General features: G+C 43.0%; 4 protein-coding genes across 12 annotated transcripts; 3 read left to right on the plus strand and 1 right to left on the minus strand.

Moving 5' to 3' along the window:
- The first annotated feature begins 28,835 nt into the window (after positions 1 to 28,835).
- Positions 28,836 to 36,361, plus strand: PANX3 (pannexin 3). Its single transcript, XM_005903935.2, has 4 exons — positions 28,836 to 29,016; positions 30,000 to 30,142; positions 32,943 to 33,157; positions 35,722 to 36,361. Exons 1-4 carry the CDS (start codon positions 28,836 to 28,838, stop codon positions 36,359 to 36,361), a joined length of 1,179 nt encoding a protein of 392 aa, XP_005903997.2.
- A 3,003-nt stretch (positions 36,362 to 39,364) lies between these two features.
- TBRG1 (transforming growth factor beta regulator 1) lies at positions 39,365 to 51,062 on the plus strand. Its single transcript, XM_005903936.3, has 9 exons — positions 39,365 to 39,763; positions 41,389 to 41,459; positions 42,449 to 42,681; positions 43,269 to 43,405; positions 43,703 to 43,849; positions 47,659 to 47,756; positions 47,988 to 48,098; positions 48,490 to 48,632; positions 50,709 to 51,062. Exons 1-9 carry the CDS (start codon positions 39,614 to 39,616, stop codon positions 50,852 to 50,854), a joined length of 1,236 nt encoding a protein of 411 aa, XP_005903998.1. The 5' UTR covers positions 39,365 to 39,613; the 3' UTR covers positions 50,855 to 51,062.
- A 4,688-nt stretch (positions 51,063 to 55,750) lies between these two features.
- SIAE (sialic acid acetylesterase) lies at positions 55,751 to 93,501 on the minus strand. Of its 8 annotated transcripts, none has more exons than XM_070365229.1 (11): positions 93,375 to 93,492; positions 89,793 to 89,828; positions 88,670 to 88,840; positions 79,775 to 79,947; positions 70,365 to 70,503; positions 66,209 to 66,386; positions 64,465 to 64,574; positions 63,588 to 63,721; positions 59,531 to 59,688; positions 58,363 to 58,555; positions 55,751 to 56,417 (listed from the first exon to the last, which is right to left on the minus strand). In XM_070365229.1, exons 1-11 carry the CDS (start codon positions 93,439 to 93,441, stop codon positions 56,166 to 56,168), a joined length of 1,611 nt encoding a protein of 536 aa, XP_070221330.1. In that variant the 5' UTR covers positions 93,442 to 93,492; the 3' UTR covers positions 55,751 to 56,165. The 8 variants fall into 8 exon arrangements, with proteins under 8 accessions (XP_070221330.1, XP_005904000.2, XP_005903999.2 ...); XM_005903938.3 differs by having other exon boundaries at positions 88,679 to 88,840; positions 93,375 to 93,491; XM_005903937.3 differs by having other exon boundaries at positions 79,775 to 79,950; positions 88,679 to 88,840; positions 93,375 to 93,491.
- Positions 93,502 to 93,562: 61 nt separating this feature from the next.
- Positions 93,563 to 107,756, plus strand: SPA17 (sperm autoantigenic protein 17). Of its 2 annotated transcripts, XM_005903939.3 has the most exons (5): positions 93,563 to 93,703; positions 94,803 to 94,983; positions 100,776 to 100,846; positions 103,725 to 103,799; positions 107,435 to 107,756. In XM_005903939.3, the coding sequence occupies exons 2-5, from the start codon at positions 94,830 to 94,832 to the stop codon at positions 107,576 to 107,578; spliced, it is 444 nt and encodes a 147-aa protein (XP_005904001.1). In that variant the 5' UTR covers positions 93,563 to 93,703; positions 94,803 to 94,829; the 3' UTR covers positions 107,579 to 107,756. The 2 variants fall into 2 exon arrangements, with proteins under 2 accessions (XP_005904001.1, XP_014336363.1); XM_014480877.2 differs by lacking the exon at positions 103,725 to 103,799.
- Positions 107,757 to 121,896: the final 14,140 nt, after the last annotated feature.

Here is a 121,896-nt window from a genome sequence, read left to right on the forward strand (position 1 = left end):
TCCTTACCTCCAGGATGAGAATTTCTTTCTCTGTATCAAGAGAATGGCTATTCTTTGTGCAGATGTCAACTAAAAAATTAGTCACAGCCTGAAAGTAGAGTTATTTTATTTGGTGGGAATATTTAGGACGCTGAGCACGGGAGACAGCATCTCAGTAGCCTTGAGAAAACTGTTTCACGGAGGCAGGAGAGGGAGTCAGGCTATACACAAGTTTGCAACAGAGGGGAACAGGTAAGTCTGAACATCAAAGATTATTGTTATGTAAGAAAACTTAGATATCAAGTAAGGAATTTTGTACTCTTCTTTGTATGGGAAGATGCAAGCCTCTGCACTAGCTGAATTCATTCCTTTCACATGCACTTCAGCTATCTGGGGCCAAATCCTGATTTTTTTTTTATTTCTCATATCCCACTGCCCCCCTCCCTGCCACCAGTTCTTCAACAATCAACACTAGGGCATGGCAGCATCTCCTGGATCGCAGACCTTGTGTTCCCTTTGGGGAGCCCTCGTTCACATTCGGGAGCTTGAAATCACTGATAACTGTGGCATCCTTGTTCATTGATATGGCCGGAGATATTCCATTCCACATAGAGGAAGAGGAGTAAGGTAGCAGTGGCTATCTCTTCTTGCCCCTTCCACACTTGAATGTACCTTCCCCTGTAAATTCACCCACATAGGTGTGCAGCGTCTATAGGTCCTCAAGCCCCAGCCCCCGCCCCCGCCCCCGCCCCTACCCAAGGCTCATCATTAGTCCAGGATGGGCTGCTCCAGGCTGTGCACCAGAATCCGATCCACACAGCAAGCAGCTCAGAGAAAGTCCAAAGACCTGAGCCCCTGAGAGAGACCTAGAGATATTCTGGTCTCTCCTCCTCTAATGCAGATCAAACAAGGGGAGGGGACAAAGTCAGACCAAAACACTAATCTAAAACGTTCCAGCGCACAGCTCTCTGTTAGAAAGGACTTGAAGAGACATGAGATACAGCCGCACCCCCCTGGTGTCATCAGAGAGGGTCCTATAGTCCCTTCTCTCCTGCTCCTGTAAGGGAAAACACTCAGATTAGGGAGAGAGGAAGAGTCCTGAACCCAGATCCTTCCATTCTCTGTTACGATAGGAAAAGAAAAGCCTGGTCCCTTTCTTTCTACGGGCTTCCCTGGTGGCTCTGACAGTAAAGAATCTGCCTGCAACGCGGGAGACCCGGCTTCAATTCCTGGGTCAGGAGGATCCCCTGGAGAAGGAATGGCAATCCACTCCAGTACTCTTGCCTGGAAAATCCCAAGGATGGAGGAACCTGGTAGGCTACAGTCCGTGGCATCTCAAAGACTCGGACATGACTGAGCGACTTCACTTTCACTTTGCTTCTACATTATCCGGCAGGAATTCTGAGCTAAAGACCATGATTAAGGCTATGCCTGAGGCTCCTCACCAAATGACAGAGAGAAACATCATGTGCTCATGTCACTGTGGCCATAAGATGCTATTTTTTAAAGATTTTTACTTTACATGTAATTATATCAGAGGTCTAAGTAATAATCAAGAGGTGGTTCCCTCAAACACTCTCCCAGAGTTACTATAGAAAACCTGAAATCATGGCCTTCAAATTCTCACGTGAACTTTCATATTTCAGCCACTACCATTCACAATTTCACTTCCACCCTGGCACTGCTTACCCCAGAACAGTGGAGGGAGGAGCCTACTCTGTCCCCCTCCCCCATTTGGCCCTGGGGCCCAGGGTTGATGCAAGTGGGAATCTCTGCATTAGATCCCTACAGAGATAACCAAAATTCAGGCACACATTTTGTGAACCTGGAAATCAGGCAGAGCTTTAACAGCCTTTACATGACAAACTCTAGTGCTTGCTTTTATTTTACTTTTGAAAATAAATATACATATATATTACATATAAATATTTGATACTATGTACATGTATTTAGTCGCTCAGTTGTGTGCCACTCTTTGCAATGCCATGGACTGCAGCCTGCCCGGCTCCTCTGTCCATGGGATCCTCAAGGCAAGAATACTGGTGTGGGTACCTCCCTTCGCCAGGGGATCTTCCTGACCAGGGGATCGAAACTGAATCACAGGCAGATTCTTTACCATCTAAGCCACCAGGAAAGTCCTGAATGTATATATTTATATACTCTCCCAATTAAATAAATCATATGTGTACATATAATATATATATATTTACATATATACATTATATATAATGTATTTCCATTTTTAAAAGTAGAAAGCAGCGTCTAAAAATCAGCAAGGGGGACTTTCCTGACAATCCAGTGATGAAGACTCCATGCTTCCACTGCAGGGGCACAGGTTCAATCCTTGCTCAGGGAACTAATGTCCCACATGTTGCTCAGCATAGAAAAAAAAATTATCACCTACTTTGAAAAAAAAAAGGGAAAAATTTTTGCTTTTTAAATCAGCAGAGGCCTAAACATCTTCAGTGTCTGTTCAGAAGATGACTCCTACTGCCACCTAGTGGCGATATGCCTAAAATTCAAGGACAGGAATCAAAGATCCTCAGAATTCATCTTCTAGCCCAGGAAACACCTGGTCTTTACACAGCAAGTTCCAAAACAGAAAGAAAACCCAGATTTTGATTTACAAGAACATTTGTACAGGAGTTGAAGTGGGTATGAGGAGAGATGGTATAACATTTAGAAATGAACACCAGCCTTTAAAGGTACATAGGAAATCTTAAGTATGCCTCAGTATTCTTACATTTTTTACAATTAGAAGGAAAGAGAGAGAAAGGGCATGGGAGGGCACACTTTTAGGGTAATGAAGGTACCCTTATGTTTGTACACTGAAGAAAAAAATTAGTAGAGAAAACTGTATTGAAGGTACAAGGAAGAAAATGGAACTTTGAGGATTTGAAATACCTGAAGGGATGAGAAGGACTGGGATCAAAAGCTTTTGACCACATTCAGTATCACTCATTATTGTAATGGAGAAGGCAATGGCAACCCACTCCAGTACTCTTGCCTGGAAAATCCCATGGATGGAGGAGCCTGGTGGGCTGCAGTCCATGGGGTGGCTAAGAGTTAGGCATGACTCGACTTCACTTTCACGCATTGGAGAAGGCAATGGCACCCCACTCCAGTGTTCTTGCCTGGAGAATCCCAGGGACGGGGGAGCCTGGTGGGCTGCCGTCTATGGGGTCGCACAGAGTCGGACACGACTGAAGCGACGGCAGCAGCGGCAGCAGCATTACTGTAAATACTAAATGAAGGAGGAATTGATAGACAATTCTTTTATTTTTAATTTTTATTGGAGCATAGTTGCTTTACAATGTTGTGCTGGTTTCTACTGGACAGCAAAGTGAACCAGTTATGTGTAAACATTATCACCTCTTTTCTGGACTTTCTTCTCACTTAGGTCAGGACAGAGCACTGAGCAGAGTTCCCCGTGCTATACAGGAGGTTCTCATTAGCTAACTATTTTATATATAGTATCACGAGTGTGTGTCTATGTCAATCCCTAACTCCCAATTCATCCCACCCCACGCATTTCCCCCCTTGGTGTCCATATATTTGTTCTCTTGATAGACAATTCTATTGATGAATTGGGGCCATTCTTAATTTTAAAATATCCATTGTTGTAATGAGCTGAATTGTGTCCCCTCAAAATTTATATGTTGAAGCCCTAACCCTCAGTATCTCAGAATGTGAGTGTTTGGAGATAAGACCCTTAAAGAGGTAATTCAGTAGTATCTCAGAATGCGATAGTGTTTGGAGATAAGGCCCTTTATTAGAGAGGTATTTAAGTTACAGTGAGGCCACTAGTGAAAGAAAGTGAACTGTTAATAGCTCAGTCGTGTCTGACTCTTGGCCACCCCATGGACTGTAGCCTGCTAGGTTCCTTTCTCCATGAAATTTTCCAGGCGAGAGTACTGAAGTGAGTTGCCATTCCCTTCTCCAGGGAATCTTGAAGACCCAGGAATTGAACCTGTGTCTCCTGCTTTGCAGGCAGATTCTTTCCTGTCTGAGCCACCTGGGAGGCCTCTAGGGTGGGCCCTAATCCAACCAGACCGTCCTTAGAAAAGGAAGGCATTCGGACACAGTGAGAGACACCAGGGTGTGCTCAGGGGAGAGAGCCGTGTGAGGACAAGGGAAGAGGCGGCCATCTGCACACCAGGCAGGGTGTGTGTCCTCGGGAGAAACCAAACATACCGGTACCTGGATCTTGAACTTTGGCCTCCAACACTGCAAAAAATTAATCTCTGTTGTTTAAGCCACCCATTCGATAATATTTTGTTATGGCAGCCCTAGCAAAGTAATACAGATGCATTTCTATTTTGAGGTTTTTTTAATACATATTATTTGTTTATTTATGTGGATGTGCTAGGTGTCTTAGTTCTGGCCTACAGGATCCTTAATTGCAGCATGTGGGATCCAGTTCCCTGACCAGGGATCAAACCCAGGGTCACTGCATTGGGAGCACAGTCTTAGCCACTGGACCACTGGGGAAGTCCTAATGCATTCCTGTTAAAACCTGAGCCAAGAACAGGATGCCCACCACCTCTTCTGCTGCTGCTGCTGCTGCTAAGCCGCTTCAGTCATGTCCGACTCTGTGCAACCCCATAGATGGCAGCCCACCAGGCTCCCCTGTCCCTGGGATTCTCCAGGCAAGAACACCAGAGTGGGTTGCCATTTCCTTCTCCAATGCATGAAAGTGAAAAGTGAAAGTAAAAGTCGCTCCATTGCCTTCTGCGACCACCTCTTCTATTACTTAATATTGTGTAGAAGGGACAAGAGAATGCCGTTAACGAAAAGAAAGGATTTAGAGGCAGAAGAATCAGAATGGAAGTGGTAAAACTACCATTCCAATAATGTACCAATAATATACGTCCAGAAATATCAAAAGAATCAATGAAAATATCCTACAAATAATACCAGTAAAACTGCAGGAATAAAATTAGACATCAGTATACTTCATATACAAACAATAACCTGTTAAAACATATAAAATAAATCTCATTTCAATAGAAAAGTAAAATAAGTTCCTAAGCAAAAATCTAACAAGAATTTTAACAAAACCTATATGACTAAAAGTATAAACACACCTAACAAACACAGACATTTCAAGCCCTTGGATTGGAACACTCAACCGAATATATCAGTTATAACTTTGTTTATAATAGGATTGCAATAAAAATAGCATCAGGCTTTTTTCAAGAGAAATCCACACTGATTATAAAGTTTATGTGAGAGAATAAACAAGCAAGAAGAGCGTGAAAGCTGAACATGCACGTTGTTTGGAAGCTAACCTTAATAGGTATGGAAATGTTACAAAGTTTCTATAATTAAAACAGGTTGGTGTTAACACATGAATAGAATGGGAGAATGTTGAAATAGAATATAAAACTCACATATAGATGGGAGAACAATAGAAATGGAATATATGATGAAAGTAGCATCTCAAATCAGCAGAGAAAAAAAACGGGTTCCCATTTTCTTAAATAGTAATGTTACAACTGGATACAACCACATGAAAAGTAATAAAATTAGATTCCTTTTTCACACCATAAGCAGTATAAATTTCAGATGTATCCAAATACATATTTATATCACAGATAAAAAGCTAATGTCTTAAAACTAAAGAGCTTCTATAAATTGAGAATCCAGAGACCTACAACCCAAGAGAAATTGGGCAAAAGATATGGAGAGATTTCCAAGAAAATAGAAATATTAATGGTTTTTAAATGTATGAAAAGATGCTCAACTTTTCTCATATAAGAATTGCAGATTAAAATTACAGAAAAGATACTTCAAGAAAAACTGGGGTTGAGACTTTCTTTTCCAACCTTGATGGAGCAAGTGTTCAGATTTTCCTTATGCTTTAAACAACTAGAAAAATAGCATATATGAAACAGTTGTTTTCAGACATTAACAAAAGGCAGCAGAAGAATCTAATTCCAGCAAAAAAAAGAAAACCAAATGTGATCATTCCGACTTTCTTCCTAGAGGCAATTTCCAAACAAGGGTGCCAGAAAAGAGAAGCAAACCGAGCTTGGCGGTCTCTCTAACTGAGGAGACAGATGCTGGAGTTCAGGGAGCCCAAAGCAGCTAGAATCTGTGCAGCCAAATATGGGAGCAGAGGGAACTGTGCAAACAAGAATTTCACAAACCTGCATAGAGGTCTAATTGAGACTTGGACTTGATACCATATCTGAGTACAGTAAGTCCCCTACATACGAATGAGTTCCATTCTGAGAGTATGTTCCTAAGACCACTTCGTCCATAAGTCTGCCAAAGTTAGCCTAAATATCCAATTGACACAATCAGCCACATGGTACTGTACTATAATAGGTTTATAATACTTTTCACACAAATAATACATTAAAAAAAAAGAAAACATATTTAATCTTACAGTACAATTCCTTGACAAGTTTAATAGTATATACCAGTTACATCATTCCTTTGCTTTGGACATCCTGGGCTTGAAATAAAGACACTGCACTATGTAACTCCACACAGCACTGTACAGAGTGAGTCCACAAAAGCATAACCACTCGTAGCAGATGCAAGCACGTGACGATGTAAGTCAGACACGTGAACTTAGGCGATTGGACATGCGAGCACACGTCCACATCTTTGGAAGTTCACAGCTTAAAGGTTCACATGTAGGGGATTTGATGTACAGTTAAATTCCACGATGCCAGGTTTAAAAAAAGAAGAACAAAAAGAGCATCTCGGACAAAACCAATTACCAAAGAGCAATAAGCAGAACAACTCCCAGAGCTCACACAGCCTGGCATCATCCAAATTCTAACTAATAAGAGAGAAGAGATGTCAGTAAATCCAGGGGACATACCCTGGGCTGTTCTAGATGTACCCTAGGAAAGCTCAAAAATAAATTTCAAAGGGTCAAATGGACTCTAAAGATAAGTAAAACCTGCCAGAAAAAAGCCCAGCACACTTTAAAGGAATAGAGTAAAATCCAACATTCAACAACATAAAATCTATAATGACCACATCCAATCAAAAAGTACTTGATATGGAAGAAGTAGAGAAATGTGACCTGTGATCAGCAGGAAACAGCCAAGAAATAACAGAGGTGATGGAATTGGCAGACAGAAACTTTAAATTAGCTATTATAAATATACTCAATATGCTCAATAATTTAAATATACCTTTTTTAGTGTGCTTTTTTAAGCACACTAAGTATTAGATGTTTAATACTAATACTTAATACTTAAAATATATAATATCTGAAAAGAAAAGAATCACTTCATTGTATTAATATCAAATTCAACGCTGCAGAAGAAAATGTCAATGCCCTTGGAGGCATAGCAATAGAATCTAAACTGAAACACAGGGAAAAGACTGATATGAAAATAAATAGAGCCTCAGTAACCTATGGAACAATATCAAGCAGTTTAACATAGGTGAAATTTGAATCCTAGCAAGAGAAAGGGGGAAAAAGAAAAATATTTCAATATATAATGGCCAATAAAAGTAAAGAGGGAAAGCAAAAAATAATAATAATAAATTAAAAATATGTTAAGCCAATATATATAAAATGGCCAGAATTTTTCCAAGTTAGATGAAAACTATGTATCCACACTTCCAAGGAGCCCAATGAATCTACAAGCAGAATAAACAAAAATAAAACTGCACAAAGCTGTATCATAGTTAAATTGATGAATATCAGACATAAAGAGAATGTTTTCAAAGCAACCAGAGGAAAAACAGCACATTACATACAGGGGAACAAAATAAGAATGACTAGACTACTCATCAGAAATGCAAAGACATAAGGAAAAAAGATAATGGAATGACATCTTTAAAGTACAGAAAGAAATGTCAATCTTGAATTCTATATTCAGTGGTAACATCTTCCAGAATTGAAGGTGAAATAAATAAGTTATAGAAACAAAAGCTTGGAGAATCTGCTGCCAGTTGATTGTACAAAGAAGAAACATGAAGGGAAGTTCTCCAGGCAGAAGGAAAAAAGATGGAAGACTGGGGAGCCCCTAACATTGTAAAAATTAACCTTGGAGATGTAATGTAAATATAAACTTGGAGAGCACCTAAAACTGTAAAAATGTGTGGATAAATATGAAAGATACTTTTCTCAATTCTTAATATGATCATAAATAAAGGAAGGAAAGATGATGGATAATGAGAACCATGGGCTGCAAATGTAGGTGGAGTGGTGAGTTAGGCCTCATTGTGGAGGTAATACTCATGCAAAGACTTGGAAACACATGGCCAAAGTTGTCCTCGGTTATATCAGCTAGTCTAACGTCCGTTCGGGTAAACGTGCCTCAGTAAAGCATCCCCCCTCGGCAATACCATGCACTTCAGTAACCATAACTAAACCCAAAGCAAAGAAAAATTTAGATACACTGAGAGTTTAAAGGAAGAGACTTCATATGATTTAAGAAATCGTAAGTCATTTCATGAAGGTACGTATTATACCTAATTCTGTATGCCAAACACCCAGCCCTGGCACCTCCAAATTCCATACACTCTACAACTGACTTCAGGAAGGGATATGATAAAGCCATTACTTCAAGGACTAATACAGCTGGTATGTGATCACCTGTACTCCACATTCCTCATTTCAGGTCACTGTTGTCTGAATGAGGACAGGCTTTTCAGCCAGAGCAGTAAATCCAATAAGGGAAAAATTCAAACCTCAGAGAGCAGGTAGGTTAGATATATTCTTAGTCAGAGTTAAGTGCTAGAGTTCCCTTGCAGAAGTTATTAAATCATACTACAGAGGCCAAAACCCATCGTCCTCAAGGTCTGTTTATGTTTATGAGGGTATGAACACAGTTATCAATGATTGCTCACATTTCTCTGTGGCCAATATTCAACCACAACTCAGAAGTAATGGTGACTTTTTTATAGATTTTTCACTTAGAATCTTGCTGCATCCTTCAGGATTATTAATAAATCCCAATCCTTGCCCTCAATCCCACTGCACGAAGTTTACATTAGAGAAAAATGGCGCTTGCTTCAGCAACACATATGCTACAAATAGAGGAAAAACAATTCATTATCACAAACTTCAAATAAGCCCAGAAGGCAGACTCTCCCTGGGACTCAAGAGCAAATAAGACCTCAGGGGTTCATTAAAAGTTGACTTTTCTTAAAATCCTCTGAGGGCTCTTGTCTGAATGATGCAACATCAGGAAAAGCTCCTCTGAGTTGAAGTTACTTCGGAAATTGTTGCCATGGAAGCATCGTTTCAAATGCATTTCAAAGCTATTAGAGCAGCCCCTTTTTGTGTGTTTGTGCTTTTGCTTTTTCTGCTTTATTTTTACTTTATTTGAGGTAGAATTTGAGGTAAAATCTCAGCTCTTTGCAACCCCATGGATTGTAAACCGCCAGGCCCCACTGTCCATGGGATTCTCCAGGCAAGAATACTGGAGTGGGTTGCCATTCTCTTCTCCAGTGGATCTTCCCTACCCAGGGATTGAACCCGTGTCTCCTGAAATATGCGTGGATTCTTTACCATCTGAACCACCAAGGAAGCCCCTTATTTTTACTGTTTTTGAGGTAAAATTCACAAAACATAAAATGTACCATTTTAAGGTGTATAGAAGGCAATGGCACCCCACTGCAGTACTCTTGCCTGGAAAATCCCATGGGCGGAGGAGCCTGGTAGGCTGCAGTCCATGGGGTCGCTACGAGTCGGACACGACTGAGCGACTTCTTTCACTTTTCACTTTCATGCATTGGAGAAGGAAATGGCAACCCACTCCAGTGTTCTTGCCTGGAGAATCCCAGGGACGGGGGAGCCTGGTGGGCTGCCGTCTATGGGGTCACACAGAGTCGGACACGATTGAAGTGACTTAGCAGCAGCATGGTGGTTTTTGGTACATTCACATTAATGTGCAACCATCAGCACTAATTTCAGAATATTCCATTGGCTCAAAAAGAAACCCCATCACTTCCTATTCCCTCTGCCTCCTGGTCCCTGGCAACCAGTAATCTGCTTTCCATCTCTACCGATTTACCTCTTCCGGTCACTTCATATACATAGGACCATACAACGTGCAGCCTTTCCTGTTGGCCTCTTTCACTCAGCTTAATGTTGTCGAGGTCTGTCCCTGTTGTAACATATATAACCACAGCACGTTGGGAGGCTGAGTAACATTCCATTGCATAGATATATCACATTTTAACTATTTATCCGAAAACAGTTGGTGGACGTTTCGGTTGCTTCCATTTGGGGGGTTATTATAAATAATGCTTTCTGAAGGTCGGCCAGAGGTGAGAGCTACAGTTCTTCTCAGGTCATTTCTGAGCATGTGCCCAGCCTTAACGATGTGTGTGACCTTCTAGATTCCCAGGAACATGTGGGCTCTTTTCAAAGCCCTTATTTTCAAAAACACATCACTCTCTCGCCATTCTGCCCACATTCTTGGTTAATGCTGTCTTTGCCCCTGCTGTTATTCCTTGCCCCAGGTGACAGTTCCTAACACGTGCGTGCATGTGTGCTGAGTCACTCAGTTGTGCCTGACTCTTTGTGACCCCGTGGACTGTAGCCCACCAGGCTCCTCTGTCCATGGAATTTTTCAGGCAAGAATACTGAGTGGGTTGCCATTTCCGCCTCCAGGAGATCTTCCTGACCCAGGGATTGAACACAAGGCTCTTGTGTCTCCTGAACTGGTAGACGGATCCTTTACCACTGTGCCACCTGGATACATTTGCCTTTAAACATTCTCCACACGCGGCCTCTTCTCCCTGTAGTCCCATCAGCCAGTGGGGAGAGGGAGGTGACCAGGTCAGGCAAAATACAGGCAAGCCCTTTTATTACCTTTCAGAGAGGCACCAGGCAGGTCAAAGCAAATAACCTCAGTTCTTGGAGAACAAGGTCTGTCATGCTCCTTCTAGTACTGGTACTTACATACCAAGAATACAGCCTGCTGTCTCCAAGGCCCACACTGGGCTGAGAGCAGGAGATGCAGTCAGGATAAGTTACAATGCCACAGAGCTCTCTTACTGAGAGTCAGTTTTGGGGGTTTTTTTTTTGGTTTTTTTTTTTTGAGCCTGTGTTCCCCTGGTTGCTACAAGCTTTTGGTTAGTACCCAGAGTTCCAAGAACGTCTATTTTGAACATTTTTGTCACTTTTGTTTGTTGCTTTTTGTCAGTGAAAGGACTTTGGAAGCTCCCTATTCTGCCATTTTGGCTGTTACGGTGCTCTAGACTCAACCCCTCTCAAAGCTGATGCATCCTACTTGAATTACAAATCATACGGCCCTGCTAAGTATTCACAAAATAAACTTTGGAATTACTCTGATCTCAGTACATACCCGGGCTCTGCCACTTCCTAGCTGGATGACAGCAGGAAATTTGTTTAACCTCTCACTGAACTTCAAATCCCCTATCGTGAAATGTGGATAATAAACACAACTCAGAACTGTAGTTATGCATAAGTAGAGCCATTCTGGTACTACAATTGAAGGTATAAAGCTTCTCGTACAATGTGGATTTCCCTGTCTTTACCATTGTAATCTGAAGCCTGAAGGAGCATGATTGGGGCAGATATTGTTAGTGGAATGTGTGTGTGTGTGTGTGTGCGTGTTCAGTGGGAAGGGAATCATATAAAACCACATATCTTAAAAGGCAACCCAATAAAGCAAGCTGTAAACAGTATATGTAATATGATCTCATTTCAAAAAAAGAAAGGCATATGTATCCATACAAAAATATCAGGAAGGACAGACATTAAGTAATTAAGAATGCAGAGGAAATATGGTGTTTTTAATTTCTCATTTTTTCTCATCCACTTATATTTTCTCATTTGCTTCGTGCACATATCTTGCTTTTGAAACCTTAAAAAATGCTTGTGATATACAGCAATAATATCCCATTTGTCCCCAGAAATTCAATGAACCCATTTAACTTGAAAAAATAAAGTCCTATATAAAAGTAAGTTATAGCAAAACAGCATGTTACAGAGAGGACAGGATAGGCTGGGGTCAGAAGTTGTGGGTTCTAGGTCATGCCCAGGTCTGCCCTTTATTAGCTGTGTGACCTTGAGTAACTTGAGTAACCTTTTTTTAAAATTTTATTTGTGCATTTATTTATGTTTTCCGCTGCACTGAGTCTTTGTTGCTGCTCACAGGTTTTTGCTAGTTGCAGCAAATGGGGGATACTGTCTAGTTGCAGTGGCTTCTCTTGTTGCAGAGCACAGGTTCCAGAGTGCAGCCTCAGTAGTTGTGGAGCCTGGGCTCAGGTACCCCAGGGCATATAGGATCTTCCCAGACCAGGGATCAAATCCATGTCGCCTGCAGTGGCAAGTGAATTCTTAACCACTGGACCACCAGGGAAGTCCCTGAGTAACTTCTTGAGATTCTGTTTCCTAGATGAAAACAACAATACACCATTCCTCTTTTTCACTATGCAATGCTGATAATAAGACATCAAGAGTAAAGCAAATGCCTGAGAGATACAAGTGTGAAGACTTAAAAGGCTACAAACTAGAGAGTGCTTGCATGCTAAGTTGATTCAGTCGTGTCTGACTCTTTGTGACCCTATGGACTGTAGTCCACAAGGCTCCTTTGTTCATGGGATTCTCCAGGCAAGAGTACTGGAGTGGGTTGCCATGCCCTGCTCCAGGGAATCTTCCCAACCCAGGAATAGAACCCTCATCTCTTACATCTCCAGAATTGGCAGGCAGGTTCTTTCCCACTAGCTCCACCTGGGAAGCCCACAAACTAGAGCAGTGGTTCTCAAATATTAACGTACATCAGAATCGCCTAGAAAAACTATTTAGACTCGGACTGCCAGGCTCCCTCTCCAGAGTTTCCAATAGGTCTGGAGTGGGGCCCAAGGACTTATAAATTATCAGTCAATGCTGATGATGCTGGTCTGGGGACCACCCGTTGAGAACCACTGAACTATAGGCAAGAGAAGAGAACAGAATTTTCAAGGTCAAGTTCAAGCCACCTCTCTTAGTTCTGTGACTTTGAACAACTCTCTTCATCTATCTGCACATGAGTTTCCTCACCAATTAAAAAAAAAGCATATTATAATTCCTGCTAATAAATACCATCTGCCCCCAAGATTTCTATGAGGATTAAAAATTTAAACTTGTGAAAAGAATGCATAAACTCTACTGAATTATGCAAATAGCATTAATTATATAAGTTAGGCAACTAAAGTAGCGAGAATTTAAATTATTTTTATTTTAGGAAATACATCTCAGACACAGAGATGTCTGTCAGTTTAGATTCCCAACAGTAAAGATCCACGCTTCTAGAAAGCTTCTGTGAAATCTGAGTCCTTTGCCACTGCCGATGGAGATGAGTGCCTTGCTTAACAGCCATGATAGAAACATGTAAATAATAATAATACAAGAATTTAAATTTATTAAATAATATTTTTCAAGTGTGTCTGGGGATGTGTGTGTATTTGTCCACACATGCTCAGTAGCATCTCTTTGCGGTCGCTTGGACAAAAGAACCTGACTGGCTCCAGTCCATGGGGTTCTCCAGGCAAGAAAACTGGAATGGGTTGTCATTCCCTACTCCAGGGGATGTTCCTGACCCAGACATCGAACCAGCATCTCTGGCCTCTCCTGCATCGACAGGCAGATTCTTTACCACTAGCACTACTCGATAAAAGTGAAAGAGGAGAGGGAAAAAGTTGGCTTAAAGCTCAACATTCAGAAAACGAAGATCATGGCATCTGGTCCCATCACTTCATGGGAAATAGATGGGGAAAGAGTGGAAACAGTAGCTGACTTTATTTGGGGGGGTGCTCCAAAATCACTGTAGATGGTGATTGCAGCCATGAAATTAAAAGACGCTTGCTCCTTGGAAGGAAAGTTATGACCAACCTAGATAGTATATTCAAAAGCAGAGACATTACTTTGCCAACAAAGGTTCGTCTAGTCCAGGCTATGATTTTTCCAGTGGTCATGTATGGATGTGAGAGTTGGACTGTGAAGAAAGCTAAGAGCCAAAGAATTGATGCTTTTGAACTGTGGTACTGGAGAAGACTCTTGAGAGTCCCTTGGACTGCAAGGAGATCCAACCAGTCCATCCTAAAGGAGATCAGTCCTGGGTGTTCATTGGAAGGACTGATGCTGAGGCTGAAACTCCAATACTTTGGCCACCTCATGCAAAGAGTTGACTCATTGGAAAAGACCCTGATGCTGGGAGGGATTGAGGGCAGGAGGAGAAGGGGACAACAGAGGATGAGATGGCTGGATGGCATCACTGACTCAATGCACATGAGTTTGGGTGAACTCCAGGAGTTGGTGATGGACAGGGAGGCCTGGCATGCTGCGATTCATGGGGTTGCAAGGAGTCGGACATGACTGAGCAACTGAACTGAACTGAACTGAGCACTACTTGAGAAGCCTGAATAATTCCCAATTTGTAACTAAAAACGTTTGGGCTTCAGATGACCAAATAATTTGCCCAGGGTCACACAGCAAAGATTAAAATCAGGATTTTCTAACTAACAGGCTTACAATGCTATTAATTGATTCATCTAATTGAGTCATAATTCAGGGCCTAGAATAGTAGTTATAGTTTTTTCATCATTATTTGCTTGCAGAATTACTGCCAATTCAATTCGACTGGGATTTAGTTCTCTTATATTCCCCACCCTCAGTACCTTTCTCCTCTCCTCTCTGTATGGGTACATCACAATTTTCATTCTCAGCACTTAACTATGTACTACGTTTCCTTATTTGCTCCATTTTATTTTTCCCCAGTGTAGATATTGTCCCCATGGTTTTCTATGTGCCTTTCCTTAATATTTCCACATACTCCAATTCCAGGAGGAGAATGTGGCATGAGAAGTGGAAGTCAAGGACAGACTTCTTGGGACCCCAGTACCAAGGGCACAGAGCAGAGAGGGTTTTCGTTCCTCACATGAATCATTTCTCTTTTGATCTGTGAGTGTCATATTCCATTTCTGGTTCCACCTACTTCTAACCTCATCTAACCTGAATTTTCCTGAGCTCCTCTGAGCACATCTTTTTTCCTTAGTTCCCTTACTTTATTCTGAATAAACTACATTCCAAGCCTAATTTGCTCAATTTTTTAGCTACAAAACTTTTCTGAATCCCCGATTTTTCAAGCTACTCAGTTGCTATAATGTAATCTTTTTTTAGTAGAACAGTGCCTTCAGTCTAGAGTCAGAGATGCTGGCTTTTAAGCAATCATAGGACTTAAGCCCAATCACCAATTTGTTGGGTTCGACTTCATATGCAAAGTAAACCCAGTTATTGGCATAAATACACAAAGTACTATAGCCTACTTCATCTTTTATTTTCAGTACTTATACCCACAAGCATATATACAATATTTCACAAATACTCTGCTGTGACAACATGCATGTTTTTGTGGGTGTCTATAATCCCTTGTTCTTTATCCTCTTCCTTCTTCTTTGGCTACCTCGGGCCACACTACAGAGAGGCCACATGCAGGCACCTAACACAGTTTCTTTATGGTCTTCTCTGATGTCTGTGCACATTAAAATTCAATTAGTCAAGCTCATTAACACTGATAATACATGGCCAGGTGGTGTGCAGACTGTCCTCCTTTTGGGGATGGTTTCTCAGGAAACACCACATGATGCTCTCACCCCAGCTGCTGCCCTCCAACTTAGCTGGTAACTAACCCAGATTGCTCAGATGGTAAAGAATCTGCCTGTAATGCTGGAGACCCAGGTTTGAGCCCTGGGTTGGAAAGATCCCCTGGAGAAGGGAATGGCCACCCACTCCAGTATTCTTACCTGGGAAATCCCATGGACAGAGGAGGCTGTCAGGCTGTATTCTGTGGGGTTGCAAAGAGTTGGACATGACTGAGGGGCTAACATTTTCATTTTCACTTTCAACCTCCCCAAAGTAGGAAGATACCTGCTGAGTTAAATCATAGAGCTTCAAGTCCAGGGGAACACTAAGGTCAGTTTCCAGATGCCTAATGACAATTCACATAATGCTGAAGCCTGGCTTGGAGAATTTTGAGCATTACTTTACTAGCATGTGAGATGAGTGCAATTGTGCGGTAGTTTGAGCATTCTTTGGCATTGCCTTTCTTTGGGATTAGAATGAAAACTGACCTTTTCCAGTCCTGTGGCCACTGCTGAGTTTTCCAAATTTGCTGGCATATTGAGTGCAGCACTTTCACAGCATCATCTTTCAGGATTTGGAATAGTTCAACTGGAATTCCATCACCTCCACTAGCTTTGTTTGTAGTGATGCTTTCTAAGGCCCACTTGACTTCACATTCCAGGATGTCTGGCTCTAGGTCAGTGATCACACCATCGTGATTATCTGGGTCATGAAGATCTTTTTTGTACAGTTCTTCTGTGTATTCTTGCCATCTCTTCTTAATATCTTCTGCTTCTGTTAGGTCCATACCATTTCTGTCCTTTATCGAGCCCATCTTTGCATGAAATGTTCCTTTGGTATCTCTGATTTTCTTGAAGAGATCCCTAGTCTTTCCCATTCTGTTGTTTTCCTCTATTTCTTTGCATTGATCGCTGAAGAAGGCTTTCTTATCTCTTCTTGCTATTCTTTGGAACTCTGCATTCAGATGTTTATATCTTTCCTTTTCTCCTTTGCATTTCGCTTCTCTTCTTTTCACAGCTATTTGTAAGGCCTCCCCAGACAGCCATTTTGCTTTTTTGCATTTCTTTTCCATGTGAATGGTCTTGATCCCTGTCTCCTGTACAATGTCACAAACCTCATTCCATAGTTCATCAGGCACTCTATCTATCAGATCTAGGCCCTTAAATCTATATCTCACTTCCACTGTATAATCATAAGGGATTTGATTTAGGTCATACCTGAATGGTCTAGTGGTTTTCCCTACTTTCTTCAATTTAAGTCTGAATTTGGCAATAAGGAGTTCATGGTCTGAGCCACAGTCAGCTCTTGGTCTTGTTTTTGCTGACTGTATAGAGCTTCTCCATCTTTGGCTGCAAAGAATATAATCAATCTGATTTTGGTGTTGACCATCTGGTGATGTCCATGTATAGAGTCTTCTCTTGTGTTGTTGGAAGAGGGTGTTTGTTATGACCAGTGCATTTTATTGGCAAAACTCTATTAGTCTTTGCCCTGCTTCATTCCGTATTCCAAGGCCAAATTTGCCTGTTACTCCAGGTGTTTCTTGACTTCCTACTTTTGCATTCCAGACCCCTATAATGAAAAGGACATCTTTTCTGGGTGTTAGTAAAAGGTCTTGTAGGTCTTCATAGAACCGTTCAACTTCAGCTTCTTCAGTGTTACTGGTTGGGGCATAGACTTGGATTACTGTGATATTGAATGGTTTGCCTTGGAAATGAACAGAGATCATTCTGTTGTTTTTGAGATTGCATCCAAGTACTGCATTTCGGACTCTTTTGTTGACCATGTTGACTGTGAACTTCCTGATGTTCAAGCTGGTTTTAGAAAAGGCAGAGGAACCAGGGATCAAATTGCCAACATCCGCTGGATCATGGAAAAAGCAAGAGAGTTCCAGAAAAACATCTATTTCTGCTTTATTGACTACGCCAAAGCATTTGACTGTGTGGATCACAATAAACTGTGGAAAATTCTTCAAGAGATGGGAATACCAGACCACCTGATCTGCCTCTTGAGAAATTTGTATGCAGGTCAGGAAGCAACAGTTAGAACTGGACATGGAACAACAGACTGGTTCCAAATAGGAAAAGGAGTTCGTCAAGGCTGTATATTGTCACCCTGTTTATTTAACTTATATGCAGAGTACATCATGAGAAACGCTGGACTGGAAGAAGCACAAGCTGGAATCAAGATTTTTGGGAGAAATATCAATAACCTCAGATATGCGATGACACCACCCTTATGGCAGAAAGTGAAGAGGAACTCAAAAGCCTCTTGATGAAAGTGAAAGTGGAGAGTGAAAAAGTTGGCTTAAAGCTCAACATTCAGAAAATGAAGATCATGGCATCCAGTCCCATCACTTCATGGCAAATAGATGGGGAAACAGTGGAAACAGTGTCAGACTTTATTTTTATGGGCTCCAAAATCACTACAGATGGTGACTGCAGCCATGAAATTAAAAGACTCTTACTCCTTGGAGGGAAAGTTATGACCAACCTAGATAGTGTATTAAAAAGCAGAGACATTATTCTGCCAACAAAGGCCCGTCTAGTCAGGGCTATGGTTTTTCCTGTGGTCATGTATGGATGTGAGAGTTGGACTGTGAAGAAGGCTGAGCGCCAAAGGGTTGATGCTTTTGAACTGTGGTGTTGGAGAAGACTCTTGAGAGTCCCTTGGACTGCAAGGAGATCCAACCAGTCCATTCTGAAGGAGATCAGCCCTGGGATTTCTTTGGAAGGAATGATGCTAAAGCTGAAACTCCAGTACTTTGGCCACCTCATGCGAAGAGTTGACTCATTGGAAAAGACTCTGATGCTAGGAGGGATTGGGGGCAAGAGGAGAAGGGGACGACAGAGGATGAGATGGCTGGATGGCATCACTGACTCGATGGACGTGAGTCTGAGTGAACTCCGGGAGTTGGTGATGGACAGGGAGGCCTGGTGTGCTGCGATTCATGGGGTCGCAAAGAGTCAGACACGACTGAGTGACTGATCTAATGACAATTCACATTTCTATAGCAACTGAGCATTTGAAAAAAATATTTCCATATGCAGTATCCCATTTTGTACTTATAACACCCCATGGGAGTTGATATTTTTATTTCTCATTTTATAGATAAGGACATGACTTGTCATTCAGTAAGTAATATAAAAACACCACACTGTATTCCGTGGATTTGGGATGTCAGCTTTACATTATCATGTTCTGGTGAATATTTTGGAATTGGCTATAGGAAAGGGGAGATTACATTTCTGAAGTGAAATGCATGTCCAAGAAATAAAACAGATACTTTTATCTCTAAATATATGAAGAAGTTTTAAGGGGGAAAAACTCCAGGCCTTGCCCATTTCCTCTAACCATGCTGGTCTCTGAAACACTGCCCACCGAGTCTGAGTCCTAACAAACATTAGCAGTAGTAAGATGAAGAAAACACGTGAAACAGTTGTGGGGGAGATGCTCATTCCTGGCCTTGGCACAGGCCTGCTGCCTAGAAGGGAATGGCTGCAGAAAATGGCTCTACAGAAACAGAATTCATTCTCAGGGAATCAACAAGGCAACCAGGGGCCCAGCTCCCTCTCTTCCAGGGAGCACCACAGTGGGACGCCCAGTCTTGACTGCTCCAACTTTTCTAATCCTCAACTTCACACTCCCATTTACTACTCTCCTCTGAAATTCATCATCAGTGGATCTCTGCAGCTACTATGTTATTCAGTTCAGTTCAGTTGCTCAGTTGTGTCCAACACTTTGCGACCCCATGGACTGCAGCATGCCAGGCTTCCCTGTCCTTCACCATCTCCCAGAGCTTGCTCAAACTCATGTCCATTGAGTCAGTGATGCCGTCCAACCATCTCACCCTCTGTTGTCTCCTTCTCCTCCCACCTTCAATCTTTCCCAGCATCAGGGTTTTTTCCATTGAGTCAGTTCTTTGTATCAGGTGGCCAAAGTATTGGAGTTTCAGCTTCAGCATCAGTCTTTCCAGTGAATATTCAGGATTGATTTCTTTTAGGATTGACTGGTTTGATCTCCTTGCAGTCCAAGGGACTCTCAAGAGTCTTCTCCAACACCACAGTTCAAAAGCATCAATTCTTCGGCACTAAGCTTTCTTCACAGGCCAACTCTCACATCCATACATGACCACTGGAAAAACCATAGCCCTGACTAGACGGGCCTTTGTTGGCAGAATAATGTCTCTGCTTTTTAATACACTATCTAGGTTGGTCATAACTTTCCTTCCAAGGAGCAAGCATCTTTTAATTTCATGGCTGCAGTCACCATCTGTAGTGATTTTGGAGCCCCCCCAAATAAAGTCAGCTACTGTTTCCACTCTTTCCCCATCTATTTTCCATGAAGTGATGGGACCCGATGCCATGATCTTCGTTTTCTGAATGTTGAGCTTTAAGCCAACTTTTTCACTCTCCTCTTTCACCTTCATCAAGAGGATCTTCAGTTCCTTTTCACTTTCTGCCATAAAGGTGGTGTCATCTGCATATCTGAGCTTATCGATATTTCTCCCAGCAATCTTGATTCCAGCTTGTGCTTCTTCCAGCCCAGCATTTCTCATGATGTACTCTGCATATAATTTAAATAAGCAGGGTGACAATATACAGCCTTGACATACTCCTTTTCCTATTTGGAACCAGTCTTGTTCTATGTCCAGTTCTAACTGTTGCTTCCTGACCTGCATATAGGTTTCTCAAGAGGCAGGTCAGGTGGTCTGGTATTCCCATCTCTTTCAGAATTATCCACAGTTTATTGTCATCCACACAGTCAAATGCTTTGGCATAGTCAATAAAGCAGAAATAGATGTTTTTCTGGAACTCTCTTGCTTTTTTGATGATCCAGCTGATGTTAGCAATTTGATCTCTGGTTCCTCTGCCTTTTCGAAAACGAGCTTAAACATCAGGAAGTTCACATATTGCTGAAGCCTGGCTTGGAGAATTTTGAGCATTACTGTACTAGCATGTGAGATGAGTGCAATTGTGCAGTAGTTTGAGCATTCTTTGGCATTGCCTTTCTTTAGGATTGGAATGAAAACTGACCTTTTCCAGTCCTGTGGCCACTGCTGAGTTTTCCAAATTTGCTGGCATATTGAGTGCAACACTCTCACAGCATCATCTTTCAGGATTTGAAATGTAACCCTTAAATGTAACTCTTAGCCATGAACAATACCAGCAACAACTAGAGCTATGACAAGCCATCCTCAAAGGAGAGGATCTTCTCTGACACAAAGTTCATCAGTACTTTAAGGGTCTTACCCTTACAATAGTCCCAGTACTTTGGCCACCTGATGCTGACCCATGACCAGTATATGTATATCATCATATTCTTATCAGGTCTTGCTTTATACCATCTTTATACCAACAGCTCTCAAACATTTAATCTCAGGATCCCCCTGCAGTCTTAAACAACATCAAGGAACAAAGAGCCTTTATATATGAGAGAGACGTCAACTTATATTTACCACATTAGAAATTAAAGCTGAAAATCTTTATTTTAAAGTAAGAATAACAAATCTATTACAACATAAATATTTTTGTGGAAAGTAACTATATATTCCGAAATAAAACAAAATGTAGTAATAAGAGTGTAGTTTTGCATGTCTCTCTAATATCTAGCTTAATGTTAATTTAAAAATAGATGAAATCTCATATTTGCCTCTCCATTCAACCCATTGAAAAATCACATATATCTTGTAGCCTCCAGAAAAGTTTACATTCAAGCAAGAATGAGAGTTAAAGATCAGATAATGCCAATATTGGTATGAAAAGAGTTTTGACCTTGCAGACTCCCTAAAAGGGCTTCAAGGACTCTCAGGGGTTCCTAGATCACACTTTGAGAACATCCAACAGACTGATAAAAATATCAAGTTAGATGGTGCTAACAAAGCTATGGTTTTCCCAGTAGTCATGTACAGAAGTCAGAAGGCTGAGCGCCCAAGAATTAATGCTTTTGAACTGTGATGTTGGAGAAGACTCTTGAGAGTCCCTTGGACTGCAAGATCAAACCAGTCCATCCTAAAGGAAATCAGTCCTGAATATTCATTGGAAGGACTGATGCTAAAGCTGAAGCTCCAATACTTTGGCCACCTGATACAAAGAACTGACTCATTGGAAAAGACCCTGATGCTGGGAAAGATTGAAGGCAGGAGGAGATGGGGATGACAGAGGACCAGATGGTTGGATGGACATGAGTTTGAGCAAGCTCTGGGAGATGGTGAAGGACAGGGAAGCCTGGAGTGCTGCAGTCCATGGGGTCTCAAAGAGTCAGACATGAGAGTGACTGAACAACAACAACTCTTGGTGAAAATGTGGGAATATAAGAAATTTTGCACACCACAGCCATTCTAGGAGTAATATGATACCACCCAAATGGAGCTAGGGCTTCCCTGATAGCTCAATTAGTAAAGAATCTGCCTGCAATGCAGGAGACCCCAGTTCGATACCTGGATTGGGAAGATGCCCTGCAGAAGGGATAGGCTACCCACTCCAGTATTCTTGGGCTTCCCTTGTGGCTCAGCTGGTAAAGAATCTGCCTGCAATGCAGGAGACCTGGCTTTGATCCCTGGGTTTGGAAGATGCCCTGAAGAAGGGAAAGGCTACCCACTCCAGTATTCTGGCCTAGAGAATATAGGAATATCCTATATAGTCCATGGGAAGACAAAGAGTCGGACACAACTGAGCAGTTTTCACTTTCTGCTAGAATAGGAAAGTATATGCTGCCCTACAAGCTAGAAATTCTAGTCCTTGATAGTATATCCCAATTGAATTCTTTTGTGGAACCATAAGGGAAAACATGCATGGTAGGTGGTACAAGGAATACAGGCAAGATAAATGCTCATCAACAGGCAATGAAGTAGATAAAATGAAATCTTTTGCAGCAGTAGAAATAATTCGTTATATCTGTGCAGGTAGCAATGTGGATGGACTTGTGAGGTACAAAGCTGAGTTTTAAAAAGTAAGAAACAGTAAAATATAAAACATAAAATCACTTTAGTGTATTAAAATTATCATGGACAGACTTTGAAGTACAGTATGTCATAGCAGGCAAATGCTTCTGCAGCAACAAATTCAAATACAAATACTGTGTTGATTACAAAAAATATGTTTTGTGGAAATTGGGAAGCTGTGGAAGGAATGAAGACAAGATGAAGTTAAATTCCACAGGAGATTGAACCATTTGGGGTAAGAAAACAATGTCCAGCAAGTTTTCCGTTGGAAAAATTTTCTGCTTCTGGGTGCCAACTCACCCGTTGGTCTTGGTCCAAGCAGAGGCCTTCTGTCAAGGAAAAATGAACCCTCAAAGCTTTTAGTGGTTGTTCCAAGGGTGGAGTGAACAATTGGAAATTTGAGAGACTTCAAATGCATGCCCAGCCTTCCCTACAGGACAGTTCCTGAGTTCGGGGGAGGTGTGGACTAGACTAAAAGCCTCTAAAATGCAAAATGAAATCTCCTCTACTCTGTGCTAATTAGGAAACAAATACACTGCAAAGAGAAGAGTCCCACATTAAAGTCACTGATCAGACTCACCAAGGCAGTCTCTCGTTCAAAGCACTGGCCAGATCTGAGGCTACTTGCAGCAGGAGGCTAAGGAGCTAAACTGAAACCCTCTGAAGAGAAAAATAGACCCTCTCACAGTCTTTCAGAACTTAAGGAGACAAAGACTCAACTGTGCTGCATGTGCTGTGCTTAGTCACTGAGTCGTGTCCGACTCTTTGTGACCCCCTGGACTGTAGCCCACCAGGCTCCTCTGTCCATGGGGATTCTCCAGGCAAGAATACTGGAGTGGGTTGCCATGCCCTCCTCCAGGGGTTCTTCCCAACCCAGGAATCAAATCCAGGTCTCTGGCATTGCAGGGAAATTCTTTACCATCTGAGCCATAGGCTCAGTCAAAATCCTAGAACGATCAGACTCTAGGAATAGGAAAAACTAAATGTGCACTGACTCTCACTAAACTCCAGCACACACCTAACTCAACTCAGACCCTGACGGGATTCAGGGGTCAGCTCCTCTCCCTGTACACCTAATAGAGGAAAGGGGGGCCGTCTTTGGTGAAAGACAGCGTCACCCAGAGCATCTCTGGTTCTTATGGTGCTTTAGCCCCGGGGTTCACCACACAGTGCAAATTCCAAACAGTAATCTTTGCAAAAAGTAGGTAATAGGAGCAGATCTATGGGTTACTCCAATCCTGGAGTTAGCAATAGGGATTTTAAAATAACTCTGATTAGCATGATTAAGAAACCAGAAGATGGGAATTCCCCGGCACTCCAGTGGTTAGGACTCTGTGCTTCAATGCCGAGGGCCCAGGTTCAATCCCTAGTCAGGGAACTATGATCCCATAAACCATGTGGCATGGCAATTAATTAATTAATTTGAAAGAAAATGGAAGATTAATGAGTTAGATGAAAGTATGGAGATTTTCATCAGAAAATCAGGGCCTCTAAAAAAGAAAAAGAGGGAATTTTCTGCAGTGACGATGTCCTAGTCCCGATAAAGTGTGGATTACACAGGTGTTTGCATCTGTCAGAATCTATGTATGCACACTTAAGTTTTGTGCATTTCACTGCACATAACTATTACCTTAAGAGAAATAAACTGTAAGCAAATATTGAAGTACAGTTAGTGATGTGCATGCTGAAGCATTTAGGGAGAAGTATATCAATATTTGCAATTTATTTTGAAGTGAATCCAAAAAAAGTTAAATGGTTTAATGGATGGATAGAGGAATGGAAGGGCTTCCCTGGTGGCTCAGATGATACAGAATCTGCCTGCAATGTAGGAGAGCCAGGTTTGATCCCTGGGTCAGAAAGATCCCCTGGAGAAGGAAATGGCAACCCACTCCAGTATTCTTGCTTAGAGAATCCCATGGACAAAGGAGCCTGGCAGACTACAGTTCACTGGGTCACAAAGAGTCAGGCATGACTGAGTGACTAACACTTCAGAGCAGTAGATAGTTAAGCAGATAACTAACAAAGCAAGCCAAGTAAAATGCTATTGATAGAATCAACTATTACAGATGTTCATGGGAAAATTCTTTCAACTTTGCTGTATTTTTAAGATTTTTTTCCAAAATAAGATAGTAATACAATATGACAAGAGAATATTGTGAATAATGGTATGCAAGTAAATTTGACAATTTGGATGAAAAAAAAATTTCCTCAGGAATCATGGCCTAAAATATTCCACAAATCCTTTGATACACCCTTCAAAATGTGGAGCCCAATTCCCATCACCTTTAACATGCTGGATTTCATAACTTCCTTTTATTGAATAGGAAAAAAAATAGAAATATAAATCCAACTTCAGAGGTTAGGTCGTTAAAGGCACGGTGGCTCCCTCTTTGCTCGCTCTCTGTGAGAGGTTGGGAAGCAGGGAGAGGTCTACCTGTTGAGGAATTAAGGCCTCTTGCCAATACCCAACAAGGAACTGAGACTCCCAGAAGGTAAAAATATAACAAATATCTGATGATGGTCTCAGATGAATGTAAAAAGAAATTCTCAAATAAATATTCAAAAATATATACAGCCCAGGAGGAAAAAAAAAAAGGCTTAAACATACACTTCAGAAAAGAAAATTTCCAAACGGTCAAAGTGACCAACTTCATTTAGCATCAGAGAGATGCAAGATAAACCCCAATTCAATGTTATTACACACCTTCCTAAATGGCCAAACTTTTTTGATTGCAAAAACATAAGGATATGTAGCAAATAGGACTGGACTTTCATCAAACTATTGATGAAAATGTAAATAAAAGCAATCATTTGAAAACAAATATATGTAAAGCATTGTGACCCAGCAATTCCAATATACCAGTTCTCATCAGTATATAACTAACAGAAATGCATACATATATTCCCCACAAGACACCAAGAATCAGAATGTTTACAGTAGCATTATTTTATAAGAACAGAAATGAAAAACTCAAATGTCCATTGGCTGGTGAATGAACAAACAAGTTGTTGTATTTCTGTGCAATAAAGAGGAATGGGAATCTGACACATACAATAATGTGGATGAACCTCAGAAATATGTTGAGCAGACAATCCAGACACACAAAAAAATACATACATATGATTCCACTTACACAGAGCATAAAATCAGGCAATAAAATGGATTCTCCTAGATATCATGTAAAGCAATAGAGGCAAAACACAGAAGCATATATACCCATGATTCCATTTCTATAAAGCATAAGGAAGGCAAAATTAATCTATGCTATTAGAAATTGGGATAATGGTTACCTCTCAGGAAATGATGGTTTTTGGAAAGGAGCACAAAGGTGGCTTTTCAGGTGTTAACTGAGGTTCTATTTCTTGATCAGATGAAAATATATGGGATATGTGTATATTAATATGTATTATATATGCCATTGAAATGTAAACTATTTTTTAATTTATTTATTGTTAATTGAAGGATAATTGCATTACAGTATTGCATTGATTTCTACCAAACATCAACATGAATCAGCCATAGGTTTACCCATGTCCCCTCCCACTTGAACACCCTTCCCACCTCCTTCCCCATCCCACCCCTCTAGACTGTTACTGAGCTCTGGTTTGAGTTTCCTGAGTCATACACCAAATTCCCATTGGCTATCTATTTTTGAAATGTAAAGTATTTTTAAAAGGGAAAAGAAAATGCATACAGACAAGTCAATAATGTTTGGCAAAAATACATTTGGCAAAAACACATAGTGTGGAGAGGCCAATGAGGAACAGAAATAAAGGACCCTTTCTCTAGCTCCTAGGTAGGGATCCATAGTTAGTACACACAGGGAAGCTCTGAATCAGAGTTGGCCTCTAGCCTGGGGATGGAGAGAGGTAATGCCAGCCTACATGCCATGTATCTAAAAAATCAGAAGTTATAAATCAAGCTGGCAAACTTAAATAAAATATGCTTTATCTGCCTACCTTGACATACACACACACAGCCCTTCATAATGATCAGGAATGTCAGATTCAAAATGAGAATCCTCAAACTGCCCAAGTCCCTGGGAATTCCCTGGTGGTCCAGAGCTTAGGACTCTGTGCTTCCACTGCAGGCGACCTAGGTTCGATCCCTGGTTGGGAAACTAGAATCCCACAAGCCTCACAGCACAGCCAAAGGAAAAAAAAAAAATTACATAAGCAATCTTCTCAGTGTTCTCAATCTTCTCAATCTTCCCATCTCCCCCACCCAATTAAGTCCCATATTGCAAGAAGCCTCACAGTTGCACAATGACTTCTAAATTCCAGGACTTCTAAATTCCATCCACACCCCCTCAGTGAGGGGCTGCACACCAGCAGCATAATCTGCTGATGGGACAGTGTACCTGAGGAAAAGGCCTGCACGAGCCCCAGAGGCAGACAGGGGTCATCGGAGCAGGGAATGACAGCACCCCAGGTGTGAGAAGAATGGCCTAGAGCAGATGCATGGGCCCTGAACAGGCACATCCCTGTGGCCCCATGCACTCCTTGCCTTGTGGGAAGGCCACAGCCAAAGGGGACCAGCCTGAGAGCCAAGGTCAAGCCTCTGTTGCCAAGTCTAAGGGCGGTACTAGAGAGATTACTGTTGAGTCCTGCCCCAAAGGACACAGGTGTGAGGCTTTACACCAAGGCCACGGAAGCGGAGCCCAGAATGAAGTTCACCTCTGAAGCTGACTGAGCCCCTTTGTAACCTTGTCAAAAGCCCCTGATCATCACTAACAAGCTTCCTGACTCCCAATTAGGCAAAGATGCCCACACCAGTAAATGTCCACTCCCTATAGATGTCCACTCCCTATAGTGCCCCAACCAATCACCTAGCACCAATCTTCCAGCAGGAATTTTCTTTGTCTTGAAACTATAAAAATTGGCTATTAACCCATGAAAACTGTTAGCTTTCCCCAGTCTGTCAGGAGGTCTGCCCGCTGTGCTCACAGTGCCCACTTTATCTTTGCTCTTTGTTCTTAATAACCTCACTCCCTTCTGAAATGTTCTGTGTCTGGAAATTCTTTTTCCAACCCGCGTTCAGACTGCCTCAACAATTACCATAGGCCCCAGTGTTTGCTTTTCCAACTACCCATCCAGCCCCACCAAATCAAAGTAAGAGTTGGACTTCCCTGGTGATCCAGTAGTTAAGAATCTGCCTGCCCATGCAGGGGACATGGGTTTGATCCCTGGTCCAGGAAGATCCCACATGCCACAGGGCAACTACTGAAGCCCATGCCCCTAGAGCCTGTGCTCCGCAACAAGAGAAGCCACCGCAAGGAGAAGCCCAAGCACCACAACTACAGTTGCCCATCCTCGCCAGAACTAGAGAAAACCCCACACACAACAACGAAGACCCAGCACAGCTAAATAAATTTTAAATAAGTAAATGAAACGTTGACATTTGCACTACACTTTACAGTTTACAATCCATCGTCCTATACAATACTCTTCATCAATCTTTACAGTTTTTCACAACCAATATGGTACCTTTTGATAGATGAGAATACTGAGCCAAAGGTGATTCCTGCAGTCACTCAATAAAAATTAAAAAAAAAAAAAAAACAGTGCTGCTGTGTGTCCAGTGAAGACTTTCCCTCCAGATTTCACAAGTCATGTTCTCTCTGCATGTCAACACTCACACTCTTCCCTCAGCTTTCTAGAGAACTAATGGGAGCTTTAAAAAAAAAAAATGTAAACATAAGGAAATTGTAAATATGTGGTTGAAACATTTTAGAAACAGACCAGAAGCAGGGCAGGGGACGTAATGCCAAAAACAGATCAGTTTCTGGGAAGGAGCCTGGGCCCGAAGCAGAAATCATCACTGGGACAAGTACTATGTCAGAGCCGCAACCCTAGCGGAGTCCTGGGGGCTCCATTCCCACCCCAAACCACAAAATGAGGGCCTTCCACACATTTAAGCAATCTCCACCCAGATTCCACACCAATTACACAGGGGGCCTGCTTGACAGCCCTCCTCCTCTCCCCCACCTCACCAAAAATACTAGATTAATGACAGGGCAGCTTAAAGCCATAGGACTGCGTCTGCCTTCAACGGTCCAGAGGGCGGCCTGGCACCAGCCCCAGCCGACACCCGACCCTCCTCCAGTAACGACCCACTGGGCGATGCCTCCCTCTAATTACCAGGTGCCTGGCTCAGGGCCTAGCCAGTTATTTAGAGAACCAGTGCCCGCTCCTCACACAGATGCTCGTGAGGCCCAGGCTGCAGGAACCGTCTGCTGAAAGCCTGCTCCCTGAAGCTGCCACCTACTGGGACTCCACTCTCCGGGACCCCACTCTCCAGGACCCCCGTCTGCCAGCCCTGGGCCCAAGCTCAATAGCAGCATGTCGCTCGCACACACAGCTGCAGAGTACATGCTCTCAGATGCCTTGCTGCCCGACCGCAAGGGCCCCCGCCTCAAAGGACTGCGTCTGGAGCTTCCCCTGGACCGAATGGTCAAGTTCGTAGCCGTGGGCTTCCCCCTGCTGCTGGTGTCACTAGCCTTTGCCCAGGAGTTCTCCTCTGGTAAGTGGCTTCCAAGCCCCAGTAGGCCCTGAAGCAAGACAGCCCCCACCCTGTCCAGATCGCATGACTTGGGCCGGGCATCACCCAAAAGGGAGATTATGCATCTGTTTAGGATGCCAGCAAAGCTGAGACGCAGAAAAACTTTGAAAGTCATTTCCAAAATTTTGCAATAAAAAATAGCCTTAATTCCAGTATGCTTGAAATCATTGCAATAATTAGTTTGTTTTGATTTTCATGTGGACGAAAGACATTAGAGTCGTATCATCTTTCCAGGACCTCTAAAGGTTTTAATTAGCCAAGCTTTAGATAAATCTCTTATCTTCTTGGGGCCTTTTCTTACTCCCTACCTCCTGGATTGTTGACTTAAGAACACATGTTAAGTGCCTGACAGAGCCTGACAGCAACACAGGTGCTCAATAAACGCTGTGTCATCACAGCATCAATGAATCCACTCATCTTCAAGAACCCCAGCCCTGAGCAGAAACACTAACAAATACATATACTGAGTGGTCCAGGTGCTAGATTAACTCAGCAAATCTGCCACCTCTATTAAAGACAACGTGAGCTTTCTCAGAATCAGGATTTGTTTTTCTTAATACTTATTTATTTATTTGGCTGTGCCAGGTCTTAGTTGCAGCATGTGAGATCTAATTCCCTGACCAGGGATTGAACCCAGGCCCCCTGTATTGGGAGCACAGAATCTTAGCCACAGGGCCACCAGGGGAGTCCCTGATTTGGGATTTCTGACTCTCTTTTCTGGTTACGTAGTGAGCTCACTAACTTTCCCAGGGAGATGTGTCAGCCTCCCCCTACTTCTTCATTCACCCAGAAAGTTAGGGCCTGGGAAGAAGACAGTGCCTGACAGATACAGAGATGGTCGGAGTTCTGGAAGTGACCCTTGGAAAGCTCTTAACTGATTGTCCCCCAGCTCCCTGTTCCCCCACCCCTACCCAGGGCTGCCTCAAGCTTTGTTCCTGTTTCAGGGTCTCCTATCAGCTGCTTTTGTCCCAGTAACTTCAGCATCCAGCAGGCTGCCTACGTGGACAGTTCTTGTTGGGACTCCCTGGTTCACCACGAACAGGATGAGTCTGGCCAGTCCAAGACGAAATCCCTCTGGCCTCACAAGGTAAAGTGGCTGGGGCTCTACCAGCTGGATGGAGGGGGAGGAACTGAGTCATTATGTTCTCTCCTTGCCTGCCCCTGCCATTTTATTTTGGTCCTTGACTTTCATGTTTCAGGCATTCTTCGAATATCTGGTCATATATTTGCTCACTTGCTTTTATCTGACTGCCTCGGGTTGAAGCAGTCAGTTTAAAGGGACCTTTTTGGGCCATTTCATTAGGAAAACCTCAAATATCAGCTGATAACAGCTGCAATCTGATATTCTGGACTGGTCAGTTTTCCCAAGAAGAATCAGTCAGTCCCTAACTTATGCAGAGGGAGCAGCAGGCAGTTGGCATCAAGCTTGTCTGCCAATCCTCTTGGAACTCAACTGTGGGTGTCAACATCCAGTACTTACACAGGTCACTGCCCCCTGTCCCCCATTCTCAGTATGGCCCCCTGCCCTCAATGGACCCAAGTGCAGAATCTGTCTGATTTAACATTTCCAAAGAATAAACCATAAGGGTGGTTGGCTGAGGGCATCATGTTTCAGAAAGGACCTGCGGGTCTGTTTCCTCAGTATTCCTGTTTCCAGCTCCACGTGCATCCCCACTTTCAGACGCATCTGGTTATCTCCCATTCCTGAGCCTTTCTGCTTCTGTGCGTGGTGAAAAGCACTTGCAGCCCCTACCTCAACACCGCATCCTCTCTGCAGGCTGGTAGCCTCTATTACACAACTACTTCCCAGGTTTCAACACACTGTCGCTCTTGTCTCCTCTCCTATTTTCCTTGTCCTTACAGGATTATGGGGGGGTCCCTTTATTGTCATTCTAGTGAGGTTTCATGAGGGAGCAGAAGTAATATGTATGTACAATTTACAGTTTTAAACAGAGGTCACTCATAGCGTTTTCTAGTTATGACAGTTTACAGCTTATGATAGTTATAACAATTTACACCTCAAGCCACAGTTCTAGGACCCAGACAAAACCAGAGATTTTACCAGGGGGAAAGTGGAGAGAAGGGATAGTTTAAGAGCGATGTGTACACACTGCTATATTTAAAATGGATAACCAGCCAGGACCTACTGTATAGCACAGGGAACTCTGCTCAATGTTATGTGGCAGCCTAGATATAAGAGGAGTTTAGGAGAGAAGGGATACATGTATGTGTATGGCTGAGTCCCTTTGCTGTCCACCTGAAAATATCATGACATTGTTAACTGGCTATACTCCAATATAAAATAAAAAGTTTAATAAAAAAAAAAAACGGAGACTTCATAGAAAGAGTTCATGAGGTGTCTGTCTCTGGAAGTATTCAAGTAGGATCTAGACAGTTACGAGTTCAAAGTACTGCAGCGGGGATTTACATGTCAGAAGAGAATCAAATTGTCAATCATGAAATGTCCTGAGAGCTCTTTAAGCCCATATTCTCTGGCTCCACTTTAAACCTATTGAAACAGAAGCTCTAGGGTGAAGAGTTCATTTTCAAGAAATATAATTTCTTAGACAGGAGTGAAAATGTTCCCATTTTCTCTCGTGGCCTGATATGACTTTCCTAGCCTGTCTCTCATTTAGTTCAGAAACACACACACACAACCAAATATGCACCCTCCCTCTTTTTCTTCAAACTATAGTTCGGAGAAGCTATAGTCAAGTATTTATTAAAGGTGTGTGTTATTTGCTCAGTCATGTCCAGCTGTTTATAACCTCATGGACTGTAGCCCACCAGGCTCCTCCGTCCATGGGATTTCCCAGGCAAGAATACTGGAGTGGGTATCTGTTCCCTTCTCCAGGGGATCTTCCCGACTCAACAATTGAACCCACATCTCCTGCTCTGCAGGCAGATTCTTTACCATCTGAGCCACCTGGGAAGCCCATTTATTAAGGGATTAAACTCCAAAATCAAATTGCCTGGATCCAAATCCTGCTCATTCACCTACTAGACACATAACCCTGTGGGGGTTTCTCAACATTTTCATGCTTCAGTTTCTTTGTCTATAAAATAGAAATACTGATAGTACCTGACCCTGAATGAAAAATGCATATTCAGTACCCAGCACACATGTCCTTAACCAAGTCTCTGTAAGTAGAGTTTTTACTGTGTGCAAAATAGTAGGCCTAACCTGTTAGGTGTGGTGAGTGTGAAAAGGAACCATAAGGAAAAATCCTTCATCTCAGGGAGCAAACATTATAATGAAGAACACCAAATTTATATACACCTCGACATCAGCTTCCACATACAGAGACCAGACACAGCACCCAAGGATCCAAGACAGTGCCTGATGTGTAGTTTGGTCTTACCAAGAATCCAGAGAGGAGAAAAAGCCACTGCATATGGGGGTGAGGGGGAGCGGGGGGAGGGGGCAGTGGGGAGGGGTGGTGGGCAGACTACATGGAGGAAATGGGGCTCTGACTTCCTCTCTGAAGAGTCGAAATAAAAGCCATGTCAGAGCCCCTGGCAGCATTTTGAAGGCTAGTGAACTCTGGATGTCTGATGTTAAGAATCTGGAGTGGTCAGAGCAAGAAAAGTGGAAGATTGGGAATGAGGTGCTCTCCCCTAGACTGACGTAATGACCATGGCCATGACCTCTAGGTGGCAACCCAGGATAACATGCATGGGCAGTGGGAACAGGCAGCTAGTGCTCTTTCTCTTCCCTTCCTCCCTTCCTTCCCATCTCTGTCTGTCTGTCTGTCTCTCTCTCTCTCTACCTTCCCCTTCCGAGACAGGAATCAGCGAATGAGATCCCTCCCTCAATACTCTCTCTGCAAGGGTGCAAGGTCTGGGCAACCCTGGGCTGCCCTCCTCAGCTTTCTCTTCCCCTGCAGGCCCTCCCCTACTCGCTGCTGGCCCTAGCTGTGGCCATGTACCTGCCAGTTCTGCTGTGGCAGTATGCAGCCGTGCCGGCCCTCAGCTCGGACCTGCTGTTCATCATTAGCGAGCTGGACAAGTCCTACAACCGCGCCATCCGCCTGGTGCAGCACATGCTGAAGATCCGACAGGAGAGCTCAGACACTGATGTGTTCTGGGACGAGCTGGAGAAGTGAGTTGTCTCCTCCACTCCTTTCCGAAAGACTCTGCCGAGCACTAAAATGGTACCTTGCAGGGTAATCTTGAAACTCTCCTCTGCACCATCCTTCTCTAGAATTCAAAGTGCTTAACACATCACCTCATTAATGCGCTATCATCTCTGTACAGGAAGAGGGAAAAGGAGTGTGCCTCCAGTTTACAGGTGAACGCAAAGTGTCACAAAGGGGTTAACCTCTGAAAGACCACTTCTTAAAAAATCTCTACTGAGGTTTTTGAAATTATTCGTTTATTTTAGTTTTTGACTGCACAGCGAGCGGGCTTCTCATTGCAGTGGTTCTCGTTGTGGAGCACAGGCTCTAGGGTGGGCAAACGAGCTCAGTAGTTGTGGCACAAAGGCTTATTTGTCCCATGGCATGTGGAATCTTCCTGGGCCAGGGATTAAACCCATGTCCCCTGCATTAGCAGATAGACTCTTAACCACTAGACTACTAGAGAAGTCCTGAAAGATCGCTTTTACAGAAACTTAAATGGCTTCTCCCAGGCCTGCAGGAAAAAAGATCCAAGTTCTCCCAAATATTTTTCCTAGGCCCTCCACACACTGTCATCAACTACTTTGTCAAGCTTTTCTCAAACTTCCAAGTCACGGAAACCTTCCATGCCCCCTGGGCAGTCTCCTTCCTTTCTCCCAAACAAGCCATTCATTCATTTAAGCACTCATTTCTCATTTATGGAGCACCAGACACAGCTCTGGGTGCTATGGAGATGTCTGTGTACATGTGTGTTGAGGGAGGAAGGGGTAATATTGTATTGAGGGTAAGCAGACAATGAATGAGCATAACACACAAATAAATTATATGGTAGAAGATAAGTGGATAAAGAAAACTGAGCCAGGGTCAGGGACTCAGGAAGGCTGGGAGGTGGAGGGAGGCACAGTTTTAATTTGGGTGGCCAGGGCAGGCCCCCTCTAAGCACAGTTGAGCTAAGATTTGAAACCCCAGTTTGTGCACATTTCTATCCTCTGAAAAAAGCTCCTCCCCTGTCTATCTTTCTGAACCCTATCTACCTTTGGAAGACCAATCTAAAATAACATTCTCCAGAGATGTTTCTGAACACTCCAGCTCACACTGTGATCTGTCTCCTAACTTTTACAACTACTGTGGTTTGTATCCATCTTTTAGCAACAAGTCAAGCATTATTTTCATTTCATATTTGCATGTCTCCTCTGCCCTTTCCCTGAAAGCCAGACTGTAAGCTTCTTAAGGGAGAAGGCAATGGCACCCCACTCCAGTACTGTTGCCCGGAAAATCCCATGGATGGAGGAGCCTGGCGGGCTGCAGTCCATGGGGTCGCTAAGAGTCAGACACGACTGAGTGACTTCACTTTCACTTTCCACTTTCATGCATTGGAGAAGGAAATGGCAACCCACTCCAGTGTTCTTGCCTGGAGAATCCCATGGACAGAGAAGCCTGGTAGGCTGCAGTCCATGGGGTCGCACAGAGTTGGACACGACTGAAGCGACTTGGCAGCAGCAAGCTTCTTCAGAGCAGAGACTGGATTACATATACCTAAATACAACTCTCAACAAACACTTGTAAGCACACTTATTTTTATAAAATGAATGAACTGACCTAAAAATCACACACAAAGTAAGCAGACTGAAAACCAGAACATGGTAATTTAGAATCCCTGCTCCCCCGCACCCCAGTCCTGTGCTAATTTAATAAATCAGTGCTTCCTAAGAATCCTGCTTCAGCTTACAGATTTAGTCTGCCCTGCTAGGCAGAAATCCAGAGTGGTCAGTCATTTATTACTCACTGATCATTCGCTGGGTTTACTGCATCGCATTCATTACTTGGAGAATTAAAATACACTCACATACCTGTTTTAGGGGAGAGGAGTGGTTATGCTCAAAAAAGACAGATGTTCCTGTGAGCCAAGAATACCATGCCGGATACACAGATTTTGTTACTTCCCCCATGCAGCTCTCAGGATATAGTTTCTTTGTTTTTGTTTTAAATTTTATTTATTTGACTGTGCCGTGTCTTGGTTGCGGCATGTGGGATCTAGTTCCCTGACCGGGGATTGAACCCAGGACCCCTGTATTAGAAGCATGGAGTATTAACCACTGGGCAACCAGGGAAGTACATCAGGATACAGTTGATTTTTTTTTTTTTTTTGGCTGTGCCAGGTCTTCGTTGCTGCATGGGCTTTTCTCTAGTTGTGACAAGCAGTGGCAACTCTAGTTGTGGTGCGCAGGCTTCTCACCGCGGTGGGTTCTATTGCTGTGGAGCACAGGCTCTAGGGAACGTGGGCTTCAGCAGCTGTGGAACATGTGGGTTCCACACGCCATGGGACAAATAAGCCTGCGGCTCACAGGCTCTAGAACACAGGCTCAGTAGTTGTGGCACAAGGGCTTAGCTGTTCCTCGGCATGTGGGAGCTTCCTAAACCAGGGACTGAATTCATGTCTCTCGCATTGGCAGGTGGATTCTTTACCACTGAGCCACCAGGGAAGCCCCCTCAGGATACAGTTTTAAATGTTTCTTCCTAAACTTGGCCGCTTTCTTCCCCTGCCCAGGGCTCGGAAAGAACGGTACTTTGAATTCCCCTTGCTGGAGCGGTACCTGGCCTGTAAGCAGCGCTCACACTCACTAGTGGCCACCTACCTCCTGAGGAATGCCCTCCTGCTCCTCTTCACCTCCGCCACCTACCTGTACCTGGGCCACTTTCACCTGGACGTCTTCTTCCAAGAGGAATTCAGCTGTTCCATCAAGACAGGGCTGCTACACGATGAGACCCACATCCCTGACCTCATCACATGCAGGCTGACCTCTTTGTCTGTCTTCCAGATCGTCAGTCTCGCCAGCGTAGCCATCTACACCCTGTTGGTTCCAGTGATACTATACAACCTCACACGGCTCTGCCGGTGGGACAAACGGCTCCTCTCCATCTACGAGATGCTCCCAGCTTTTGATCTTCTCAGCAGAAAAATGCTGGGCTGTCCCATCAATGACCTCAATGTGATCCTTCTTTTCCTCCGAGCCAACATCTCTGAGCTCGTCTCTTTTAGCTGGTTGAGTGTCCTTTGTGCACTGAAGGACACAGCCACCCAGAAGCACAACATTGACACCGTGGTTGATTTCATGACTTTATTGGCTGGCTTAGAACCCTCAAAACCTAAACATCTCACCCACGGGATGTGTGATGAAAATCCATAGTTAAGAAACTGTGAAGCAAGAAGTCCTATGGAAAGTAAAAATCTCTCCCCTTTTTCACAAGCCTCATGCGCTAATATACAAAAACACCCAAGTTAGGATTGCTAAGCTTGGATTTAGCTGAGTCGAAGATCCTATATTATGTTATCCCAAAGATGAGAAGATAAAATCATCACATGGAAACAAATCTGAAAGTTGGAGCTGAAGAATAAAAAATATATATATATTACGTCTAGAGCATAATATGATGACAAGAAGAACACTGAAACTGGAAGTCTAGACATTGTAAAAAGGGAGAAAGTTCTATAGGCTATTCATGGAGGCAGGTTTTTCCCACTGTATTTACTCCATGACCTTTCTAGGATAAACACTCAGTTTACCATGCTCTCCTTCAATGTCTGCCCAGGAGAAAACGCTCCTCCCCTAACTGAGTGTTGCCATATCATTTGATACCTACCTCTGAGATAAAACTTATTACACTATATTAATATAGCCCATGTACTTGTCTTTTCCTCTTAAATAAGTTAGCTAAAGGCTGTGTCATCATAGGCACTAATAAATAAATATTCTTCTGAATACATAAGGAACAAGAAGCTTTGGGAGGTGTTTTTTCTGTAGTCTGCCTGAAGTCGGGAAAAAATTGAACAAAAGGACTCTGATGCTTTGGAAAGCATAAAAGCTACTGGAGAGTTCTATTCTTCTCCATTAGGAGAAATAATTGAAACGAATGAGGCTCTAGCAGAAAATCCAGGATGTGTCAACAAATCTTGTTATGAAGATGGTTGACTGATCAAGAAGATAACACTTGGTAACCCTTCAGAACTAGATGAACTAAAGAGCAAAGAAGCATGTGAGAAATACATAAGATCTATTGGACTATACAGTCCACGGGGTCGCAAAGAGTCGGACAGGACTGAGCGACTTTCACTTTCACTTTCACTTCATTGAGGAGTGAAACTGGAATCCTTAAATAAACTAGTTTGAAACAAAAAAAAAAGTCAAACACGGAAATAAATAATTATGTAAAGTTATTACACCACAACTGGAATATTAAGCAGCCATCTAAAGTTACATTTATAAAGATGTTATAACAACATTACAAAATGACTATAACAGTGGTAAGTGAACAAAAGAGGAAATGTTACATTCAGTATCATCTAACCTATGTAAATGTGCATTAAAATATGAAACATACAAACTACTACATATGAAACAGATAAGAACAAGGATGTACTGTATAACACAGGAAATCATAGCCATTATCTTGTAATAACTTTAAATGAAGTATAATCTGCAAAAATACTGAATCACTATGCTGTACACCTGAAACTAATATATTGTAAATCAACTATACTTCAATTTAAAAAATTAAACGTGTTAAAAGTGATTCATTTCGTGTGGCAGATGTATGAATTTTTAAAAATCTTTATATTTTCTGAATTTTGCATGAACTGTTTTATAAATCGTAAAGAAGTATTTCTAATGAAAAATAAAATGTTAATGTAAATGCCACAGAAATCCGTTGGCCAGAGCAGCTTGCAAACCAAGATAAATGACAGTACTTTCCCTCCCACTAGGTAGGATACATGTAACATATGCGGAGGAATAGTGAAAACAGAGTCAGATCACGAAGCCTGCAAGGACAAAATACAGCTGAACATCAAATAAATCAGGCACTTAGCAAATAAAGGTAAAAAAAAAGAAAGAAAACTTCCTGTCAGTTAGAACAACCTATTTTCAGGTTCCAAGGTAAAGTGCCAATCTATAGTATGAAAGGCATGAGTATGGATAGTTGGTCAGCTGAAAGTATTCCTGGCAATTTCCAGACATGAATCCATAAGGCTGCCTTGAGTATGTTTGTAAAAGCACACTAGAAACATGAGGTCCAACGGGGCAGCTTACACTACAGATGGACATAAAGGACTCATAACCTTCTCTCTGTGGGAAAGCCATTTTATCAGGACTCTTGCAACTATTCTTACAATTTCCAGAAATGAAGTACCTGGATTTTTTATTCTAAACCTCTTTTTTTTTTTAGCTGATCATAAGTTTCTTATTTAAGCTTCAGGTTTTTCTCCAGTAACTTAATGTTTTGACAGTGTACATATTTTTCTTAATTTTTCTTAATTTCCATATACAATTCTAGAAATCTAAATTTTGAGTATACACAATAGTAATTAGGTATCAGTACAGAATCTTTCAGTTTATAACTGTCTTTCACCTCATCATTCTAAAGAGCATACTCAGTTTTGAGAAACCTGGGACCCAGAGGCTCACTGTAGTTAGTGGCATGGCTGGGGGGAAAAAAAGAATACTGCAAGCCTTCTACCTTCCAACCCAGTACAGTTACCAATACCGCATTCTAAAGAACTGTCTATTCTACTTGATGATTTTAGGCAGACCTTGGTTACAGAGTTAGAGCTATATAAGTTTAAGCACAGAAACATACTTTTGGTTTCCTTACGCAAATATATACTGAGTGCCTACTTAGTGCAAGCCCCTTATTAAAAGTGCCGGTTAAATCTTCCATCTTCCCTACTAGATTCTAATCTGAAAGCAGGGGACTTCTTTTTTCTATTCACCACTGTAATCCCAGTAAAATGACAGCGTACTAGGCCCTCAGGAAACATCTATGCCAGCTTTATGAAGAAAAAAAGCAAAGACACAGCACTCCCCTTATGCGCTCCAGCGCGTCGTACAATCGGGGAAGGCCAGTCTGTAAGGAATGTGGGAAAGAGGTGCTAAAACACTTCGGGCTTAGGAACCATGTGATTTTTGTGTATTGGTCTTTAGCTCAACAGTAACAAGCCTCAGCTAAACACACACATGTACACAACGTCTCAAACGGTCGTTTCCAACCGCTCTCCCTCTTCACCAAGCCCCGCCTCCCCCCCGCCTCCCCCCCCGCCTCCCCCCCGCCTCCCCCCCGCCTCCCCCCCGCCTCCCCCGAGCCGCAGATCCGCCCTGCCGAGACCGGATTCCAGCACCGGAAGTTACGTGAGGTTGACGCCGTGACGTAACCTCCGGTCGCGGCTGACTTCCGAGGCAGATGCGGAAGTGCAGGAGGTGCCTGGAGTCGGTTCAGTTACAGGATTTCTGGCCTAGCCAGGCGCCTGGTGAACCTTCCAGAGAGGTCGTTTTTTAAAGGGCCGCTCCCGCCAGCCCAGCCCAGACCAAGCCGACGTTGAGGGCCGCTCCTCAGCGGAAGGGCCGATGCAGGCCCGCGCCCTGGAGCCCCCATAGCGGGGCCGGACCATGAGCCTGCTGGGCAGCCTGGCCTCCTCGCCGCGAGACCCGCTGCAGTCCAGCAAGGCCAGGATGAAAAAGCTCCCGAAGAAGAGTCAAAACGAAAAGTACCGGCTCAAGTACCTGCGGCTGCGCAGAGCGGCCAAAGCCACGGTGTTTGTAAGTATGCCGGCGCTCGGGCCTTCTCCACCTTTAGCCTCTCCTAACTCGCGAAATCTTTCCCCGAACTGTTTCCCTTCCCAGAGTGGCAGTGTTAGTAGAATGTTAGCTCTTCCAGGGTACATTACTTGTGGTTAGCCATGTGCGAATTAAATAATTCCTGTAATTCTGTTTCCTCGTCTGCAAATGAGCGCTAATAACTAACTACCTTGCTGAGTTAATGAAGATTAAATGAGGAAAGTTAAGGGGCCAGTACCTAGAAGATGTGTCAGTAAGCGTTAGTCATTTTCCTTATTGCCGCAGAATCCTTGGAAATGCCTTTGGTTCTCCAAAGAAACTTGAGAACTCTAGCAGAGCCCTGACTCCAACAAGTCAAACACCTGATTCTAGTTTATTACTTCATTACCGCATCCTGTTTCCCATGCACTCCGCACACCCACAGCCGACCCTTTCCCTGAACAGGCACATGAAACTTTCAATAGTCCCGGCTTCTGCTCTCTTGTGAGTCTTCCGAGTTTTCTGCTGATCTTTTGTTGTAGGTGCAGCAGGTTTATTGAATGAATGAACTCTTTCTGGTTTGCCAGCCACAACTGTTAGACGATATTGTGGCTTGCTCAAGCTCAGCTCAGTGCTTGGAGATAGCAAGTATCTCAAATGTCTTCCCACATGTGAATCAACACCTTACCTCTTCGCATACCAAAATTTGAACATCCCTTAGCTTTTTTGGACGCACAGGGAAAGGTTTGGAAATTAGAACACTTATTCTGAGGACATTTATTTGCCACCTGCTATGTGCACTGGAGAGAAGTAAGAAAAGCAGAATTTAAAGGATTCGGTATCTAATTGATGTTGCCTTTCTTTTATCCCTAAATATTAGCGGTACCTAAAGCTTGGCACTTGTATTATTATTAGACTCTTGGTTCCATCAGACCCATGAAGAAGGTTTCGTGAAGAAAAAAGGTATTGTTTTGATCGTTCAACGTTTGAGGTCCCAACTGTGGAACATCCAGATTGAAACAGTCCCCTCAGGACTCATGTTTGAGAGATGAACGGAGCCATCAGTAAAGAACGATGATGCTTGAATACATATAAATAGGTTGTGAAGTTTAAAATTTTATAGACTAGACTTGATTTTGTTCCATCCAGATTTTTCTCTTTAAGGTTCATTACTGTATGCTTTGCTTTGGGTTAGGTTGCTTTATAAGCTCCCTAAGAGTCAAGGCACTTGGGAATGAGGACGTTCCCCATGGTTATAAGGGTTGAGGTAAAGTATCTATAGATTTGAGCAGTATGGCCTTCTCGCTGCTGAAGGCTACCCTAATTAAGGTGACCATATGTGTTGATTTTTCTGGGACACCCTACTTTGCCGTATTGTTCGGACAAAATAATTACTAACTCCCCCTTTTCACTCGAAGGTGGTGCAGTTTCCAAATTACTACTCTGCCCATAGTAGAAATTGGCCCTACCTTTACTTACAGGTTTCTTTACAGTTTGTCTGCACTGTAGACTGGCTCTTCTTCTCCCTAGCAACACATAGCTCTTTGGTTTGGAATATAGCTCCTCTTCTCAGCCTACTTTGATCTTTTATTCCTTTTGTGTGATTATATTCCAAATTTTTCTTCAAGGAAAATGCTGCTATTTGTGATGAAATTGCTCGTCTTGAGGAAAAATTTCTTAAAGCAAAAGAAGAGAGACGGTAAGCTGGGGTCACTTTGTGTTCAGAATCACATTTTTGGTGATTGATATGGTGTTGGTGCTCTTGGGGGTTTTTTCCTCCATCAAGATTTTTGTACTTTGCACCAGCCACCAGTGTGGTCCAGAGAAACTCACAGCCTGTGGTACTGATTCATAGCAACCCAGGTCATGTTAGACTGTGATGATGAAACAGTGCTCTCCATCTTTCCAACAAAACCCTCTGACCACATCTAATAAGTAATGTGGTATTATAACTGGGCTATTATAAAAGCCAGGGAATTAAAAACTACATTTTTTTCCTACAAATATTTATTCAGTATGTAGTAATTGATGCTTTTGAACTGTGGTGCTGGAGAAGACTCTTGCGAGTCCCTTGGACTGCAAGGAGATTCAACCAGTCCTTCTAAAAGGAGACAAGTCCTGGGTGTTCATTGGAAGGACTGATGCTGAAACTCCAATACTTTGCCCACCTCATGCAAAGAGTTGACTCATTGGAAAAGACCCTGATGCTGGGAGGGATTAGGGGCAGGAAGAGAAGGGGACGACAGAGGATGAGATGGCTGGATGGCATCACTGACTTGATGCACATGAGTTTGGGTGAACTCCAGGAGTTGGTGATAGACAAGGAGGCCTGGCATGCTGCGATTAATGGGGTCGCAAAGAGTCGGACACAACTGAGCGACTGAACTGAACTGAGTACTCTGAGTGAGCAGCTCATGATATGTGCCCTTTGGAAGCCTAACATCTTCCAGCATCCAGTTAGAAGAGCTCTCCATATGCAGAAGGGATGCACTGTAGTCCTTTATCCTTAGCTTCTTGAGGTGTTATCCTCTGGAGCTTCGTTTTTCCCAGGGTTTAATAAGAACTTTACTTTTGTGAATGTGATCGTCTTTGCATGTACTTGTGACTTTTCCTAGTACTTGAATAAAACATGGAATTGAGACAAAACAGAAGCTCATACCCCTTGCTCCCTTTCCTCCCCAACCTCAGGTACTTGCTAAAGAAGCTCCTCCAGCTACAAGCCTTAACCGAAGGGGACGTACAGGCTGCAGCTCCTTCCCACAGCTCCAGTTTGCCCCTGACTTACACTGTGGCCAGCTCTGTGGGAACCCTCCAGGGAACTGGGCCGGTCTCTGGGCCAAGCACTGGGGCTGAGGAACCATTTGGGAAGAAATCCAAGAAGGAGAAAAAAGAAAAAGGCAAAGAGAACAACAAACTGGAAGGTACCTTGGCGAGAGGATATCAGTTGTCCTGGTGGCTCAGCAACTAATGAAAAGAACCTGATCCTGACTGGTAGACACTCGGCCACAGAGATGATGTAAACTCTTACTGGTCCTTAAGCACCCCTGGTAAAGGCCCTTGAAAACCAAGTGTCTTCAAGCCACTCCGGGTAGAGGACTCATGTTTAGACCTGATTAAACATAATGAGAGAAGTTCAGGGCTTCCCCCACTTCTCCTACATTCCCAGCTGTCTGGGAGCCTCCAGTTCAGTCTTTCCTAGAGGCAGGGAAATGGGCTCGGTGGCCTTTGAGCACATGGATGGCTTGGAAAATTGCTGACCTTATAAGTGAAGCCAGAGGCCTTACAAAATGTAAGGCTTCTAGATCCTAAGCACTGATGCTGAAATTGGTTGCAGCCAGGTGGGCGGGTTAGAAAGATAAACAGGGCTTTGGGGAAAAGCCCCATGTGCCCTTTCAATGTGTGCGTAGAACCAGGATTGTCTCGTTGCTCTTAGCATCGTGTAAATTTTTTCCCTTCCCCTCAGCATTGGGAGGGACCTAAAGTGGGTGACCCCAGATTTGCGTTTCAGTTCTGAAGAAAACATCCAAGAAAAAGAAAATGGAGGCAGGTGCTCGCAAGCCGGTTCAGCCCATTGCCCTGGACCCCTCAGGACGGCCTGTGTTCCCCATCGGACTGGGGGGCCTAACAGTGTATAGCCTGGGGGAGGTGAGTGAGCCCAGCGACCAAGAGAGAGGAGCAGCAGAGATTCGGGAATGGGGTTGAGCCTTCCCTCCCTGTTCCCATAAGCAGCAGTCCCTCGCTGATCCAGACCAACCCCTGAAAACCTCCAGTCCCTAGGAAAGCAGATTGTTTTCATCGGCTGCACATCCAGTGCTCTTTGTCTGTCTGATCTGAGTCACTCTTTTCAGCCCCAAGGTGGTTCTAGAGGCTTCCACAGTACCCTGGGCCTTTCAGTTCTCCAGCGACCTCAGTGGCAAGTTGGGGGGATCTTTTCTTTTCTAGATCATCACCGACCGACTTGGCTTCCATGACGAGACTGCCATCTACCCCGTGGGCTACTGCAGCACTCGGGTCTATGCCAGCATGCGGAGTCCGGACCAGGAGTGTCTGTACACCTGTCAGATCAAGGATGGTGGCACGCAGCCTCAGGTACCTGCGCTAAGGATAACTGCTGGGTTTTGTTTCTTTTTCCCCTCTTTTTCTGAGAACCTTCTCTGTGACAGGCACTCTGTGATAAGTGATGGAGCCAGGATGTGAATCTGCATCCATGTGATTCCCCGACTGACACCCCTTCCGGTGAACCGTTCTGCTCCTCACGTTAGTGGTGACCATGTGAGGCCTGACCAGACTGCTTGTGGGTGAAGTTCAGGCTTACACTCAGGGAAGATTAGTGTGACACTCTGCCCGTTCAGGTGGAACCAAAATGGAGGCAGCAGATAAACTACGTATTCACTTTTGCCTGCGCGTGCTCTTTTTTTTTAATTTATTCCTTTATGTTCAGCTGCACTGGGTCTTCATTGCTGCGCGCGGGCTTCTCATTGCGGTGGATTCTCTTCTTGTGGAGCACGGGCTCTAGGCATGCAGGCTCAGTAGTTGTGGCGCGTGGGCTTAGCTGCTGCACGGCATGTGAGATCTTCTGGGACCAGGGATTGAGCCCGTGTCCCCTGCATTAGCAGGCAGACCCTAAACCACTGGACTATTGGGGAAATCCCTGACTGCGCATCCTCTCAGTGCTGTGGTTCAAGACGGTTCATTTTCCCACACCATGTCCTCTGATCCTTGGGGAAGATAGACTCTTGTCAGAGTTGCAGGCTTCGCTGTCTGATGATGTTGCAGGTGGCTGGAAAATGGGGTGGAAACTTTGAGCAGAAGCTGAGAGCCTGCCTGCCACTGTGGATAATACTGCATCGCTCCTATCCTTGTTAGAAGGCTCTTAAATGCAGCTGAGAGTTCTGATGACCTTGGCCATGCAGCATTTCTCTTTAGAACGTGTTCTAACAGACAGACTTGATGTAGCAGTGTTTATAACAAATCTATATATTTAAGGAAAATCTAATCAGAATCCTAATAGAACGTAAATGACAACCCACAAGCTGCTCCTTAATTTCCTCTGGAAGTGTTAGCTGCTCAGTCACGTCCAACTCTTTGCCATCCCATGGACTGTAGCCCACTAGGATCCTCTGCCCATGGGATTCTCCAGGCAAGAATACTGGGGTGGGTTGCCATTTCCTTTTCCAGAGGATCTTCCCAACCCAGGGATTGAACCTGGGTCTCTTGCGTTGTAGGTGGATTCTTTACCACCTGAGCCACCAAGGGAGCCCTGAAAGACAAATGCTAAAGTGTTTTTGAAAACACAGATTCTGTAGGGTTTTTGTTTCTTTTATTAAGCCATTAGTCCATCCACACAGGATTTTCAGGTACCTTGTGTGCTTTCATTTTTTTCCCCTAACTGACATCAAGTGACACCTTTGAAGTGAAGTGAAGTGGGCTTTGCTTGTGGTTCAGCTGGTAAAGAATCTGCCTGCAGTGCAGGAGACCTGGATTCTACCCCTGGGTTGGGAAGATCCCCTGGAGAAGGGAAAGGCTACCCACTCCAGTATTCTGGCCTGGAGAATTCCAGACTGAGCTTTCCTTTTTTTCTCTAACTGACATCAAGTGACACCTTTAATGTATACTAAATACATGTAATACTTTGTTGTGTTTCCAGACAGTTCTATTTCATCTATTTGACTATAAATCCCAGTATGACTTTTATTTACTTTAGCTTCATAGAATGTTCTATACTGTAATGTGTTAAAACATAGAACAATAGTTTTATTGTCCTAGGGTGAGGGGAAAGGTTTTCTTTAGCAAGATGTGAAAAGTAGAAGCCATAATGGAAAATAGTAACAGATTTGACTATTAAAATTTTAAACACTTCTGAATGACAAAAACCACCATGCTACTGCTAAGTCATTTCAGTCGTGTCTGACTCTGTGCGACCCCATAGACGGCAGCCCACCAGGCTCCCCTGTCCCTGGGATTCTCCAGGCAAGTGGAGTGGGTTGCCATTTCCTTCTCCAATGCATGAAAGTGAAAAGTGCAAGTGAAGTCGCTCAGTCGTGTCCGACTCTTAGCGACCCCATGGACTGCAGCCTACCAGGCTCCTCCATCCATGGGATTTTCCAGACAAGAGTACTGGAGTGGGGTGCCACCATAATCAAAGTTAAAACTCAAGCAACAAACAAGAAGAAAACATATCACAGTGGATTAAAATCCAGATAAAGTGCTCTTGTAGTCTAAGATATAAAAGCAATCAGATGGGAAAAAAACAGGTATTTCACAGAAACAGTGCAGATGGTCGATGAGAGCAGACAGCACTCGTAGTTAGGGAGATGAAAATAAAATAAAAAGATCTTATTTTTCTCATACGCAAATATCAGATAGATAATAGCAAATGTTGGCCAGCGTGTAGGAAAACAAGTACAAATGGCATTAGTAGGAATGAAAATTGTAAAGTTCCTTTTTTTGGAAGGCTGCTGGGGTAGTATCAACAATTTTAATGTGTGAATCTTTGGTCCAGGATACTTCTAGATATTCTGGAATGTCTTAGACGCACAAATAAGAGTTACATATAACAGTATAATTGCGACATTGTTTGCAATAGCAAGAATTTAAAAGTAGCCTAAATAGCCATCAGTAGGAGAATGGTTAAAAATTAAAATATATCCACCTTGTGTAATATTATACAACAGTTAAAAGAATGAAGTAGAGAAAGATCCCAAGACCAAAATAATACATTTTAGGCTTTTAACTGTGCTTTGCTCGAATAGGATATATAAGTGTACACACAATATAAAAGGTTGGGATTGGCGTGATCAATATCAAATAGAAGAGCCACCCTGAAATATTCGAAGATAATTGTTAACAGTTTTTTCATGAATTAGCTGAGAAATCAGTATAAACCATCAGAATGTTAAGTTTGCAACATATGTCATTGAAATAATAAAATCATTCTGACTGAAACTACTCACAAGATAATTTATTATTAACAAAATTTAAAGAGCTCTGAAATTTGACACAGGAAGATTGAATCAAGTGAAATAATAACCACAGAGGAAAACTAACAGTAGTAGAAGCCACTCAGGGTTTGTTTTGGATTCTTAAAAAAAAAAATGATAAATGCACATAATTGTAAACACATACATACTATTTATAAATATATATAGTGTGTATGTGGGTGGGTGTGTATATATATATAGATATACAGAAAATAGATTAATCCTGTGTGGAATAATTTGATTAAACTTTGAAAGACTGGAAACTGCTTAATTGAACTTTATAGAAAACTGATTAAGGAATTTAACTGACTGAATATAGAACCTGTTACAGAAAAGAATTTTCTTTTTCTTTTTTTTTTTTTTTTTTTTGGTCAAAAGTCTTTAAACAGTATAGAAAATTTGTCAGGGAATTGTTAGCTAGATCACACTTGTTACAAAATACTTTCCTGGCAAAAATTCCTCAGTATTAGTAGAATTTTGATCTAAGAGTTTCTTTTTATAAACAGTCAAGATACTTTACAACTCAAAAAATAAAGTGAAATGGGGATTTGTAGTCAAAATGGCCTAGATCTCTTCCTACATACTGTAAAATCAATGTAACATTATGTGGAGAACAATCTCATTTGTTTCAAAATATCATCTGTACTTATAGCTTATAAATATGTTAGTGGATAAGAAAGCATCTGGAAAGGTATGGAACGAGTTAAGCATTGCCCTCTGGACAGTAGGTAAATAAAGGGTGCAGAATCAAACAGTTGAAAGCCTTTGTTTTATGGCTTGGAGTGTCTAACAGCCAAGACACGGTTAAACAAGAGGCACACCTTGCTTCGGGCTCCAGAGTGAAGAACAGCAGTAGCAGCAGTGTGACTGCCACCTTCTCCCTGAAGACTGGGCTCACTGCTCCTTTATCTTTCTCAGTTTGAAATTGTTCCTGAAGACGACCCCCAGAATGCTATCATCAGCTCCTCCGCTGATGCCTGTCATGCAGAGCTGCTCAAGACCATCAGCGCGGCTATGTAAGTTGACCAGTAACTGGAAGGCAGGCTAGAAAGGTCAGTTGGGGTACAGTGAGACCTTCTCTCTTGCTTTTAATGAGTAGAGATCCCTTATTGTATAGAAAGCTAGCCTATGTCCTTGGCGTATCTTGGCAGCTACAGGCTCCAGACTCTCCAAGTCAGGAAAGATTACTCTGTGTGTTCATACTCATCTCTCGGCTCTCAAGCAAAAATTCTCTGTCTCCCATTTAGGGGAAAACTAATACCCAACCTGCATCCATCTGGAGCTGACTTTTTTGGGTTTTCTCATCCAACCATCCACAACCTGATCCAGAGTTGTCCAGGAGCTCGAAAATGTGTCAAGTAAGTGGGGTCGAATCCATTTCCTTGAAAGAAGCTCCATGGTCAGTGGGCCAGGGACTAAACTGGTGGTCACTGCTCTGCTTGTTCATCTATTTACTGAGCTGCTTCTGTACATAAGGCACAGTATTGTCTTCTGCGGCCTGTGGATGGTAGCCTGCTGTCCTGAAGGTCTTACCATTTGTGTGCATCATGACAGCTAATGGATGGGGAAGTCCTGCAGAAGAAGTGTCACTAGAGACGCCTGTCTGTGTGCTTTTCAATTTTGGTTAGTTAATATGTTTTTCAGATATATATAGGAGAGACCTAAAGAAAAAAATACCTGATCCCTTTGGAGGGACGAATGGATTAACAGCCAAAGGACAACTCAATAATGTTCCCTTTGGTCCTGCAGTTACCAGTGGGTGAAGTTTGATGTGTGCAAACCTGGAGACAGCCCCCCACCACAAGAACAGCTAGAGAATGACATAGCTACAAGCTTTGAAGCCTTTCAGAGACACACCTTCGATGAAGATCATAGTGATCCCATTCTACAAGGTATCTTTTTTGTTTTTCCCTTCTGGTTTGAAAGTTGACCATTTTTAGGCTACCCTTCCCTCTTCCTTCATCACCGAGTAGCCCACTGACCTGGGCAAGGCTTTCCCTGCTCCAGCCACAGGTAGCTCTAGCAGAAGTCTGAAGGCGTGGCTGAGATCCTGGGGTGGCAGGGCTCACCAAGAACTTAGAGCAGCTCATTTTCTAAGCTGGATGTCCTCAGCAGAACTCTAAGGGGAAGTTCACTGTGGGACTTGAAACATAACATATAGTAAGGAAATCCATGGCCTTGATCCTGCCTATCCTCCATGGATTCCCCCCACAAATGAGTGGAGTGATCAGAGGATCCAGGATGGGTGTCATATAGGGAGAGCTCTGGACTAGAAATGAGAAAATAGAGTTAACTTCTCTGTCTTTACCTACTGTGCTCTGTAACCTTAGGCAAGTTACTTAATCTAGTTGATTTACACTGTTAATTTCTGCTGTACGCCAGAGTGATTCAGTTATACATATATACTTTATATTCTGTTTTGTCACGGGATATTGACTATAGTTCCTTGTGCTATACACTTGTTTTTATCCATTATGGGTGGTTTTTATCCATCCATCCATAAAATATCCATACATTTTATCCATGTACATACTAGTAGCATGTCTAGTCTGCTAATCCCAAACTCCCAATCCTTTCCTCTCCCTTGGCAACCACGTGTCTGTTCTCTATGTCGATGAGTCTGGTTTTGTTTTGTGGATATGTTCATTTGTGTTGTATTTTATATTCCGCATATAAGCAATATCATATGGTATTTGTCTTTCTCTTTCTGATTTACTTCACTTTGTATAATAACCTCTATCCATCCATGTTGCTGCACATGGCATTATTTCATTCTTTTTTATTGCTGCGTTATATCGCACACATCTTCATTCATTCATCTGTCAGTGACTTGACTATTCTGTTGCTATGAACATAGGGGTGCCCATCTCTCTGCATTATGGTCTTATCTGGGTGTATGCTCAGGAGTGGGATTGCTGGATCATGGCTTATAGTCTTGTCTGGGTGTACGCTCAGGAGTGGGATTGCTGGATCATGCTTATAACTCTGTAGTTTTTTGAGGAACCCCCATACTGTTTTCCACAGTGGTTGCACCAGCGTACACTCCATCAACAGTGTAGAAGGGTTCCTTTTTCTCCACAGGCTCCAACATTTATTATTTTGTAGACTTTTTAATGATGACCATTCTGACTAATGTGAGGTGGTACATCATTGTAGTTTTGATTTGCATTTCTGTAATAATTAGGGATGATAAGCATCTTTTCTGGAGAAGGAAATGGCAACCCACTCCAGTGTTCTTGCCTGGAGAATCCCAGGGACAGAGGAGCCTGGTGGGCTGCCGTCTGTGGGGTCGCACAGAGTCGGACGTGACTGAAGCTATTTAGCAGCAGCAGCAGCATCTTTTCATGTGCCTATTGGACATATGTATGTCTTCTTTGGAGAAATGTCTGTTTAGATGTTCTGCTCATTTTCAATTGGGTTTTAATTTTTTTTAACTGTATGAACTATTAGTATGTTTTGGAAACAAAACCATTGTCAGTAGCATCATTTGTAAATATTTTCTCCCAGTCCATAGGTTGTCTTTTTGTTTTATTGTTTCCTTTGCTGTGCAAAAACTTTTAAGTTTGATTGGATCCCATTTGTTTACTTTTGCTTTTATTTCTTTTGCCTTGGGAGACTGACCTAAGAAAACATAAAACATTCAATTTATGTCATATGTTTTGCCTGTGTTCTCTTCTAGGAGTTTTATAGTGTCATGTCTTATATAAAGTCTTCACCATTTTGAGTTTTTTTTGTGTAGGGTGTGGGGTTGTGATTGATTCACATGTGGCTCTCCAGCTTTCCCAGCACCGCTTGCTGTATTTCAGCCAGTTTGCTTCATTGTAAAAGTAAATATCTGTCCTGTCTCATCAAACAAGGGCAGAACTGGGCTGACAGATGCAAACGAGTTGAAAGAATTAAAAGGATATGTGTGCCAGTCTCCTAAGATTCCCAGGCAGCAGTGGACCTTAAGGAATTTTTTTCTCCAGGATCCTTGGACCTCCCGGAGCTTCAGCCTACAGCCTTTGTGTCTTCTTACCAACCCATGTTCCTGACCCATGAACCCTTGGTAGACGCTCACCTACAGCACCTGAAGTCTCCGTCACCGTGCAGCCCATCTCAGTCTTCGGATTGAAGTAAAAGGAGTCGATACCACATCATTCTCATCAGGATGGGTATTTTAGCTTAATTAGACTATATAGAAGAGGGCAGCAACTCAGGAGTGAACAAGATAGTAAATTAACACATTTTGTCGCAGAGGTTCCCATGGTGACAGCTTTCCTGGGAAAAACTTCAACTTGGTTTTATTTTTAGTAATAAATTTCTGTTGACAGTTCTGCTTATTTTCATCTTGTTGTCATCATGATATAATCAGAATTTTACACCTTCTGACAACCCTCCACCCTCGATTCTGAGCCTGGGTCATTGACTGTCTGAGCCCCTGCAGCCAGCTGCTGCTTTATCTTCACGTCAGTGTGATCAGAATCAGATCCTACTCATCCCCAAGCTGGAAGGTCCAGTGCCAGGGTCCAGCCCCCAATGGATCCAGGGAAATTCGAAGGAGAGACGGCTTCAGCGATCAGGATACAGTAGCTTTAATTAAATATTAATTAGAGATATAAAGAGTAATAGAATAAGGATAGCTCAGTAGGAAAATTGAGTGGAGAAAAGAGGCTGAATAACTTGGCTTACGTGGAAAGCTAGTAAAATTCCAGGGCGAGGAGTTTACGTCACCTACGTAGGCCGCAGGCGTCCTCCCGTCCTCCCGAAGGAGAGGAGACACTAAGGCCTCCCCGGTCAGATCTTAGAAGCCCAGGCATAATTAGGAGGCTTGACGAGCCTCCACGTTCCAGATGGGGATTCAGCCAGAAGGTGAGAGAAAGAACGACATGGGGAGACCAGTCTTTCGAGGAATTGATCCCATTCTTTATTTTCCCAGGGTCTGTTTTGATACACAGATGTAAAACAAAAGTCACACGGGGTCAGCAGTCCTGACTTTTATTAAAGTCAGATGTTTCATACAAATGTATACAGAGGTCTTAGGGGTGTTACATCATCTTCTGGCCAGGGGGCCTGCTGACAATTTATGACCCTCTCCTTGTGACAGTGGTCAGTCAACCAGAACACTTATTTCTCCAGGGGTGATTATTCTTAAAACAGACACCACCTTCCAAAGGTACCAGATGAAGTTACATTCCTATAGGGTGAGGTTGTAGTGGGTTTTACTTAAGAAAAGAATTTATTTAGCCTAAGGTCTAACGTGATTAATATCAAAGGTTAATACTTATTTCTTCTATATATTCATTAATGTGTATAAGGAGCAAGAGATATGTAGCAGCAAATATTGGCTCAACAATGAAACCCTCCACAGGTATAATTGCTAACTAGCCCACTAATACTATACTAATAATTTTCTAACTTCTCAAAAGAATCTGTTTTTAGAAAGTTCAGAGCATCTTGTGCCTCTCACAGTTGGGAGGCTGTGAACAATCACATGTGGCCAGACAATCCTGTCAGACAGGCTAGAGAACCTTCAGAGGAGTTTGTAGGTTGAAACACTCCGGTCACGCCCAGGAATTATTATTAACTGGAACTCTAAGTTAACCCTTTTTCAGAGAGAGGTGGTGGGGGGCAGTCCCCCATAAAGTCAGAGGTGTAGGTGAGAGCACAAAGTAGTAAAGTAGGCAGACTCTGATTTTGGGGGTAGATGCTCGAGAATTTCCAGGGGGCCTCCTGAGGCTCGATCCCGCCTTTGCGTATGCCAGGCCTCCTTCCTCATGACCTTTGCCACGGGCAGAGTTCCTCACACAAGGCCCACTGTTCATCTTCTTCACATTTCACAGGAGGATCCAAAAAGTCATCTCTAGCCTTGTCTACATCCGCTTTGTGGCTCCACTGAATACATTGAAGCCACACAGTAACACAAATACACGATTGGTTCCATTCTCCGTAACAGACTCACCCCATCAGTTCATTAGTTGTGCAATAACTGCATTCTATATAACAGAATTTCCTGGACTCCACTTATAGCATTAAGGTAGAGGCTTACCCTATCACTGAAGCCCAGCCAGTTCACCTCCACCGTACCTGTGTGATGATTCACTGTCAACCAGTCAGGAACCAGGGCTGGCTGGAATGGAATGAACCAAAGGAGGCCAGAGGTAGAAGGATGGGGAAGGAGTGGAGGAACTGGATTGTCACTGTGCTACAATCCATACCCACTAACGGAGAACACGAACAGGGGGCCTGCATTTTATGGGACTGTATCTGGACAGTCGAGGGACGAATCAAATGCCGCCTTTAGAGCACATCACACTGGCCACCATAACGTATCAGATGCTAAAGTGACTAATATTGATTTTATGACTCTTAATTATGGTCTTACAAGTTTGTGTAACTTTTACAGTGCAAAAATACAATAAAATATGGATAATAGCAAATCGGGATAGAAAGAGCACTCAAAACTGCTGCATGTTTTTCATTTTTCTTATTTCTCTACATCAGATGCCAGAACCCATTTGTACTTAACACAGAAGTGGTATCTGCTGCTTTTATCACATAATCTGTATCTTTCCATTCTGTTACAGCCCAAGTTAATTACAAGTTCACAGTGAGCTTCATTTTAAGAAAGATATTAAAAAGTTCTTATAATTTAGTGCATGAAGTGAAGTGAAAGTCACTCAGTCGTGTCCAACTCTTTGCTACCCCACGGACTGTACGGTCCATGGAATTCTCTAGGCCAGAATACTGGAATGGGTAGCCTTTCCCTTCTCCAGGGGATCTTCCGAACCCAGGGATCGAACTCAGGTCTCCTACATTGCAGGTGGATTCTTTACCAACTGAGCCACAGGGAAGCCCATAAGTTAGTGCATGGTTTACTTTAATAAACATTCATTTGTAGCTTCCCTAGAAGTATTTTCAAACTACAAATCTCAGCTTTGTTAGTTGTTTTCAACTGTGGCAGTCAAGACCCACATATTTTAAAATTAAGTTCGAAGACAGAACATACTGGAATGCGTTGGATGCTGAAAGGTTGAATTCAACTATACTGTGTGTATAGGTGTTTATCTCCCACTCACACAGTACACGTGGGGATATGCGGAATGACACAAAGTGTTTTTACTATGAATCATTGTTTTAAATAACTTGAAAAATACTGTCCTAGCTATACACTTAAAAATTGTTTTCATCTATTAGATTATTAAAGATTTCTTAAGTTTGACAGTATTCAATGTCGGTGAGAATAGGGGGGAAATATGGGACTTTACCTTGGTGGAAATGTCAACTGTTGAACCCTTTGGAAGGGTTATGCTGTGGGTATTAAAATGTTAAACATATTTATTCTTAAACCTGTTAGTCCACATTAAGGACCCTAAGAGATTAAGTGCAGAACGATGTTGACATGTAACGGTTATCACAGTATTAGTTTAAAACCCTGTCTGTCTAGTCATGGCAAATTGGTTAAGTATGGGGCACCTACCAACTGAAGCAAATGAAATCTCTCTTCACTTTACCTAGGGAAATTATTTTGTTAGAATAAATAAAAAACACCAATTACTAAATAATATACAGTGTAGTGGTGTGTAAAACGTGACCCAAACAAACCAAGTGATGTTCACCAAAACACTGTGTCCAGATGATGAATTTGGGAGTGATTTTACGTCTTACACTCTTCTTTAGCACCCAAGTCTTCTACAGTGATCACAAATTTCATTTTCAAACAGTATTATTTTCATTTGGGAAATAACCTGAATTCCTACAGAATGTTTTAAATTAGTCAACCATTAAAAATAATTTTCACATGACTTTGCATGAAGATATCCGCTACCTAAACCTAACTAGTTATACGGTGTGCCCTAGGTTACTAGGAGTGAAGGGAACACAGGCCTAGAGCTCTTGGCTGTCTCTTGCTCCTTCCAGGTTAGAACAGCTACTGAGCGCCTGTATGTTGGGGGTACACAGTAGATTGATTTTTTTCTCAGGAGCTGGTGCAGGGTTCGTGGTTTCTGTGAGGTCAAATGAATCAGAGGCCACGGTGCAGGTATGAGGAGTTAATTGTACGCTAGAAGTCCTCAAAGGAGCCAAAGTTCTTTGCATGCTGCATAGCTGTTTTGGTTTTTGCTAACTAAAATCTTGGTACTGGGACTTCCCTGGTAGTCCAGGGGTTAAGACTGCACTGCCGGGGGCACGGGTTCAATCCTTGATTGGGGAATTAGGATTCTGCTTGCTGTGTGGCACAGCCAAAAAATTAAAAAATAAATAAAATTTTAAATAAAATCCTGGCACTAACAAAGCAACCCTGCTGTTCAGTTACACTAGGACCCCTTGGGGCAGGTGTGGCGAGTGATGCGTGGGCTTCTGTGCTTGTTTTTCACGTTAAGATAATGGGAACTACTCGCAGATAAATCTTGCTCCTTTCTCAGCTTCAAAGGACAATTTGCAAGCCTGTTCCAAACCCAGTTTTGTCTAGAGATCAATGTGTACCCATGACTCAGGATGTTACTTTATTTCCAGCTTCTTAATAGATGACAATTATCAAGTGCCTTCAGCTGTTTTTAATCAGCCAGTAAACACCGTTAGGATTCTCAATAGTATACACCAAAGCCCTCTTTCACATTTGTCCCATCTGGATTATTTTTCTAAATGCTTATCATGTAGCTTTACTTTCAGACTCTCTTTATTCTCCCATCTGGGTTATTTTTGTTAAACCTCTTACCTGTCAAGAGCCCAATAGCGCTATCTGCTCTCCCTGACCTCTGCAGTCACGTGGTTCCCGCACGGGCTGCTCCACCTTGCCCTCTCTTGCCGCCTCACAGCCATCCCTTCACACCTCCCAAAATCCCTGCGTGTGGTTGTGGTTTCTTTGTTTTAAACATTCACATTATCATTTAGACTGAAGGAACAGAATTGTTTTTGGCTTAGCACAAAACAGGGCCATCTTCACTTCTCTGAAAGACTTGTGTACCAGAAGAAACATGTCAGTTCCACATGAAAAACCGATGGGACGCTTAGAATGGAAACTCTACAGAAATTTGATAACCACTTGTCAGATTTTATTAAAAAACAAACACGTAAATGCTAGTCAGCCTCCACGGCCTTGAAATCTCTTCCAATCCTGAGTTTCCACAGTCTAGAGGTAACACAAAAGTGTTAAAGACTGTTCATTCCAAATAATGAAGGAAGTGAATCACACAGGCTCAACTTGTTTGTAGTTGGTAATTAGTCTACTATGGATACCTGGCCTGGCTGAGGACAGAAGGCAAGCGTTCCATTCGCCTACCAGCCCTGGCATCTCAGAATATGAAAACAGCCATGTGCTAGCCGGGTGCTCTCAATGAGGCAGTTTGATTAATTTCCATTAAAAATCAGTAGTCATTTAAACTCCTAAATGCCCAAATCTAAAGGATCCACATTTGTGTCTGAGACGTGATTACACTGCTGTAAAATCATTTAGCAGTCCTGCTGTGATAGCCAGGGCTCGGGTTTGTAATGGGAGCAATAAAGGGAGGAGCTGGCAGGGTACTGGTCAGGTGGTACAGGGGACACTGCTTATATTCACAAGGCCATGGGGTCCAGGCATACCGAAGAGCAGCTGGGGTGTCATGGCAAGACGTGATGTTCAGGGCCAGGGTCTGGGTGGAGAAGGTGTCCATGGGAGCTGGAAGCCACTTGCACTGGTGGTCACTGCAACATGAGACCTAAACAGGAGAGTCACGAACAGGAATGGTTAGGATAGTTGGGAGGATGTGCCAAGAGATGGGCCTGCTCTGCAGACAGACGGAAGGGCGAGAAGGGGCTGCTCTTGGCCAAGGGACGTGTTTTCTACAATAACCAGGACAAATTGGGTCTGGTTATCACAGCCACAGATCGATAATAAAAGTTCACAAGATAAATAGCTGAGATCAAGAAATAAAACAGCAAATTACTGAGAGAGATAAGACAGCATGGAGACATGAAGCACTTAGGAAAGGCTCCCCTGAACAATCTTCCTGTGGTCCTCCCACCAATCAGGCAGGAATCTGGGTGAGCAGATTCCTTAGTGGAATCTGGGCTGCTCTCTGGCTCCCAGTGGAGCTCGGAGAAGAGGAAGGGGCACACGGAACTGTGGATGGTAAACTATTCTCAAGTCAGAAAGCGATTCTGGTGAAGGGAGTGTTAAAATAGCCAGTTTCCAAAGGTTCAAATCTGTCCTGGCCCCAACTCCGACTCCAGGGCCAGGCAGTGGGCATATTGCCAGCAGCTGACTACAGAGGGGAAATCAGTGCCAAGATTCCAGGGCGCTGGGACTCACCTAAAACCCAGCATCCAGGGAAGCTAAGTGGAGTTCGGTGCTAAGTAAGCACCTGAGGCAGGGGGATTCCAGAGGAGGAACAGTCCCATGATCTCTTGTGTAACTACAGTTTATCTTCTACATTCTTTCATTGTCCCTCCAATGCCCTCTTTTCACTCACCACCCCCCAACGCCTAAGGGCCTCAGGACTCCCAAAGACACTCATTTAACTATTCCACCTGGGGATGCCTCCAGCCACCACCTTGGCCTTGTTGATGTTGTAGAGTTGCTCGGTTGTGTTCGACTCTTTGTGACCCAATGGACTGTAGCCCACCAGGCTCCTCTGTCCGTGGGACTTCCCAGACTAGAATACTGGAAGTGGGTCGCCATTTCCTTCTCTTGGGGATCAGAATCCCCGACCTAGGGATTCAACCCTGCATCAGCAGGTGGACTCTTTACCACCAAGCCACCAGGGAAGCCTCAACCTAGGAGACTCCTAAATAAGCTGTTTCACCAACAGCCCCAGTTCTGCAGTGAAATGATCCTCACCAGGTATTAGAAGCAAGTACAGAGTTCCATCACTGTGAAAGTGAAAGTCGCCCACCACATCTGACTCTTTGCGACCCCACAGACTACAGTCCATGGAATTCTCCAGGCCAGAATACTGGAGTGGGTAGCGTTTCCCCTCTCCAAGGGATCTTCCCAAGCCAGGGATGGATCCCAGGTCTCCCACACTGCAGACGGATTCTTTACGAGCTGAGCTACCAGGGAAGCCCATTACAGTAATTCAAACTAAGCTGCAAATCACCACACTTAAATCTCTCAAAGGAGAGATTAAACTCAAAAGAAAATCAGAATTTAGGATAGTGTGACAAAAAAAGATGTCCAAGGATGAGGGAAATATTCTGCAGCCAGGATCCTTTCCTTTCAAATAGGTACCCACAAATAATGCTACCTGTCCTGGGCAGAAATGGCTGCTCTGGGAGGGAAAATACAAATGGAATATCTTTTTAATATGGACTCTTAATTTGTTAATTAATTGTAATAATTTTTTATTTTTAATTACTTGTTTAACTAATTTGATTTATTTTATAAATTGTAAACAAAATTATATATTTTTATAAAATAAAAATAGATTTATAACATTTATATATTTTTTTATTTAATATTGATTTAATTTTTAAATTAGCTTTTGTCTCATCAAAATTGCCTCTAAGCGAATGAATCAAGAACTGCTTACTTGTCACTCTGAGATAAACCTAGCCCCTGACCAACCAAGACCTGCCTCGTATATAATTAGAGATGAGCCTCGGTGTGGAGGAAATCCTGATCCCCACGCAGGATGAACCCCTATTGTTTTCTGCAGCTCTCACCTCAAATATCTTGTCGTCACGCCTCTGCACCTTGATTGGCTGGGAATATGTGAGGTTGAGCAGCCCGGTGTCGGCCAGGAGTTCTATCTTCTGAGGCAGTGGTCCTTGAAAGATCAACTTCTCCCCGTAAGCCAAGGCACGGGCCCCCAGGTGCAGCCTGTAGGCCACCGTCTGCTTATCTCGAGGGTGAATGCTACAGGACGAAGAACAGGGAGAGAACTTAGGGTTTGGGCTCAACAATAGTCATATTTAAAAAAAAAAAGAAATCTTATATAAAGAACCCTTTAAGAAAGTGAGACTGAATCTAATAGCCAGTGACCCGGGGCTAGTCAGCCTAAGAGAAATGGTGAATTGTAACCACAGACGGGTCTTCTATGCGTCAACAACCCTGAAATAATCGATGGCTTGGAAGGAAGTAATGAGGGAAGAGGAGGAGGGAGGGAGGGCAGACTTTGGAGCTAACCTAGAAGAGAGAGCTGTCGTAAGGCTGTTGCAAGCACTCAACGTTCTCAAAGTGTTTCATCTGAATCAGGTTTTCACTACTCGGCCCCCTCCAGGTTTTATGTGTTCACTCAACAAACATTCCTTCATTCAATAAACAAATATTCATTCAGGCTCCTGCTGTAATCGGGACACTCTGCACTGGGCCCCAGGTCACACTGCCATTCCCTCGTATCCTAGTAGGCGGTAGTCATCAGGGCTGTTCACCAACGTCCTGCTGGTCCTCCTCTGAGTATGGGGTAGAATTCCACTTCCTGCTCTCACTAAAAATAGACATGGCCATGGGACTTGCCGTGGCCAGTGCAATGTGAGCAGAAGAGACTTGTGTTGCTTCAGGTGGAAGCCTCCAGCTGCGAATATGAGACTGTCAGGCAGCTGTGGAAGCACAGATCCCCCCGGAGCCTCTGTCACTCTGGATCTGTGAATGACAACGACAGCAAAGCCTGTCCCTTCTTTGGACATGAGAGTGTCAACACGAAATAAGGTTCGGTGGCATCACGGCCCTGGGGTGGGGAGGGGTGTTAGTTACTGTAGCACATCCAGGGTGTGAATGATGGATAAATCATGCTTCTAGGGTCCATTCCTTAGGCCCGCTCACAAGTGAACATCAAGAGAAGGCCACAGAAAACACATATTACTGTTCAAGCAAAGCCCGAGAAGCACCCACCTGCCAAAAGGTGAGTTCCTATCACAGAGATCCACGGCAGCAGCCATGAAGGTGTTGGGCATCCTTTGGTTGGGGACGTAGCCAAAGTCGGCTGTCTGATGCCAACGGATCTGGGGAAGTCCATCATGCAGGGCTTCACCAGACAAATAGGAAGATAACTAGAAAGTAGACACTGTGCATCAGAACTTCACTGCGTCAGAAACCTACACTTCAAAACAGCTAGAAAAACATTAAGAAAAAAAATTTTTTAAAGAAACCGACACTGGAGTCTTTCACAAGCAGACCCTGCTTCTGCTTCACTCACTCGCCCACGGGCCGATCCAACACGTTCTTACTGAGTCTCTCACCCTCATGGTTGAACCACTCATCCCACGAGCTGTGGTAGAACTCCACCCTCCAGCCCCCTCCTCGCAGCAAGACCTGGAGTCTATTTCTCCTTGCAATGAACTTGGGCTAAGCCTGTGATATGCTCTGACAAACAGCATGCAGCCGAGGTGATGGTGAGCAGCTACTGAGTCTCTGCCTCAGGAGTGCTTGCCTCCTGGTTTCGTCTCCTCAGAGCCCTGAGATGGCCACGGAACAAAAGTGCGGCTGCCCTGCTGAAGAAACGTGGAGACAGCGGCCTTGGGGACCAGAAGGCCACGAGGAGAGAGGCGTTCATGTCCCAGCCTTCCCAGCTGAGGGTCCAGTCACGTGAATTCTGGGTCCTTCAGTTCCGGCTGCAGGCACACGAGCAAGCCTGGCTAATGTCCCAGGGCAGAAATGAGCCGCTCCGGGGGACCACCTCTCCCTGCCTGGCCAACCCATGGAATGAGGAGCAAACACAGTGGCTGCTGTTGTCAGCCCCAAAGTTCTGAGGTCGTCTGTTACAAGGCAGTAGGTCACTGACCTATTGTACATCTGTGTACAACACAGGCCAAAGCTCTGTAGGGAAGTGGAGAGGACCCTCCCCTTGTTGCTAAGTCGTGTCTGACTCTTTGCAACCCCATGGACTGCAGCATACCAGGCTCCTCTGTCCTCCACTATCTCCCAGAGTTTGGTCAAATTCATGTCCATTGAGTCAGTGATGCTTTCTAACCATCTCATCCTCTATCGCCCCCTTCTCCTTTTGCCTTCAATCTTTTCCAGCATCAGGGTCTTTTCCAAAGAGCCGGCTCTTCACATCAGGTGGCCAAAGTATTGGAGCTTCAGCTTCAGCATCTACCCCTGAGCACGTAGCAGACTTCATCAAAGACCCCAGTCCTTCACACGTTCCAGCAGCCATGCCCTGCTGCCACCTGGTCGTGAGGTTTCTCCCACTGAAAGAAAGTACATTTTCCCCACCACTGGTTCTTATTAAACTCTCCTATGCAAATCAGCCTTAACACATGAAGTGATAAAAGGTGGTGGAGCTTCGCAACGAAATGTCATGAAAACTAGAAAATGGCAATAAAAAGACCCACTGAGTAACCCTGCTGCTTCCCACACAACACCCAAGAGAGAAGGCTGAAAATGGGGCCATGTGCGCCAACGGGCGCCATGATGCAGATCCCTGCAGGAACCCCCTGGAAGAGTCTAGGGGGAGTTCCAGCCTGAAGTGCTGAGGGGAAAATGCTACCAAGAGCCACTCAAGCCAAGGAAGTCGTTTCAAAATGGCAGTTGGCTGAGAATCCCTGCAGTCATTCCCCACTACTTCATCAGCTGTACTACTACAGATTGACCACATGGGGGCAGCAGCAGACTCTACACCCACAGGAAATTCCTGTGTTTTTCCCCTGAGATATAAAGCAGGCCACTTGCAGTGATTAGGAGAAACACTGCTGCTAAAGAAGGCATGTCACAGCCACAGAATATAAAAGTGGCTACATTTGCAGGATTCTACAATAGCATCTGTGTTTTGTAGTCTGGTTCACTGTTTCTCCAAAATCCTTCTGAAAAAGCATATACTCCCTCGAGACTGGTAGTCATGTCCAGACGTGAGAGATGGACTATAAAGAAGGCTGGGTGCCGAAGAACTGATGCTTTTGAACTCTGGTGCTGGAAGAGATTCTTGAGAGCCCCTTAGACTGCAAGAAGATCAAACCAGGCAACCCTGTAGAAATCAACCCTGAATATTTACTGGAAGGACTGATGCTAAAGCTGAAGCTCCAATACTCTGGCCACATGATGCGAAGAACTGACTCATTAGAAAAGATCCTGATGCTGGGAAAGATTGAGAGCAGGAGGAGAAGAGAGCGACAGAGAATGAGATGCTGCTGCTGCTGCTAAGTTGCTTCAGTCGTGTCCGACTCTGTGCGACCCCATAGACGGCAGCCCACCAGGCTCCCCCGTCCCTGGGATTCTCCAGGCAAGAACACTGGAGTGGGTTGCCATTGCCTTCTCCAAGGATGAGATGGTTGGATTGCATAACCAACTCAATGGACCTGAATTTGAGCAAACTCCGGGAGATAGTGGAGGACAGAGGGGCCTGGCATGCTGCAGTCCATGTGGTCACAAAGAGTCAGACACAACTTAGCAACTGAACAACAATAATAGGGTCTCCAGTACTGAACTCCGGCTCCTCTCTCTCCCCATGCCTCAGATCACACATCAGTATTAAACTCGCAGACACGTGGATGTAGCCCTGCCCTCTTCACAGAGCTCGCGTCCCCATCTAACTGCGTGCTCCAGTTACTGCCACCATGGTTTCACATGCAGCCCTTTCAGCCAATTCATCTTCCTTTACAGACCAACTGCCCCTCCAGATTTTCCGACTTCTCTCATTTATAATAAACACAGGCATTTTCTCACTTGTGCCAAGCTTTACATGGACTAGCTCATTTAATACTTAAAATAACAAAGAGGTTCGATGTCTTATTTGAAATCACACAGCTAAGGAAGTGCCAGAGCTGAGATTCAAATCCCCAGACTACGCTCGGAACCATTAAACTGTTGTATTTGACAGTTCCCTTTGAAGTTAAACATTTACAGTCCCAGTTTTTCACAAGCAACCAACATACTGTTGTTGATGATGATAAAGCTGGCGCCCGAGGCTAAGGCACTTCTACTAAACCAGGGGTAGAGGACAAGGAGCAGGTCTCTCTGCTTCCTGCTGTATATTTCTAGTAGCCCACACAGTTTGTGGCATATAATAAACACTTAAATGTATTTTTGGCCTAAGTTGATTGAAGTGACATTCCAATCACCATGTACACAGGCTGAGAGGCAAAAAAAAGTACCTCCAAGGACCAAATGTAGTTTCTACCAACAGTAATACAGAAGTGGTGACAGGCGTTGCTATTTTGAAAATAATGAGCAGAATATTCTCGTTCAAAGTCAAAACAAACGTTAAGAAAGGAGAAAGGAAATGATTGTAAAGTAATTGTAAGTGGAAAGCAGGTCTATAAAAATCTTTTATCCAAAAAAAGCCCTATGAACTAGGACAGAGGAGAGGAACGGGGTGGGGGAGGCAAGCGGGGGTTGGTGAGAGGGAAGTATCTGTGGGCTACCAGAGGCGGACGCCTACAGACAGGGGTGTCCAGCTCAAATACTAACGCCTGTTTCGTGTCTATGTTGTGAGGCGGATCTTGTTTATGTCACACCTTACTTGTTTAATTCCTATATTCCAGAAAAGTCAGAACTACTGCTCCGCTGGGACATCTTGGTCCTGGAGGGGTCGTGTGAACAGGCGAGGTGAAGCACTTAAGAACTTGGCTGTGTGCATGCTAACTTGCTTCAGTCGTGTCTGACTCTTGCGACCCCATGGACTGTTGCCCACCAGGCTCCTCTGTCCATGGGATTTCCCAGGCAAGAATACTAGAGTGGGTTGCCATTTCCTTCTCCAGGGGATCTTCCCGACCCAGGGATTGAACCAACATCTCCCGCATTGCAGGCGGATTCTTTACCACTGAGCCACCTGGGAAGCCCAAATACTGGTTACTTATTAATTTTTTTAAGATTTAATTGTCCTGTCAGTGAGCTGAGATGAACAGCAGGCAGGCTATGAGGGCAAAAAAAATAGAACATGGATTCCAGGGAAGAGGTCTCAGCAGCATCTCCCCCACCAAAGCCCACAAACCCTCTTCCTTTCGGCACCTACCTGGACAAATCCGAATGGGAAGAGGCGCTCTGTCTGCCCCTGGGAGCCATCGTGGAAGGTCTGGCGCCAGTCGTCAATGAGCAGAGGGAATGTACAATTGTACAGGTCCCTGTTAAAGTTTACATTGGACTCCCCTGAAAACAGTCCAAACTGTGAGAGGGAGTTGGGGTAGACGCAAGATGACCCCACATTGCTCCCTAGCCTCCATCCTGAGGTCTCGCTGGACTGGCCTCAGGTTTGCTGTGGCTGATGGGCCACCAGCAAACACGACTGCAAGAGCAGATCGGCTCTGGAGTTTGTTCTCTCCTGACACACTTGGAAGCCTGACACTGCCATGTAAATGATAAATAAGGCTGAACTAGCTTGCTGAAGATCTTCCGTGGTAGCTCAGTCAGTAAAGAATCCACCTGCAACGCAGGAGACCAGAGTTCAATCCCTGGGTCGGGAAGATGCCCTGGAGGAGGAAACGGCAACCCACTCCAGTATTCTTGCCTGGAGAATCCCATGGACAGAGGCTGGTGAGCAACAGTCCATGGAGTCACGAGGAGCCGGACACAACCGAGCAATAAACCATCACTATCACGGCTTGTTGAAGGACGAGAGGCCACGTGAGAACCAGGAGCCCCAGTCAACAGACATGAGGTAGAGGCCATCCTAGGTCATCCAGCCACCAGACAACCTGCCAGGCTGCCAAAGATGCATACGAGAGCCCAGCAGAAATGAGCCAAAGCAGCCCCGACAGAAACACTACCGGGCTAACTCAAATAAGAGTGAGCCAAATAAAAGTACAATGGCTTGAAGTCACTGAGCCCCAGGGAGGCTTGTTATGTGGCAACAGCTAACTGACACAATGGAAAACCAGAAACTGAACACTCACCCTGGTACCATATCACCCCCTTCAGTGTCATGTTACGGAGTGGATGGATCATGGCGTTCCAGAGAACAGAGTGCGCGCTCGGACCGATTTTAAGGTCGGATGGCATGGACCTAAAGTGAGGAAGACACACGAGCATCAGGAGAGAGCCAGGGACCGATCCCATGATAAGCCCTGAGCCAGGCACCTATGCAGCTTCACCTGGGGGCAAACCCCTGACGAAAGCAGCTCAGAGTCCAATTCAACCACTCTGTTTCCACGAAAACGTGTGTCAGTCGGCTGTCTGTGAGTTCAGTGGCACCGTCGCTGGTTTCATCTAGTGACTGAGACCAGGGGCGGGGGCAGGGGGAGGAGCGGGCAGGTGTTAATGAGTCTATCACACAGGCAAAAAGTTTACTTAACCAGCACTCACTGAATGGCACTGAGGCTAAGTTCTTTGCTTTTATAAGCAATGCCACGATTATCTTCCTGAGAGCTGAATCATTACACACAGTCTTCATTATTTCTTTAAGCTAAATTCCCAGAAATGAGATGGCCAGGTCAGAAGGCACGTTTTCTGATGACTTGGAACGTGGCCCTAAGTTGTCTCTGTGGAATACCTGTGTGGATTTCTCTTGGAGCAGCTGTGTGCGAGAACCCCATGGCCCTTTGGTATTGTCCCTGCCATGCCCCCTGAGGTGTGGGAAGCCTGGCTTTAGATTCTTCCACCTCTACTGAGAGTAAGTCTTTCTGTTCCAAAGCAGGATGACTTCACTCCCCAGCAGGCAGGCCTTTACCCAAGACACACCAAGAGCTCAAATCCATGCTCTTGCCAGAACTGATGAGACAAGTTCTGTGAAGGCAGCTCACACAGTATCCATCTCTATGGCAACATTAGTGTCAAGAAGTTATCGACTAGCCTCTTCTCTGCTTCTTCCCGACTCACTGTTATTCCTGATCCAGCTTTTCCTGAATGTGCTTTCACCATCAGTCTTCCAATACCGCTTTCTGATGACATGGATACCGTGTTCTTCCAAACTGTTAGATTGGGTTTATTCTCACAGCGGTTAAGAGCACAGACACTGACACCAGACTTCACCACTTACTAGTCGTGTTCCCAAGCAAGTCACCAAACCTCTCTCCCAATCAGCCCCTTTCTCCTCATGTGTTAATAGTACCCATATTTCAAAAGAATGTTGCATTAAATGAGTCAATATTATATAAAGTGCTCGTGACAGTATGTGGCATTTAGAAAGCTTCTATTGAGTATTAACTTATCCCTACTGATAGTTAGGGAGTTTGGGATGGACATATACACACTGCTGTATTTAAAATGGATAACCAACAAAGTATAGCACACGGAACTCGGCTCAATGTTACGAAGCAGCCTGGACAGGAGGGGAGTTTGGGGGAGAACGGGTACACGTATACTGAGTCCCTTTTCTATCTACCTGAAACCATCACAACATTATCTGTTAACTGGCTATATCCCAATACAAAAAGTTAAAAATATCTGATTAAAAAATAAATTTAAAAAAATATATTAGCTATCCCTATTATTAAGGAAATGGGTCATAATTACTTCTTGACATATTGTCAAATGATTGTGGTCATGATGACAGTGAAAATAACATCTGAATAAGTCACAGACATTTAACACATATTTGTACATTCAGCTCATACTTGACTTCCCCAAGGAGACTATGATCCTGCTCTCTCACGGAATTTCCTGGCAGGCTTTCTCCTGGACCAGAGGTCGCTTTCTTACCCTGACCTCGGGACCCCACAGGCTTCAAGGGACCTTCTAGACGACCAGGCTTCAATGGGCGTCCCACTCCACGAGGAGGACAGCAGCCCCACAGGATACCGCAGGGTGTCATACAGGAAACGCCCGAAAAGCCAGCACACTGCTGACATGTACGTGAAGTTGCCATGGCCTAAGTTCTCTGTTCAGAGAAACAGATAGAGACAGTCAGGGGAAAAGTAGGTGGACATGGCCTGGAGCTCCTGGGCGGGCCTAGGTGAGAAGCTCGGGTGTTGGGTCAGGCCTTGCATTCCTTTCTAAGACTTTCCAAGGGCAGGAGAAGATGGAGAGGCAGCTGGCTGGCTAGCAGAAAGCCGAATATACATGTATATTCAGCCAGGCAAGGAGGCTTCCCCACTCCGTGCAGGGCCCTGAGAACCTAGGAATATTGATACCTCTCTGCAACAGGTGAGGGGCAGAAAGGCTGCCGGCCCCCAACCCACCCCCCCACCTACACTCTTACCCAACATCCATCCCATCCCCACTTAGCTCTGTGGAAGGGGATAAGCAAGCACAGAGAATGTCGAGAAGAAAGGTATATTTTTTCTGGGTGGTTTTATATCCAAGCTTATAGCCACAGTAATGAAGACAAGAATAAACAAGTGATGGGGACTTTGGCCGAAAGGGAAAGCAACAGAAACCAAAACCAGCATTTCAGAGTTCGGCGCCATCAAGCTCATTCGTCCATGTAGCCCAGGAACCAACACAGACCAGGAAGGTGATTCCACATCGGAAGAACGAACAGGGGAACAGGCACACGTGCAACCGGTGGGATCAACCCAACCCAGCAGCCGTGAAAGAACCACGAGGCGTAAGTCACTGCAAACAACATATTTCCGGCTCTCGAAACGTGGTAAGTGTGATGGCAGGTGTTGAAAATCAGTTCAATCAATTAAAATGGATTGAGCCCCTGCCAGGCACCAGGGACTTCTAGATGATTGTGATACAGAAATGAAAAGGAAAAGGAAAGACAGGGAACCTTTCCTCAGAGGTCTTCTATCCTATAGAATGAAACACATTCAGCAAAGTCAAATATATTGCAAAATATGGCTTAGTGCTTTAAGAAGTACAAAGGTGTGTTAAGGGGTTCTAACAGCAAAATAAAGAATAGCAAACAAAAGACTGATGGTAACATGCCCAGGAAAGGCGGCTCCTTCCCTGTGCTCCGGTCCTGCTCTGTGCTTGGGGTTTCCCTCACCTCACTAAACCATTAGGATTTCTGTGTTCTCGGCATCTGGGACCCAGTGCAGAGTCAGTGAATGTTTGCTGGCTGGTGTTGGGTGGCAGTGGTGGCTGGAATAAGGGTGGACTCGCTGATGGGGAGGTAGAGGGAGAAGGTAATTAAGAGAAAAGGGAGGGAGGTGGAGAGACCTTCGGAGACAGGAATGCAGTAAGCAGAGCTAGCATTCTGGGCAAAAGAAACAATATGTACAGACACACGTAGAACTGGAAAGTTTCTCAAGTATCTGAGGAGAGTATCAATTACAACGGAGAAGGCAATGGCACCCCACTCCAGTACTCTTGCCTGGAAAATCCCATGGACGGAGGAGCCTGGGGAGCTGCAGTCCATGGGGTCGCTAAGAGTCGGACACGACTGAGTGACTTCACTTTCACTTTTCACTTTCATGCCTTGGAGAAGGCAATGGCAAAGGAGAATAGTGTAAGAGACAACTGGAGGGGAGGTTGGAGTAAAGAAAATGGAAAGCCACTTGGAAAGGCGTGGGAATGAGAATGTGTGCTGGGCAGCAAAGGTGTCTCCAGTCTAAGGCCTGGACCCTGTGAGTGAACCGTATGTGGCTAAACGGACATCATAGATGTTTCAACAGTAAGGACCTGAAGAGGGGGCAACTGTCCTCAACTATCCAGAAAGGTCCAAGCTCAACACAAGAGTCTTTAAAATCAGAGACCGTGGGGACTTCCCTGGTGGTCTGGTGATTGAGAATCTACCTTGAAATGCAGGGGACGTGGGTTAGATCCTTGGGTTGGGGAACTGAGATCCCATATGCCACAGAGCAACTAAGCCCATGAGCCACAAGTAGAGAAGCCTGTGTGCTACAATGAATACCCAGCACAGCCAAAAAAAAAAAAAAAAAAAGAGGCCTTTCCCAACTGCAGTCAGGACAGTAGAAGAGGCAGGAGAGACTTGAAATATGAGAGGGTCTTGACCTACCAGGCTCTTCCCCAGACACCTGCGTGGCCTCACCTCTGTCAAGTTATTATGGAAATGCTGCCTTTCTCAGGCGGGACCTCCATGTCCACTCTGAATTGGAAACCACCAGCCCACCCCAGCCCCAGCAGTACTGCCCCCTGCCCTGGATAAGTATTTTATGTAACTTATTTCTCAGCACGTACCACCATCTAACCTATCCCTTGATGTTCAAACATTTGAGTCTCTGAGTTCAGAGACTGAAAGGGAACCGACAGCAAGGTATAATACCTTATCCAATCTAACTGATTCCTAAGTTTTGGAGGACATGCAGGAAGAGTTCATAGACCAAAGGATTCATTAAAAACTTTTTACCCAAATCTATTCAGTTCCTCAGTTCTTAAAGGGAAAGTTCAGACAGCGTGACACTCAATAGTACAATACTTCATATATAACTTACTAATTTTCTTATTTATCTTCTGTACTCTCCCACTAGACTGTAAGCTCCATCCAGGAGACCAGGCGTGCCTGCCTGCTTTATTCTCTGCTATCACCCCCCAGGACTTAGAATAGTGCCAAGCACACAAAAGGCACCCAGATATTTGCTGAATGAATTAATACTTGAAAATGTAGGAGTAACTGAGGTTACCAAGGTAAAGTATGTACAGGTGAAAAAAGGGACTGTAAAGAGCACAAGGGACCTCCCTTCGGGAGGAAGGGATTGGAGAAAGCCAAGAAACAGGCAGGGCGCAGACAGAGAGGGAGCACGAGGGAGAGGAAGCACCTCGCAGGCTCAGAGGGAGGCGCAGCTGCCAGGAGCAGCCGTCAGCAGAGCCGATGCCACGGGCTGTCCAGAGCGCATCACAGAAGAACAGTAGAAACCTTGGGGGAACCGGTTGTCGACCTGGACACAGCAGCCAGATTATAAAGGGTTAAAGAGTGGGAACAACAGAGGACAAGATGGTTGGATGGCATCACGAACTCAATGGACATAAGTCTGAGCAAACTCTGGGAGATGGTGAAGGACAGGGAAGCCAGGCGTGCTGCAGTCCATGGGGTCACAAAGAGTCAGACGCAACCTAGTGAATGAACAACAACAACGAAGAGTACACACTCAGGAAGGCAGTGAAAAGAATGGAAAGATGTTCTAAGAAGGTTTAACAAAGCAAAGGAGAGAGGAGAGGTTCCAGGAGAAAGGGGTGTGTTCCTTACAGATAAGTGAAGCTCTGAGGGTGGGGACTGGGTCCTGATCACAGCTGCACCCTCGGGACCCAGAACAGAGACCAGCGCAGAGCAGCCTGGAGTAAAGGTTCCCTGCAGGCTGGACGGTGGGGTAAAAGGAGAGAGCCCGAGGGCTAAGAGGAGGCCCTGGAGAAGGTAAGAGCCCGAGTCAGAGACAGCCTTGAGGGAAACAGTCAGCTGTGTTCAGACACAGAAACGGAGGAAAAAAGAGGAGAGGAGAACATCGGGCACTGAGGAGATGCTGGCGGAGTTTGTGCTGAGTGGCTTCCAAGAGGCCGATGAAGCTGGAGGAAGCACCATCTGCTCAGAGCAAGGGGGCAAATTCACTGTGGAGTCCTGGGAAGAAAGGCATGAAACAGGTACCATCAGAAAGTGTGTGGTGGTGATTCAGTTGCTCAGTCGTGTCTGACTCTTGGGACCCCATGGACTGTAGCCCATCAGTCTCCTCTGTCCATGGGATTTCCCAGCTAAGAATACTGGAGTGGGTTGTCATTTTCTACTCCAGGGAATCTTCCTGTCCCAGGGATGGAACCTGCATCTCCTACACTGCAAGCAGATTCTTTATCACTGAGCCACCAGGAACCAGGGCAGGGCAGGGGGGGTCAATAAGAAATGAGTAAATGGATGGGCAAGCTCTGACAGACACAACAGAACCCAATTCAGGCTCACAGATGCCACACAGGGCGCCGAGCACTCACAGAGGAGCCGGCATGCACTCCAGCCATCACTTACTCGAGGTGGGCTTGGACCATCGCAGGTCAACCTTGGCGAGGTCCTCCAGCTCCTGCTGAGCCTGGGTGGAAGACACGGAGAGGATGCGGACAGACTGATAGGCAGCCGTGTTCAACAGCTCGCCTGTGGCATTAAATACCTGGAAAAGAAGCAGGGACGTCATTTCCTACACCAACCAAGTGGACACTTGATGATGCTGCTGCCCCCTCATAGACGCTACCGCACCCACTCCCCGCCTGCGCCACTTCCTTCTGCGCCTTCAGGATACAGAAAACAAATGCATAATCGAAACCCATGATGGGCTGGTCCAGATTGCCTGGATCCATCTTGACCCTCAGACACCATGATAAGTCATATCCCCAAAGAAGGTGGGAACACCATGACATCTGCAATCTCAAGGACAAGTCTGTATTGGATGAGAGGAGCTGTGGATGGGTTTGGGCTAAAAAAGGTCAACACCTTGAAAGTAAAATACTTCTATTCAGGAAAAGTATCCAATAAAGCCATAGCATTATCTTCTTTAAAAAAAAAAATGGAGCCAAAAAGGCCATGGGGAGGTAGGTTTATGTAATCCATACCCCATAAGGACTTCCCTCGTGGCTCAGACAGTAAAGCATCTGCCTACAATGCAGGAGACCCGGGTTTAATCCCTGGGTCAGGAAGATCTCCTGGAGAAGGGAATGGCAACCCACTCCAGTATTCTTGCCGCACCACCCCCCCACCCCCCAGCCAAAAAGCAGCTCAAAGAAATATTTTTGGCTTCCCTGGTGGCTCAGACGATAAAGCGTCTGCCTGCAGTGCAGGAGACCAGGGTTCAATCCCTGGGTTGGGAAGATTCCCTGGAGAAGGAAGTGGCAACCCACTCCAGTACTCTTGCCTGGAAAATTCTATGGACTGAGGAGCCTAGTAGGCTACAGTCCATGGGGTCGTAAAGAGTCTGGACATGACTGAGCGACTTCACTTTCACTTTTCACTTTCTTTCATACCCCATAAGAGATGCGTTGGAGAAGGATATGGCAACCCACTCCAGTACTCTTGCCTGGAGAATCACATGGACGGAGGAGCCTGTTGGGCTACAGTCCATGGGGTCGCAAAGAGTCGGACACGACTGAGCAACTTCACTTTCAAGAGATGTGTATTAAAAAGAAACACAATTGAGAAACGATTGTTGAACTCCTGAAACATCCTGAAATCAGCCTCAAAATGCTTATCTTCTCATCTCAGTCCTGGAAAATCGCCCAAGAAAACCACAGGAGGCCCAGAAGTTTGGAAGGCGGGGTCCAGGGTGATTGCTGAGATCAGTCCCAAGAAACCAGACAAAGAGAAGGGTCTATCCAAGGGCACATAACTTTTTCCCAAACCACTGTATGAAACCTCACCAGTTGCCAAGAACGTGACAGGACTGGCTTAGGGTTCCTCTGGACATGAATATGTGTGCTACACCTAATATATCAAGCATCTTTCCTCTCAGGGCTCACACATAAGTGCTATTTCCTTCGATCTTGATGTTGAGTAGGCATGTTTTTCTTTATTAAAAAAAAAAAAATGGGGTGGAGGAGGATGAACTGAGAGAGCAGCATTTACACTACCATATGTAAAATAGATATCTGGTGGGCAGCTGCTGTCCAGCATAGGGAGCTTAGCTCAGTGCTCTGTGATGGCCGAGCTGGGTGGGATGGCAGGGGCAGGCTCAAAAGGGAGAGAATGTAAGTATACTTATAGGTGATTCTCCTTGTTGAACAACAGAAACCAACACAACCTTGTAAAGCAATTATCCTCCAATTAAACATGTTTTAAAAACTAAAAAAGACTGTGTCATAAAAATATTGTTTTGCTTTTTAATGAGTGTTTGTTTTTTCTAGTCTCCTCTCCACCCCTCTGGACAGTCTGGTCGTCCCAAAACAAAAGCCTAACAGGAGCTTCAAGAAGGCCAGTTATCATTGGCCTCAGGGAACCAGAGCTCCAGCTGAGACAAGACTGTGGAGGCTGCAGGAGGCTGGGCCGCTCTCCATTGGTCCCTGGCCACAGGGTGTGCAGCTGGCTCGCCTTCCCTCCCACCCACCGCAGAGAATACAGCTGGCCCTGCGGCCCACCAGGCAGGAGCAGCCGCAGTGCCCCCACAGAGCACGTCATTGAGATGCGCTGCCCCTGGAATCGCCTTTTGACTTGCCACTGAGCCTGCTGTGGCCAATAAGCCGGCCAGATGCAAAGGCAATGGCCCTTTGGTCCCAGTGGGAGCCGCAGCTTGTGGCTGGGTGATGTGGCTCCAGGCTGCCAGGGTTACTGGGCTTCCACACATGGTCTCAGGAAAATTCCACAGGAAGTCCAGGCTTGCCCGTTCTGGATCTTGCCTGGCAAGTTTCATGCAGAATAAACATTGAAGACGAAGAACAGGCTAATGCACTCAGTATATTTTGGCAGGGAAGTTATTTTTCAGCGGCAAGTACCTGTAAAAAGTCACCTCCCTTGAAATTCAGTTCAGCACCGAGTGCTAAGGATCGTATGCTGCTTCCATGGAAACGGAGGATGAAACTGCTTTCGCTCCCTCCACCCACACCAGCTTCTGCACCGACTGGGAACTCCAGGGCCAGCTCGGGAGGTGGCGCGGTGACCCGTTGCTAACACTCCAGAGTATGGCAAGGCCAAATGAACTGGGGGAGGGGGTGGCATCGTCCTCTATTGTTACCAGCACACGCGGAACTGAATCCAAAGCACTGGCTGGAAAACTTCCATTTTCAAACTCACATGTGTGCAGTATTTCAATCCAAAACTCAAAAGCCACAGAAAGTGTTAGCAAAAAATGGGGGTGGGGAGAATTCTTGCTGGACCTGATGACAACTACTTCTGAAATGGGAATCCTTTCCCAGAATCACCAAGCCTTTAAAAAAAAAAAGAGAAACTTTGTATTTTATATTGGGGTATAGCTGATTAAGGAACAATGTTGTGAGAGCTTCAGGTGAACAGAGGGCAAAGGGACGCAGCCATACATATACATGTATCCATTCTCCCCCAGACTCCTCTCCCATCCAGGCAGCCTCATAACACTGAGCAGAGAGTTCCCTGTGCTTACAGTAGGTCTCACCAAGCCATTTTTGATGGAAGCATTTCCTCGGGGATATTGGCAGCAAACTTAGGAATAAAGAGATTTCAGGAAGATTTTCATTTAAATGACGCTTGGTTTCCCTGCTGATGAAAGGGGAAGCCTTCCTCCATCTGCTGAGATCAAATTTCATCTCATCAAACACCTCGGTGTAATTATTTTCCTACCAAGTATTGAAATGAGGATGTAAATGAAGACCAAGGTATTTGAAGTCATTAAGGCTGCAGCGATGGGGAGAGCCCTCCACCTCTCTGGGGACCCACGGTTCACCATCAAAGCAGCTGCTCGCCAGTGTTCATTTTGTAACCTTTACACCACATTCTGGAATTAATGAAGAAACGTCAAGAATCTATTTCCTCAGAGAGTCGTAGTGTGGGGTCTGCACAGGCGAGCAAGGCACGTGTGTGGGGGCGGGGCGGGGGTGGTGTTCAGTCACTCAGTTGTGTCCGAAGGACAGTGACGGACTGTGTAATTATCGTGTATAATAATAGTTTACAAAATAATGTCAGCTTTTGAAGTGAGGGCGTTAGTCACTCAGTCATGTCTAACTCTTTGCGACCCCGTGGACTGGTAGACCACACCAGGTTCCCCTGTCCCTGGGATTTCCTAGGCAAGAATACTGGAGTGGGTTGTTATTCCCTTCTCCAGGAGATCTTTCCGACCCAGGGATTGAATCCGTGTCTCCTACATTGGCAGGCGGGCTCTTCACCACGGAGCCACAAGGGAAGCGCCACTTTACCTTCGACCACATTACAATATGGCAGATTGAAAGTTGAGAGAATAACTATAAATAAGCCAGTCATCATACCTCCCGGGAATCTTTTATTGTACTATGGCGCCAGCCCTTCTCTTCTGGATTTTAATTGCCCGATTGGTAAAGCAGGAATGTGGAGACTGCTGAGATATGGAAAACCGGGTTTCCCATCGAACACTGGCCATCTTCTTCTGAGCCTAACTAGAAATAGCCAAGTCTTAAGATGTACCCTGACTTAGAAGGTGACAGATGAGCATTTAGACTTTCCTCCATTTATAAACATCTCACTCGGTGTTATAAATAACACTCGATTTTAAAATTCCACTTTACCCTAACAACAAGATGGGCACACAATCTGCCATTTCCTTCATTTGACTGTGAAGAGTGGTTGGTTATAGTGGAAATTTTGTCTCCCCAGAAATGTCATATGGAGGGAGAGAAGGGGAAAGAGAGAGGCACTGTATGCACACGTGTGTGTGTGTGCGTGTGTGTGTGTGTGTGTGCGTGTGTGTGTGTGTGTTGGGAGTCTTCAGGGGTAGGGAGGAAAATGAATAAAGGAGGAGTCATGTCAAGCATCTTTATGATCCAAAAACAAAGTTCTACAGAGTGTTAAGAGACTAGAAAATTTGGCTTTTGGTACTGCCAGCACCTAAAACGCTGTCTTGCAGACTAAGCGCGTGATTCTAAAACAAACAAAATTAACACTTGGCTTTTTCAGATGGAATCTTTTTCTATTTTTCTGTATCTCAGAGCTTCTATAGCCTTAGTTCGATATAGAAGATGTTTAAGAGTAAATTCCAGGCAGAAAAAAAATGTGTTCAGTCTTAACAATCAAACTGTGACTTAGCTTGACAGAAAATGGGATGAGATCCCCTGGCACAGAGTGCAGTTGAGAGCCTGACTGTGCAGATACAAACAGATCTGGTCCATGCCTCTCTGTGCAAACAGGGAACTGCAATTAAAGCATTAAGGAAAATACTGTTTTCCTTAATGAGTTAACAGCAATCCCACTTCTATATAAAACCATGCTTTCTATCAAGAGATGAAACTTCAATTTTGCTTCTATTCACTGATGTTAACATGGAGCCCAGTTAAGTCAAATTTAATAAACATTTAAATTTAAAAGGTTTCCATATATTTAAGTAGGGTAGAAAGCAAGACTAAGTAAAATATTGGTTAGGAAGACATAAATGCAAGAATTTAGATTTTTAAATTAGAAAACTAATAATGAAAGGAAATAGGTATGTCCGAAGTAGAATATTTTTAAAAGCATTATTTATTAACTGGTTTTTTTTTAAAAAGAGAGAAAAAAAGAAGCTAGAAGGGGCAGAAGCTACAGAAGCAAAACAAGAGACCTTAAGTATGTGCAAGGGCTCAATTTTATACATTTTTTTTAAAAGATTAATTGAGATCATGGTCTAGTTGTAGAGTTTTTTAAAACTCAAATATCTCTCAAAAATGAAGAAGTAGATAATGAAAAAAAGGCAAGAAAATAAAAATCCACTTAAGGAACTGAGTTTTAGAGAAAGAGCTACTAGGGAAGATCATAATCTTTTCAAGATCTGAATCTATTAATGGGAACAAATAAAAGTACATGTCAAAGTATAAACATATTAGTTCTGATCCCTAATGCAAGTTAAATCATTTATTCCTAAGATTCTTATTTATACAATGTGCCTCTTTATTATAAATTGAGCCTTTGATAGATATTTAAGGTATCAGTTAAGTGAAATCAATTTCTTGTTTTTATAACTTTGTCTTAAAAACCAGTCATTTCATGCTTATTATAGAAAAATCAGATAATAAAGACAAGCAAAGAAAATCAACCCTAATTTCAAATGTGTCAAAGGACTTAATTCACATGAATTTCTCTGGAGGTCTGAGAGTGAGTAAAAAAAATATTTTCTAATCTCTCAGCAGTGTTTTAAGCTGATAAACTTTAAACATAACTATGAACTTGCTACTGTCCAGCCCTGATTCTAATATAAATGAAACAGCAATGATTCCCTTACTTTTATTTTTAAATCAAATCGCTTGTACTAAACAAACAAAGGAAGGACAATTCTGAGGCCCAAAAGCAAAACCCCATCCCACTCTATCCAGAAATCCACTCCCTTTATTCTAGACTGCTTTGGTGTTCAATCAGAAAGCAGAGTTGTTTGCAGAAAGAAATCTCAGAGCCCCAAGGCTTTTGTTTACCACTCTTGTTTTGCTAGAGTACCAGTAAACAATTAAGAAGCTTGCTTCCTTGATGACTTTTTCAACATCCTTTTCTTTAAAAAAAATGTTTTTAAATGTATGGCTGCACTGGGTCTCCACTGCCGTGCACGGGCTTTCTCTAGTTGCGGCGAGCAGGGGCTACTCTAGCTGTGATGTGCGCGCTTATCACTGTGGTGGCTTCTCTTGAGAATAGGCTTTAAGGCAAGTGGCTAAAGTTAGTTGCAGCTCTTGGGATCTAGAGTACAAGCTCAATTGTTGTGGCTCAGGGGCTTAGCTGCTACGCAGCATGTGGGATCTTCCCGGACCAGGGATCGAACTTGTGCTCCCTGCACTGGCAAGCAGATCCTCAACCACTGGACCACCAGGGAAGCCCTTCTGATGTCCTCTTTCTCCTGCTTCACTTAAGAGACTCACTCATTATGTGTCAGACTCACCCATTGCTCTAATAGCAATGGAGGTAGGAATACTTCAAGTTGAGCTTCCTCACTGACAACATTTCGACAGGCTGGCATTCCCCCTGTTTGCACTGGGTTTTCTGTTTACTGAGTATGCCCATCCCTACCTGGGAGCCCTTGGAGTGCTCTTCCTCCTCACCTTCTATCAGGCATAAACAGACCCCAGTGAAGCCTCTGGGAGACAAAAATGCTAGTTTTCAATTTAAGAAAAATTAATCTACAAGGCCATGACTAAAACAGAGAAAGATTGACACTAACAAAAGAAATTCTTGGAGGAGACTTACATGTCCCAACTTTGAAACTTACTACAAAGCTACAGTAATTCAACCAGTATGGTACTGCCATAAGGAGAGATATTTAGACCAATGCAATAGACTAAAAAGCCAAGATATAAATCCTCATATATAAAGCCAATGAATTTGTGAAAAAAAGTGCCAAGACCATTCAATAGGGGAAGAACCATCTTTTCAACAATTGGTGCTGGGAGAACTGGATATCCACTTGCAAAAGAATGAAGTTAGACCCTCATCTTACACTACATATAAAAAAAGTGATCAAAAAGACTCAAAGACCTAAACTTAAGAGTTAAAACTAAAATATTCTCAGAAGAAACACTGGAAAAACCTTCATGTCACTGGACTTGGCAACAGTATCAAGAAGATGATACCAAAAGTATAGACAACAACAAAAGAAAACACAGATAAACTGAACTTCATAAAAATTGAGAACTTTTATGTATCAAAGGACACCCTCAAAAATGAAACTGACAAACTAGAGAATGAGACAAAATAGTTATAAACCATGCATCTGACAAGCAATTAATACCTCAAAGATATAAAAAAATTCCTACAATTTAACAATAAAAGCAACCCAATTCAAAAATGGACAAAAGGCCTAAATAAACATTTTTTCAAATAAGACATACAAATGGCTAATAAGTACATGAAGTAATATGCAATATCACTAGTTGCTGCTGCTAAGTCACTTCAGTCGTGTCCGACTCTGCGACCCCATAGACTGCAGCCCACCAGGCTCCCTCGTCTCTGGGATTCTCCAGGCAAGAACACTGGAGTTTGGTTGCCATTTCCTTCTCCAGTACATAAAAGTGAAAAGTCAGAGTGAAGTCGCTCAGTTGTGTCTGACTCCTAGTGACTCCATGGACTGCAGCCTACCAGGCTCCTCCGTCCATGGGATTTTCCAGGCAAGAGTACTGGAGTGGGGTGCTATTGCCTTCTTTCTAGGTCTAGCCTCTATGATTATAATTCACTCAATAAAGATGATGGTTACTTTAATACTCTGACCTAATTAATATTCTGATCAAATTAGTACTATGACCTAATTAAAGTCTAATTCAATGAAGTCATGGTTTACATAAAAACACAATTTAAATGTATTATAATGCTTTCTTTCAAAAACTAACACAATCTTCAATACTAAATTATGTGTTTCCTTCAGCCTTGGCAGGTACTAGTTGTCAGAGAAATGCAAATCAAAACCACATTAGGGTACCACTTCTCACCTACTAATGCGGCTATAATCAGAAAATGAAACCTAACACCTGTCAGTGAGGATGCAGTGAAATCAGAACCTTTGTGTATTGCTAGTAGGAATGTAAAATGGTATAGCCATTGTGGAAAATGGTTTGATGGGTCCTCAAAAATTAAATATAGAACTAACCAAGCAATTCCAATCATAGGCATATATCCAAAAGAACTGAAAGCAGGAACTGAAACAGATTATCTGTAAATCAATGTTCACAGCATTGATTTAATATTGCTATGAACATTGCTCACAATAGCCAAAACGTGGAAACAACCCAGGTGTTCATCCACAGGTGAATGGATAAACAAAATGTGGCCTATACAATGGAATACAATTCAGCCATAAGAAGGGACAAAAGTTTGATACAAGCTACACGCATGGACCTTGAAAGCATGATCCTCAGAAAGATAAGTCAGACACAGAAGAACAACTATTGTATGATTCCACTTCTAGGAGGTACCAAGAAGAGGCAAATGCATAGAGAAAGAGCAAGATAGAGTTACCAGTGGCAGGAGGAAGGAGAAAGGGGGATTTATTGTTTACTGGGTATGGAGTAAACGTTAGAGATGATGATAAAGTTCTGGGGATAGAGAGTGGTGACTGGGTACACAAAGCATTGTGAATATATTTAATGCTGCTGAACTGTACACTTACCAACAGTGAAAATGATAAACATTATGTCATATTCATTTTAGCCACAGTTTTTAAAAGCATGTTTTAAAAACAAAGTTTCATAAACACCAAGTGATTTGCTCCAAGCCATACAACTCGTAAGAGGCAAAGCCAACATTCAGTCTCAATTTTTAAAATCTCCATGGCAACAAAAGACAGAGTGTGTTAGCTGCTCAGCATCAAAACAAAATCTAATCGTTTTGATCTCCTAGGCTGTCTCCAGAAGCTCATCTTCTAAGACCATTCAAAGAGAAGAGTAACCTACATGGCCCCCGATTTGCTATTAAATCTCCGTTACCATCAGATACTGTCCAGCTTCTGCCTTTAGCCCAGGAAAGTGAGAAAGTAGTGCCCCACACACTGACAGCACACTGGCCATGACTAGCAAAACAGGATTTGGGGTCACATTCACACCCTGGCTCCACAATTATGCTGTGATCTTAGGCAGGAGCTTAAACTCAGCTGGGCCAGTGTCCTCATCTGTGAGATATGAATGTCTTTTAAGTATTCACCCTATGAAGTTGTTCAACTGAATTAATTAGCACATGCAGAGAAAGCACTTAGAACAGATCTTGGCTTCTACCTCCTGCTCCTCCTCGCCCCTTTCCTCTTCCTTCTTTTTCTTCTTCATCATCAACGTTATTATCACTGAGACTTTGCAAATTACCTGTGAAACTGTCATCTTCATGTTACTTTGCCCACTGCAAAGCCAAACGTCTCCAAACAAGACATCATGAACTCTCAGAGTGAAGTTTATCCTCCCAAGAGTCTGCTGTGCCATCACTTCATAAGGTCCACCAGGCTTCATAGGATCCAGTACCACTGTCCAGGTGTTAGAGTCTGCTGAAATAGTAACAAGGCTCCAAGGAATTAATGAATCAATCCACTAAAATGAAACTGAAGCCCAGAGTCATGCATCAGATCTTCCTTTTTTTGCCACAAAAAAAAATTTGTGGCAATTCCCCTCTTCTGTGATGAACTGGATCCAAAGCTATGAAGACCAGCCAAATTTTAGACATGTCAACAGAAATAACAAAAGCAGTAGTGTGGCTCTCTTTAATCTGTAAAATCCCTCCTTACTTTTAACTGAAGCATTTATAAGAAAAGTAAATCACCCAGTTATAATCCTAAGCAAGGACAGACAAAAATACAGATGTTAAATGCAAGGGAGTTTAATACAAAAACGCAAGATGGAAATTCTTACTATACCACCAAACTGTCAAAATCAACATGATCATAATCTAATAGATCTACAGTGCCCCAAACTAACTTGGAACTATCCAATCAAATGTGAGCACAGGTTAGAGAAAACCACTCATCATCTGAAACTTACTTGATGGTACCATCCTTGTCATCAACACCCCCACCTCCTCCCCACGTTGCTCTTGGGGATTAAAAACACCAGTGGTTCTGGGCTCTTCTATCTACAGTTAAACAGGTGAGTGGAGAAATGGACGCAAAGAAGTAGTAGGAGGCAAATAAATTCATCTCTCTTTGAAGAAGATGTTTAGACTTACCCAATTAATTATTTTCACAGAGTTATTTACCAGTCTTAATGTTTTCGGACTCAATTAAGGAGATGAAAAGCCATCCAAGGCCCTGTTTCAGAAATTCATAGCACATTCCTTAGGAACCACCCCCCCACCACCTTCCCACCTCTCACCCACTCATACCACCACCACTGCCAACATCATACTCGGAAACTCAAGAAGAATATCTTCCAAGTGGCAAAATTATGCCTAGGAGAACCAAACCACACGAACAAAGTTGAAGAAGTGGAAGGAGAAAATAGATAAAATAGAGATGATCATTTTAAAAGAAATATTCTTGGCATAATGTTGAAGAATATGGACTGATTGATAATTTGTGCCCATCAGATCAATGTCAATTCAAAGGGAAGGAACGGCAAGAACGGCAAATGAGGCATCCTAAGGTTATCGTTGTGGTTGTTGAGTCCACTAAGTCATGTCCAACTCTTTTGCGACCCCATGGACCCGCCAGGCTCCTATGTCCATGGAATTCTCCAGGCAAGATTACTGGAATGTGTCGCAATTCCTTCTCTTGCCATTCCTTCTCAGGGGATCTTCCTGACCCAGGGATTGAACCCACTTCTCCTGCTTGGCAGGAGGAGTCTTTACCATCTGAGCCACCTGGGAAGCCAAGGTTATTGTACCAACGAGAAAAAATATCAATTATAAAAATACTAAAAAACAAAAATACCAGCCAAGTGCCTACTCTGTACCACATGCTAAGATCCTCCTAGTCAGTAAGAGCTAACGGGAGAAGTCCAGACACATGGCAGGAGATGGGTAAAGGCTGAAATGGTAAAGGATTACTCCGAGTCTGGGAGAAATATCCAAAACCCTTAGGCAACAGTGAAAAGGCTCAGGTCACTCCTCTTAGAAGCAGAGCCGACTGAGTCCGCTATTCCCACCCGTGAGAGGGCAACTGAGCCCAGGACCGAATGTCTGCTATTGTTTTTACACCACCAATCACCACAGACATCAACACATTAAATGCAGAATGCACCTAAAGCACAAAAACCACTGTCTGGGAAACAGTGGGCAGCAAGCACAGATTGCACCGCACAGGTGTGAGGTGATCCGTATGGCGCTCTCGTCTGAGCAGGCAGACTCTCCAGCTGTCCCAACCGCAGCCTTGCCAAGGTCTCCCCAGGCTTCTTACCGGAGCTCCGTCCTCCTGTCATCAACGTTACTCATTTGTGATAATGCGGTCAATCCCTGCAAAACCTAGGACAGGGCTATTTTCTGAGCCTTCTACTACAGTACATGCTATTCTGAGTCACTGCTATTAATTAGGTGTTTGCACTTAGTCTCCATCCAAGCAATATGGCTGGTGTGGAAAACCACCTTCCCCAGAGCTTCTGAAAAGCTCTGCTGCCCAGCAATAAAAAGGCAAAGAAGGAAAGGGGGAGGAAGCTGGGCAAAACACAGCACCACCCCCCTACCTCAGCCAGAGGAGGCACTCCCCCTAGAGCCCAAAGCATCTGAAGAGAACCAGGCATCGAGAGCCTTGTTCTCCAGAACCACTCCCTCTAGGAAACCTCTCAACTTCCTCAAAGACCTTGAGAACTTCCTTCTGTTCTAGTCCCCGAGTTCTTTTAGTTTCTAGCTCTTTTCCTCTCCCACTTCATAAAAGAAAAACTCTGACACACTCAGGGTCAAGTAAAGTTAACTGCCACACAAGGCAGGAGAAACCAGCTCCACTACAGAGAGGTTATTAATGGTCAAACTAACTCAGAAACAATCAGTTTAAAACAATGCAGATTTACTTCCATGGGCGGGAGAAGACTCTTGAGAGTCCCTTGGACTGCAAGGAGATCAAACTGGTCAATCCTAAAGGAAATTTAACCCTAAATATTCATTGGAAGGACTGATGCTGAAGCTGAAGCTCCAATTCTTTAGCCACCTGATGCCAAGAACTGAGTCACTGGAAAAAAACCTGATGCTGGGAAATACTGAAGGCAGGAAGAGAAGCAGGCAACAGAAGATAAGATGGTTGGATGACATCACTGACTCAACGGACATAAGTTTGAGCAAACTCTGGGAGACAGTGAAGGACAGGGAAGCCTGGCATGCTGCAGTCCGTGGGGTCACAGAGTCAGACATGACTTACTGCCTGAACAACAAAGTGTATACAAAGGAAAACAGCCCTCGTGAAGACTGTTTCTAGACTGAAAGCAAGGGTGGGACGGTCCACAAGGAGCACTGATTCGGCCTTGGCCCATCCATTTAGGACTGGCTGTTTAAGTGGAGCTGACCATAGGCCAGTGAAGTCTAGTTGTAGATTTCAGAAACCATTGACCCACAAAGTCCATTAGGTTGAGTCCAAGTGATAAAATTGAGTGACTGACCACCAAGAGTTGAAGCTCACTATTCAGCTGGTGTTTGCTGACCCCAATGGGCTTCCTGAGCAACAGCTGTTCTGGGTCCTTCCTCTAGGCTCCCATCACTTGCCATCTTGTCATATCTCTTACCAATCCAGGCCCAGGTTTATGTAAATGCTCATTTTTGCTGCAATCAAACATCTGCTTCCTCCATTCTTTCTTCTTCCATCCAGGAAGATACATGTCCTTCCTTCACTGTGCCCACCATGTGCCAGGAGCATCACCAAGTAAGGGCAGAGAGCAAACCCCAGTGCCGGGTTATACTGACAAGAAAGCCACGCAAACTGACTGTGTTTCCCTGCCCAACCACTAGCGTATCTGGTGGCTTATTTCTCACTGTCCCTCTTCTCTTCATTTTCCAGCCACAGGCATAAGAAAAGAACTCTCTCCATGTTTTCTCCATCCCCCAGACCAGCCCCCACCTTAAAATGGGAAGAATCAACAAATCAAAGGCAAAAAAAAAGAAAGAAAATAATGGGTCTAGAGACATGATTAGTCATAAAGCACATCTTGCTTTTTTCCTCTTTGCCATTCACATCAGATGTTAATTATTTTTCAGGTTATTGTGCCAAATCTCAGCAGCCAAGAAGAGAAAAAGGAAAATTATCCAACAACTCTTCCCTTTCCAAGAGGAAAAACCTGGATCAGGAAGAAGCCCCCAGTCACTGTTCCCCCACAGAACCCTGGCACCCCACCAACTGCAGACAGGCTCACTGGTTTGTGGAAGTGACCTGGAGGTAAAGGAGGCCTTACTGCCCAAACTGCCCCTTCCAGACCTGCATTATTCTGTATAAAGTTCATCTCTACCGCCACCATGAATGAAAAAAAAAAGCTTAAATATTTTTCTATCAATAAAACTATTCCTGTAAATTCCTTAATCTATAGCCTGTTATGGCAGACACAGCCAAAGATGACTCCCAATAAGTCACACCCTTGCAGAGTTCCTCAAGTGCTGGCAGAATTCATGATTTGCTTCTAATCAACAGAAAATGGCAGAGGGGATTAGATGCCATCCTCATGATTATGTTATCTTACCTAGAAAGGATGAAGGGGGGGTTGCAGGTATAATGAATAATCCCTCATCAGTTGACTTGAAGTTAACTCAAAGGGAGATTGTTCTGGGTGGGCCTGACCTAAAGAAGGTGAGCCCTTTAAGTAGGGTCTAGAGGTAAGAGATGAGAAGCTTCAGAGATGGGGCCATGAATTCTACAGGCACAAGGACAGGACTCTGCCAGCAACCTAACGGAGCCTGGAAGTTAATCATTCCCTATTGGAGCCTCCAGATGAGAACTCGGCCCAGCCAGCACCTTGATTTCAACCTTCTGAAACTCTGAGAACCCAGCTAAATGATGGCCAAGTTTCAGATCGACAGAGATAGTAAAAGTAAGTTGTTTTAATCACCTACGTTGGCGATAACTTACTATGTGACATAGAAAACTAATGCAGATTTTTTACTTTCTACAAGGTTTAGGCTTTCTGAGTTTTTCTTTACCTCGATCATGATGACAAATTCAAGCAGATACACCTTCATTTTATCGCCTGCAGGTGCACCCCCAAAGTGTGTCAAAGTGCGAGGATACAGGCTCCTTGCCCCAAGTTCACACCTTGCCTCTGAAAGAAGCATTATGCGTCACCTGATGACATAAACAGGCCCGGAACCTGACCATGTTCCCAGCCATCCCTCAGGTCTCAACTTTCCCAAAGCTCAAGTGTCAGTCTACTGGACAAAACCCTTTATGCCATTAAATTCTGCTTTGCTGTGGGCACTTAGGGGATTATAGGTAATAAGTTAAATATTAACAGAGATGGACAGAGTGGCCAAATGAGGTAGTCTGGCTGAAAATCCCAGGGTCGTCATCAGAATCTAAATAGAAGTCAACCCTTCAAAATGCCCCACAGTGTCTCCTTTGAAACACATTTCCTTCACTGCCCAGTGAAATTTCCTACATGTCTATCTTTTTTATTCCAAATATCACTTTATCCATGTTGCTTCATGGGCAGGACAGAGCAAGCTGTCCATTGAAGTTATTTTATGGATCTGTATAAACTATTGTACCTTTTTTTTCTACCAAGACAGTGTGGAAGCCTACCAAATAGCCCCTTCCCGACCCCATCAATAACAACAATCTCTTTCCCTGTGAAATTCCCATCAATAGTCCATGAATCACTTGGTTCCCGTCAGTTGCTGCTATACATCCAAACTCTAAACGATGCATCACTTTTCAGTGATGCAACTGAGCTGAACCTAAACTGCTAAATGGGAAAGGAAAGGACAGCATGAGCGAGTGGGTTCCTGGAGGGTGGACACTACTTACATTCTTCTTTGAATCTCTAGGGTTTCTAGCTTCTTATAAATAATAAGCCCTCAGTTGGCGTTCACAGAATTGAACTCAAGATAAGTGAACAGGTTCACTAAAGAAGGAGAGGGGCTCATCTCCTAATTATCCGCTTTTATTTCTTCTCGTCACCACCTACTCTCCTGCGTTGTCTCTGGCCACTCCAAATATTGGTCCTGCGACAGCCACAAAAGGGTAAAAAAACTAAAAATAATGCATAAGAACATTTTTAAGACTGAAAAGCTACATATTATGTGCTTGCTCTATTTCTACAGTAGTGTGCAACCTCTGTCTCCTAAGTATTAATTGGTAATGTTAATCATTAGCATCAAAGAAATCCTATTTCTTATTTTTAAACTACATCAATTCTTGGGACGTCCCTGGGGGTCCAGCAGTTAAGACTCTGTGCGTCCAATGCTGGGGGTGCAGGGGTTGGGGGGTGTGCAGGTTCCGTCCCTGGTTGGGGAACTAAGATCCCACATGCTGTGGGGCACGGTCAAAAAAATTTAAATAATTGTTTTAAATTGTTTTAATTAATTAAAATTAATCAAAAATAATCCTGACCCAGGGATCAAACCTGCATCTCCTGCATCTCCTGTACTGGCAGGCAGATTCTTTACCACTGAAGAACCTGAGAAGCCAAAACTTAATTCAACTGCATCAGTTCTTTAGCTCTTTAAGTCAACGTCATTTTAGTGAGAGTACTACTACCTGTACTCCATACTGCTTATTTCTGAGATGACGCAACACAAAAAGAAAGCACTACTAGTCTCCCAAATTCTTCATTTTCAGTATATCCTACAAGTCACCAACAGCATTTATATCTAACAGAGAACAACTTCTCAATCAGCTTAAGTTCCCCTTTCAGCTCTCTGAATTTCACCCAATAAGCCTCTTCTGCTAAAAAGTCTTGTTAAAACCCAAGAACCAGAAGCACTTACCTTGCACCTATGCCTAGTACTTAGTACATACTTTCTTTATGTTTGTTGAAAGAAATGCATTCTTTTTTTATTTTTGGCTGTCCTGTGTCTTCGTTGCTGCGAGGGCTTTCTCTGGTTGCAGCAAATGGGGGCTACCCTCCAGTTGTGGTGTGTGGGCTTCTCATGGTGGCGGCTGCTCTTGGTGCAGAGCACGGGCTCTAGGGCACAGGCTCAACAGTGGTGGTGCGCAGGCTTAGCTGCTCCATCGCATGTGGGATCTCCTCTGCTCAGGGACTGAACCCGTGTCTCCTGCATCGACAGGCAATTCTTTACCAGAGCCACCAGGGAAGGCCCTGGAAATGAATTATTAAAAGTCTGCACCAGCGTTTGCATCACTCTGGATTGAATATTGGTCCTGTACATTGACAAAACTAATCAGGTGATCTTTGTTTTCAGGGGCCAATAAAATTTTCACAAGCTTTGCTGTCACATGTATATTCAAGTCCCTTATCAAGCCACCAACCCCCACATTACCACCACCCACCCCAGAGAAGCCTCCTCACCTGTCTGACTCCCACCTCAACATCCCATAGCTGTAGAGAGACCTCTAACTGAGATATAATACAACCAGGTCTCCACCTGACCCAGCCCTGAACCTGCCTTCCTGCATCCTGGAACTTCGAGCTCCTCCACACACTACCTAATACATCCTTGTCTCTTCTAGGCAGAGACTCCTCTATATGACCTCTCTGCTCATGAAGTCTGCTAACTGCTAATTCTCACCTTGTTGAACATCCTCACAGCCACTACTTGGAGTCAGGCCTTCCCTGTCTATCGCCTGAATATCCTAACAGCCTACTAACAGGTCCCACCTACTTCTCGTTTCATCCATCTCCAACTCCTCTTCCCCAGTGTAGCCAGAGTAATCTTTCTAAAATACAGATCTGGCTGTGTTCTTTTGCTGCTTAAAAGCCATCTACCCAAAGTAGTGTATATACTCCCTGGAAATGACAAACAAGCCTCCTCCATTTCCAGACTTATCTCCTGCCATCCACCATCACACACCCTAGTGGTCCAGACAAACCAACCTGCCTGTCACTCCTCCAGCAACCCAGGCTCACTCACACCTCCATGCCTTTGCCCAGGTTGCTCCCTCTATTGGGTCTGCCCTGCTCATCTTTCAAAACAAGCCTTGCGGGTGGTGGTGGTGTAGTCACTAAGTTGCGTGCAACTCTTGCAACCCCATGGAGTGTAGCCTTCCAAGCTCCTCTACCCATGGGATTCTCCAGGCAAGAACACTGGAGTGGATTGTCATTTCCTTCTCTAGGGGATCTTCTTGACCCTGGATAGTTAGACTAAGTTTACTATCCCTCCTAAACACTCTCACAGCACTCTATATTTCCCCACTGTGGCATCACGCTTCACTGTAATTGATTATTATTTTTCTGTTTCCTCCTCTAACCTCCAAGCTTTTCTGTTTTGCTCATCACTAGATAACCAATACCTAACCCTGTATCTGACACCTAGTAGTGACTCAGTAAATACCCGAGTGACTGACTAAATAACATAATGACAGCAATAACAATGTTGTTGTTTAGTCACTAGGTTATGACTGACTCTTTGTGACCTCATGGACTGTAACCCGCCAGGCTCCTCTGTCCATGGGATTTCCTAGGCAAGAATACAGGAGCGAGTTGCCATTTCCTTCTCCAGCGGATCTTCTTGACCCAGGGATCGAACCTGCATCTCCGGCAGTGGCAGGCAGATTCTTTACCACTGAACCAGTGGGAAGCCCAGAAATAATAACAGCTAACACTTATTCAGTACTTATTACGCACCAGGCACTGTTTGAGGTACTTGATATGTGTTAATTCATTTAATCTTCAAAATAATCCTAAATATTATTTTTATCACTGTTTTAAAATAAAGAAATTGTGATGCAGAGATGTTAAATAAAATGTCCAAGGGCATATAGCCATTAAGAAACAGGATCTGAATGGGAACAGTGAATCCCAGGGCTTAGGTTCTTAACCCTCCTAGTACGACGACCTCTCCTTTACACATGATTCAGTTCAAATGTCACTTCCAGTGGAAACCTTCCCTTACCATCCAACCTGCGGTGTTTCTCTTCTGCATCCCATGACACTCCATTTCCACCTCCCGTCAGCACTGACCACGCTCACTATATGGCTTGGTGTCTGTTCCCGTTACTGCACGAGATCCTGGAGGACAGGGGCTTTGACTTGGTCTTATTTTCCTTTGTATCCTCAGTACACATGGTAAATACTCAAGTAACTTGGATGGATGGATGGATGGGTAACCTGAGCTGGACTATTAGCATTCATTTTCACATCATCCAGCAGGTGGCAGAAGAAGACAAAAGCTGAACAGAGGCTGACCTGTCTTACCTTTCACACGGGTCCCTTTCTTCATGATGGGCTCCTGATCCCGGCACAGCGTCACCGTCACTGTGGCTCTGGGTGTGCCGTAACCCCAGATCACTGCCCCTGCAGGCTCCCTCTGCAGCACCATGTAGTCGTCGATGTACGAAGCAAAGCGAAAACCAACATCTGAAAAATCCAGCAAATATTTAGACGAGAATCACTGGAGAGATTCAGTGCCAGATTGAATCTGGTGAAACAGCGAGGAACACGCAGTCTTAATACGTGAGAATTCCAAGTTACCCTGTCCTTTCAATTTTCTAAAACCAGATCTCATTCCTCCTAATTAGGTAAGCAGCATCACAAGGACAGTTTCCAGCAGTATGCATCATAGAACAAGATGACCAGTAAGGAAAATTCAAAGAGCCTGGGACAACCCATTTAATACGTGCCTCCTCCCCTTCAAAGCTCCTCATGTTCCTTTGCTCTCAGGCCTGGCCCTAACACTTGACTCCCTCCCCCCAAAATCACCAAACATGCTCTTTTTATGCATCTCACAGATGGTATTTATGAGAAAAATAAACCACTTCCTTTCCCTACTTTCCACTGCCACTCCCACTCCTCATAGATTGGAATAAAGAGGCTGCCTCTCTCCATCACAGCCCTTTCTAATCTTTTCCCTCCACTCTTTATCTCCCCTCTTCCATTCTCAGTGTCAATTTCCCTCAAATAACTCTCCTTACTGTGTTTTTTTGACAACCCACTGAAGATTCTAAATAAACCTTTATGAGTTTATGTGACAAGTCTGACTCTTTCTAAGGTACATTCAAATCAATTAAGATGCAAAAAATAAGGTCAGTGAGAGAGAGAAGGTCAAAGTGTCTGAACCAAAGGTCCTTCCTTGCAATTCGCCCACTTTGCAAGCTAAATTATATGAAGAGAAAGAGCCCTTGAAACTGTGGATTCTATTCTAGACAGTCACTAACAAGGCTGAATAAGAATTCACTTTAACGAGATCATTCCTATTTTTAAGCTCCAGCCTATATTGAAGTATTTTATTAATAACAAGTATCTATCCAAATTATCTCAGTGAATTCATCAAAACTTAATAAGAGAAGGAAAAAAAATGTTTTTCACTTACATCCCACTTTATCTGAAGAAAACAGACCAAAACCCCCTAGAAGAAAATAATTAACAAAATTAAGATTTTTTTTTTCAAGTGTTTTAAATAAAAATGATAGGCAGGAAAGAGAATCAAAACTAACAAAGTTGACATTATTTTCTCCCCAGAAGCTCCAAATGGTGACAGCCCCTCAGGCTATACTTAACAGGGCAGAATCACTAATGGGTCTCCTACACAGACTTAGTGGCCTATTTGTCCTGCACTTCAAATAACAGCCCTAGACATCCTCAGCTCTCTCAGGAGTTTGTTCCATCATAAAATCTACATGACAATCAAAGATCATCCAGAAGACCCACTGGGCTGGAGATGCACAGCTACCAGGAGCAAAATGCTCTAAGAGGAGACTACAGCAGTCTAGAATTGCATAAGCACTTTTGGCAGCCTGCTGGGGGGAAGGGAAGAGGCGCATGCGTGGGAAGGCCGAGTCCTGGGTAAGTGCTTCAAATGGAACAAAACCTGAAAACCCAAGGCCTAAGAGCCAAGCAGAAAGAGGATGGGGTAGGGAAGGGATTGAAGAAAACTGGCTGCTGCAGGCGTTATTGTTGTTTAGTCAGTAAGTCGTGTCAGACTCTTTTGTGACCCCGTGGATCATAGCCCATCAGGCTCCTCTGTCCACAGAATTTCCCAGACAAGAATACTGGAGGGGGCTGGCTGCAGGCATGAGACCATGCAAATGAGGGGTTCTGGGTGTGCGCAGCCACCTTCTCAAACGTTGGGGGAAAATACCTTCCCCCAACCCCTCGGTTAGTCTGTTGTTGACCACACACATCCGTTGAACCTGTTTGTGCACGACTCTATTCTGAGTTACAGAATTTGAGAGATGGAAAGGATCTTTTACACCCTAGGGTAGAATCATGTTATTTACTGATCAACAGACTGAGACCCAACTAGATTAGATAATTTTTTTAAATAGTTTGCAACTATTTAAATATTTTTATTTAAATATATTTTATAATATTTTAAGTTGCCCACTATGTTCACTTCACGGCAAATAGATGGGGAGACAGTTGAAAGAGTGGCAGACTTTATTTTTCTGGACTCCAAAATCACTGCAGATGGTGACTGCAGCCATGAAATTAAAAGATGCTTACTCCTCGGAAGGAAACTTATGACCAACCTAGACAGCATATTAAAAAGCAGAGATGTTACTTTGTCAACAAAGGTCTGTCTACTCAAGGCTACAGTTTTTCCAGTGGTCATGTATGGATGGGAGAGTTGGACTATAAAGAAAGCTGAGTGCCAAAGAATTGATACTTTTGAACTGTGGTGTTGGAGAAGACTCTTGAGAGTCCCTTGGACTGCAAGTCCATCCTAAAGGAGATCAGTCCTGGGTGTTCATTGGAAGGACTGATGTTGAAGCTGAAACTCCAATACTTAAGCCACCTGATGCAGAGAGCTGACTCATTTGAAAAGACCCCGATGCTGGGAAAGATTGAGGGCAGAAGGAGAAGGGGACGACAGAGGATAAGATGGTTGGATGGCATCACCAACTCAATGGACATGGGTTTGGGTGGACTCCAGGAGTTGGTGATGGACAGGGAGGCCTGGTGTGCTGCGGTTCATGGGGTCGAAAAGAGTCGGACACAACTGAGCGACTGAACTGACTATGTGCCATGGAGAAGGAAATGGCAACCCACTCCAGTATTCTTCCCTGGAGAATCCCATGGACAGAGGAGCCTGGCGGGCTACAGTCCATGGAGTTGCAAAGAGTCAAACACTACTGAAGTGACTTAGCATGCACTATGTGCCAGGCACAATTTTAAGCACTGAGGATACAACAGGGAAAGAAGTTGGGGGCGGGAGGGAGGCAGACAAAATTCCTTGCCAGCAGGAAGCTTACATTCTACTGGGGAGCTTAACTGTGGCACGCAGAGAACTAGACACATGACAGATGTTAAACTTCTTCGGCCCCAAATCACACAGGTAGTTCAGGACAGGACAAGAACTCAAGCCACCTGATTCCAAGATCACTGCAATCACTACTCTGCCACAGTTGGATACTGGTGGTAAAGCAAAGAAAAGTCACATTCCTTGTCGTTATAAAGCTCACATTCCAAGGTGACAACAGTAGACAGTGGTACATTACCAAGGAATGGAGCAATGGACAAAACAGAAGGAGAAAGGTGGTGCGACTGGTCATTGTTTTTGTCAACTACAAGACATTTAACATTTGAATTTTTTTGTTTTAGGTCTTCAATTTTTTCTTCATTTTGGTGTCAGAGTAGAAAAACAGGAATTAGTGTTCTGGGATGTTAAAAGTAGTCATTAAAAGTAGACTGACAACATGAGGGCAGTGGTTACTTCTGGTGAAGAACTAGTAGCTCCCTTGGGGAGGAATATTCTTGGAGTCTCAATAAAACTGCAACAGTCTAGCTCTTAAATTGTGTGTAAAACCCTTGGGTGTTCATTTTATTGCTTCACTGCTACATATATTCATGTACATTTCAAATATTACATGATGAACATGGGAAGAGAGGGAATGATTTGAAGAAGTCCGGATATGCAACCAAATACCAAGGAAAGAAAATCTAGAGCATCAATGAATAAAAAATAAAGACATTGTTAATTAAGGTTATGTAACAATATGACCCAAAGGCAAAGATAAATAAAATACTGATGTTAAAGTTAACAGCCTTTAACATAAAAACTAATAATGGCCCTCTTTTTCTTCTCCCCACTTCATATACTGGACTCAAAAGTCACTGTGGGGATGAATCAGGAAACGATACAGAGTGCTAGTTTATGCCTTTGTTAAACCCCGAAAACCACTTATGAGCTGCAGTTTGTCTTCATCTATGTACTCTGCGGATTCATACACAGAGCAAGAGTCCCTTCACTGCACGCAGTCTGTTCTCCCACTTAAACTTTCTTTCTGTGACCCAGCGTCCAGCCCGGGGTCAAATGACACGATATGACCAGGACAATAGTCAAAATGAGTCATCCTCCTACCCAAAAAAACGGCTATTATCCCACTATCAATGCCCGCGAGCAGGAATCAAAGCTGAGTCTTAAATACTCCGGGCTGGTTGAGAGGGCTGTCTGTCTTAGCCATCATCACCACTTAAACTAGTAAAAGTTAATTCCCCCAAGGAATCCAGCCCGGGGCAAACCTTCCCCAACGGTACCACTGAGGGGGCAGCACTGAAACGTTCTGGATGACTCAGTCACCCGTTTCCAAATATTATCTAACTAGCTTCGCCCCCTCCCCTTCGAGTGTCCCCGCAGTTCTTTCAAGACCCTGAGCGCATCGGTCTGGGCACACCTAGGCCTCCCCTCCTGAGATAAACCCAATGCTCTCGCTGCCCCACGCGAGGCGTCATAAGGGCGGTGGAAGGGAGTGAAGGAAGCAAACGGGCCGGGGTTCCGGCCCAGCAGACACCTGCAACCTAGGCCTGGGCCGTAGAACCCGGTTCCTGCCCGGGGATCCTTTCCCGACCTAGAGAAGCAGGCGCCCGGAGCGGTCCTGCGGAGGACGCGGAATCTCGGAGTCCTCGCAGGCCGACGGATGGGCAGGGTTCGGGCCGAGCGCGGCCGCCTCACCTGCACTTACGTGGGCCTGCAGGAATAACCGTAGCACCAGACCCAAGACAAATTCCGACGCAATCATGTTGGCAAGAAGCCGTCCCCGCCGCGCAGGCCTCGGGGCATGGACGCCAGCGAGGGCGGGGCCGTGGGGCGGGGCGGAAAAGCTCTGACTCCGCCCTTCCCAGGCCAGAAGTCCGCGAAGCTGTCCGCGGCCGCCGGGGGGCCCGTGCCTCTCTTCGGCCACCGTAGTGGAATGAGGGAGCGGGGACGGGGGAGGAAACGGTTTCCCGGCAACGAGAAAAAACAACCGGAACCATCGACTCCAGCTCTAAGAGAACGGAGAGGTGAGGCGGTTTACCCCATTTCCTCTTCGAAATAGAGACCTCGCCTTTTCCCTTAGTCTCTGGTATTTTCTCAGGATCCCCTCCCGCAATCTGGGAAGCCGAGGACAGGCTGGGAACCCAGTAGTCCATTTTGCGAGTCTGAAATCCCAGATCTCGACGACCCGCCCCCCAGTAGACCTGTGGTCCCTCTCCGACCGCCCTCCACTCCCCGTATCGGTCCAGGGTTTCTTCCTCTCACAACCAATGATTCAATGCTTCACCTCCTGTTCCGTCAAAAAAAAAAAAGAAGAAGAAGAAGAAGGAGAAGAAAGTCCACAGATTCGGCCTCATTAAGCTTTCTAGACCCCCACCGAGACCCCTACCACGACTTCCGGGCTTATTCGGCAGTGACGCTGTCACAAACAGGCCAGGTCCCTGAGTGTTGTTTGCAGACTCAGTAGCCCAACCCGCTGCTTAGCATCTATCCTTATCTTGGCCCTTGTATGCTAAGAGAGAAAACAAAACAAACAAACAAAAAAGTAAGAATCCCAAACCTTTTGAGGCTGGAATTGCTATGTCGTGACTTTGCCCCCAGCTCTCTCGCCCCACTGCCTCTTCCACAAATACAGAGAGGCTTCGACGAGGCGCCCTAGGTCATACTTCAGAAGTGGAAGCCAGGGGAACGACTTAAGTCCGAAACACATTCATTCGACAAGCTAGAGTAGTTTCAATGACTTACGTTTTTTTTTTTTTTAACACCTTAAACAGGGTTTTTTTTCGGCAATTTAAGATGAATTTTTAGCAATCAGTCTCTAAATTACTGTGGGATAGGAAAAATTACCCTTTTAAAGGGAGAGAGGAGAAAGTACTTAGTATCATAGTGAAAATCTGTGATTTTTGTAATTTTTTAAAAATGATTTCACCTGTTAAATATTTTTAATGTTCTAATAATGGAAAATTTCAAAACTCTTTGGAAGAAATTGACGGACTTGGATTGTACTGGGGGGAAAGGATTGAAGTCCAGAAATTTGGGGTCTCAGAAATAATTTGTGGTCTTAGTTGTGATTATCTGAGTGAAATGAGACAAATTTAAAGACAGAACTCTTTCATGCATCTCTAGGTACAGTAGACAGTTCCTCCCAAAGAGATGTCGATTCCGTTTTCCAACACCCACTACCGAATTCCACAAGGATTTGGAAATCTTCTTGAAGGGCTCACACGCGAGATTCTGAGGGAGCAACCGGACAATATACCAGCTTTTGCCGCAGCATATTTTGAGAATCTTCTAGAGAAAAGAGAAAGTAAGCTTTATAAAAATAGGCTTTAAAAAAAAGAGAGAGCGACTAAACGTTTGATTATGGTGAGACTTGTTTAAGACCAGCGTCATTCCACAGAAATCCTTTATGAGGCAGGGAGCTTTCAAATAAGAGTTTGTTATTTGAAACAGCCTTTGGGGGCTTCCCAAGTGGCACTAGCGGTAAAGTACCCAACTTTATACAGTAATACAGGAGAGTTAAAAGACACGGGTTCGATCCCTGAGTTAGGAAGATCCCCCGGAAGAGGGCATGGCAACCCACTCTAGTAGTACCGCATGGACAAAGGAACCTGGCAGGCTATACAGTCCATGGGGTTGCAAAGAGTCTGACACAACTGGAGTGGCTTAGAACACACACGGGTGCCTTGAATCACATTATTTCACATTATTGAAGGTTACCAGTTTATCACCCAGACCTGCTTTGTATTTCTCATGGACAGGTGGGGTGGAAGGGGAGCTCTGGAGAACACCCAGCCTAGCTCTTTTCCTGAATACTGTGCCTATGCCTCCCAGGCAGTTGACTGTCTCTTCTTCCCGGGAGGAGGGTTTGTGGTTTTCTTTATATTTTGACTCTCCTCTAACTTGAAAGTATTAAGTGTTGTAAAAAAAAAAATGTTATACTCCTTAGATTAAATAAGTTGGTATTCGCAGGGGTGTATGAAACTGTTCCTCAATAATACAGAGAAAAACTGCTTTGAAAAGTGAACTTCCAGCTTGGGAAAGTAATTTATATTCTTTTTCTGTATTTCCAAGGTCCCATACTGTCCAAAGACTAAGATTCATGCTAACTCTTTGGCTGAGAGCCAAAACAGAGTTTCTTCACTTCCATAAATAAAATTTCCAAATTCTCAGCTATTAAGTTTCTACTAAAAACGCTGACTAGAACAACCATTTTGTTTAAGCTATTGTCATTACTTTTGATAACAGTATTCCAACAGAGTAGTAAAGGTGCCCGTGGTGTGGCTCAAAGGCAAAGACTCCTCCTGCTTATGCGGGAGACACTGGTTCCTGCATCAAGAAGATCACCTGGAGAAGGAGATGGCTTCCACTCCAGTATTATTGCCTGGGAAATCCTTTGGACAGAGGAGTCTGGCAGGCTACAGTTCATGGGGTCGCAGAGAGACACAGCTTAGTGACTAAACAACAACAAGAAACAAATAGTCACAAGCAAATAAACATTCCATTTTAATCATTTTACAGAGGGAGGAAAGCTACCTGAGGCTTGAACTGAAACAACCCATACACACTATATAGCTCCACCTCCTTCTCCTCTTTGCTCTACCTTAACCAAGCTCAGAATCTCTGCCAATTTTCTGAATTGCTGGTCTTTTCCATTTCCGGTCAGTGTGAATATTTGTTACCCAATTTGAAACTTAAATGCCACTAAAAAAACTATTAAGAGAAATCCTTTAGAGTAAGAGGTAAATTGCAGTGAACATTAATTTTATTATTATAACATTAATTTTACAAACTCATGACTAAAAAGTCTTTTTGTTTATTTGATTTTAGACCTCAGAAACATCCCATTACAAAACCATGTGAGTCATTTGTTGCCAGATCATGATAATTAAAGTAACTGGTGATTCAGATTAATGCTCTCAGAATACAAACTTTCTAACTAATAAAAAATGGGTAAAACTATTTTGAAAAATATAAGTACCACACCCATTTCCACTCATATAAATGAGGTGATACAAGGATCAGAAGTTAGCCTTTCCAAAAAGACAAAAAAGAGTCCTCTAGCCTAGTCTCTCACAGAGTGCAAGAATTCCCTTGCCAGCATTCCTCATAGGTAATTACTCATCTTAATCTTGAAGATTTTTTTGTGACAGGAAATGTTTTAGTATATGACATAAAGTGATATCAAACCTCTAGGGAAAAGGTGGGCTTTTATCAAATGATCTTGAGATAAAGATGTTAAAAGATTAAATTGGATCTATTTCTTATATCATATACCAGGATAAAGTTTCAAATTGATCAGAGATTTAAATATTTTTAAAAATGAAACCATACAAATACTGGAAGAAAGCATGAATTAATTTCTCTGTAACATAAAAGAGGAAAAATTTTTGCTAGCTAAGTTACTATACTTTAAAAATCCAAAAGCAATTAAAGAAAATATTGATAAAATTGGCAACATAGAAATAGATTTTTACTTTTACAAAAATCACCACATGGGAAAGAAAACTACAAATGACAGAAAAAAAATTTGCAAATTCTATTACAGTGGGTTAATAAATGTAGTGAATAAAAAGTATGTCAAAATCATGAGAAGAAAACAACAACCTTATAATAAAAATGGGCAAGTGATGTGAGCAATTTGCACAAAAATAAGTGTAAATGACTCACCCTCAACATATGAAAATGTATTCAAAATAACCAATGATAACAGAATAACAGAAGCCCAAACCAAAACTAGAATGAAGTTCCACCACCCACCAACAGGACTCCATTCATCAAGTTGACAAAAAGCCAAAAGTGTGCCAGTTTATTATAGGCAACACTAGAGAGGAAATAAGCACTCATATACATTGCTGGAGGAGATGCAAAATGATAACAACCCCAAGAAGGGGACTTAGCAATATCTACCAAATTACATCTATTTTTACCTTTGACCTGTATTTTATTCACTTTTCATTGTATTGTTACTTGAGGAAGCAACCCAAATATTCATCATAGGGGATTTTTTAAAATAAACTTGAGTAAGTCTACACTATTGATAAACGTGCAGCTATAAAAAAACAAGCAAAAATGAAATGAGGAAGATTTCTATGATGCTATAGAGTGATCTTCAGGGCATATTAAGTGAAAAAAGTAAGATAGAAGAAAACATGTTTAGTATGTACCAATTATCTAACAGAGGTATTGATATGAATACATAACTGTTCACTTATATTTTTAAATGGAGAATAAATCTTTCTAAAAATTATTTTTTACCCCTAGCAGGAGAAGGAAGAGTGGCGGGAATAGCATAGAAGCTAGACTTCTCTGACTGTATCTTAAATCAAATCATGTATGTTTAACATAGTTATCAAAACAGAATTAAAATTGTTCAGCAATTTCTAAGTTTAGAAGCAAAATGAAATAAATGAACCTAACTAGTATTAAATGGGTAACATGACCACAGAAAAAAGGATTATTTCACGTTACTTTATAACCCAGTGCTTTGTGCATTCCTGATGGATATAGCCTAAAAACAAAATGATGTTAAAAAAATATATTTAATTGTTTTCATCTATCACTGTTAATAATATTACAGTGTAGTTATTTCAAAGTTTTTATACATTGTAGGACATAGCAAATAATTAACTATCCTATTGGTATTAGGAATAGGATTTTTAGTGTAAGAAAAAGTACATACAAATATAAAAATGAAAGAAGTTAATAAACTCCCATAATTCTAAATTTGAATTGAAAAGTGTCAGTGTGATTTCATGGTGTATTTTCTCTTTAAAAAAAGACAATATTATTTTCTAGCTCTATACACTTTTTTAAAGGCCTCAAAACAATGACCAGCCCAGTATCAGTGAGCCCTTTGTCCCTAGATTGTGGCTTCTAACTACAGTTTTCCAAAAACCAGGGCTTCCTGGAGAACTAACCAATCCCGTGAACTGACCAGAAAGTATGCAAGATTAGCCTCATCACCTTGTTGTACCGGCAAGTAAGAAAGCTATCAAAGGTTATTAGAGTTGTTTCCATAGGACTCAGGAACATCTGAACACCTGAATAAGCTCATACTGCCCAATTTGGGACAATTAGAACATCAGTAAGATGAATAACAGAGAAGGCAATGGCACCCCACTCCAGTACTTTTGCCGGGAAAATCCCGTGGACAGAGGAGCCTGGTGGGCCGCAGTCCATGGGGTCACTAGGAGTCGGACACGACTGAGCGACTTCCCTTTCACTTTTCACTTTCATGCCTTGGAGAAGGAAATGGCAACCCACTCCAGTGTTCTTGCCTGGAGAATCCCAGGGACGGGGGAGCCTGGTAGGCTGCCGTCTATGGGATCGCACAGAGTCAGACACGACTGAAGCGACTTAACAGCAGCAGTAGCAGCAGCAAGATGAATAAATGCAGGGGATTGAAATTCATTCCATTTCTTAAATGTTCATTAGTTCATAATTATTTACTGGAAAGCAAAACAAACAACAACAAGAAACTCCGTGAGATATCCTAAGGAACTTACTTATTAATCTAAAAATTGGTAAATAGTCAAACCTCTAACCTGCCTTTACTGTAAGAACTGTATTTCAGAGTAACCAAATAGGTAAAGTATTTTTTGTTGCATACTCCAGAAATAGAGAAGTAATAATCAAATTGAACACTGCCATTTTGCAATCCCTAAAGAAATTATCTAAGCGAGTCATCAACGGGCCCATAAAAACTGAAAAAGAGAAACAACCAGATATATATTTCCTAACAGAATTATACCATGCTACCTATAAAGTATTCTTGGAAAAAAAAATCAAACCTGAATCAGATCAAACCTGTAGATCTAACTGGAAATATACAGGAAGTTCAAAGGCAGAGGAACTTGTTAAAAAATTATAATGGGAATGGAATTAGAAATATCCAAACTGTGGAAAACTCCAAAGGAAAAATGACTTAATTTCCTCAATAAATAAATGGGAAGGAAAAAATGTGGGGTGGGACACAGGGAAGTTTCAATTAAAAGGGATTTAAAAGACACTGCAAAAGGTTGTGTGTTTGGATCCTGATTTGAACAGATCAACAGTAAAAATAAATAAATAAAAATACACTAGATAATGGAGCTTCCTAGGTCGCTCAGTAGAAGATGCAAGAGATAATGGGTTTGATCCCTGGGTCGGGAAGATGCCCTAGAGTGGGAAGTGGCAACCCACTACAGTAGCTTTGGCTGGAAAATTCGCTGGACAGAGGAGACTGACGGGCCACAATCAGTGGGGTTGCAAAGAGTGGGACACGACTGAGCAGCTGAGCACAAGCAATACTAGATAATGGGAGGAATTTGGATATTTGATGGTATTAAGGAATTATTGCTATTATTTTTAGGCATGATAATGGCATTATGGCTTTATATCTCAGAGATGCATGCTGATGCAAGTATTTATAGATGAAGTAATAAGATGCTTGGGATTGGCTTGAAAATAATCAGAAGAAAGGGCAGGAAAATGAATGTGAAGTTACAAATAAAATAAGATCAATCATGAGCTTGTAATTATTGAATCTGAGTAATGTGCACTTGGAAATTTGTTATATTATTCTCTCTACTTTCTAAGCCTGAAATACTTCATAATGAAAAGTTAAAGAAAAATTCTATTTAAATATAAATACTTCTGTCTACCTGACTACATAATATGCCTACTTTTTTTTAAGAAAAAACTTCTCCCCTCTTTCATTTCTCCAAATTTCCTCACTATTCACCATTTATTTTTATACATTTTTCTTATGTTTACTAATACATAATAAGTTTCTATAAGTATATAGTAATACATTTCTATACTGATATTTAAGTATTGGCATTTGTTCTCTACCACTCCCATTTTATTGTAACTTCTATGAAAGCATCAAGTAGGTTTTTTAACTGCTTTTCTAAATATCCTCAAGGGTTCATCTGGTGTTTAATTCATCATCATCACTGGTTATATCCACAGCACTAGGCTCTGTACAATGTCAATAAAATTTTCAAGGGTAAATAAAGGACCTATAATTTCAAAAAGAAAGCATTTTATGTTACTAGTCTGCATTTACTTTAATGAACTTCAAACTAAGTCTGGAATTATATTTTTATTATTTAGAAACCAACTTTGATCCAGCAGAATGGGGGGCTAAGGTTGATGACCGCTTCTATAACAACCATGCATTCAAGGTATGGTCCCGATAAGCTTTTGGATTTGGTTAATACTTCTCTCTGTCTCCAATACAGACATCCTTGGGATTGCCCATAATCATGAATATTGTGAAAGGCATTACAAATATCTTATGAAATCTTTTTAATTGTGCTATTCTTTCTGGAAATAAATTCTTTTCTAAGGTATCTGAATCGTGTACCATACTTAGCTTAAATTTGCAGATGATCCAAAAAAAAAAATTTACAGATGATCAACAGGAAAAATGTACTTGAAAGAGATAGAATGATTACTTTCAGTTATTGTGCAAATGTTATTGAGTATCACAGTGCTTATCAATAGCAGCTGTGCAATAAACAGTGGTTGAATTAATGAACGCTATTTCATAAAATAAAATAAAACACATAAAATAAAACAATTATTCATTATTGTTGATATCTTACAAAAGACTGATTAGAATTAAAGATGGTCTAGAGCCTTCCAAAGCCTTTGACTGTGTGGATCACAATAAACTGTGGAAAATTCATCAAGAGATGGGAATACCAGACCAGCTGATCTGCCTCTTGAGAAATTTGTATGCAGGTCAGGAAGCAACAATTAGAACTGGACATGGAACAACAGACTGGTTCCAAATAGGAAAAGGAGTTCGTCAAGGCTGTATATTGTCACCCTGTTTATTTAACTTATATGCAGAATACATCATGAGAAACGCTGGACTGGAAGAAACACAAGCTGGAATCAAGATTGCCGGGAGAAATATCAATCACCTCAGATATGCAGATGACACCACCCTTATGGCAGAAAGTGAAGAGGAACTCAAAAGCCTCCTGATGAAAGTGAAAGTGGAGAGTGAAAAAGTTGGCTTAAAGCTCAACATTCAGAAAACAAAGATCATGGCATCCGGTCCCACCACTTCATGGGAAATAGATGGGGAAACAGTGTCAGACTTTGTTTTTCTGGGCTCCAAAATCACTACAGATGGTGACTGCAGCCATGAAATTAAAAGACGCTTACTCCTTGGAAGGAAGGTTATGACCAACCTAGATAGCATATTCAAAAGCAGAGACATTACTTTGCCAACAAAGGTTCGTCTGTCTAGTCAAGGCTATGGTTTTTCCTGTGGTCATGTATGGATGTGAGAGTTGGACTGTGAAGAAAGCTGAGCACCGAAGAATTGATGCTTTTGAACTGTGGTGTTGGAGAAGACTCTTGAGAGTCCCTTGGACTGCAAGGATATCCAACCAGTCCATTCTGAAGGAGATCAGCCCTGGGATTTCTTTGGAAGGAATGATGGTAAAGCTGAAACTCCAGTACTTTGGCCACCTCATGTGAAGAGTTGACTCATTGGAAAAGACCCTGATGCTGGGAGGGATTGGGGGCAGGAGGAGAAGGGGACGACAGAGGATGAGATGGCTGGATGGCATCACCAACTCGATGGACGTGAGTCTGAGTGAACTCCGGGAGTTGGTGATGGACAGGGAGGCCTGGTGTGCTGCGATTCATGGGGTCGCAAAGAGTCGGACACGACTGAGCGACTGATCTGATCTGAGAGCCTTCTCTATTAAGCCAATCTATTCAGTCTGAACCTGTCTTCTTCTCAGTAGCATTCTCAGAACCAGTCTTTCTCAACCGAGGCTCCTCGAGATAATTATGCCCTAAGCCTAAGGCATCCATTGCATGTCAGGAATCAATGTCTCTCCTTTGTATCTAGACTGATTATGTTTATGTACCATCCTTGGGAAAATTGAGAAAATAATCACTTAAAGCATTCTATGTTCTGTGACTCCAATGAGGAACACTGGTTGAAAAAGGCCATGTGTGATCCAGCGTCTTTGGCACCAACTTGGAACTTGGTGGAAATTCAGGCTCTACCCCAGGTCTACCAAATCAGAAGTTAAATTTTAACAAGATCCACATAACTTGTAGATACGCCAGAACCTGGATGTAGTCTGAGAAACACTACTTTAGACAACTGTGATAATACATTAGCCATGAAGCATCATCAGGTACTAGAATTAGTAAGCAAAGGTCAAATTTTGATAATGTTACAGAGTAGATTTGGGGGATTTTCTGGGCAAATCGCACTGAGACTTATTCTGTGAGTTCAAAAGTGAAGTTCCATCCATTTGTGCCTGCCAGACACAGAGGTGTTCTTTTTTTTCCATCTAACTAGATTTTCTGTGTTCCTGTTTTATTGAAAGCAAAGGAATAATGTTGAAAATTTTTAAATCTTAAGTCACATAGCAATTTTAGAGTATTTTTTCTTCTCTTGAATTCTAAAGGCTTTATTTGATTAGCTTATAAGTCCTTAAATTTATGTTTTATGAATTAAAGAAGCTCTTCCCATAGTTTGTGAATTAACAATGCTCCTCTTCTGGAGGAAGATTTCGGTAACCATGTCAAGATAGAACTGGTTTCCTTTTTTTCTATTTAAATCCTTCCCCACAGCAAAACTTACTTCTTTGACTTAGTTTTTAATTTACAAACTTCATTAAAAAGTCTACTTGGCTTCACATTATGGAACAAAATAGGATTTATTTCATTCCTATTTGAGGAACTGTTGGCATCTCTTTTTTATTCTTTGTTCAAGGTTCATTACAGTATCATATGAAGTTTTAGTATAAGACAATGGCTTGGTTTCAATATAAAACAATATTACACACATTCCAAAAGCAGAAGGTCAAACTTTTTTTAACTAGTTCCTTGGTCTTTAATATTTGTTTTGCTATTCCCTTGAGAGTTTTCTTTTTCTATCCAACCGGCTTTCCTTGTTTAAAAATATGTATTTAATTTCTAGTACTTATCAATAATTTAATCTTTAATCACCTTTAAAGAGTTTGATCCAAGACTTTATTGTTTTGGAAACATTACCTATTTGGACCTCTCCCCTCTCTCCAGGAGCAAGAATCACCTGAAAAACATGAGCCTGGAAAAGAAAATTCTCAGACATCTGTGAAAGAGAAGACAGCCTTAGTAAGTTATATTTTCCATGTACTGTTGAGTTCCTACAAAAAAAAAATGACTTAATGAGAAACCTGTATGCAGGTCAGGAAGCAACAGTTAGAACTGGACATGGAACAACAGACTGGTTCCAAATAGGAAAAGGAGTACATCAAGGCTGTATATTGTCACCCTGCTTATTTAACGTATATGCAGAGTACATCATGAGAAACACTGGGCTGGATGAAGCAGAAGCTGGGATCAAGATTCCCGGGAGAAATATCAATAACCTCAAATATGCAGATGACACCACCCTTATGGCAGAAAGTGAAGAAGAACTAAAGAGACTCTTGATGAAAGTGAAAGAGGAGTGAAAAAGTTGGCTTAAAGCTCAACATTCAGAAAACGAAGATCATGGCATCTGGTCCAATCACTTAATGGCAAATAGATGGGGAGACAGTGGAAACAGTGGCAGACTATTTTTCTGGGCTCCAAAATCACTGCACATGGTGATTGCAGCCATGAAATTAAAAGACGCTTGCTCCTTGAAAGGAAATTTATGACCAACCTAGACAGCATATTAAAAAGCAGAGACTTACTTTGTCAACAAAGATCGGTCTAATCAAGGCTATCGTTTTTCCAGTGGTCATGTATGGATGTGAGAGTTGGACTGTGAAGAAAGCTGAGCATGGAAGAATTGATGCTTTTGAACTGTGGTGTTGGAGAAGACTCTTGAGAGTCCCTTGGACTGCAAGGAGATCCAACCAGTCCATTCTAAAGGAGATCAGTCCTGGGTGTCCATTGGAAGGACTGATGTTGAAGCTGAAAGTCCAATACTTTAGTCACCTGATGCAGAGAGCTGACTCATTTGAAAAGACCCTGATGCTGGGAAAGATTGAGGGCAGGAGGAGAAGGGACAACAGGATAAGATGGTTGGATGGCATCACCAACTCAATGGACATGGGTTTGGGTGGACTCCGGGAGTTGGTGATGAACAGGGAGGCCTGGGGTGCTGCAATTCATGGGGTCGCAAAGAGTCAGACATGACTGAGTGACTGAACTGAACTGAACTGAAAATAATGATTTTGCTTTCTAGATAACTAGCAACAGTGATGTACTAACTGCTGGATCATTTTTAGCCCTGCCTCTTATAAAGAAAACTATTCTTCCCCTTATAAAGAAAATCTTATTTTCCAAGATTGTCAACAGATGGGAAAAATCTCCCGAAGGAGAAGAACAGACCGAATTCACAGTCTCAGCCTTGATCCTTCAGATTCCTCTTCGACTCGGGGAACTTTTCACTAATCAAGGCTGTCCCCACCACACAGTGGCAAAGGTTCAGACATAACAAAGGAAATTTGTTATGGGGAAATTATTCTCATGGGGAATTACTTATTACAGTCAAATTAAATGGCTTCACTCAGTGAGTCCTACTCATCTTCCATGAATTTCACTCTACAGAATTCTGCCTGATGGCCTACATCCAAGCAATGGTGGGTTAGGCTCTGTCCACCCTCAAAATGCTTATATTCAGTGGTGTGCTAAAGCTAGCTGTTAAGAGACAGTTGTGCACATATCTACACCACCCCAAATATCACTTTGATATTTGAAATCAGCTATAGTGGGAGTATTAAGATCATCATAAATACTACAGATCAGGACTGTTTTTTTTGAAGAGCCAGTTGTTAAACATTTACTATAAACATATCACTGCCTATATGCTTCATTGTCCAGATCCAAGAGGACCAAGCCTAGTGAGAAGAACTCACTGTCTACAGTGTTAAAGGCCAGACTTCTGAATTTCTTTTCACATATTAATGTCCCAGTTAATTACCCAATAATTGACACCCAGAATGGGCATCCCCCTCCCCAGAGGGGTGAGAGTTTTCCTTATAACCTTTATAATTTATTTCAGTGCAACTCCATCTGCTTAACACGAGCACAAGATACACTGGGAGGTCAGGAAATAAGGGAGGGAGTATCCTTTCCTTACATCTCTAATTAGATGCTCTTACAGAGATTTTTTGACTTTGAATTTTGGTCCCATTGATTTCTAACTTCAGCATAATTCTTTTGCCCATGTTAGGGTATCATCTCAGAGAATTTTATACCAATCTGTTTGCATTTTAATAAATTTCAAGAGCTGGATTTGCCTGTTTGTCGTCGGGGGAGAAGGGGTTTAAATTAGCCCAAAGGTCCATTAGTAGGAAAATGAGTAAATTAATCAAAGTACATTAATGCAATGGAATACAATGGTGCCATTAAAAAGTGGGCAGAATTATGTAGTGAATAACATAGAAAAAGAGAGGCAAGATTCATTGTCACGTGGAAAAAGTAGTTGCAGAACATTGTGATTAGCATGATCTCATTTCTTTAAATAAAAAGGCAAATATATACCCATATGATTACATTTGATATATAGAGAAATTTTATAAGGTTATATTTACTTCACCTATAATAACAGTTACGTCTTAGGTATAGAACTTTGTAAAACAGAGAAAACCTTCACTACCATTGTATTTAAGTTTTTAAATATATATGTATCACTTTTAAAATTTTAAAAATATATTAAAAGCTGTATGTCTATTGACCTGTACACTGAAGATGTGTGCATTTCACTATCTGTAAATTATACCTGTTTTTTTTAAAGAAGGAAACTATATGTAAAAATTCAACTGCTGCTGCTGCTGCTAAGTCGCTTCAGTCATGTCCAACTCTGTGCGACCCCATAGACGGCAGCCCACCAGGCTCCCCCGTCCCTGGGATTCTCCAGGCAAGAACACTGGAGTGGGTTGCCATTTCCTTCTCCAATGCATGAAAGTGAAAAGTGAAAAGTGAAGTCGCTCAGTCATGTCCGACTCTTAGCGAGCCCATGGACTGCAGCCCACCAGGCTCCTCCGTCCATGGGATTTTCCAGGCAAGAGTACTGGAGTGGGGTGCCATTGCCTTCTCCAAAAAATTCAACTAATCATGTTAAAACTGATTTTGTCACATTAAATAGATTCCTCTGTGGCATTTCATTTTAAATATATGGTTCTGATTAGCTAATCATTGAGAATTTACTTTAATCCATCTTGTGTAATCACCATTCTTTTGAACAGCACACTTACTATTCTTGGCATTTTTACCCTGCTTCAAGGATTCTGAGTTATTTCCCCCACCAAAAAATGTTAAATAAGAAGCTGTTAAATAGGAGCTATTTCAGGAGGGAAGAAATTGACAGCAATCTTTTACTGCAGAGACACATCAAAAATTGACAAAACAAAATGCCTACTATTTTGGCGTTCACTATTTGGTACCCCTATGGGCTTCCCTGGTGGCTCAGCAGTAAAGAATTTGCCTGCCATTGCAGGAGACAAGGGTTCAGTCCCTAAGTTGGGAAGATCCCCTGGAGAAGGAAATGGCAACCCACGCCAGTATTCTTGCCTAGGAAATCCCATTGACAGAGGAGCCTGGAGGGCTATAGTCCCTGGGGTCGCAAAGAGTCGGACATGACTTAGTGACTAAACAACAGGGACAGCGTTTGGTACATATACAATATGATGCTATGGAAGCAACCCATCTCAACGGTTACATCCCTAAATTGATTAAATTTAGGCATTTATTTTTATGGCATCAAAATATGGGGGATGTTTAAAAGTCTCTTACTTGTTCTCCTTTCCGGGAAGGAATCTCCTGAAGAAGACAAGGACATGGAAGAGAATGCTGCTCTCAAAATCCAGGCAGCCTTCCGGGGACACTTAGCCAGAGAGGAGGTAAAGAAAATGAAATCGAGTGATCTTGAAGAAGAGAAAACAGAGGAAAACGAGTGAGGAGACTGGCTTTACCCCCACAGAAAACAAGAAAAAAATCCAAATCCATCAACCTTGTTGTGATTGTCTTTTTTTCTTAGTGAGATTTGATGTCATGAAATAACATTTGTTGCTGTTGTGAAAAATCTGTCGTGAGCATTTGTTTAATAAACATGCCATTGAACACATGCCTCTTGAAGATTTCTCTGATATCATGAGTCTTATTTATACTTCTCCCAAGTGTGTGTCTAGAGGCCCTTGGATTTAGAGTTACAAAGCTAGATTTAGAGTGTCTGGCCTAACCATTATCTAATGAATAAATATTCTCTATCACATCCCTGAAAAATAATCCTTTGTCTCTTGTTTCACTCCCAGTAGTAGAGAATTTCACTGCCTTTCTAGAATGGTCCATTTAGTTTTTGAGTAACTCAAATTTATTAGAAAAATAAACTGAGTCAAAACCCTGTCTCCCTGGAAGTTTCACTCATTGCTTTTCATTTATCGTGCATGCAGACCATCTTTTATTGAAAAAAATGTATTGAGCACAATTCATGGGCTAGGACTTAGTAGTAAACATCTGCTCGTGCAGCTGGCGGTTTGTTGTTGTTTTTTTTTCCTTTTGTCTTGCTTTGCAGAACTGCACAGAACTAGACTAATGTATAATATTTGCAAAAAAACAAAACTTTTCATAACGTCATAGATGCTCTGTTCTTTAGCTAAAATTTCCCAAGTTTCTTTAAATTGTAAATGATAATACATGTTTCACAAACTCAGGAGCCCATGCCTTTTATTTTTCAGTGAACCACTCAGGCTCTCAGGGCCTTATTTTCGGAAAGTTTAGTTTTCCTTTTTTGAGACTTCCCCACCCTTGAATATCAAAAAGACTGCAGGGTTCATGGCTTAGGCCAAAACTTGCAGTTGCCTTCCCAGAATAAAACGGAGAGAAAATGGAGTCTTATCTTTTAATTGGTGCTGTTGCCATCTACCAGCAGACTAAGGTAATGTTCTGCCTGATTTAAGAGACAAAGACTTTTTCCCTAGTGAATATATAACAGGGTAAAATAAGATGCCAGTTAACTTTTTCAATAACTCTATTATACACGGGAAGTGATTAAAACTGTGTCTTCCATGTAGTCAGTGTACACGCAGACACACACACACGCATACACAGACACATCTAGGGATGGTAATATTTTTGGTGAAGGAGGAAAAGAAAAATGGTGGCAGTGTTAGGACAAGGCATATGAATTAACTTTATTAGCATGTGTTTGATTTTCTTCTTATCTCTCTGGCTGCTCCTTTTCAATCTTCTCTGCTGCTAATTCGTCAACACCTCAGCCACCAAATACAAAATGCCCCCGGCCTTAGTCCTTGGACCTCCTTTCAAGAGATCACACTTACTTGTGGATCCCGTCCAGTCTTGGCTTTATTTTTTTTTTTTTTTAGTATATTATTTACTTATTTCTGGCTGCATCAGGTTTTAGGTGTGGCACAGGAGTCCTCGTTTACAATCTGTCAGCAAAATCTGTAGACTCTATGGCTAAAATTACCCGCCATCTAACCACTTCTGTTGTTGCCACCCTGGTTCTAGTTCCCATCATGTCTCTCATGACGCATCACAGTTCCCTCTATCTTGGTCATTGACACACTAATGCTGTACAACCCACTCCAAATTCAATGATTTCAAACATTTTTTCTCATGCTCAGTCGTGTCCAACTCTTCGTGACCCCATGGACTATAGCCTGTCAGGCTCCTCTGTCCATGGGATTCTCCAAGTAAGAATACTGGAGTGGGTTGCCATGCCCTCCTCCAGGGGATCTTCCCAACCCAGGGATGGAACCCATGTCTCTTACATCTCCTGCACTGGCAGGCAGATTCTTTACCTCTAGAACCACCTGGGAAGCGAGCTGGGCTGGCTGGGCTGGACTTTAGGCTCAAGAGCAAGCTCAGGTCTGCTGTAAGCTAAGGCTTTGTGGGTTGGCTGTGGAAGGTCTGCTTCCAGCTGTGAGCCCAAGAGTCATCTGCAGTCCCTTTGTTTCACGTCTCCTATTCAGAGCCTAGGCTGAAAACACTACCTGGGGCATGTTCTTCTCATGGTGGTCACAGAAGCACAAGCAGGAAAAACCAACAGAGGAGAATATTCCAGGCTTTCGCTCATAACACTCCCGTGGAGTAAGAGGTCACCTGGCTGAATTTCAAGGCAGTTTGAAGTCCCTTACAGGAAATAGAGTAATACTGTCAGGGGAAAGGAATAGTGGGTGCTGGACAGCAAACAATACCCTTCACAATATTTGAATCCACAGGGCTTCTCACTACGCTTGTACTGCCTATCTGTCACAAGCAAAGGCTGGGGAAGTATCGAGAAAAAAAGGAAATAGTTAAAACAGTGAATGAGAGCTTAACAAACACAGACCTGCAGGGATTTAAATCGCCTGCCACAGAAATTGCAATCTGAACGGGTGTTCCTTGGAGCTGTCCGATGCAGACAGGGGAACCTCCCAAAAGAAAGAGCTTTGGATTCTAGGAGAAGATGAAGATCATGTGAGAGAGAAAAAGCAAACTGTTTTTTTAAAACACACGCAAAATGTTCTGTGGGAGGCTGCATGTGAGTCTGTGAACATTCATTTTTCATAAAACGTTCATATTAACGTTTCATATGAACACTATCTAGAGAAAAAGAGTCTTCTGTCAAGATCATCAGTCCGTCCTTTTCAGTAAATGTAAGTCCAATATCATCTGGAGGGACATGTTCTCTGTTGTCCTGTGTACAGAGCTCGATCAGTGTTTCTATGAGTGAGAAATGAGGCCCAGATTAAGAATCTGATTGTTGCTATGATTCTGTGCCTAAACAGGTATCATTCTTTTTTTTTTAAGTCAGATTAGATTTTCTATAACAAAATGTGTTTGCCTTTTCATACAGTTATTCTAGTCCAAGATACTTTAACTTTTTAAATTTTTAAATTAAAAAAAAAATTTTGGCCCTGCCATGGCATGCAGGATCTTAGTTCCCAAACCAGGGATTGAGTTCGTGCCCCCTGTAGTCGAAGCTTATAGTTAACCATTAGATCTCCAGGGAATTTCCCAGAACACTTTAGTTTAAAATAATCTTCATTTTAAAGTGCTGCATTTAAAAAAATATTTTAGAACATGCATCAGTGTCACAATTTGCTAATTAAACAACATTTCTTTCAATGTTTAATAATTTTCCACACAGTAATATCATTCACTTTTGTCATTTTTCTAAAGCAAAATAAATACTTACTTCCCTAATTTCTCAATAAAATCCACCCAATCATTCCTCTCTGTACCTCAAAACAACTTGACTTTGAGTTTCGTAACATTTGAAAACATTTCAGCGGGTACTATATTTTCTTCAAACTGTGGATTCTCTCCTGTGAAATTTTCCCATGATCTTATTTTATGGGAAGGAGGAGAGGCCATACAAGAGCTAGCTACTAATTTTCCACATGCAGCTCTCTTGACATGAGGATATTTCTAAAGAGCAGTTTACAAACAGGACAAGAACTTTCACTCTTCATTTTTAATCCTATTTTTCCCATCTGTCTCTAAGGAGCATATAATCATGACCCAATTTGTATCAATTTATGATGTTGATAAACATTTCAAATCTGAAGTACTTTAGACAAATATAGCTACTGGGATTGACAGTTATTTATGCCCGTGAGGCTCTCAGAAGAGACTTAACATGGAAAATACAATATTTCACAATGTGAAATTATTTTCATGAATGAACCGTGCTTGGAAGTAACCAGTCTCTGTTGTGTGGAGCAAAAAAAAGCAAATGCCTGCCAGGTGGTGTCATAGTAACTAAAATCTGGACAGCCACCATACTCATTACCACACACCTTGGCAAAGGATGTCAACACTCCAAAACCAAGAGATCACCAGAGGGAGTATATCAACACTACCCGAAGGGGCTTATATATAAGGAAAAGGCGTCAACATTGGCCATCATTCTCTCCCTGAAGGCTCCTGTCTCAGAGGATTCTGACCAAGAATGAAGGCATTTTATTCCATTGAAATGATATTACTAAGAAGTAGAGCTCAGGGCTTCCCTGGTGGTTCAGTGGTAAAAGATCTGCCTGCAAATGAAGGAGACACAGGTTCAATTCCTGGTCCAGGAGAATCTCACATGCAGTGAAGCAACGAAGCCAAAGATCCACAACTATTGAACCTGCGCTCTAGAGACTGGGAGCTGCACCTACTGAAGCCTGTGTGCCCTACAGCCTGTGTGCTGCAATAAAAGAAGCCACCCCAATGAGAAGCCCACACACCGCAAGAAAGAGTAGCCCCCACTCACTGCAACTAGAAAAAAGCCCACGGAGCAATGAAAACCAAGCACAGCCAAAAATATACAAATAAAAATTATTTTTTAAAAAAGTAGGGCTCAGTTTGATAACTCAGGCATTAAACCAATTTTGGAATCTATCAGAAAACTTGCTTTTGAGACAATAGAATGCTTGCCTGGAGACCTAACACTAAGGTAAACAATCTTGATGGTGAGTTTAGATTGCTTGCTTTTAGATTACTTCGCTAACTTAAGCCTTCAGCAGTAAGTACAAGCTACTTCAGTCCAGGTTACACTCTCCCTCAAGGCAGCTTGTGTCTACTGACTAGTCACCGCAGTGGTACAAGGGCTTGGCCTTTTGCCTCAAAATGAGGCAACCCTGTAGGGCCATCCCAGCTCTCAGTCACAGTATTGACTGAGCTTGTATTGCAATTTTATCACAGTCCTATCCAGTCCTGCGTCCCTACCATCCTAACAGATATCAGTCCTGAATGTTCAGTTCAGTTCAGTCGCTCAGTCTTGTCCGACTCTGCGACCGCATAAATTGCAGCACGCCAGGCCTCCCTGTCCATCACCAACTCCCGGAGTTCACTCAGACTCACGTCCATTGAGTCGGTGATGCCATCCAGCCATCTCATCCTCTGTCGTCCCCTTCTCCTCCTGCCCCCAATCCCTCCCAGCATCAGAGTCTTTTCCAATGAGTCAACTCTTTGCATGAGGTGGCCAAAGTACTAGAGTTTCAGCTTTAGCATCAGTCCTTCCAAAGAAATCCCAGGGCTGATCTCCTTCAGAATGGACTGGTTGGATCTCCTTGCAGTCCAAGGGACTCTCAAGAGTCTTCTCCAACACCACAGTTCAAAAGCATCAATTCTTCGGCGCTCAGCCTTCTTCACAGTCCAACTCTCACATCCATACATGATCACAGGAAAAACCATAGCCTTGTTGTACCTTTGTTGGCAAAGTAATGTCTCTGCTTTTTAATAAGCTGTCTAGGTTGGTCATAACTTTCCTTCCAAGGACTAAGCGTCTTTGAATTTCATGGCTGAATTCACCATCTGCAGTAATTTTGGAGCCCAAAAAAATAAAGTCTGACACTGTTTCCACTGTTTCCCCATCTGTTTGCCATGAAGTGATGGGACTGGATGCCATGATCTTTGTTTTCTGAATGTTGAGCTTTAAGCCAACTTTTTCACTCTCCTCTTTCACTTTCATCAAGAGGCTTTTTAGTTCCTCTTCACTTTCTGCCATAAGGGTGGTGTCATCTGCACCACCCTTATGAGGTTATTGATATTTCCCCGGCAATCTTGATTCCAGCTTGTGTTTCTTCCAGTCCAGCGTTTCTCATGATGTACTCTGCATATAAGTTAAATAAGCAGGGTGACAATATACAGCCTTGATGTACTCCTTTTCCTATTTGGAACCAGTCTGTTGTTCCATGTCCAGTTCTAACTGTTGCTTCCTGACCTGCATACAGATTTCTCAAGAGGCAGGTCAGGTGGTCTGGTATTCCCATCTCTTGAAGAATTTCCCACAGTTTATTGTGATCCACACAGTCAAAGGCTTTGGCATAGTCAATAAAGCAGAAATAGATGTTTTTCTGGAACTCTCTTGCTTTTTCCATGATCCAGCGGATGTTGGCAATTTGATCTCTGGTGCCTCTGCCTTTTCTAAAACCAGCTTGAACATCAGGAAGTTCATGGTTCATGTATTGCAGAAGCCTGGCTTGGAGAATTTTGAGCATTACTTTACTACCGTGTGAGATGAGTGCAATTGTGTGATAGTTTGAGCACTCTTTGGCATAGCCTTTCTTTGGGATTGGAATGAAAACTGACCTTTTCCAGTCCTGTGGCCACTGCTGAGTTTTCCAAATTTGCTGCCATATTGAGTGAAGCACTTTCACAGCATCATCTTTCAGGATTTGAAATAGCTCAACTGGAATTCCATCACCTCCACTAGCTTTGTTCATAGTGATGCTTTCTAAGGCCCATTTGACTTCACATTCCAGGATGTCTGGCTCTAGGTGAGTGATCACACCATCGTGATTATCTGGGTCGTGAAGCTCTTTTTTGTACAGTTCTTCTGTGTATTCTTGCCACCTCTTCTTAATATCTTCTGCTTCTGTTAGGTCCATACCATTTCTGTCCTTTATCGAGCCCATCTTTACATGAAATGTTCCCTTGGTATCTCTAATTTTCTTGAAGAGATCTCTAGTCTTTCCCATTCTGTTGTTTTCCTCTATTTCTTTGCATTGATCGCTGAGGAAGGCTTTCTTATCTCTTCTTGCTATTCTTTGGAACTCTGCATTCAGATGTTTATATCTTTCCTTTTCTCCCTTGCTTTTCGCTTCTCTTCTCTTCTCTTCAGAGCTATTTGTAAGGCCTCCCCAGACAGCCATTTTGCTTTTTTGCATTTCTTTTCCATGGGAATGGTCTTGATCCCTGTCTCCTGTACAGTGTCAGGAACCTCTGTCCATAGTTCATCAGGCACTCTATCAGATCTAGGCCCTTAAATCTATTTCTTCACTTCCACTGTATAATCATAGGGGATTTGATTTAGGTCATACCTGAATGGTCTAGTGGTTTTCCCTACTTTCTTCAATTTCAGTCTGAATTTGGTAATAAGGAGTTCATGATCTGAGCCACAGTCAGCTCCTGGTCTTGTTTTTGTTGACTGTATAGAGCGTCTCCATCTTTGGCTGCAAAGAATATAATCCATCTGATTTCGGTGTTGACCATCTGGTGATGTCCATGTGTAGAGTCTTCTCTTGTGTTGTTGGAAGAGGGTGTTTTCTATGACCAGTGCGTTTTCTTGGCAAAACTCTATTAGTTTAGTAAATTCTATAAGTTTAGTTAGTATTAATACCTCATACCAGTGGAATCATGTAGCATTTTTCCTTCTGTGATTGCCTTATTTCACTTCCCATAATGTCCTCCAGATTTACCCATGCTGTTGCAAATTTCCTTCTGAAAATCCTGAGGCTGAATAATATTCCATTGTATGTATGCACGAGTTTCTCTATTCATCCGTCTTTCCTCTTTCTATTGCAATGGAAGAGCTAATGGTGACGGCTTACCTTTAATTGACAATTGAATATTAAAGTGGGAAAGAGTAGCAAAGGTCGCTCAGCTGTCACTTTGGGCTTCATATCAGATTGTTTGGGGGAGCCGTTTAACTGTTCAGAATCATCTCCACCGTCCTCCTTTCTGCTCTCACCTAGATCTTCTTTTCAGTGTCTACCTGTTGTCAACACAGACCAAAGGCTGAGCCTGCTCTAGAAATAAATCCAGATCCACTTAAGCCAATTAGCACCTTCATCCCTTCAGGCGACTCTTATTATTCCAAGACCAGACATGTGATGCGATTTAAGCCTAATTAGGAGAGAAGCTCTCAACCAGGGGTGATTTCGCCCCAGGAGACATCGGACAATGTCTGGAGACATTTGGTTGTCACAGCTCAGGGTGGGGAGGACTTCTGCTGTTTGTACCTAATGGGTAGAGCCCAGAATGCTTCTTGTTAGTGTTAGAGTTAGTCGCTCAGTCCTGTCTGACTCTTTGTGACCCCATGGACTGTAGCCCACCAGGCTCCTCTCTCCACATACTTCTTACCATCCTACAGTGCTCAAGACAGACCCCCACATTCCCAAATTAGACAACCCAAATGTCACTAGTGTCAAGTTCAAGAAATCCTGAATTAGGCATTAAAAATGTCATGCGCTTGAGAGGGAAACAAGTTTAGAATAAAACTGACCTGGTAGGAAGTAGAGCAAAAAAGTGGAGACACAGTATCTGTCCCTTTACTGATGGTGTTAGGTCAATGACCTGCTGAATCAAAGCTGAAGTCCAAGGACTTTCTACTTGTTTGAGCCAATTAATCCCCTTTACTTTTTTATTCCATTTTAAACTTTTCTTTTATATTGAGGTATAGCTGATTAGGGCTTCCTTGGTGGCTCAGCTGGTAAAGAATCCACCTGCAATGCGGGAGACCTCGGTTTGATCCTTGGATTGGGAAGATCCCCTGGAGAAGGGAACAACTGCCCACTCCAGTATACAGTCCAGAATTCCATGGACTGTATAGTCCACAGGGTCACAGAGAGCTGGACACCACCTAGCGACTTTCACTTTATAGCTGATTAACAGTGTTGTGATACTTTCAGGTGGACAGCGAAGGGACTCAGCCACATATTTCCATGTATCCATTCTCCCTCAAACTCCCCTTCCATCCAGGCTTTCACATACAGTGAGAAGAATTCCCTGTGCTCTACAGTAGGTATTTTTGTTAGTTATCCACTTTGAATGTTGCAGTGTGTACATGTCCATCCCAACACCCAAACTCCCTAACTATCCTTTCCCCCAATCCTTCCCCCTGGCCACCATAAATTCATTCTTTGAATCTATTTCTGTTTTGTAAATAAGTTCATTTGTATCACTTCTTTTTGGAGTCTGCATATAAGGGATATTATAGGATATTTCTCCTTCTCTGTCTGATTCACTTCACTCAATATGACAGTCTCTAGGTCCATCCATTTTGCTGCAAATGGCATTATTTTATTCTTTTAAATGTCTGACTAATATTTCCTTGTATATATGTACCATATCTTCTTTATCCATTCCTCTGTCAATAGATGTATGAGGGCTTCCATGTCTTAGCTATTGTAAACAGTGCTGCAATGAACACTGGGGCACATGTGTCCTTCAGGACCGTGTTTTTCTCCAGATACATGCTCAGGAGTGGGAGTGCAGGGTCATATGGTAGCTCTATTCTTTAAGGAACCTCCATACTGTCCTTCATAGTGGCTGTACCACTTTCCATTCCCTTCAACAGTGTAGGAGGGTTCCCTTCTCTCCACACCCTCTCTAGCATTTACTGTTTATGGTAAATCCCCTTTATTTTTAGTAGTTTTAAGCTGCAACTGATGTTCTTCTAAACTTTTGAGTACTGTGTAAAAGAATGGAAAGGAGAAATGTAGATATGAAAAAAAGGGAAAGAGAGGAAAGAACCTAAGATAGCGACTAAAGAGAACAGCAGCTACAGCCTGATCTGCAGAGAAAGATAACAAGTGACTGTCCACCAATCTGGCCTTTCCCACCTACCATTTGGGAGTCACTGGAATTATTAACATTGTAGAGGATGAAAGACATACATAATCATGATTTTGTCTTTCCTCAAGGAACCACAGACATTCATCAAGGAAATAAAACAAAACATCCACCAAAAAAGAGTACAGGAAAGATAAGAGAAAGGATTTTTTTAAAACATGACACAAAAAGCACAAACCATAAAGGAAACAGCTGATAAATATGATCACATTAAAATTTAAAACTTTCAAATATCAAAAAAACACCATAAGCAAAGTGAAAAAAACAGCGCAGAATGAGAGGAGGTATTTGCAATTCAAAATGCATAAAATTAACAAAAGATTAGTATCCAGAATATAACTCCCACTCAGTATAAAAGCTGTGCATGAGAATGGTAAACACTAAATCCATGATAGAGATGACTGTGGAAGGATCAGAGAAGAGTAAAAACAGAGAAGGGAACGAAAGGGATCTCAACAGTGTATAGTCATCCTTTGGGAGCCATAGGGGATTGGTTGCAGCAGCCTCCATGGACACAGAGTGTCCACTGTGTTTCTCTGTTTTCTTTAATCTGAAGCAAATTAAGACAATGAATGAAAATCAATACAATAATTTAATGAAACTAGGTGAGGGAAACATGAGAGTATTTTTTAATATCTTCTATACAAAGCTATGATTTTTCCACTACTCATGTATGGATGTGAGAGTTAGATGATAAAGAAGACTGAGCATGGAATAATTGATGCTTTTGAATTGTGGTGGTGGAGAAGACGCATGAGAGTCCCTTGGACAGCAAGAGATTAAACCAGTCAATCCTAAAGAAAATGAACCCTGGATATTCATTGGAAGGATGGATGCTGACACTGAAGCTCCATCCTTTGGCCCCTGATATGAAAAGCGAACTCATTGGAAAAGAGTCTAATGCTGGGAAGGACTGAGGGCAGGAAGAGAAGAGGGTGACAGAGGATGAGACAGTTGGATGGCATCACCAACACAATGGACCTGAGTTTGAGCAGACTCCAGGAGATGATGAAGGACAGGGAAGCCTGGTGTGCTGCAGAGGTCACAGGGTTAGACATGACCTAGCAACTGAACAACAACAGCAGATCCTCTATTCTAATTTGTATCTTTCATATCAGTCAGTTCAGTCAGCTGTGAACTGACTGTGTCTGACTCTTTGCAACCCATGAACTACAGCACAACAGGCCTCCCTATCCATCACCAATTCCTGGAGCTTGTCCATTGAGTCAGTGATGCCATCCAAGCATCTCATCCTCTGTCGTCCCCTTCTCCTCCACCCTCAATCTTTCCCAGCATCAGGGTCTTTTCAAATGAGTCAGCTTTTCTCATCAGGTGGCAGAAGTATTGGAGTTTCAACTTCAACATCAGTCCCTCCAATGAACACCCAGGACTGACCTCCTTTAGGATGGACTGGTTGGATCTCCTTGCAGTCCAAGGGACTCCCAGAGTCTCCTCCCACACCACACTTCAAAAGCATCAATTCTTCGGTGCTCAGCTTTCTTTATAGTCCAACTCTCACATCCATACATGATTACTGGAAAAACCATAGCCTTGACTAGATGAACCTTTGTTGACAAAGTAATGTCTCTGCTGTTTAATATGCTGTCTAGGTTGGTCATAATTCTCCTCCCAAGGAGCAAGCATCTTTTAATTTCATGGCTGCAGTCACCATCCACAGTGATTTTGGAGCCCAGAAAAATAAAGTCTCTCACTGTTTCCACTGTTTCCTCATCTATTTGTCGTGAAGTGTTGGGACTAGATGCTATGATCGTAGGTTTCTGAATGTTGAGCTTTAAGCCAACTTTTTCGCTCTCCTCTTTCACTTGCATCAAGAGGCTCTTTAGTTCTTCTTTACTTTCTGCCATAAAGGTGGTGTCATCAGCATATCTGAGCTTATTGATATTTCTCCCACCAATCATGATTCCAGCTTGTGCTTCATCCAGCCCAGCATTTCTCATGGTGTACTCTGCATATAAGTTAAATAAGAAGGTGGCAATATACAGCCTTGACGTACTCCTTTTCCTGTTTGGAACCAGTCTGTTGTTCCATGTCCAGTTCTAACTGTTGCTTCCTGACCTGCATACAGGTTTCTCAAGAGGCAGGTCAGGTGGTCTGGTATCCCCATCTCTTTCAAAATTTTCCACTGTTTATTGTGATCCACACAGTCAAAGGCTTTGGCATAGTCAATAAAGCAGAAATAGATGTTTTTCTGGAACTCTCTTGCTTTTTCCATGATCCAGCGAATGTTGGCAATTTGATCTCTGGTTCCTCTGCTTTTTCTAAGTCCAGCTTGAATATTTGGAAGTTCATGGTTCACATACTCTTGAAGCCTGGCTTGGAGAATTTTGAGCATTACTTTACTAGCGTGTGAGATGAGTGCAATTGTGCAGTAGTTTGAGCATTCTTTGGCATAGCCTTTCTTTGGGATTGGAATGAAAACTGACCTTTTCCAGTCCTGTGGCCACTGCTGAGTTTTCCAAATTTGCTGCCATATTGAGTGAAGCACTTTCACAGCATCATCTTTCAGGATTTGAAATAGCTCAACTGGAATTCCATCACCTCCACTAGCTTTGTTTGTAGTGATGCTTCCTAAGGCCCACTTGACTTCACATTCCAAGATGTCTGGCTCTAGGTGAGTGATCACACCATTGTGATTATCTGGGTCGTGAAGATCTTTTTTGTACAGTTCTTCTGTGTATTCTTGCCACCTCTTCTTAATATCTTCTACTTCTGTTAGGTCCATACCATTTCTGTCCTTTATCGAGCCCATCTTTGCATGAAATGTTCCCTTGGTATCTCTAATTTTCTTGAAGAGATCCCTAGTCTTTCCCATTTTATTTTTTTTCCTCTATTTCTTTGCACTGATCACTGAGGAAGGCTTTCTTACCTCTCTTTTTTATTCTTTGGAACTCTGCATTCAAATAGGTATATCTCTCCTTTTCGCCTTTGCCCTTCTCTTCTCTTGTTTTCATAGCTATTTGTAAGGCTTTCTCAGACAATCATTTTGCCTTTTTGCATTTCTTTTTCTTGGGGATGATCTTGATCACTGCCTCTTGTATAATGTCAGAAACCTCCATCCATAGTTCTTCAGGCACTCTGTCTATCAGATCTAATCCCTTGAATCTATTTGTCACTTCCACTGTATAATCGTAAGGGATTTTTTTAGGGCATACCTGAATGGTCTAGTGGTTTTCCCTACTTTCAATTTAAGTCTGAATTTGGCAATAAGGGGTTCATGATCTGAGCCACAGTCAGCTCCGGGTCTCATTTTTGCTGACTGTATAGAGCTTCTCCATCTTTGGCTGCAAAGAATATAATCAATCTGATTTCAATATTGACCATCTGGAGATGTCCATGTGTAGTCTTCTCATGTGTTGTTGGAAGAGGGTGTTTGCTATGACCAGTGTGTTCTCTTGGCAAAACTCTATTAGCCTTTGCCCTGCTTCATTCTGTACTCCAAGGCCAAATTTGCCTGTTACCCCAGGTATTTCTTGGCTTCCTACTTTTGCGTTCCAGTCCCCTATAATGAAAAGGACATCTTTTTTGCCTGTTAGTTCTAGAAGGTCTTGTAGGTCTTCATAGAACCGTTCAATTTCAGTTTCTTCAGCATTACTGGTTTGGGCATAGACTTGGATTACTGTGATATTGAATGGTTTGCCTTGGAAACGAACAAAGATCATTCTGTTGTTTTTGGGATTACATTCAAGTACTGCATTTTGGAGTCTTCTGTTCACTGTGATGGCTACTTCATTTCTTCTAAGGGATTCTTGCCCACAGTAATAGATATAATGGTCATCTGAACTAAATTCACCCATTCCAGTCCATTTTAGTTCACTGATTCCTAAAATGTCTATGTTCACTCTTGCCATCTCCTGTTTTTGTTTTGGCTCCATATCAATAACCTCAGATATGCAGATGACACCACCCTTATGGCAGAAAGTGAAGAGGAACTAAAAAGCCTCTTGATGAAAGTGAAAGTGGAGAGTGAAAAAGTTGGCTTAAAGCTCAACATTCAGAAAACGAAGATCATGGCATCTGGTCCCATCATTTCATGGGAAATAGATGGGGAAACAGTGGAAACAGTGTCAGACTTTATTTTTCTGGACTCCAAAATCACTACAGATGGTGACTGCAGCCATGAAATTAAAAGACGCTTACTCTTTGGAAGGAAAGATATGACCAACCTAGATAGCATATTCAAAAGCAGAGACATTACTTTGCCAACAAAGGTCCATCTAGTCAAGTCTATGGTTTTTCCTGTGGTCATGTATGGATGTGAGAGTTGGACTGTGAAGAAGGCTGAGCGCCAAAGAATTGATGCTTTTGAACTGTGGTGTTGGAGAAGACTCTTGAGAGTCCCTTGGACTGCAAGGAGATCCAACCAGTCCATTCTGAAGGAGATCAGCCCTGGGATTTCTTTGGAAGGAATGATGCTAAAGCTGAAACTCCAGTACTTTGGCCACCTCATGTGAAGAGATGACTCATTGGAAAAGACCCTGATGCTGGGAGGGATTGGGGGCAGGAGGAGAAGGGGACGACAGAGGATGAGATGGCTGGATGGCATCACTGACTCGATGGACGTGAGTCTGAATGAACTCTGGGAGTTGGTGATGGACAGGGAGGCCTGGCGTGCTGCGATTCATGGGGTCGCAAAGTGTCGGACACGACTGAGTGACTGATCTGATCTGATCTGATCTTCATTCTTTCTGGAGTTATTTCTCCTCTGATTTCCAGTAGCATATTGGGCACCTACCAACCTGGGGAGTTCATCTTTCAGTGTCCTATTTTTTTGCCTTTTCATACTGTTCATGGGGTTCTCAAGGCAAGAATACTGAAGTGGCTTGCCATTCTCTTCTCCAGTGGACCACATTTTGTCAGAACTCTCCACCATGACCTGTCCATCTTGGGTGGCCCTAGATAGATAGAGCTAGGG

This window comes from Bos mutus, chromosome 29 (genome assembly GCF_027580195.1).
Source record: "Bos mutus isolate GX-2022 chromosome 29, NWIPB_WYAK_1.1, whole genome shotgun sequence".
Taxonomy (NCBI): Eukaryota; Metazoa; Chordata; class Mammalia; order Artiodactyla; family Bovidae; genus Bos; species Bos mutus.

Bases quoted from the DNA above. Each gene is read 5' to 3' on its own strand.
- TBRG1 (XM_005903936.3), top strand. From the start codon at position 39,614: ATGAGCCTGCTGGGCAGCCTGGCCTCCTCGCCGCGAGACCCGCTGCAG. The intron at 39,764-41,388 runs GTAAGTATGCCG...TTTTTCTTCAAG, and splicing joins CGGCCAAAGCCACGGTGTTT to GAAAATGCTGCTATTTGTGA. The intron at 48,633-50,708 runs GTATCTTTTTTG...TTTTTTCTCCAG, and splicing joins TAGTGATCCCATTCTACAAG to GATCCTTGGACCTCCCGGAG.
- PANX3 (XM_005903935.2), top strand. From the start codon at position 28,836: ATGTCGCTCGCACACACAGCTGCAGAGTACATGCTCTCAGATGCCTTG. The intron at 29,017-29,999 runs GTAAGTGGCTTC...TTCCTGTTTCAG, and splicing joins TGCCCAGGAGTTCTCCTCTG to GGTCTCCTATCAGCTGCTTT. The intron at 33,158-35,721 runs GTGAGTTGTCTC...TCCCCTGCCCAG, and splicing joins TTCTGGGACGAGCTGGAGAA to GGCTCGGAAAGAACGGTACT.
- SPA17 (XM_005903939.3), top strand. From the start codon at position 94,830: ATGTCGATTCCGTTTTCCAACACCCACTACCGAATTCCACAAGGATTT. The intron at 94,984-100,775 runs GTAAGCTTTATA...TTTATTATTTAG, and splicing joins TCTTCTAGAGAAAAGAGAAA to AAACCAACTTTGATCCAGCA. The intron at 103,800-107,434 runs GTAAGTTATATT...CTTTCCGGGAAG, and splicing joins TGAAAGAGAAGACAGCCTTA to GAATCTCCTGAAGAAGACAA.
- SIAE (XM_070365229.1), bottom strand. From the start codon at position 93,441: ATGATTGCGTCGGAATTTGTCTTGGGTCTGGTGCTACGGTTATTCCTG. The intron at 88,841-89,792 runs GTAAGTGAAAAA...TGGATTTTTCAG, and splicing joins TTCTTCAGATAAAGTGGGAT to ATGTTGGTTTTCGCTTTGCT. The intron at 58,556-59,530 runs GTGGGTGCTTCT...TTCGTCCTGTAG, and splicing joins AGGAACTCACCTTTTGGCAG to CATTCACCCTCGAGATAAGC.